This window comes from Podarcis erhardii (genome assembly GCF_964252035.2).
Source record: "Podarcis erhardii genome assembly, chromosome: 7".
Lineage (NCBI taxonomy): Eukaryota > Metazoa > Chordata > Lepidosauria > Squamata > Lacertidae > Podarcis > Podarcis erhardii.
Window position 1 is genome coordinate 85969166 of NC_138511.1, and position 132768 is coordinate 86101933.

General features: G+C 48.4%; 3 protein-coding genes and 2 long non-coding RNA genes across 7 annotated transcripts; 2 read left to right on the forward strand and 3 right to left on the reverse strand.

The window, feature by feature from the left end:
* Window positions 1-55232: 55232 nt before the first annotated feature.
* On the forward strand, window positions 55233-59277 carry LOC309346261. Of its 3 annotated transcripts, none has more exons than XR_014158538.1 (2): window positions 55233-55350; window positions 58079-59277. It is a non-coding gene; the product is annotated as an uncharacterized lncRNA (long non-coding RNA). The 3 variants fall into 3 exon arrangements; XR_014158539.1 differs by lacking the exon at window positions 55233-55350 and adding an exon at window positions 56552-56714; XR_014158540.1 differs by lacking the exon at window positions 55233-55350 and adding an exon at window positions 56726-57067.
* Window positions 59278-59432: 155 nt separating this feature from the next.
* FOXA3 (forkhead box A3) lies at window positions 59433-91922 on the reverse strand. The gene is made up of 2 exons (XM_081869286.1): window positions 90954-91922; window positions 59433-61252 (listed from the first exon to the last, which is right to left on the reverse strand). Exons 1-2 carry the CDS (start codon window positions 91023-91025, stop codon window positions 60065-60067), a joined length of 1260 nt encoding a protein of 419 aa, XP_081725412.1. The 5' UTR covers window positions 91026-91922; the 3' UTR covers window positions 59433-60064.
* LOC309346307 lies at window positions 89331-90871 on the forward strand. Its single transcript, XR_014158590.1, has 2 exons — window positions 89331-89716; window positions 90644-90871. It is a non-coding gene; the product is annotated as an uncharacterized lncRNA (long non-coding RNA).
* A 12658-nt stretch (window positions 91923-104580) lies between the features above and the next one.
* Window positions 104581-107446, reverse strand: IRF2BP1 (interferon regulatory factor 2 binding protein 1). Its single transcript, XM_081872234.1, has one exon. The coding sequence runs from the start codon at window positions 107382-107384 to the stop codon at window positions 105573-105575; it is 1812 nt and encodes a 603-aa protein (XP_081728360.1). The 5' UTR covers window positions 107385-107446; the 3' UTR covers window positions 104581-105572.
* A 6894-nt stretch (window positions 107447-114340) lies between these two features.
* MYPOP (Myb related transcription factor, partner of profilin) lies at window positions 114341-119986 on the reverse strand. Its single transcript, XM_081871864.1, has 2 exons — window positions 119076-119986; window positions 114341-115468 (listed from the first exon to the last, which is right to left on the reverse strand). Exons 1-2 carry the CDS (start codon window positions 119527-119529, stop codon window positions 114798-114800), a joined length of 1125 nt encoding a protein of 374 aa, XP_081727990.1. The 5' UTR covers window positions 119530-119986; the 3' UTR covers window positions 114341-114797.
* Window positions 119987-132768: the final 12782 nt, after the last annotated feature.

Below are 132768 nucleotides of genomic sequence, written 5' to 3' on the forward strand. Positions count from 1 at the left end.
AGGATGTTAATCTTCAAGTTAAATTTTATAAGAACTGTGATTTGGAAAACCGTTAAAAGGATATACACTGAAATTCAACCAAGGGGAAGTGAGGAAGTCACTTAACAATGTTAATAAGTGTAATTTTTAATAAGGTTATGATTTATGTTTGTTTGTTTATAATTATGTGAAAATCAATTTTAAAAAATCGATTTTTTTTTTTACAAAAAATATATATATAATATGTTAATTGCATTGTATTTACATATAGCAAAGGGAAGCCTAGAGCAATTAGATATATTTTAATTTAGGTAATCTATGTAAATAGGCTTATGTTAGAAAATGAATATGGATTTTGAATTTTATGTTTGTAATTTTTTTGGGGGGGGGGGGTTGAAATAAAAATTAGAAAATAAATAAAAATAAAATAAAGGTACAGGTATCCCAGGAAGGTGGCACAGCTGCTTCTGTGCCAATTCTCCCAGCGCTCCAGGTTCTGACCTGGGTTTTCTCCCTTCCCTGCAGAGATGAAGCAGATGGGCTGCGGCCCCCGGCCCCCCTACCGAAGCCCCCGGGTCCCCTTCTCTGCCTCTCAGCTGGGGATCCTAGAGAGCTGCTTCCAACAAACACATTATCTGAGTACCGAACAGATGAAGGAGGTGGCTCTGCTGCTGGGCCTCACGGAGAACCGGGTAAGAAAGGACCCCAGTCCTCCAACCCTGTGGGCACCTCTGCATGCTGTAGCTCTGCCACCTCCTGCACGGCAGCGGGTTGGGCTGGATGACCCTCGGGGATCCCTTCCAGCCCAACAGTGCTATGAACTCTATGATTCCTGGGCCACCAAGCTGCTCCTGGAGTGGCCCTTGCCCCTCAGCTTTGTGACAGTGCCTCCTGGTGGAGCAAAGCAAAGTTGCTCTTGGGACTGGGAATCGGCAGCCTTCTGGACGTCCTTGGACTCTGACTCCCATCATGCAGCGCAGCAACGGCAAGGCATCATGGGACTTGTAGTCCAACAAGCTCTGGAGGGCTGCCAGTTTCCTATACACGTTCCCTGGTGCCAGGCGGGGGCAGGGCACTTTTTGTCAGGCCGAGGGCCGCATTCCCCCAATGGGAACCACCTGGGGGCCACATGCCTTTGGGCCCAAGTGGGGATTCGAACCCTGGTCCCCAGGATCCTAGTAGTCTAGTCCACCACACTAGCTCGTGGGAGAAGCATAGCTGTCAAGCGTCCCTTATTTGGCGGGAAACTCCCTTATCCCAGCGCCGTGCCCCGCTGCTGTCCCTTATTGATGATGTCCCTTAAATTTCCCGGGTTTCATGCTCGCCCGGCTCGGGAGGGAAGCAGCGGCTCGGGGTCCTCCGCTGTGAGAGAGAGCGTGCGCACGAGCTGCCGCATCTCCGTCTCTCCCTTTCCCCCCTCAGGGGTGCATCGTGAGGAGACGGGTGGCGGCAGGCGGGCAGGCAGGCAGGCAGCCCCTCTCTTGCGAGACTTCCGCCGCGCTGCCACGGGAAGCCTGAGGGAGGAGGAAGAGGTGGGGATGGGGAGGGACGCAGAAGGGCAGCGCTTCAGCGGCCGCTGCGGTGCCGCAACTGCCTCATGCTGGGCTCACGGACAGCGTGGGCGAGAGTCTCTCTCCCTCCCTATCTCTCTCTCGGGTGGGGAAGGGCCGGCGGAACTCCTTGCACCATGATGATGGCAGCCCCAGCGTGCTGCTTAGCATCCCCCCCAACCAGTGCAGCATCTTAATGTAGCGATTTCCCCCTTTGCATCCCTTTTATAACTCTATTTTTATAAATCATTTGTCCATCCATAGTTCAAATTTTTACTACAAGTTTTCTGCCAATTCTACCAATGTATGTAACTCTTGACAATAGCTTTTGAACTAAATTATAAACTTTCCCCATTCTTTATTAAAGAGGTCCTCTTCCTGGTTTCTAATTCTGCTTGTAAGCTTTGCCATCTGGACGTCATTCACCAGTTTTGTCTGCCCCTCTTCTTTGGTGGGAGTTGTAGACCCTTAGGATCATCTAGTCCAACCCCCTGCAAAACACAGTCAGTGGCAGCCAAAGCAGCATGGCTCCATCAGTGGCGGATTTCTGTATAAGCTAAGCAAAATCCCTTATTTTGGCTACTGATCCCTTATTTTCAAGGCTGCTGGTCCCTTATTTTCAAATCTGCAAGTTGACAGCTATGGGGAGAAGGCACCGAACGATTTCCGATTTTCGGACCCATTTCTCTCTTCCGTATTTTCGTAGAAACTGACCAGGGGCTGAGCATCCCAAGTGGGTCAAATCTGCGCGACAGGCGACTGACCTCCTCTTCCTCTTTTTCTCTTTCTTCCTCCCCCTAAGGTGAAGATTTGGTTCCAGAACCGGAGAGCTCGAGAAAGGCGGGACTTCATGAAGCAGCATGGCTGTACCGCTGCCACCCCCAGCGCCAAGGAGACCCCTCTGCAAGGCCAGCCCCCCTTAGGTTGGCACTAACACCAGGGGGGAGTCAGGGTGGATGGGGCAGAGGGGAATTGGGGTCAGGCAGTTTCCAAACCCACCCCCAAAACCCTGCTGCCTGATCCACAAGGTTTGGACTACAACTCCCACCAGTCTTTGCCCGCACTGATGGGAACGGTAGTCAAAAACACCCGAGGGCACCAGATTGGGGCATATCTGTCAACCGTCCCTTATTTGGCGGGAAAGTCCCTTATCCCAGTGCTGTGTCCCGCTGCTTTCTCTTATTGATGATGTCCCTTAAATTTCCCGAGTTTCAAAGGAAGCAGCTCCTCTCCCTCCCTCCCTGCCGGCCAGGGAGGAGGGACGCTCCAAGTGTGTTGCTTGGCTGCATTGCTCAACCAATAAGGAGCCTGAGAATGACTGGGGGGTGGAGCTTGCATGCCTTGTGCCGATCAAATCGGCCACGTTGCCTGGGGACTCGCCTTTGCTCAGCGCTTCCCAGCGGAGAGGGAACGGTGGTTTTCCTTGCTGCATCCCCTTTGCCGGGTTGCTGCGCTGTGGGAACCACCGCTTGAGGCTTCGTTTGGCTGCTGGCTGGGCTTTCTGCCTTTGGCTCGGAGGGGCTCGGAAGTCGAACATCCCTATGTTCTGAAAATCCCTTATTTTGGCTGCTGGTCCTTTATTTTCAAATCTGTAAGTTGACAGCTATGTTCCAAACCCACCTCAAAACCCTTGCTGCCTGATCCAGAAGGTTTGGACTACAACTCCCATCAGTCCTTGTCCACACTGATGGGAACGGTAGTCAAAAACACCCGAGGGCACCAGATTGGGGAAGGCTGGTGCAAACTTTTCAGGGACTGCATCTTTGAATTCTGCGGCTTTCAGGGAGCCAGCAAAGCGGTCCATTTATTTTCGGTCAGGCTTTGCCTGTAACCCACCAGAATCCGCCCTGTGTGACCAGTGGTCCAGCGTCGTGCCGTTGATGCAATATTTCTGCCGCTGGAGGGTCCCTGCCTCCAGCGTCTCAGAGCCGCTCGATCAGCACAAAAGGGAGAGCTTTTTAGCCACCGCATGCTCCAAAACCGGGCCTTTGGGGACGCTGGAGGTTTTGAGGGAATCGTGCGCAAGTTCTGCAATGTAAAATGGAAGTCACAGCTTGGGTCACAGAACGCACCGTATTTTTCGCTCCATAAGACGCACCAGACCATAAGGCGCACCTAAGTTTTTGGAGGAGGAAAACAAGGGAAAAAAATATTCTGAATCCCAGAAGCCAGAACAGCAAGAGGGATCTGGCTTCTGGGATAGCATCTGGCTGTTCTGGCTTCTGGGATAGCTGCAAGCAGCCTCTCCCAGGCAGCGGGATGAAGGCTCCCCCTGCCCGAAGAGGCTGCGCAGAAGCCAGGAGAGGCATTTTGCTGAAGGGGCGCTGCACAGCTCTCCCTCTCTGCTCAGCACCATTCGCTCCATAAGACGCACTCACACTTCCCCTTACTTTTTAGGAGGAAAAAAGTGCGTCTTATGGAGCGAAAAATACGGTAGTAGATCTAGCTGAAATGCAACAAATATGCAACATTGATTGTGGCAACGCACCCCTGTTATTGTATAATTGCAAGATTGCATCGTTATAAGATTCAGAATTGTGCGAGGTGCTACTAACTGCCTATCACCTAGTGTCAAATTGCACCTTGCCAAAATCTGCTCCAACTCTGCCGGTCTTACTGTACCCTTGGCCCAATTCAGATATCTGCATTTTTTTGCAATTTAAAAATCTGCATTTTTTTTGCAATTTTAAAATTGGCACCTATGCTCCCCAAAGAGTTCGCTCTGTTTTTTCCTATCTGCTTTTTCTTTTATTTTTTTTAAGTACCGGAGGGCTCAAAATAGCGGCTGTGCCAATTGAGCTCCTTTTGAGACAAAAGCGGGGTATAAAGCAATGAATGAAATATTGGGTAAATAAAGAAAGGGCCACAGTTAATCACGGCCATTCATTTAAACGAGTCTGCTCTGCGGACAACTGATGTTGGGTACAGAAACCCCGATATATTTGTTTAAGCCATTCCTAGACCACCCTTCGTAATATCTACCGCAGAGCAGTTTATAACACACCGCTCCATAAATATAGTAATAAAAGGGGTAATGATAAGTAATAAAAAACCAAAACACAAATAGATTATTCCAAATACAGCCCCGTAGACTCTTCCCCCGTGACTGCCTCTCCGACCTTCTTCAGCTCCCCACGCGTTTTCTTAAGTGGAATATTTTTTTATTTTTATTATTAACGTATTAACGGAATTTATATAGCCGCCCTGTAACAGGAAGTTCTATTCATATCGACTTTTAATTGAATTTACAGGAAGGTCTGAGTCAGGGACTCCACTTCTGTCACTGTAGCTCCCCCTTGTGGCCAATGGCAATATAAAAGGTAAAGGGACCCCTGACCATTAAGTCCAGTCGCAAACGACTCTGGGGTTGCGCGCTCATCTCTCTCTGTAGGCCGAGGCGGCAGCTCTCAAGGCAGGGGACATTCCCAGCCTCACCTTATATCTTTCCCTTAAGCAGGGCATCTCTACAGCCGGGCAGGGGAATTGCTCGAAGAGTTGACCGCAGTCAGCCAATTAATGCTCCCATTTTACAGGTGTGGAACACTGACAGCTCAGCCAGACTTCCTTTTCTGCCACATTTCTAGGCACAGGTCCAGCCCGTAAAACTTCATGTCTGAGTAGTTTTGTTTTGTTTTTGTCCTGGCACTGGGAAAAACGTGTTGTTGTTGTTGTTGTTGTTATCCCATACACATAGCTATCAATGTTTCCTGTTTTTTAAGGGGAATTCCCTTATTCCAAATAGGATTCCTCGCAAGAAAATGGAAAAGTTGACAGCTACCGTATTTTTCGCTCTATAGGACACACCAGACCATAGGATGCACCGGACCATAGGAGGGAGAGAACAGGGGGGGAAAAATTCTCCCCCTCTCTGCTCAGCGCCCCTTCAGCAAAGCGGCAGGAGAAACGGAGCCCCTTCCATTTCTCCTCTCGCTTCGCTGAAGGGGCGCTGCGCATAGAGGGAAAACTGTGCAGTGCCTCTCCAGCGATGTGAAGCCTGGAGAGCAAGAGGGATCGGTGTGCACCGACCCCTCTCGCTCTCCAGGCTTCAGGCGGCTATCCGCAAGCCTTCGGAGCAAAGCGGGAACTCCTGCTGTGCTCCGAAGGCTTGCGGATAGCTGCCTGAAGCCCCCGGAGCAAAGCGGGAGTTCCCACTGCGCTCCGGGGGCTTCAGGGGGCTTCAGTGAAAGCAATGCGAAGCCTCCGGAGCGCGGGGGGAGCTCTCCCTCTGCGCTTCGGAGGCTTCGTGTTGCTATCGCTGAAGCCAAGGAGCCTGCATTCGCTTCATAAGACGCACACACATTTCCCCTTAATTTTTGAAGGGGAAAAAGTGCGTCTTATGGAGCGAAAAATACGGTGTGTCCATTCATTGAATCAAACTTGTAGCCTTGGCCTTATCAGCACTGCACTCTAACCAGCGGAGCTATCCAGGCATACTATAATTCAAGTTTTCCCAGGGAAAGCACCAGGACAAAACAAACAAACAAACAAACAAACAAACAAACCCCAATGCTTGGGCACAGAGCTTTTAAATGCCTGGAAACACAGGGCAAAAGTCTGGATGAGCCCTGAGGTTCAGAGAGAGAAGCAACTTGCACCAAGCTGACCACAACCCACAGCAGTGAATAATTTTCAGCAACCCTCTCCCGGATATCTACTCCCATCTGTAGATCCCTCAGTTACCCGCGTCCTCCCCCTGTGCTAAGGGTTAACCTGCTCCAAGTATTCAGTTACCTGGAGGTGTGCAGTGCAAACAGCTCCCACCCCCTGCTGCAGGGAGACCCCTTCTGTTCAGGGGGCTGCCTCTCCCCACTGAGTCTTTTACCCTGACCCCCAAGAGCCCCCCTTCAGCCTCCAGAGCTAGGGTAAACACTGAACAGGCCAAAAGCCCTACAGCTGTGGGTTCAAAGTCTACGCTCGCCTGATCAGCTTCCAGCTGGTTGTGCAGAATCGGCCTTTCTCGCTGCCTGAATATTTTCCCCCACTGCTAAATCTTCCCCCCCCCCCTTTCGGCGCTTTGTTCTGAATTCCGCATCCGTTTTGTCTGGAACAGCTTGCCCCGCCGCACTGATTAAAGAAGCAAAGAGGGAGTTTGTTCTCTCAGTTAAAAATATCCTTGAAAGAAGCGTAATTGCCTTGGAAAGAGACAATTGCAAGCTGCAAAGGGATGTCACTGGCTGCTGCAGAGGACGAAATGACAGGCTATGCATTGCAGGCAATCTTTATGCTGTTGCCAGTTAAACACATGTGCTCTGAACCTAAGATGGCGATCTCCCAGACCCCGCACTCGCCATCTGAGACCTTTCTTTGTGGGCCTCCTCCACGAGAGGTCCGTAGGGTGGCAACATGAGAGCGGGGCCTTTTTTGCAGTGGCTCCCCATTTGTGGAATGCTCTCCCCAGGGAAGCTCACCTGGCGCCTTCATTACATATCTTTGGGCACCAGGCAAAAACATTCTTCATCAACCCAGCCTTTGGCTTATTAACATTCAATGTCCTTTTAAGTGTGTTTGTGGGACAGGAGCTATGGGTGTGTTTGTTCTTGTCTTTGTTATGTGTTTTGTGTTTTTATTTTTGTATTTTTATGCTGTGAACCGCCCCTGGATCTTCAAGTGGAGGGCGGTATATGTATTTAATAAAATAAATAAACGACAGAGAGTCTTTGTGATACCTTAAAGGCTGAGGGTTGACGCCAGCGAAGGGTCAATTTCGCACCATTTATTTAAAGCGCTGTGATGTTGCTTTAAACAGGCATACACACTCCAATAATTCTGGGAGTTGTAGTTCGTTCAGGGTGCTGGGAGTTGTTAGGAGACCCCCCCCATTCCCCTCCCAGAACTAAAATTCCCAGTGAAGAGGGGCTGAGAGCTAAACCACTCTGAGAATTATAGCTCTGTGAGGAGACCAGGATTCCTCCTAACAGCTGTCAGCACTCATCACAAACTACAGCTCCCAGGATTCTCTGAGGGAAGCCATAATTGTTTAAAGTGGTAACACAGCTCTTTAAATGTATGGTGCAAATGTGGCCTACATCATACTGAACTTGCATTTCTGCTGACTGGGCACACCCGAGAGAGGACTGGGATGTCTTCAACTGATGCTAACTTCCTGCAAGCACCCCAAAACTCCTATCCAATGAAGCCATCGTCTCTGCAGGTATTGTCATCTGAGCATGTGCAATGGCTGTCTTAACTGTAGACACCTTGGGTAAACCAAGGCTTGTATACAGTGGTACCTCGGGTTAAGTACTTAATTCGTTCCAGAGGTCCGTACTTAACCTGAAACTGTTCTTAACCTGAAGCACCACTTTAGCTAATGGGGCCTCCTGCTGCCACCGCGCCACCGGAGCCCGATTTCTGTTCTCATCCTGAAGCAAAGTTCTTAACCTGAAGCACTATTTCTGGGTTAGCGGAGTCTGTAACCTGAAGCATATGTAACCTGAGGTACCACTGTACTGAAATCGGAGGGAAGCTGGTTTGAGGGGAATTGCGTCAAACAGAAGAATTTTTAACGACACCCCAAAAGAGAGATGGATAGTGGCCAACGTCTCTCAGCAATGGGAATGTGCTGGAGTTGGAATAAAACGTTCACAGCCAGGGTTGAACACATAATACAACCCTGACACATAATATTACATTATAAGCTTTCATAGACCACAGTCACTTTATTCCACAAATGCCCCGGTACATTTGTAAATCTTTAAGGTACAGTGGTACCTAGGAATTCGAATGTAACCCATTCCAGAAGACGGTTCGACTTCCGAAATGTTCGAGTTCCGAGGCGCAGCTTCCGATTGGCCGACAGCTAGGTTTTTGCACAGCGGAAGCCGCGTCGGACGTTCGGGTTCCAAGGAACATCTGAAAACCGGAGCGCTTCCTTCCGGGTTTTCGGCATTCGGGAGTCGAAACATTCGAGAACGGAGCCGTTTGAGTTCCAAGGTACAACTGTACCACAATGCTCATTGCTGCTTTTGCAATGGCAGGCTGTTCCTGAAAGGCTGTTTTGCTTTTTAAAAAAAGACGTTATGTCCTGCATGTACGTTCCAAAATCCACAGTTGGGTAATACCTTTAGTTGGACCAACCAAAATGTCACAAAACCATGGCCCGTTTTCAAGTTCCTCAGAACCTGTCCATCTGATAAGGAGTCGCACAAAGTTGTTTTCCTTCTCAGAAAGAATTGGCAATGCCCATCGCTCGATGCAAATGAACCGATGGACTGATTAACTGAGAAGGCACCCCTAGGAGGTACAGAGATACACACACACAAATACACAAGTTCGTGATTTTTGCCAGGGACAGAGAGCGGAAACCAGGATTGTTCCTGAAACAGAGGAACAGTTAGACCGTCCGTCGTTGGGTAATCGCCACTAAACTGGCAACCTCTGCAATTGTGAACAGAACGTCCAGGTCAGGAAATGTGACTTTTCTGAGCACCGTTCTTCCTCGCAGCGTAAGCTCTGAACTGCTGGGGTTCTAGCCAGTGTTCACAGAATCACAGAGCTGGGACCCCTGTGGTCATCTAGTCCAACCCCCTGAAATGCAGGAATCTCAGTGAAAGCATCCGTGATAGATGCCATTCAACCTCTGCTTAAAAACCTCCAAACAACAACAACAACAACAACAACAACAACAATTTTTTATTTATACCGCACCCTTCCCGGTTCAGAAAACCGGGCTCAGGGCGGATAACAACAAATTTAAAACAATTGATGCAACAAAAAACAGCGTAAAATGCAGTATAAAACGTTAATAACAATAAATTCAGAATTCAAAAATCAATTTAGGGAGGGGAAATCCATCCAATAAACATTAGAGGATCACCAGGGTTAGCTGGCTAAATTAGTCCTATTTGGGCCAGCGAGGAGACCAGGGGAGAATTAGCTGTGGGATCCCAGAGTGGGTAATCTTCATAAAAAGGGGAGGGGGAAGGAAAGAAGGGGAATAAAAGATCAGGCTAAGTTCAAAGATCAGGCTAAGTTTGTCTGCAGGCAGCGTATGGTATTTAGCATTTGGTAAATAAATCAGAAAAGGTTATTTTGTGGGGCTTCCCGGTGTTTGTATTTGTTTCTTTTAAATGGCAAAAGCCCACAGGAGAAAATGACCCACTGAGCCCACTAGAGGGCAATAGACTTCCACTGGGCTGGGTGATTATCCCAGGGATACCAAAAGAGGTTGAGGATGTTTCTATTTGGGTACCATCCCCGAAGGGTTGGTTGGTTGGTTGGCCTGCACGCAGACAAGACTTTAAAGGAGATTAAGGATCCAACCTCCCCTTTTAAAAACCTCCCTGAGCTCTGCCCCTTCTTCGGTCAGGTCAAGGTTTCCCAAAGCGGGAACTTAAATTCACAGGAGATAATCCTGCGAAAGTTTAACTGGGCCACGAGGCATGTGCAGAGTGCACGTCCCTTGCTAATGAGGAACAGCTGCATTTAACCATTCCACAAGGCCAACGCATTCTCAGGCCGTGCTGCCTTGCAGCTAAAACATCATATAGAGTGGTACCTCGGGTTACATACACTTCAGGTTACAGACTCTGTTAACCCAGAAATAGTACCTTGGGTTAAGAACTTTGCTTCAGGATGAGAACAGAAATCGTGCTCCGGCGGCGCGGCAGCAGCAGGAGGCCCCATTAGCTAAAGTGGTGCTTCAGTTTAAGAACAGTTTCAGGTTAAGAACGGACCTCCGGAACGGATTAAGTACTTAACCCGAGGTACCACTGTACTGGCACGGAGCTTTGCTTTTCGAAACAATTGTTTTTACAGCATCAGAAGAAGAACCATTCTAGCGTCTTTATTTCCCTCCCCAAAAAGGTGCCACACAACATAACTGCCTTTTGCAAAACCACAAGGGGCTTTTGGAGCGAGGCTTTGGAGCCGCAAACCCCCACCCCGACCTCTTTAATGCTCCAATTTAAGACGTCCACGACGCCAGAATTTGGGTCAGGGTTGACGGCAGCTTTATAGTGAACCGGTGAGTTTTAGGAGTCTGCTAAGGCTCCAGTTTTGAGAGTTCTTGAGTCTGGCTTCTAGCTCTTAGCGGATGCTTAGCCAGGATGCCAGCAAGGCTGGACGACCCAGGCTGCCTCTCGTTTCTCTTTTCCATTTCTTCGTTCTCTCGCCCTTCTTTAACTACCTGGTCCCTTCTGCCATGCTACAGCCACAAACAGGAAGTCCTGGTTAATCATCAACCGGACAGCATCACCGGTGACAGGTGGGGGCCAAGGCCGCAAGAGATAAGGGAACAGACGGTAGAGGTAGCGATGGAAGGGACCCACCCGACAGATAACACGTAGCCGCCGCGGCTTAACCATTTCCATCCCGCGGCACGCTCCACATGCACCGACACCAAAAACCAGCGTTCATAAGGAATCAGCAGGGTTATCTGTGGCACAGCCTGATAGCACAAAATTGGTTTCCCCAGACAATCAGTCCCAGTGAGTTTAATGGGGTTTTATTCCTGCGTTGGACGCAGGGCCGTACAATCTATGACATGCTGCTGTGTGAGTGTCTGGAGGCCGTTGGAGGATGGATGGCGGCTAACAGATTGAGGTTGAATCCTGACAACACAGAAGTACTGTTTTGGGGGGACAGGGGGCGGGCAGGTGTGGAGGATTCCCTGGTCCTGAATGGGGTAACTGTGCCCCTGAAGGACCAGGTGCGCAGCCTGGGAGTCATTTTGGACTCACAGCTGTCCATGGAGGCACAGGTTAAATCCGTGTCCAGGGCAGCTGTTTACCAGCTCCATCTGGTACGCAGGCTGAGACCCTATCTGCCTGCGGACTGCCTTGCCAGAGTGGTGCATGCTCTGGTTATCTCCCGCTTGGACTACTGCAATGCGTTCTATGTGTGGCTACCTTTGAAGGTGACCTGGAAACTACAACTAATCCAGAATGCGGCCGCTAGATTGGTGACTGGGAGCGGCTGCCAAGACCATATAACACTGGTCTTGAAAGACCTACATTGGCTCCCAGTTCGTTTCCGAGCACAATTCAAAGTGTTGGTGCTGACCTTTAAAGCCCTAAATGGCCTCGGCCCAGTATACCTGAAGGAGCGTCTCCACCCCCATCGTTCTGCCCGGACACTGAGGTCCAGCTCCGAGGGCCTTCTGGCGGTTCCCTCACTGTGAGAAGCCAAGTTACAGGGAACCAGGCAGAGGGCCTTCTCGGTGGTGGCGCCCGCCCTGTGGAATGCCCTCCCACCAGATGTCAAAGAGAAGAACAACTACCAGACTTTTAGAAGACATCTGAAGGCAGCCCTCTTTAGGGAAGCTTTTAATGTTTGATGTATTACAGTATTTTAATATTTTTTTTGGAAGCCACCCAGAGTGGCTGGGGAAGCCCAGCCAGATGGGCGGGGTATAAATAATAAATTGTTGTTGTTGTTGTTGTTGTTGTTGTTGTTGTTGTTGGGTATAAATAATAAATTGTTGTTGTTGTTGTTGTTGTTGTTGTTAGACTGCATTTGATGCATCGGAAGATGAAATATTGAGATATCTGTGTTCAGAAATAGATGGGAGAAACCTCCACTAGGAAGCTGAACTGGGGTTGGGGGCTTTTGAACAGAGCACTCTTTGACAAGCTAGGCCACCTTGCAGGATTGTTCTGAGATGAATGAGATAGACAGAGACAGGATTTATGTTAGAGTGGAGCAAGAGACCCACCTGTCATCATCCTCTGTCTGGCTCTGTCTAGCAGATCCGGAACGAAATGTTTCAACAACCGTTGTTTTAAATTACTTCTCTTTTGACCCCGAGTGCTCTGAAAAACCTGCCACAATCTTTCCACAATTTCTACTTTTAGTGAAGTATTTTAATTTATTGACGTGATTGGGGGCAGCAGCTGCCCCCCTGCCTATGCCCAGGGATAGACAGTGTGGCATAGTGGTTAGAGGGTCCGACGAGGACCTGGGAGAATGGGTTTCAAATTCCCCAATCAGATGTCATGTTCACCTTGAGCCAGACGCTGCTTCCTGCCTAACCTACCTCATAAGGTTGTCGTTGGAATTAAATGAGGAGGGGGAGAACCCTGTACACCACGTGGAGCTCCTGGGAGGGAAAAGTGAGCTATAAATGCAGTTAATTCAGTTCATCCAGCATGCTGGGATTCTGGGCCTCATCGTCCAAAACATCTGAAAGGTGCTAGGTTAGGGATGGCTGGGTTTGGCAGAGATTTGGCCGCAAGTTAATAATAATAATAATAATAATAATAATAATAATAATTTTTATTTATACCCCGCCCTCCCCAGCCAAGGCCTGGCTCAGAGCGGCTTACAAGCAATAATAAAAACAAGTTGAATGATTACAACTTAAAAACAAAATTAAAATACAACATTAAAATATTGAAACATTAAAATATTAAAATGTAGCCTCATCGCAGGAGGAGAAGGAAAAGAAAAAAGAAAGAGAGGGAGGGAATCAAATTGGCTCCAAGCCAAAGGCCAGATGGAACAACTCTGTCTTACAGGCCCTGCGGAAAGAAATCAGATCCTGCAGGGCCCTGGTCTCATGAGGCAGAGCGTTCCACCAGGCCGGGGCCAGTGTTGAGAAGGCCCTGGCTCTGGTTGAGGCTAATCTGACTTCCTTAGGGCCCAGGACCTCTAGGGTGTTGCTATTTATGGACCTTAAGGCTCTCCGTGGGGCATACTGGGAGAGGCAGTCCCATAGGCACGAGGGTCCTAGGCCGTGAAGGGCTTTAAAGGTCAAAAGCGGCACCTTAAATCTGACCCTGTACTCCACTGGGAGCCAGTGCAGATTGAAAAGCACTGGGTGAATATGCTCCCATTTCAGAGGCCCCGTGAGGAGCCTCGCTGCAGTATTCTGCACCCGCTAGAGTTTCTGGGACAGCTTCAAGGGCAGCCCCGCGTAGAGCGAATTACAGTAGTCAAGCCTGGAGATGACCGTCGCATGGATCACTATAAGTTGCCCAATGCTATAGCTGAGCAAGGGTTCAAACCTACATCTCCATGATCCAATAAAAGAGATCCACTACACTAGAGGGTAGCCAACATGGGGTATTCTGGATGTTGTCGGACTACAACTCCCATCAGCCCCAGCCAACATGATGGGAGTTGTAGTCCTGCAAAATCTGGAGGGCGCCATGTTCGTTCCTCCTCAACTCTACATCATTGTGGTTCTCTCTTGGGTTTAGCAATCACCAGCGTGGCTTCCTTATCAACCCTGTCCAACACCCCTGCCCTCCATAAAGGCGACTGAGAACAATGCTCAATCTTTTTTCTTCTCTGCTCCTGCCAGAGATTCGCCTTTGCCCCATTTGCTGCTTGTTTCAAAATGTGAGGAGTGGCTTTCTAAGCTGCCTCCAAGCAGAACTTTCCCATTCTATCCTGTATATTTGCAGATGGTTGAAACGAGCAGAAAAAAACAACAACACCCTGATGCGCAACACATTTTTTGTGTACACAAATAATCAGGTTTTTTTGGGGGGGGGGGGGGTTTGGTTTTGCTCCGTCACAAATGTGACTTGCTACCGGACGGGCTGAAAGCTTCTCTTCCCCCCTGTGACACAGGGAGTCCCTCCATCGCCCGCCCCCTCCCAAACCTGGGTTCTCCCAACACATCAGATTTTGGCCCTGCACCAGTTTTGCTGAGAGGCAGCTTAGTCATCAGTGTTGATTCACGGCAGTTTTTATCATGAAAGCCTTTTCCTTATCGTGAGGAGGGAGCTACACAGGCTAGAAACCGAGGCTAGAAGTTGCGGACACCAGGCTCTTAAGACCCGAAACTGATTGTGAAAAAAGACAAGGGTTTTATGGGCTGGACCATTAAAAATGAGAGCTTTTGCTGGCCGGCTACTGGTTTTTGCTGGGCGAGCCCTCCAGACTGGATTTTTTTGTAGCGGCATTCAGAAACTTTGCATGTTTACTTATTTATTTATTGCCCGCCCTTCACCCTAAGGAGCCTGAGAAACAAAATGGCGGCCGGCTGCGCCATGAGATTGCCGTGCAGCCGATTGCTTAAAAAAACGCAGACTGGCTCCCTCCCAGGGGTTGCCTGGGATACCAAAGTAGGGATTAAAAAAAAGTAGGCCTATAAAACTAAAGTGTGTGTGTTTTTAGACAGCATCTTAAAAAGCAGAGACATCACCTTGCCAACGAAGTCCGTATAGTTAAAGCTATGGTTTTCCCAGTATACGACAATGAGCATTCATACTGATCTATTTGAATGGTAGTGTTTCCCAAGCCGGAATTAAGACTGCCGGAAGTAATATCAACAACCTCAGATATGCAGATGATACAACCTTGATGGCAGAAAGTGAGGAGGAATTAAAGAACCTTTTAATGAGGGTGAAATAGGAGAGCGCAAAATATGGTCTGAAGCTCAACATCAAAAAACCGAAGATCATGGCCACTGGGCCCATCACCTCCTGGCAAATAGAAGGGAAAGAAATGGAGGCAATGAGAGATTTTACTTTCTTGGGCTCCATGATCACTGCAGATGGTGACAGCAGTGACGAAATTAAAAGACGCCTGCTTCTTGGGAGGAAAGTAATGACAAACATAGACAGCATCTTAAAAAGCAGAGACATCACCTTGCCAACAAAGGTCCGTATGGTTAAAACCATGGTTTTCCCAGTAGTGATGTATGGAAGTGAGAGCTGGACGATAAAGAAGGCTGATTGCCGAAGAATGGATGCTTTTGAATTATGGTGCTGGAGGAGACTCTTGAGAGTCCCATGGACTGCAAGAAGATCAAACCTCTCCATTCTGAAGGAAATCAGCCCTGAGTGCTCACTGGAAGGACAGATCCTGAAGCTGAGGCTCCAATACTTTGGAGAAGACTCCCTGGAAAAGACCCTGATGTTGGGGAAGTTGGAGGGCACAAGGAGAAGGGGACGACAGAGGGCGAGATGGTTGGACAGTGTTCTCGAAGCTACCAGCATGAGTTTGACCAAACTGTGGGAGGCAGTGGAAGACAGGAGTGCCTGGCGTGCTCTGGTCCATGGGGTCACGAAGAGTCGGACATGACTAAACGACTAAACAACAACAACAACAAAATCTTTGCTGGAAGACTGATACTCTAAGGATGGATGGATGAAGCCAGGGGTCATCAAGGTTTACTCCAGCGGAGATTCCCCCGTGGGCTGGATCGTGCACACGCTTGCGATTTCCGGTGTCTGCGTCTGCGCAGATGCGATCTCCAGCGCCGTGGAAGCATGTCCCTGCGCCGCACTGCGCCGGTTTAGCACGCAGGGACTCGCCGAGCGGGCAGCTCGGTTTGGGGGCGGCTCGTGGGCCGATTAAATGACCCCCATGGGCTGCTTGTGGCCCATGGGCCTTAGGTTGCCAACCCCTGGATGAAGCCCTCACTAACAACCGGACATCTCAGATCCTGAGGGGACACTTAATCACTTGAGGCGGGGTATAGATTTCACAGAATCATAGAGCTGGAAGGGACCCCAAAGGTGCTCTAGTCCAACCCCCGCGATGCAAGAATCTTTCGCCCAACGTGGGTCTCGAACCCACAACCTTCGGATTAAGAGTCTCCTGCTCTTAGTGATCTACTCACTAAACGTTACAAATAATGAAATCGTCAAAAAAAGAAATGGATGTACCATGCTATATTAGAATCAAAAAAACTTATTTTGATGAATTGGAAGAGCCACAAAAAGATTCCGTTGAGCACACGGATTGATCATATGGACAGATTAGCTACATATGAACGAATTGAATATCAACGCAAATTAAGAATGGATAAATATGAAGAAATCTGGAATGAATATTTAAGCGATAAGGCGGATAGTGGGGGGAAGTGGGGGGAGAGAAAGAGGTGGTGAAATATTGTTAAAAGGGTGCAGTCATAGGTATATCAGTGTGTTTAAATCTGAATGGTCAAATTGTGTTATTATTATTATGGTTTTGGTTGTAGTGTCTTTTGTGGTTGTTGTCTGCATCGGAAAAATAATTAAATAAATTAAAAAATTAAAAACCAAATAATGAAATCGTTATTATTATTATTATTATTATTAATTATTATTATAGCCTGAGGCGATGGTGGACTCCAGGCTCATCATTGGCAATGGTGCCCCTGGCATCTTCTCCGGAAGGTTCCGTGTCCACACTCATCCATTGAAGAGCTGGTGTGCGAAACCTGACCTGGCAGGGGACTAGCCCTGAGGTAATCCCTCATGGCAAACACAGAATGTGTGCTCAAGATACAGCCCTCATGATAGACTCTTAACCCTCCTGCCTGAAGCAGCAGGGCCTCTCCCACCGCGCCGCCACCCAAGGGCAGAGCTAATCCATCAAACTGGGACAGGCAACCCATTAAACATTAACCCGGGCGCTATTCTCGCCGCTGCCCTCCGGCCGGTGCCAGGGAGGTGGTGCCAGCTGGGTGGGGCCTGGAGGCTTGCTCCCGCCCGGACCTTCTCTTGCCGCCTTGAGGGTGCCCCTCGTGGGCATGGTTCCCCTTGCGGGTGCTGTCCAGGAAGTACTTGGGGGGCAGCCACCTGGGAACCCCACTGAGCAGAAGGACCCGCTTGCACCCCCAAAAAAGAGCAAAACCCCAAACACTCCACCCTACAGCAGGCCTGGCTTAGGCTTGCCACATTTTCGAAGAAGTGAAGTACAGTCATACCTCATGTTACGTTTGCTTCAGGCTGAGCGTTTTCAGGTTGCGTCCCGCGGTGACTCAGAAGTACTGGAAAGGGTTACTTCTGGGTTTCGACGCTCGCGCATGCGCAAAATGACGTCACACGCATGCGCAGAAGCAGCGAATCATGACCCGCGCACGCACAGGTGCGGGTTACATTCTGCTCATAATAATAATAATAATTTATTATTTATACCCCGCCCATCTGGCTGGGTTTCCCCAGCCACTCTGGGCGGCTTCCAACAAAACACTAATATACAATAACCTATTAAACATTAAAAGCTTCCCTAAACAGGGCTGCCTTCAGATGTCTTCTAAATAATAATAATCCCGTTCACAACCAGAGGTACCACTGTAATGGAAGGGGCCCTTGAGACCATTCAGTCCAGAGTCTAACTGAGCACATTGCCCAAGTCTATGTTAAAAGAAAAGTACTGCTCCTTTCCCCTTATGGGGTGTCCAAGAGCCCCTATAGAGTCCTTAAGTAGGTCCACTATCAGAAGGAGAAAATAACAGAGGCCAGCCCAGAGAATATTGAGAAGCAAGGCAGCTAGTAAGCCTGATCTATTAAACTGTTGTAACAGGGTTCTCACTCACCACACGCAGGAGGGAGGAGGAACCCAGAACATTGGTGTGCAAGCCCTTATATACAGGGAAAAGGGACCCCTGACCATTAGGTGCAGTTGTGGCCGACTCTGGGGTTGCGGCGCTCATCTCGCTTTATTGGCCGAGGGAGCCGGCGTACAGCTTCCGGGTCATGTGGCAGCATGACTAAGCCGCTTCTGGTGAACCAGAGCAGCGCACGGAAATGCCGTTTAGTTTCCCGCCACAGCGGTACCTATTTATCTACTTGCACTTTGACATGCTTTCGAACTGCTAGGTTGGCAGGAGCAGGGACCGAACAACAGGAGCTCACCCCGTCGTGGGGATTCGAACCGCCGACCTTCTGATCGGCAAGCCCTAGGCTCTGTGATGTGTGTGTGCACCTGCTGAACCTGTTTAATGCAGGATGCAGGGCAGAGAGTAGGAAAAACCAACAAACATGTCATCTTCTTCTTTGGCGATCACTCGTAGCCAAGTAAGATTGTCTCTCAGGCCAGTGTTTCCCAGTTGTCGGTGTTTATACTACATTTTAAAAGATTTTCCTTGGGAGAGTCTTTAAACCTCTTTTGTTGACCACCAGCATTACGCTTTTCATTTCTAAGTTCGGAATAGAGTACTTGCTTTGGAAGACGATAATCAAGCATCTGCACAACATGACCAGTCCAACGAAGCTGATGTTGAAGAATCATTGCTTCAACACTGGTGATCTTTGCTTCTTCCAGATATTGACAATATGAGAAATCCAGCTTCTCTCAAAACACTTTAGACTCTCCTGAAACCAGACTGCCAACCTGCTTCTGGGTTGCTGTAAACAGGTTGTTTAAATATTGTGAACAGGTTGTAGGCAACAGGTTTTTCCTTTTAATTTACCAGATCCCCCCTGGAAATGCTAAATCTGGATTAAGCGGGGGGGGGGGGGCATACAGACTGGCACTTTGATGCCAATTATGCCATGTACCCATCTCACGATAAAAGCCTTTCATGATGCCCCCTCAGCCACTAGTCTACCAGGTGCCGTATTTTTCGCTCTATAAGACGCACCAGACCATAAGGCGCACCTAGTTTTTGGAGGAGGAAAACAAGAAAAAATCTCAGAAGCCAGAACAACAAGAGGGATCGCTGCACAGCGAAAGCAGTGATCCCTCTTGCTGTTCTGGCTTCTGTGATAGCTGCGCAGCCTGCATTCGCTCCATTAGACGCACACACATTTCCCCTTACTTTTTAGGAGGGGAAAAGTGAGTCTTATAGAGCAAAAAATACGGTATTTGTTTTCAGTTGACCCACCTCTGATAGACTAGTCTGATCCATAATCACTATATATTCCTCCCCATTCCTGTGCACACAACCCTAGGAAACTGAATTTCATTTGTTTTTCAATATCACTAGTGTTGTGACGTGGGGTTTGTGATTTCAGCTCTCTTGGCATAATATGCTGGAGACAGTTCTCTAGTAACACTTCTTTATTAACGCAACAAGACTGAGACCTGAGGAGGGGAGAGCTACATTTATAGGGACAGGGAACTAGCTAGAAAGGATACATTTTGGAGGGAACAATATCAGGCAATCACAGTCCTGCCTTTTGGAGGAAACCAATAAGACAGAGGATCCAAATACAGCAGCTTAAATGAACCAATAGTAGCTGTACCCTCTGGAACCAAAAGGCAGTTACTTTACCCTAATGCAAATACAATCAATAATAATACAGATATAAAATCCTTTGACTCAATACACAACAACTAGTATTTCAGTTTCTTACTCGCCCTTCGCCGTAAGGTCCCAAGGAATAAAATGCAACATTAAAAGCAGTTTCCCAACAACTGCAGTCACTGGAACAAGGTGGATCCTAAAAAATATACAGCAAGCCCTTGATTTACATTCTGGGCATATAGTCAAAACGCAAGGGGTTCAATGGTGGGTGGGATTGCCAAAGTCTCTCCCCCCCCCCCGATACCCACCCCCTTTTATTTATTTATTTTCCTGGCAAAGTCCCGGATTTACAAAAGCCATCCCGGTTTCTGATTTGATCCCGGAATCTCCCGCTTTTCCTTAGGATGTCCCTATTTTCATCGGATAAATTTAGGAGGGTATGGAGTTATGCAACCCCCAAGACAAGGAGGTAAATAACTATACAGCCTTTAGAAGACATCTAGGGAAGTTATTTAATGTTCAAATTTTTATTATGTTTTTATATATCCTGTAAGCCATTGAGAGCGGCTGGGGCAACCCAGTTAGATGGATGGGGTATAAATAATAATAATAATAATAATAATAATATGACCCTGAAGTGAAAATATGTTGGCTATTATCTGACTGTGACCCACTTGTCACATGTGAAACAGCCTTATTTGCAAAGTATTCATGCTAGACACCTAAAAGACAACGTTGTAGATTGTGCAGGGGATTCATTAATTTTATTTATTATTTCTGGCATATATAAAAACATAATGAAACATTCAACATTTAAAACGCCTTTCCTTATACAGGATTGCCTTCAGACTGCTCAGGGGCCAGATAACTCCATACCCGCTGTCAGAGATTTAACAAACCTGGTTCCTTAAGGCTTAAAAAAGTCTCAGGATCCTTTAAATAAAATGATCTGGGCAAAACTGGTGAAACGGTAAAATGTTATTTAAAGAAAAACATCATTGTGCAAGGATGGGTGACCAATGCAGGAAAAACACAGTTAAACGATCCTGGGACTTAGAGTCTTAAGGAACCAGGTTTCTTGTTATGTTATGTTATGTTTTTTTAAATCTCTAACACCCTCCAACATTTCTCCAGTGAAAATTGGGACGTCCTAAGGAAAAGCGGGACATTCAGGGATCAAATCAGAAACTGGGACGGCTTCTCTAAATCTGGGACGTCCCTGGAAAATAGGGACACCTGGTGGGTCTGGTCCTGTCGGTGTAATTTAGTGGAAATGCTCTGTGGGGCCGGAGGAGGAAAAATGGGGGGTCGAGGAGGGTCAGTAGGCGGGGAGCTTGAAATGTCCCTATCTTCATCGGAGAAATGTTGGAGGGTATGTCCACAGTCAGGACCAGATTTAGGTTTGATGAGGCCCTAAGCTACTGAAGGCAATGGGGCCCTTTATATGTCCAGCTGTCCTTTGTCAACAAATTGTCGCTGTTTTTTGGGTTGAATATATGCTACATGGTAATTTATGGACCTAATAGGTATCTCAAGCCATTTGCGCATGTTGTCATGCAACCAGTCCATGCAGAATGCAGGCACCCTATATATAGAAAGGAGCAAACCCGTGATATTTTAGGGAGCAGGCTAGCAGGCGGGGCCCATGACTTACTGTATTTTTCGCTCTATAAGACTCACCAGACTGTAAGACACACCTAGTTTTTGGAGGAGGAAAACAAGGGAAAAAAATATTCTGAATCCCAGAAGCCAGAACAGCAAGAGGGATCGCTGCGCAGCGATCCCTCTTGCTGTTCTGGCTTCAGCGATAGCTGCGCAGCCTGCATTCGCTCCATAAGACGCACACACATTTCCCCTTACTTTGTTGGAGGGAAAAGGTGCGTCTTATAGAGTGAAAAATACGGTGCGTCATAGGAGCCGACACAAAACAAAACACTGTTGCTGTATGTAGGTTTTATTTTATTTGTTTTTTATCTTATATTTTGGAAATGTACATCCAGGGTTTTTTTTCCCCTTTAATTTTTTTGGGGGCCCCCAAGAGAGTGGGACCCTAAGCTATAGCTGTCAACTTTCAGATTGGAAAATAAGGGATCAGCAGCCTCACCTGTCCCGGGGACAGTCTATGGGATATCTAACAATCCGGGATAGCAGCGGGAAACGGGAATTTCCCGCAAAAAAAGAGAAGGGAAGGTTGACAGCTATGTCCCTAAGTTATAGCTTGTTCAGCTTATACGTAAATCCTGCGGTGCCCGGTCATCCTGGAGCAGACGGCAGGTTTTTCACCTGGTTCCGAGGGCATCGGAAAAACTCTCCCACAACCATCGCTCCAATAACTTGAGAGAGAGATGGCTGGTCCCTTCACGAGCGAAGGGGGAGAACGGACGTGAGTTTAACTTTCCCTCGTGCCTGTTTTTGAGAACGCACCTTCTTCCACATCAACTGCGACCTTCTTCTCTCAAGAAGCCCCCTCCTTCGCGGCCGCCCTCCACCCGATGTCCATTTCCACCCCGGCTCTGTCCGTCTGAGTTGTCCTCGTGTCTTGCACCTTGGAAGGAAACTGGCAACACAGACAGGAGCATCTTTATGCTCCTAGCCTGGAAGCCGAGGTCTTTGCACCCAGCCCACCCAGCCGGATACAAAGACCCGAGTGTTTGGTGTCTCCCCCCCTGTCCTGTTCTCCGAGGCCCAACGGCCTGGAAGAGACACAGGCCTCGGTGTTGATTTAATAATGTATGGATATATATAAAGCAACTCCAAGCAACCAGGGCCAGGAGGCGGATGTTTTCAGGGAAACCGAGCGAGGATGTGAGGAAGGCTGGGCAGCCAAGCGACCAGCAACGCCGACGGGGTACACCGTCTGCTTTGCAAAAAATAAAAATATTTCTCGCCATGTGGTTTTCTCCCCCACTCCAGACGCCCGAGACGGTCTGCCTCCTAGGTCGCGGCGTTCCCAGGAACGAATCACAGACGGAGCTGAATTCCAACACTCGAAGGGGGCACAGAAAAAAAATCACCCGCCATTCCCACCTGCCAAACTCCAATTGCCACCTTGGCAATCCCTTGCTCCCCGCCACCTGTCTGTAGTCCGTCTCGCCCGCTCTCCTCTTGCTCCCACAATCGCTGTCTCAGTGTCGGGTATTCAGTGTGAACATTATATTTAAACACAAGCCATTGCCGCAGTTGCGTATTCTTATATAAGCAGCTATGTGTGTCGCGTAAGCTGCTGGGTGCTGGGTTCAAATGTCGCCTCAGCCACAAGCTTAGGGCAACCTCTGCTGTTTTCCTGCTGCTGCTTACACACCATACATTTACAGCACATTGAAAGCACAGTGTTTTCACCACAGGAATGCCTCTTTCTATATAAACCTACCCGGACCCTGAGACCATCTTCTGAGGCCCTTCTTCGCGTGCCTCCTCCGTGAGAGGTCCAGAGGGTGGCAACACGAGACCAGGGCCTTCTCTGCAGTGACTCCCCATCTGTGCAATGCTCTCCCCAGGGATGTTTACCTGGCGCCTTCATTATACACCTTTAGGTGCCAGGCAGAAACGTTCCTTTTTAACCAGGCCTTTGGTTGATCTGATTTACATCATTTTAAAATGTGCTTTTTTTGTGGGAGGGGGGGCTATTGGGTGGTCGTTTATATTTTTATTAGGTATTTTATGGTTTTATATCTTGATTTTATTCCGTGAACTGCCCTGAGACCCCCAGGTATAGGAAGGTATAAAAGGTAAAGGGACTCCTGACCATTAGGTCCAGTCGAGACCGACTCTGGGGTTGCGGCGCTCATCTCGCTTTATTGGCCGAGGGAGCCGGCGTTTGTCCGCAGACAGCTTCCGGGTCATGTGGCCAGCATGACTAAGCCGCTTCTGGCGAACCAGAGCAGCGCACGGAAACGCCGTTTACCTTCCCACCGGAGTGGTACCTATTTATCTACTTGCACTTTGACGTGCTTTCGAACTGCTAGGTGGGCAGGAGCAGGGACCGAGCAACGGGAGCTCACCCCATCGCGGGGATTTGAACCGCCGACCTTCTGACTGGCAAGTCCTAGGCTCTGTGGTTTAACCCACAGTGCCACCCGTGTCCCATATAGGAAGGTATATAAATTCAATCAATCAATCAATCAATCAATCAGTAATAACGACAATACTTTGCCCCTCACAGAGCTACAACCCCCGGCATGCTGGACAAACTACAGTTTCCAGGTTTACGCAGCAGAAATTGTTGGCATCCATCTGTCTCCGGAAACAATAGAGGAGTGTGCCTTTGGGGGTCTGGGGTATCACATGGGTGGACAAACAAATATGTGCTCTCCCAAGCCCACATTCCCATAGGCAGGAGAAATAATGTGCTTTAAATGCATGATTTGTACACAACCCCTGGGTTCCTTCAGACCACCTGTTTATTTTAATATTTTAATGTTCCATTATTTTATTTTATTTTAAATAATATTTATTCAAAATTTTAAAGGTTACAAAAAGAGAAAAAAAGAGAAAAAATAAAAACAAAAAAAGATCTTTTTTTTTTTAATGATAATGTTCCATTATTTTAATGTTGTATTTTATTTTTGTTTTTAAGTTGTAATCATTCATCTTATTTTTATTATTGTTTGTAAGCTGCTCTGAGCCCGGCCTTGGCTGGGGAGGGCGGGGTATAAATAAGAAAATTATTATTATTATTATTATTATTATTATTATTATTATTATTATTATTATTATTCAGCATGTATCCTGATGTACTTACACAACACTAACATGGCTATTAGACCATGGGCTCCTCTGAATAATCTATTTACTGAGCATACATCCTTTTTTAAAAAAAGAAAAAAATAATAATGGTTTTTCCATGTATACATCCTCTAACAATATTTCTCTAACAATTTTCCATATTTCCCCCCCTCTCCCCTGGACTTCCCTCATATTCCCATTTTGTTTTATTTCCATAGTACTCACCCTGCGTGTTGTTTCCCAAAATTTCCCCCATACATATAATCTTACTTTTTGTTATATACAATTGTGTTTGTTTATTCAAACCCTGCCAGTGAATCCAATTCTTTATGTTGCTTCTTCATATACGCTGTAAATGGTTCCCATTCTCTTGTAAAGTCTTTGTTATCCTTTTCATGCAATTTATCTGTTGATTTTGCCAGTTCTGCATATTCCATACATTTCCTTTGCCATTGTTCTTTCATTTTGTATTTCCTCTGTCTTCCAAGCTTGTGCTAATATAATTCTTGCCGCTGTTGTTGCATACATAAATAATTTCCAATTTTCTTTTTTTTAATCTAAAATTCCTGATTTGCTTGCACATAATTTACGCCGTGGTTAGATTATACCCCACCCTTATTGAGCTTTCATTTATTGAGCTTTCATTTAGTTGTTGCTATATGCAGATATTATATGCAAGAAGGTTTTCCCTCAAGCTGCAAAATGTCCTGGCCCTGTTCCCAGGGAACTCTGAGGATTGTACCTCTATGAGGGTAAGAGGGCGGGGGTCTTCGAACCACTCTCTGTACCCTTAACAAACCACAGTTCTCTGCCATACTGTGACCTGTCTCCCTTCTCACAGAAACAGCACTTGTCTCTCTCTCCTGCCTCTTTTAGCTCTCTCCCCCCCCCTCCCCAAACCCTTTTAGGGATTCTCCCAAACGGATTTGACTCCAAATTTACCGGTGTCAGAATTTCGTCTGTATACATTAATTTTTTCACGTAAAAAGCAATATTTTCCGACTTAACCCGAAACAAAGAAGTAAAAAAAAGTTCCCGCCGTTGTTGACGCAGCTTTATTTGGCTGCGGGCCTCGGTTCCCCTGTTTGGAGTTGCCCCACGCTCTTTGGTTTTGCGCGGGCGCAATTTTTAACGGCACAGGTTTTTTTTGTTTTTTAATGTAGCCTGCCTTGAGTTTTTGCTGGGAGAAAGGCGGGGTGTGTAAAAGGAAGGGAAGGGCAGGAACCTGGCATGCCTCTGATTCCCTCAACCCGGTGGGCAAGTGGGCAAGGCCTATGCCAACTTTGGGGTGGGTGTGTGGAACTGCCTGAACAACAGACCCATCTGTGCTGGATGTGACGGGGGGAGCCCCAGGGCTGGTCTCTGGCTGGTGCGATGGCGGTGGCAGAAGCAGCAGCAGTGGCGGCAGCCCATGTGTGGGAGCATGAAAGGAGCCTTTGTAGTCTCTGGCTACAGGAGCCAGGGGAAAGGGCAGGGTGCCGCTGTGCCCTCGTTCCTTCCCTCCCTCCATCCCGCCTGCCAGTTATTTATAACTGCGAGCCAGCAGCAGGTATTCCATGTCCCCACCCAGGCCACGGCCAGACCCAAGGCAAACTCACCTGATCCTCCCAGAGCTTCTGAATCGCCAGGTGCCCAAAATGAGGTTGGCACATCACCTACGATTCAAAGTGTTGGTGTTGACCTTTAAATCCCTAAACGGCCTCGGTCCAGTATACCTGAAGGAGCGTCTCCACCCCCATCATTCTGCCCGGACGCTGAGGTCCAGCGCCGATGGCCTTCTGGTGGTTCCCTCACTGCAAGAAGCCAAGTTACAGGGAACCAGGCAGAGGGCCTTCTCGGTAGTGGCACCCGCGCTGTGGAATGCCCTCCCATCAGATGTCAAAGAGATAAAGAACTACCTGGCATTTAGAAGACATCTGAAGGCAGCCCTGATTAGGGAAGTTTTTAAGGTGTGACATTTTAGTGTATTCATAATCTTTGTTGAAAGGCGCCCAGAGTGCCTGGGGAAACCCTGCCAGATGGGCGGGGTACAAATGTTGTTATTATTATTATTACTACCATCTCCTTCTGGGGTCAGGTGTGCATGGAAGAAAGGTGGCCACACACCCAGAGCATGATCCTGGCTCACGCAGTGCCATTCTCGGTGTCACGTACTGCAGAAATCGCTAGGAATTGGGACACACACCCACACCCCACCGGGGAAGGGCTGTGTTGTAGGTGCATCTATGGCGGCTAACAGATTGTGGTTGAATCATGACAAGACAGAAGTACTGTTTTGGGGGGACAGGAGGTGGGCGGGCGTGGGGGACTCCCTGGTCCTGAATGGGGTAACTGTGCCCCTGAAGGACCAGGTGCACAGCCTGGGAGTCATTTTGGACTCGCAGCTGTCCATGGAGGCGCAGGTCAATTCTGTGTCCAGGGCAGCTGTTTACCAGCTCCATCTGGTACGCAGGCTGAGACCCTATCTGCCCGCAGACTGTCTCGCCAGAGTGGTGCATGCTCTAGTTATCTCATGCTTGGACTACTGCAATGCGCTCTATGTGGGGCTACCGTTGAAGGTGACCCGGAAACTGCAATTAATCCAGAATGCGGCAGCTAGACTGGTGACTGGGAGCAGCCGCTCAGACCATATAACACCAGTCCTGAAAGACCTACATTGGCTCCCAGTACATTTTCGAGCACAATTCGAAGTGTTGGTGCTGACATTTAAAGCCCTCAACGGCCTCGGTCCAGTATACCTGAAGAAGCATCTCCACCCCCATCGTTCAGCCTGGACACTGAGATCCAGGTCCGAGGGCCTTCTGGTGGTTCCCTTGTTGTGAAAAGCCAAGTTACAGGGCACCAGGCAGAGGGCCTTCTTGGTAGTGGCACCTGCACTTTGACATGCTTTCGAACTGCTAGGTTGGCAGGAGCAGGGACCGAGCAACAGGAGCTCACCCCATAGTGCAGATTTGAACCGCCGGCTTTCTAATCAGCAAGCCCTAGGCTCTGTGGTTTAGACCACAGCGCCACCCGTGTCCCTTCCGTGGAGGTTTTTAAGCAGAGGTTGGGTGGCCATCTGTCATGGATGTTTTAGCTGAGATTCCTGCATTGCAGGGGTTGGTCTGGATGACCCCAGGGGTCCCTTCCAGCTCTACGGTTCTGTTTTTCTTTGGACCATAGCTTAAGCCTTCCCAATCTTTTCATGTTTGGTGACACACTTTGTAGACATATATCATTTCGCGACACAGTAATTCAGTTTTACTAGCAAACCCGAAGGTTAAACTAACCCCTTTCTCACCCTGGGAGAAGTGCAGGGAGCATTTTTGGCGACACACCTACTTTTATTTCTTTCTTTGGTGATCACTCGTAGCCGAGTAAGATTGTCTTCCATAAACACGGTTTTAACAGTGAGTCTGTAAGTGACTGTGGAGGCCAATTCTGGATCCACACGTCCTTCCACAGTAGGGACATTGGTTCCCGGGCAGAAGTTGATCATGGTGAGGGTTTGCCAAGCCTGCCTTCCTCTTAGCACATTTCTCCCTTTTGTCCTGAGTTCAAGTGTCTTCAAAGCCCATGACACCTTTGGCAAAGGCTGTTCTGTGCAGCTGGCACACGAATGCGTCACGATGCACAGTTTGGAAAGCTCTGGCAGAAGGTTTTGCAAAAGGGACCCTTGGAATACAAAAAACCTTGTATTATAATAATAATAATAATAATAATAATAATAATAATACATAATGTTTTTCCTCCCAAGAAAACGGACTCCTGGCGTGAACCCCCATGTAAACGATGACTAGCTGCAAACAAGGATCAAGGAAGGTGCAGTCGTCATCGCTTTCTCTGGTGGAAGGTTTTGCAAAAGGGGCCCTTGGAATCCAAAAAACCTTGTATAATAATAATAATAATAATAATAATAATAATAATAATAATACAGTGGTACCTCGGGTTAAGTACTTAATTTGTTCCGGAGGTCCGTACTTAACCTGAAACTGTTCTTAACCTGAGGCAACACTTTAGCTAATGGGGCCTCCTGCTGCCGCTGTGCCGCCAGAGCACAATTTCTGTTCTCATCCTGAAGCAAAGTTCTTAACCTGAGGCAATATTTCTGGGTTAGCAGAGTCTGTAACCTGAAGCAGATGTAACCTGAAGCGTATGTAACCCGAGGTACCATTGGAAGAAGAAGAAGAAGAAGAAGAAGAAGAAGAAGAAGAAGAAGAAGAAGAAGACAACATAATGTTTTTCCTCCCAAGAAAACGGACTCCTGGCATGAACCCCCATGTAAACGATGACTAGCTCTAGACAAGGATCAAGGAAGGCTCATTCGTCATTGCTCCATTCATGAGCTGGGCGGTTCCCCACTTTTCCCACAGCTGTGGGACTTCATCGCCCAGGGCAAGAGGGCCATATCCGGCTAGCCAAGGTGTCGCACCTGCTGTGTTTGGGCTCTGTTTGCCCTTGTAACGCACGGATGAGAAGGAATCACCATCGTGGCAAAACAAACAGATTAAATTACACGGATGAGGGAGGCCACAGCCATGGGGGAGAGTGTGTCACTCATCGCCTCCGAGGCTCAACAAAAGGCCCAGGGGGCGTGGATCAGGATCTGGTGGATCCTGGTGGAAGTGGGTGGGTTCCTGGGATTTCCACCCAGTCACTTGAAACCTTTCCAGCCCCTAAGCCTCACAAATACTTTTGTAGGAGGCGTGTGTGAACTGCCTCTCTGGGTTATCGTGAGGGCAAAAGGAGAGGGAGAGAAGCTTTGTCGAAATTCAGCTCATGGGAACGCTTGTCGAATTGTGTGGTTGTGGCTCCTGACGTTATTCAAGGGGGGGGGGAATGGTGGGAAATTCTCACTCTGGTGGAATGCAATTTGTTCCTTCGTTCATTTATATGATGCTTTGCCACAAAAATGCACAAAACAGTAATAATAATAATAATAATAATAATAATAATAATAATAATAATAATAATGTTGTCTAAGTTGTAGACTATACTGACTTTAAATAAGTGTGACTTCCTGCTTCACAAACCCATGTTTTAAATTCTCGTGTGTGAGCAAAACTCACCTATTTTACATCTTCATTTTAAAAAGAGACAATACTGTAGGCACGAACATAGTTGTGTTTTTTGAACCCCATTTATAATTTCACAGTTGTGTTCATTCACTCCCAAGTTTTGGTTTTCCTTTTCACTTTGTTACCAAAAGCTCCCTTGTGCTGAATTTCTATTCTTTTGTTGTTAACGTTCATTTTTCTCTTTGTGTATATTGCATTTTTGTTTGGTAAAATTTAAGAAACTAAAACTCATCTACTTTCCTCTTCTTCTTCTTCTTCTTCTTCTTCTTCTTCTTCTTCTTCTTCTTCTTCTAAAAAAAAAAACACCTTATGCATAACCTAGATAAGAAACAAGTCATATTCCAAAAAAACATATACACATCTAAAATGGTATTGCCATGTATTTGAATGCATTATAACATCGAATTGCTAAAGCATTACAGTTTTACCTCGGGTTACATACGCTTCAGGTTACATACGCTTCAGGTTACAGACTCCACTAACCCAGAAATAGTGCTTCAGGTTAAGAACTTTGCTTCAGGATGAGAACAGAAATCGTGCTCTGGCGGCGCGGCAGCAGCAGGAGGCCCCATTAGCTAAAGTGATGCTTCAGGTTAAGAACAGTTTCAGGTTAAGTACAGACCTCCGGAACGAATTAAGTACTTAACCTGAGGTACCACTGTATATTCTTGTGTTTCTCTGACATTTAGCACCTTAGAGACCAACTAAGTTTGCTCTGGGTTTAAGCTTTCGTGTGCATGCACACTTCTTCAGATACACTGAAACAGAAGTTCTGTTTCAGTGTATCTGAAGAAGTGTGTATGGACATGAAATTTGCTACTGGACTATACTTAAATGTAGCGTCCCCCAACTCCCAGCCACTGTCACAATTTTGAATGAACATTTTATGAGCCCCTTAATTGTGTATAGCTGGCCGGGACTCGCGACTCACAGGTCGTACACAATTCTTCTTGTCCCAAGCTTCCTGGGAGAAGACCGCTGTTGACCACTGAATCATAACAAACCTCGAATTGGGTTTTCTAAGGACTAACGTTTGTTCTGATTTAGCGGTAAACAGCAGGTCTCCCTGGGGAAAGTGGCAGGAGTAAAATAAAAACCTCTCAAACCCATGCCTAGGAAGCACAGGACAAACAGAAATATGGCTGAGTCCTCACTCTCTTCCCAATTAAGGAAATTAATAAAGTCACTCCAAGTTGTTGAGAGTGAGTCTGTCACCTTTGGGCTTCTTAGTGACTTTAGGTTGTATGTTAGTTAATCCTTGGTTGCCAAGTCCCCCAAAACTGGGTGCACAAATTCTGGATATTCTGCCCCGAACCATTTCCCCATTGCTCCGCGATAATCAAATCCATAGATAACCCTAATCCCTAGAAGGTGCTTCCACATTACACCAGAACATATGGATAACAAGCCATTTAATATGGATAACAAGTCTTTAATCACGGAGGAGCAGATAACGAGACTTATCTCGCTAATAACATCAGCCCAAAACACGTCTGCCAGAGGATATGACCACCCCAGATGAAAATAGGAGTCTCCAAACCAGGTATGGGGAACCTCTGAGCCTCCAGGGGTTGATGAACTACAATTCCCATCAGCCCCAGCGACCATGGCCAGTGGCCAGGGATAATGGGAGTTGTAGCACCATGATGTATGGAGGGCGACAGGTTCCCAATTCCTGCTCTAAAGCCACATTTTCTCCAGCAGTCTGCTGACGCCTGCTCCCTGAAACTCACCCACTTTTTGATTTTATAATGTGCCAATGACCATTGCTGCATTAAAACACTGTTTGCTGTGCCATTAATTTGATTTGAACTGATTTTATAACGAATTGATTTTAGAATGCTGTATTATTTTACTGGTGTTAGCCGCTCTGAGCCCGGCTTTGGCTGGGGAGGGCGGGATATAAATAACATATTATTATTATTATTATTATTATTATTATTATTATTATTCTAGAATCATAGAACTGTAGAGTTGGAAGGGGCCACATGGGTCATCGAGTCCAGCCCCCTACAATGCTAGGCTCTTTTGCCCAGCGTGGGGCTTGAACCCACAGCCCAGAGATCAAGGGTCTTAGGCCCTACCAACTGGGCTATCCCCGGATTATGGGTATACAGGATCTAAAGCTCATCAACCAGTGAAGGCGGTGAAGGTCCTGTGTGAGTGCCTGGAGGCGGTTGGAGGATGGATGGCGGCTAATGGATTGAGGTTGAATCCTGACAAGACAGAAGTACTGTTTTGGGGGGACAGGGGGCGGGCTGGTGTGGAGGACTCCCTGGTCCTGAATGGGGTAACTGTGCCCCTGAAGGACCAGGTGCGCAGCCTGGGAGTCATTTTGGACTCACAGCTGTCCATGGAGGCGCAGGTCAATTCTGTATCCAGGGCAGCTGTCTACCAACTCCACCTGGTACGCAGGCTGAGACCCTACCTGCCCGCGGACCAGGTGGAGTGGTGCATGCTCTAGTTATCTCCCGCTTGGACTACTGCAATGCGCTCTACGTGGGGCTACCTTTGAAGGTGACTCGGAAACTACAACTAATCCAGAATGCGGCAGCTAGACTGGTGACTGGGGGCGGCCGCCGAGACCACATAACACCGGTCTTGAAAGACCTACATTGGCTCCCAGTACGTTTCCGGGCACAATTCAAAGTGTTGGTGCTGACCTTTAAAGCCCTAAACGGCCTCGGCCCAGTATACCTGAAGGAGCGTCTCCACCCCCCATCGTTCTGCCCAGACGCTGAGGTCCAGCGCCGAGGGCCTTCTGGCGGTTCCCTCATTGCGAGAAGCAAAGCTACAGGGAACCAGGCAGAGGGCCTTCTCGGTAGTGGCGCCTGCCCTGTGGAACGCCCTCCCATCAGATGTCAAAGCGATAAATAACTACCTGATATTCAGAAGACATCTTAAGGCAGCCCTGTTCAGGGAAGTTTTTAATCTGTGATATTTTAGTGTATTTTTGGTTGTTATGGAAGCCGCCCAAAGTGGCAGGGGAAACCCAGCCAGATGGGCGGGGTACAAATAATAAATTATTATTATTATTATTATTATTATTATTATTATTATTATTATTATGGCGGTTTTAGGGTGGCACGACTGGTGCGGTCACACTGGGTGCTGCCAAAACAATGCCATAGAATGAAACACAAGAGGCGCCCCTCCACATTTTAGTGCCGCACAGGGCACCGCTGAAATTTGAGAACCCCAAGTCTGCCACTGCCTCAACAAATAAAGCAGCTGTACACCAGTTTGGACACTAGGCCCGATGTGGGGGAACTTTGGCCCTCCTCAGCTTGATGAACTACAACTCCCAACACCCCTGGACATTGGCCGTGCTGTCTGGGTGAAATATACCGTATTTTTCGCTCTATAAGACGCACCAGACCACAAGACGCACCTAGTTTTTGGAGGAGGAAAACAAGAAAAAAAATATTCTGAATCTCAGAAGCCAGAACAGCAAGAGGGATCGCTGCGTAGTGAAAGCAGCAATCCCTTTTGCTGTTCTGGCTTCTGGAATAGCTGTGCAGCCTGCATTCGCTCCATAAGACGCACACACATTTCCCCTTACTTTTTAGGAGGGAAAAAGTGAGTCTTATAGAGCAAAAAAAAAACGGTACTCAGAGCCGAGTGTGGATTTCATGCTCTTTATTCAGCTCATAGTACTGAGGAGTGAAAGTTCCCCTGAAATATCTGCCTTATATATACATTATTTACACAATGGGCCCCACGTGATTGGCTAATTCCGGGATTCTCCTGTAGGCCAATCAGGATGCGGATTCACTTCCACCTGGAGCTGGATTGGGTGGCTCCTGCGGACCAATCATACTGCTGCATTGTTCTAGGACCAATCAGACTGCTGCATTCTGTTGTGTTTTTAATGAATAATATTTATTAAGAGTTTAAAGATTACAAAAAGAAAGAAAGAAAAGAAAGAAAATTAAAACATATCAATATAATACAATACAAAAACAAAAACAAAAACACTACGTAAAACATTGAATTAACAAAACAAAACAAAAACAATTAAAAACACTTCCACTGCTGCATTCTGAATCCTATTGTTCTAGGACCAATCAGACTGCTGCATTTTGGATCCTCTTCAACTCTGGGGCTGATGGGAATTGTAGTTCAGTAACATCTGGACGTCCAAAGGTATCCCACAACTGAGCATGCCAGAGAGGTGCATGCTCTGGTTATCTCCCGCTTGGACTACTGCAATGCGCTCTATGTGGGGCTGCCTTTGAAGGTGACCCGGAAACTACAACTAATCCAGAATGCGCCAGCTAGACTGGTGACTGGGAGCGGCTGCCGAGATCGCAGAACATCGGTCCTGAAAGACCTACACTGGCTCCCAGTACATTTCCAAGCACAATTCAAAGTGTTGGTGCTGACCTTTAAAGCCCTAAACGGCCTCAAAGGACCAGTATACCTGAAGGAGCGTCTCCACCCCCATCCTTCTGCCCGGACAATAAGATCCAGCTCTGAGTGCCTTCTGGCGGTTCCCTCACTGCGAGAAGCCAAGTTACAGGGAACCAGGTGGAGGGCCTTCTTGGTGGTGGCGCCTGCCCTGTGGAACGCCCTCCCACCAGATGTCAAATAGATAAACAACTACCTGACATTTAGAAAACATCTGAAGGCAGCCCTGTTTAGAGAAGCTTTCAATGTGTGACATTTTAATGCAATTTTAATCTTTTTTGGAAGCCACCCAGAGTGGCTGGGGAAACCTAGCCAGATAGGCAGGGTAATAATAATAATAATAATAATAATAATAATAATAATAATAATAATAATAATAATAATAATTGTTGTTGTTGTTGTTGTTATCAAGGCCTTGCACGGTCTACTCTGAGGAGCCCCAGCTCTCCAAAAAAGCCCAGGCAGAGATATTTTCTAATGTCTTCCGCTGCCCAAATTCTTTTAAAACCGGAGACCTCAAGCTCTTCTTTTGAACTACGGTCCCTAAGAAAGTGTATGGGTTGGGTTTTGTTGTTGCTCCTTCCCTTCAGGTTTAATGCTCTTATCTATGCACAAATGTGTGTCTTTCTAACTGGCTGATTGGTTCCTGGATTAAAACTGACTCAACTCCTCAGCTACAATTGGTTTAAGTGACGTTATCTATGCTGGCCCAGCAGTCTGTCTGCTGTCTGTCTCTCTACCTTCCTGTCTGTCTTGAAGCGAAGGGGTCCCGGCCTTCGAGGGTGCTGTGTTCCCAAAAAATTGGCCGATTTAGTTATTTATGGCAATGCTAACTCGGTGGGGTGAATCTGCGGGTCAAACAGAAAGGCAGGTACTTTTGATAACACACCGTAGTGTTGCAGAATGCAGATAAAAGGGGGTGCGCCCCCCGCTTTAAAGGTCCAATGCTACCATCCCACAGCAAATCTCTCCAGTTTGTGTTTCTGCCTCAGACCTGAATGACAGGCGTGTTGGTGATGAATGTACATACTAAAAACACGTCTGCTCAGAAACTAGGGCAGCCTTATTTGGTATAACTAATTCAGCCAGGAGGAAGCGTCTTGCCAAAATTAATAACTTTTTAAAAAGTCTTGTTGATTTCAGTCATCGTAGGGAATACGTCTAACCCTTTCCCGCAGACTTGAACCTTCTGCTCTTCCTTGGGCTGGATCATGCCCTTTATATGTTGCTAGCAAGATGCCAATTCTTTTGAATCCATCTGTGTGCGTGAAAGGGATGGAGGGAGCTTGTAGAAATGGCTTTAGGTTCAAGTTCATGGAGGGGGGTCAATCTATTCGTGATTAGAAGCCATTATGGACTATATCAGGGTGGGGTTATGTCCAAGGGATGAATGCGGCCCTCTTGACCTCTCTATGTGGCCCTTGGAACTCTCCCTAGGCACCACCCCTTATCCCCAAGACACGCCCCTCAGTGGTCCTTTGCACTGTGTTTCTGCATGGCAGGAATGTGTCTATGAACTCTTGCAGAAACTAGCCTACTGTACAAAGGCTAAAATTTAAATGTGTGCTTCTGCAACAATGAACGTGCAGGGTTTTTAAAAATTGCTTTCAGGGCCCTTCATGTGTTGTACGTTTCCAAGCACAATTCAAAGTGTTGGTGCTGACCTTTAAAGCCCTAAACGGCCTCAGTCCAGTATACCTGAAGGAGCGTCTCCACCTCCATCGTTCTGCCCGCACGCTGAGGTCCAGTGCCGAGGGCCTTCTGGCGGTTCCCTCACTGTGAAAAGCAAAGCTACAGGGAACCAGGCAGAGGGCCTTCTCAGTGGTGGCACCCGCCCTGTGGAACGCCCTCCCATCAGATGTCAAGGAAATAAACAACTACCTGACATTTAAAGACATCTGAAGGCAGCCCTGTTCAGGGAAGATTTTAATGTGTGAAATTTTGATGTATTTTTAATCTTTGTTGGAAGCCGCCCAGAGTGGCTGGAGAAACCCAGTCAGATGGGCGGGGTACAAAAAATAAATTATTATTATTATTATTATTATTATTATTATTATTATTATTTCTTGATTTGGGCTCTTGATGCTATGGGGGTGTTGTCACATGTGTATCCGCTTTCAAAACTGTGCCTGCAAATGTTTCGGGGCAGTCACGCTATTAAGTGCTGGATTTATGTGTAGGCTAAGTAGGCTGAAACCTAGGGCCTCTAAATCTAGGGGGTCTTCCTAGCCCCCCGCCCCCCCCCGCAGGCAGTCTCCCCTCTCCCAAAATTGCAAACCCAAGACATCATGCAAGGGCAGGGCAACTCGGGTCCAGCAACTATGAAACTTGAGGCCAGCCAGTGGGCACCACAGTTCAAGGAGGACACTGACAAACTGGAACGTGTCCAGACCAGAGGAGGGCAACCAAAGTGGTCAAAGGCCTGGAAACGATGCCTTATGAGGAACGGCTAAGGGAGCTGGGCATGTTTAGCCTGGAGAAGAGGAGGTTAAGGGGTGATATGATAGCCATGTTCAAATATATAAAAGGATGTCACATAGAGGAGGGAGAAAGGTTGTTTTCTGCTGCTCCAGAGAAGCGGACACGGAGCAATGGTTCCAAACTACAAGAAAGAAGATTCCACCTAAACATTAGGAAGAACTTCCTGACAGTAAGAGTTGTTTGACAGTGGAATTTGCTGCCAAGGAGTGTGGTGGAGTCTCCTTCTATGGAGGTCTTTAAGCAGAGGCTTGACAACCATATGTCAGGAGTGCTCTGATGGTGTTTCCTGCTTGGCAGGGGGTTGGACTCGATGGCCCTTGTGGTCTCTTCCAACTCTATGATTCTATGATTCTATGACCCAACTTGAAATTTTTTTGTGGGGCCCTAGTTCACAAGCAAAGTCTGAAGAATCTTAAGAGATATAATTCCGTGTGCTAGGTCATTTTCACAAGGTCAGCAAAGCTCTTCAGAAATCAGACCTGTTATTGAGTTCTTGTGCAAGTTTGTATGGTTCACTTCTGGATTTTTAAAGGAAAATGAGAGAAGATTTTGATGAGCTTGAGAAACAAGCAAAAGCCAGCTTGCCAAATGTTAACTACAAAACAAGGAGACAAGGAGTGAGGGAACGGCAAAGAAATGACAGAAGTACACCTGATGCCTTAGATGCACTTTCTTCAAGAGATAAATTTAGGATAAAATCATTTATTCCTATATTAGATGCACTTGAAGCCAATTTAAAAAGAAGTACTGTGTTAATTTAAAAAGTACTGTGTTAATTTAAAAAGAAGTACTGTGGGACGCGGGTGGCGCTGTGGGTTAAACCACAGAGCCTAGGGCTTGCTGATCAGAAGGTCGGCAGTTCGAATCCCCGCGATGGGAGCTGTGACGGGGTGAGCTCCCGTTGCTCGGTCCCTGCTCCTGCCAACCTAGCAGTTCGAAAGCACGCCAAAAAGTGCAAGTAGATAAATAGATACCGCTCTGGCGGGAAGGTAAACGGCGTTTCCGTGCGCTGCTCTGGTTCGGACCCAGAAGCTGTACGCTGGCTCCCTCAGCCTATAGAGCGAGATGAGCGCCGCAACCCCAGAGTCGGCCACGACTGGACCTAATGGTCAGGGGTCCCCTTTACCCCTTACTGTGTACAGTGATGTTGCGCAATTGTTTTTCCATTCTTGCTAATCTGACAGCATCTAAGCAAGAAATTCAGCAAGGTGTTGAACTGTTGATGGATGCATACCCAGAAGATACTGACCTTAAACTTATTGATGAACTTTTGCACTTTCACCTGTATGTGAGACAAAGCCATGGACTTAAAGCAGAGCATTCTCTGTCTCATACAGAGCTTTATCAAATTATATACAAGGAAAAAATTCAGATGGCCTTTCCTTATGTGGAAGCAATCTTGCGGCTATTTCTTAGCTCGGGAGAGAGGAGTTTTTCAAGACTCAAAAGAATTAAAAATGAATTAAGGGCCACGATGTCTCAAGAGAGGTTGTCTGCACTGAGCATTCTGTACACTGAAAGTGACAAACTTAGACAAATTTTGATGAAGTTTTCTGGTGTCCTTTAGAGAGGAGAAATTGTGAATTGCAGAATTTTAAATACTCATCATCATCCTTGGGGCTTCACTCAATATATAATTTAGAATTAAATTCAAATCCCCTAAATAACAATTTCTTTTTATTACTCTTGCTATATATATCCTCACCTCGCACCAAAAAGATGTTATCATCGGGCAGTTAATCATCATATGTGCTAAGTTTGCATTTTTACTTCCACATCTCCAGCAGTTGTCTGCATTTGTTGTTTTCTTCTGGCAAATAATATTCTGGACTCTGAATATTATTTTCTGCTGAATAAGTCTTAGTCTTAAATCCATAGAAGCTATTTCTGTTGATTTTATACATGACTTTATACATGATTTTTATACATAACAAATGACAATATCATTTGTTATCTGTACCCCTATCTCTTCACTCCGTTTTTGTCTATCATATTCTAAATCATATTTCTTTCTGTTGAGTAGGTTTTATATAGTGCAAGTTCTTTGTTTTTGTTGCAGAAATGAAATCTTGTAGCAGCAAGGGTGTTTCCGATGCTGCTATAGCGTCAGGGCCAAACTGCCTTTGCAACATATGTTTCAATTGGATGTATTGCCATTGTGTTTCACTGGTTAATCCATACCTTACTTGCAAAGTCTTATGTTCCACAAATTTGTAATTTTCATAACTTAATTGATTCAATGTCAAAACACCTTTTTTTATCCAATTTTGCCAAATTATTACTTGATTTCCAATTTTTAATTTTACAAATAAACGAAGCCCACCATTGCAAGCATCCCTATTTTCCCCTGATTTAGAGAAGCCGTCCCGGTTTCTGATTTGATCCCGGAATGTCCCGCTTTTCCTTAGGATGTCCCTATTTTCATAGAATCATAGAATCATAGAGTTGGAAGAGACCACAAGGACCATCAAGTCCAACCCCCTGCCAAGCAGGAAACACCATCAGAGCACTCCTGACATATGGTTGTCAAGCCTCTGCTTAAAGACCTCCAAAGAAGGAGACTCCACCACACTCCTGGGCAGCAAATTCCACTGTCGAACAGCTCTTACTGTCAGGAAGTTCTTCCTAATGTTTAGGTGGAATCTTCTTTCTTGTAGTTTGGAACCATTGCTCCGTGTCCGCTTCTCTGGAGCAGCAGAAAACAACCTTTCTCCCTCCTCTATGTGACATCCTTTTATATATTTGAACATGGCTATCATATCACCCCTTAACCTCCTCTTCTCCAGGCTTAACATGCCCAGCTCCCTTAGCCGTTCCTCATAAGGCATCGTTTCCAGGCCTTTGACCATTTTGGTTGCCCTCCTCTGGACACGTTCCAGTTTCTCAGTGTCCTTCTTGAACTGTGGTGCCCAGAACTGGACACAGTACTCCAGGTGAGGTCTGACCAGAGCAGAATACAGTGGCACTATTACTTCCCTTGATCTAGATGCTATACTCCTATTGATGCAGCCCAGAATTGCATTGGCTTTTTTAGCTGCCGCGTCACACTGTTGGCTCATGTCATTTCATGACATGACATTTCATTGGGGAAATGTTGGAGGGTATGGAGTTATCCAACCCCCAAGCCGTCTGAAGGCAATCCTGTACAGTGGTACCTCTGGATGCGAATGGGATGCATTCCGGAGCTCTGTTCGCATCCTGAATCAAACAGAACCCGCATCTGCACGTCTGCGTATGTGCGGGTCGCAATTTGCCGTTTCCGCGCATGCACGTGACATCATTTTGAGCGTCTGCACATGCGCGAGCAGTGAAACCCGGAAGTAACAATTACTTCCGGGTTGCTGCAGAACGCAACCCAAAAATGCTTAACCCGAAGCTACTTCAACCCAAGGTATGACTGGAGGGAAGCTTTTTTCAAATGTTTAATGCATTATTATTATTTTTATATATGTTGAAAGCCGCCCAGAATGGCTGGGGCAACCCCATGAGATGTGTGGGGTATAAGTAGTCAAATTATCATTATGGAATGGGACATCCCTATTTTCATCAGAGAAATATTGGAGGGTATGGATGACCCTGACGTCCCTTCTGACTCTACAATTCTATGATTATTCTTCTTCAATATTAATACATTCCTATGTAGCTATGGATGGGACGCAGGTGGCGCTGTGGGTTAAACCACAGAGCCTAGGGCTTGCTGATCAGAAGGTCGGCGGTTCGAATCCCCGCGACGGGGTGAGCTCCCGTTGCTCGGTCCCTGCTCCTGCCAACCTTGCAGTTCAAAGGCACATCAAAGTGCAAGTAGATAAATAGGTACCACTCTGGTGGGAAGGTAAACGGCGTTTCCGTGTGCTGCTCTGGTTCGCCAGAAGCGGCTTAGTCATGCTGGCCACATGACCCGGAAGTTGTACGCCGGCTCCCTCAGCCAATAAAGCGAGATGAGTGCCGCAACCCCAGAGTCGGCCACGACTGGACCTAATGGTCAGGGGTCCCCTTTGCCCTTTATGTAGTGATGGGTCAGAATTTACATCAGAATGGAATCAGATGAAAAGCCATCAGCAAGAAACATAAAATACGAAAACAATCAGCTGGTTGGGGATGAGGACAATCTGAAACATGTCTAGGCCAGGCAGGAGGAGAATCCGTCAAGTGGGAGAATCCATAGTGAGGCTCGAGCCCTTGGAAGTTTGCAAGACGCACTATTGTCAGTGATAAAAGTCCCTCAGCCAAAGCTTGGACGACTCTGCGATGGTAAGAGTCAGATGTTCCGACAATGCGACTTCCCATAATAATTTGGGGGGAAATATGTGCCTTAAAATGTCTGGTGCGAGCAGAACACATAACTGATGCCCTAGAGTATTTTTTTTAACATAATTTTTATTGAGTTTTCCATATTTCATTACCTTTTCATTATACAAATGCATAACTTAAAGCATTGCTCCAACAGAGCATCGACCTCCTTCCCTTCCTCTTTCTGACTTCCAAGCATCTTTTACAAATTCTTTTTTACCTTATATCTTCTTTTGACATTCACCTCCTTATATGTAAATCAGCTGAATTTCTGAGTGCTGTCCATGTAGAAAGACTGGGCCATTATAAAGAGATTTAGTGGTTCTTAATTGATCAGTGATGTGGTAGTGTTATATTGTATTATTTATGCAAATTGATTTTCTCTGGAGTTAAAGATCTACTGGGACAAACCTTGTTACGCTGAATTTGTATTTTGCACAATTTGTATACGGTGTTTGTTTGATAATGTGTGGTTTGCTATGCCTAATGAAGGATTGACTTTTGATGTAAATCAGCTCCTTATTTTCACCTTACCAAACATTCAACTCAAACCTACAAACGATTTCCAATGTTTACAGTTTTCTTTCATATAAAATACAAATTTGCTCCTGATCATAGCTGTCAACTTACAGATTTGAAAATAAGGGACCAGCAGCCAAAATAAGGGATTTTGGCTTAGCTTATACAGAAATCCACCACTGATGGAGCCATGCTGCTTTGGCTGCCACTGACTGTGTTTTGCAGGGGGTTAGACTAGATGATCCTAAGGGTCTACACCTCCCACCAAAGAAGATGGACGACATTGAGATGGCAAAGCTTACAGGCAGAATTAGAAACCAGAAAGAGGACCTCTTTAATAAAGAATGGGGAAAGTTTATAATTTAGTTGAAAAGCTGTTGTAAAGAGTTACATACATTGGTAGGATTGACAGAAAACTTGTAGTAAAAATTTGAACTATGGATGGACAAATGATTTATAAAAATAGAGTTATGAAAGGGATGCAGAGAGGGGAAATCACTACATTAAGATGCTGCACTGGTTGGAAGGGATGCTAAGCAGCACGTCGGGGCTGCCGTCGTCCTGGTGCGAGGAGTTCCACCGGCCCTTCCCCGCCCGACAGGGGGGGGGGAGGGAGAGAGACTCTTGCCCACGCCGCCCATGAGCCCGGCATGAGGCGGTTGCGGCACCGCGGCGGCCACTGAAGCGCCGCCCTTCTGCATCCCTCCCCATCCCCTCCTCTTCCTCCCCCCTCAGGCCACCTCCTCAGCTGCCGCTGCCACCTCCGGCTTCCCCTGGCAGCGCGGCGGAAGTCTCGCAAGAGAGGGGCTTCCCGCCCGTCCGCCGCCACCCGTCTCCTCGCAATGCGCCCCTGAGGGGGGAAAGGGAGAGACGGAGACGCGGCAGCTCGTGCGCGTGCTCTCTCACGTGGCGGAGGACCCCGAGCCGCTGCTTCCCTCCCGAGCTGGGCGAGCATGAAACCCGGGAAATTTAAGGGACATCATCAATAAGGGACAGCAGTGGGACACGGCGCTGGGATAAGGGAGTTTCCCGCCAAATAAGGGACGGTTGACAGTTATGCTCCTGATGCCCAAGAGTATTGTGGAATAGAGAAGATATTGCAGAACGCACTCGCGATATAAGACCACTCTGGAGGGGCTCCCAGCATTTCTGAAGCGTTCATCCAGCCTCTCCTTTCCAAACCCTGAATATTTCTCTTCCTGCTCTTCCTCCCCTTTTGTCTTGCCACCTGAAATCCTCTGCCTACCTGATTCTGTTCTCTGTACTTTTCCATCTGCGCTCCTACGCTGTTTTTCCCCTCTCCAGCCTCCTTCTCTCTCCCATTCCTCTCTCCACACAGTGCCCACTTATGCCTGAGAATCGGTGCCAGGCTGTGCCCTGTGGCTCACTTCGAGATTTTATTTGCAGGTTCCACACGGGCGCTGTGGTCAACCCCGGCGGGTACGGTGGGCCTCAGAATAAACGGTGCTTTGCTCAGAAGGGGCACATTGGAGAGAAAAAAAGCAGACAGGAGTGTTTCTCGGTTTTGGATGGCGATGGAGGGTGAAGCCAGGTCGTGGGCTCTGGCAGATAAATTTAGAACCTATTGGAATCCACGTGGCTGGGGTTTTTTTTCCGGCCCAGCAAAAAATCCCCTTGAAAAAGGGCATTGAAAAAGCTTTTCACCTGGGCCTTGTGCCTTCTGCTGCCCTTGCCTTCAGATGAAAGCGCTTGCAAACCCGGACAGGATGTTTATTAAACCTGTGGATAACTCCAAGGCTGCTGGGTGCAAGCTTTTGAGTGCCACAGGTCTCTTCTCCAAGCAGAGAGGTTGGGAGCAAAAAGAGTGATGTTTTTGTTAATGTTGGGATGCTTCCGGATGGAAACCTCCCAGCGCTATCTGGTTATTGTTTATTCACTTCCTAACCCCATGCAGGGGACGCGGGTGGCACTTTGGGTTAAACCACAGAGCCTACGGCTTGCCGATCAGAAGGTCGGTGGTTCGAATCCCCACGACGGGGTGAGCTCCCGTTGCTTGGTCCCTGCTCCTGCCAACCTAGCAGTTCAAAAGCACGTCAAAGTGCAAATAGATAAATAGGTATCGCTCTGGCGGGAAGGTAAACGGCGTTTCCGTGTGCTGCTCTGGTTCGCCAGAAGCAGCTTAGTCATGCTGGCCACATGACCCGGAAGCTGTATGCCGGCTCCCTTAGCCAGTAAAGCAAGATGAGTGCCGCAACCCCAGAGTCGGCCACAACTGGACCTAATGGTCAGGGGTCCCTTTACCTTTAAGCCCATGCAGAATTTCAGTGGCAAGTATAGCAGCTTCGTGGATTTACAACCTGCTCTGTCCCATCCACACTGATCTCAAGAACTCTTTACAGCCTTGTGTTCATACACTGAAAATCAACAAAACTTCTTATTACAAAAAAGAGAGAGAACTCTTTATGGCCTGATCAACACATGCAGTGGAATGGTGTGGTAAGGTCCTGAGATGGAAGAAAGGAATGTCAGAATGTTCCCTTGCATTTTTTCTTTAAAAGACCTTGCAAGCAGAAAGCTAGCAGAGCAAGGAATGGGCTGAACTGCATTATATCTTCCTGATCTGTTAGTGAAAGCTTTCAGGGAGGTGGGTTTCTGTTGTTTGTAAACGCAGGTGAGCCTTGCAAAATGGCTTTCACACGACCACATCATTGTCCTGCATGTCTCAAACAGGCCCCAGGCATAAAGGTTTCAGCACGGAATCCGGTGGCCCTATTCACACAAAACATTTGTCCCATTGAGAAAACACTTCATGTTACTGAACTCCTCTAGGAAGTACAGTGGCACCTCGGGTTAAGTACTTAATTCGTTCCGGAGCTCCGTTCTTAACCTGAAACTGTTCTTAACCTGAAGCACCACTTTAGCTAATGGGGCCTCCTGCTGCCGCCGCACCGCCGGAGCACGATTTCTGTTCTCACCCTGAAGCAAAGTTCTTAACCTGAAGCACTATTTCTGGGTTAGCGGAGTCTGTAACCTGAAGCGTATGTAACCTGAAGTGTATGTAACCTGAAGCGTATGTAACCTGAAGTGTATGTAACCCGAGGTACCACTGTAAAAATAAAAGAGAGAGTGCTAAAGGGAAGAGGCTGCAGGTGAGTATTTATCGGCTTTCAAAGTGCCTCTCCCGCTGCCTCCATTTCTTCCAGTGTTTCCTCCCCAGTGTTGACATTTAGACTGGAGGCTCCTTGGGGCAGGAAACTAACTTTTTTGGGGCTTACATTAAATTGTCCCCTGTGTTGATGATGCAGCGCAAATTAATAACAAGTAGCAGAAGTGAGCATTCCCAGAGTAGGGTCGCCTTTTTCGGTGTCAGAGCTCCTGTCATTTTAACAGCTGCCCAGGCAGCAGAAATTCAACAGGGGAAGCTTTCCTCATGACAGCATCCCCAAAAAGCATGGCCCTTGCTGTGTCACGGAGATGCATCTCTCCATTTTAAATTCCTAACCGCAAGGAGACGCACTTTTGCATGAGCTCTGCTTAGCCACAATTCCTTTATAAAACAAAACAACTTTATCCCGTTTGGAGATGTGGGCGCTCTCTATACACCTAGAGACAGCCAGTCTACTGCTAGATTTTATCATTTAGAAAAACACACAAGACAGAGAGGCTGTGTCACGCTTTGCTCCAAGCGTTTGTGTGCTTGCATCCTTGCAGGGCCATCTTTAGCAGATGTGCCACCGGGGTGCAAATATCCGCTCAGCGCCCCCAAATTACCACGGATAGTGGGGGGTGAAGCTGTGCACTGCCAGCCATGGGGTGTGTGTGTGTGTGTGTGCAACTCTCCCCCATGCCGCTGCTGGAGAGCAATCCCCACAGAGGCTTGGAAGGGAAGCTGCGCGCCTGCCAGCCTAATAATAATAATAATAATAATAATAATAATAATAAAATTTATACCCCGCCCTCCCCGGCCAGAGCTGGGCTCAGGGCGGCTAACACCAATAAAATCACAGTAAAAACATAATAGGGGAAAGAGAGAAAGAAAGAAAAAAACCCAATTTAAAATACAGGTTAAAATGCAATTTAAAATGCAGCCTCATTTTAAAATAGCCAATAAATCGAGACCATAAGGGGAGGGAAACATAAGGGTCAGACTGAGTCCAAACCAAAGGCCAGGCGGAACAGCTCCGTCTTGCAGGCCCTGCGGAAAGATGTCAAGTCCTGTCAAGCCCTGGTCTCTTGTGACAGAGCATTCCACCAAGTCGGGGCCAGTACTGAAAAGGCCCTGCCCCTAGTTGAGACCAATGTAACCACCTTGCGACCTGGGACCTCCAAAATGTTGTGGACCTTAAGGTCCTCCGCGGGGCATACCAGGAGAGGTGGTCCCATAGGAACGTGGGTCCTAGGCTGTTGATGGGGTGCAGCTGGCGGGCGTGCAGGGAAAGGGGAGGCCGCTTGCAAAGCCACGCAGCTCCCCCACTCGCTGGGGCGTCCCTGAGAGGACAGCGCCCTGGCGCGATGCACCACTAAGCCCTATGGGTTAGCACTAGTGAGAGGCTTGTGTCATGCGTCACCTGTTTGGGGTATCCAGGTGGGCCTGCCCCACACGAGAGCCAGTGTGGTGTAGTGGTTAAGAGCGGTGGACTTGTAATCTGGTGAACCGGGTTCGCGTCTCCGCTCCTCCACATGCAGCTGCTGGGTGACCTTTCTCTGAAGTCTCTCAGCCCCACTCACCTCACAGAGTGTTTGTTGTGGGGGAGGAAGGGAAAGGAGTATGTTAGCCACTTTGAGACTCCTTAGGGTAGTGATAAAGCGGGATATCAAATCCAAACTCTTCTCTTCTTCTTCTTCTTCAGAAAGGATGCCCTCCAGCCTCCTTAGGGCTGAGGTTGAGTCGGCCTGCTGGCATTTTTCCACGCTTCTGTATAAGACAAGCATCACCTTTTGGTTTTTACTGCTGAGAACTGTAAATCCCTAACCAGGAAACTGTATCCTGTTGAGCAGGGCTTTTCGCGGCCACACCTGCTTTATCACCACCGGAGGGGAAGAAGGAACCAGGAAGTCGTGATGCACACATGCATTCGCCTCTCTGTGGTGTCATTGCTGGGGCAATACAGAGCCCAGTCAGCTCCCACAAGTCAGTTCAGTGGCAAGACCCTGGATCGACGTATCTAGGACATAGGCCCAATCTGTGCACGATGCAGAAAGATCCAAAAGCAATTTTCCCACTGGAAAAAAAGAAATTTGTGCCAACAGAAATGGAATGGCAGGATAAATTACTAAATTATATCGAATCGGCTAGATTCACAGAGGCAATCAGGGGACTTTCCCGGACACAAATTTCAAAAAGAATGGGGGAAATGTAAAGAATACTTTACGAAACCGTGCCCTAAAATGCACATCTGGATTTGTTTCGATTAATGTCTGCAGGAGACTTTGTGGTTTTTGTTTTAGTCATAATTTGAAAAAAATCATAATAAGAATTCATAAAGGAAACAGTTTATAAGAAGTGAATAAGGAGGCCATGTACAGGATAAAGGAAGTCTTTATTTTGTCGTTTGTTTTATTTTATGTTATGTTTATTTTATGTTCAGGTGGTGGATTCGTTTATTTGAGTTGTGGTGGATTTATGTTGTAAATAAAATTAATGTATTTTTTTTTTTAAAGCAATTTCCCAATGTTTGTGGTTTACTCATTTTACTGCAATGTAGCTTCACGGCACTATGTAAGAACTTGAGATAAGACCTGTAGGTTCAGGCTGTAGGGTCCCCAGGTTCTTACAGAGATGCCCCTAAGAATCCTGCAAACACAGGGCACCTTCCCTGCTTGCAGTTCAGGGAAACTGATATTCAGGGAGGCACGCTTTCCAACAGAGGAGGTAGAAGGCAGTCACTGGGACTGTCAGTTTGGTGGCACCAGTGGCACTGCTGGCAAAGGGAAGAAACAATACGGACCCTTTGCCAAGCAACTCTCTTACCTAAGCCACCAGCATGATTGTGAAAGCACCTTTTGTTGTTGTTGTTTAGTCGTTTAGTTGTGTCCGACTCTTCCTGACCCCGTGGACCAGAGCACGCCAGGCACTCCTGTCTTCCACTGCCTCCCGCAGTTTGGTCAAACTCATGTTGGTAGCTTCAAGAACACTGCCCAACCATCTCGTCCTCTGTCGTCCCCTTCTCCTTGTGCCCTCCATCTTTCCCAACATCAATGTCTTTTCCAGGGAGTCTTCTCTTCTCATGAGGCGGCCAAAGTATTGGAGCCTCAGCTTCAGGATCTGTCCTTCCAGGGGGCACTCAGGGCTGATTTCCTTCAGAATGGAGAGGTTTGATCTTCTTGCAGTCCATGGGACTCTCAAGAGTCTCCTCCAGCATCATAATTCAAAAGCATCCATTGTTCGGCGATCAGCCTTCTTTATGGTCCAGCTCTCACTTCCATACATCCCTACGGGAAAAACCATAGCTTTAACTATACGGATCTTTGTTGGCAAGGTGATGTCTCTGCTTTTTAAGATGCTGTCTAGGTTTGTCATTGCTTTTCTCCCAAGAAGCAGGCGTCTTTGAATTTCGTGACTGCTTAGGAGATCACAATGGGGCAGGAGGGAAGAGGCTTCGGCTGATAAGGGATTTGGGATATAGGTCAAAATCTGCACCTTGAATTGTGCAGGCAGAGCCGAGGGGCAAGGTGCCTGGCCTTTGACTCCGACAGAGGCTAGTCTGCATCCTCAACAGGGAAGCGAATCAGCTGGAGCTCCCGGTCAGCCATCAAGGGCAGGCCAAGGCAGATTGCGACAGTAGTCAAGCCTCAAGGCATAAATATGCTTTATCCTCAGGTTGAGAGGTCGTCTCGTAGCCTGGGGGTTGCATCTGTCTTTGGAGACCTTCAGCTGCAGAGCAAACACAGATCTGCGGATCTGTAAGGAGCAAATATAAAACACTTACGCTGGGAGACCACAGAGGTCGTGAAAAAAGGAGAAACTTCGGCTACCTCTCGCTTTGCAGCTGCTGCCGACACCTGTTCCCTGCAAGTTGGAAGTATTAAAGGGAGAGGGAAGCTAAATATTGATGGGACCAATGAGGCAAATCAAACAGAACATGCCTTCAGTCCTCTGCCTTCTTGCTGGGCTGCAAAATTCACCCATTTGGAAAAGCGAGGCTGTACAGTATTGACTAGCAGTGCAGCCCTCGCTTTCCAGTTCAATAGGTAGACCTGGAAACTCTACTCACGCCCTCCCTACCCCCCCTTATCTCTTTTTCCATGGGGAAGGCAGCCTTGAGAGGCTGCGGATCCCTGACCTTCTCCCAGCAGCCTGCGGTGTTTTCATTAAGAAGGTGTTGGTGGAATGACGTTTTGACTGCCCGGCTCCATTGAATAAAGAGCCCTTTCTGGTCAAGGTTCGGCACTGGCCTGCCTTGGAAACTGTTAAAAACAGCTCGAGGAAGGAAGGGGGAGAAAGATGGGTCTGTTGGGGAGGGATGAGGCAGAAGGCAAAGGAGGATTCAGCCCATCTCCGAGCTGACGGAATCCTCTTTTTATTGGCTAGCAGTGGTTGCTGATCGTGACTCTGTTTTTCTCAGCTCCCTGCGTACAGGTGGCCCCACTGGTCTGGGTCTGCCTTCATTTGACTGTTTGCCTCCTGCCCGTCCTCTTTGCGACAACTTCACTCTATGTGGGTTGGTTTGTTTTTAATTCACAACAACCTGGTTAGGCTGAAAGACAGAACCTATTCCACGGCCGCATGGGGATTGGAGCAACCCAAGGCTTTCTCTACTGATTCCCAACTTAGATTTCTAATTTTTATTTTTATGGACAGAGGTGTTTTGTGTGTGTGTGTTTTGAGCTAGTTTATCATAGTAGCCAGCAGGTGCTTGCCTGAGCTATGGACCAGGAAGGTTTGGACACACTAGGTAATTTTGGAAAGGCAGCCATTCTCTTGCCATTCCGTCTCCAGGGTTGTGGGCATTAACTTTATAACACCGGACTAGAGCCTAGGACTTGCCGATCAGAAGGTCGGTGGTTCGAATCCCTGCCACAGGGTGAGCTTCTGTTGCTCGGTCCCAACTCTTGCCAGCCTAGCAGTTTGAAAGCACGCCAGTGCAAGTAGATAAATAGGTACCACTCCGGCAGGAAGGTAAACGGCGTTTCCGTGCGCTGCTCTGGTTTGCCAGAAGCGGCTTAGTCATGCTGGCCACATGACCCGGAGGCTGTACGTAAGCTCCCTCGGCCAATACAGTGAGAGTCCCCAGAGTCGGCCACCACTGGACCTAACGGTCAGGGGTCCCTTTACCTTTACCTTGCAGGGCTGGTGTTAGGTAATGATTGTGAAGCGCTCTGGACACTTGGAAGTCCCTCTGTCAACGCTGCTTGCCGTGATTATCATTGCCTTTTTATTGCTGTGCACATAGGGGCAGGGGGAGGCAGCTGCCCACCCTCCCATCAAATAAATAAATAAAAATACTTAACTAAAAGTAAAAAAGATTTTGACAGGTTTTTCTGAGCCCTTGGGGTAAAAAGATAGTAATTTTAAACAACTGTTCTCGAGACATTTCATTCCGAATCAGCCAGACAGAGAATGATGACAGGTTGGGTGTCCTGCCCCTGCCCCCAAACATATACAGTGATACCTCGGGTTACATATGCTTCAGGTTACAGATGCTTCAGGTTACAGGCTCTGCTAACCCAGAAATAGTGCCTCAGGTTAAGAACTTTGCTTCAGGATGAGAAGAGAAATTGTGCTCCGGCAGTGCGGCAGCAGTGGGAGGCCCATTAGCTAAAGTGGTGCTTCAGGTTAAGAACAGTTTCTTTTTCTTTTTTTTTATAAATTTTTTATTAAAATTTTTTCCATGAGAAAACTCCAATCATATCAATTTACACATCACATATTTTAGCTTATTGGACCTCCCTCAACTTCTCTGACAATCATTCGTAGTTCAAATCCTATCTTCACATTCCTTAATTTTAATATTGCCATTAAATACTATATTTCTGTCCTTATTTGCTTTCTAACAATATTCCTTGTATTTTCACAAAGCTTCTTTAAAGCACACTAGTGTTGTACAGTCCTCACATACAGTTTTCAAATACTCCGTAAATTTTCCCCAGTCCTCAAAAAACCTGTGATCCTTTTGAAATCTGATTTTCCCAGTTAATTTATCCAGTTCTGCATAGTCTGTTAATTTTGTCCTCCATTCTTCCAAAGTCGGTACTTCTTCTTGTTTCCATTTTTGGGCCAACAATGTTCTTGCTGCAGTGATTGCATACTGAAAAAGTTTACAGTCTCTCCTATTTATGTCCATTCTTGTTATTCCCAGCAGAAAGGTTTCTGGTTTCTTAACAAAGCTATATTTTAGCATTTTCTTTAGTTCATTATATATCATCTCCCAGAACCCCCTTACTTTCTTACAATCCCACCACATATGCATAAATGTACTTTCTTTCTCCTTACATCTCCAACATTTGTTACAAGTTTTGTACATTTTTGCTAATTTTACTGGTGTCATATACCACCTATATACCATCTTCATAACATTTTCTTTCAATGTGATACATGCTGTAAACTTCAGGTTTTCATTCCATATTTTTTGCCAATCATCCATTTCTATGTTATATCCTAAGTCTTTGGCCCATTGTATCATGACAGGTTAAGAACAGTTTCAGGTTAAGACCGGACCTCCCAAACGAATTAAGTTCTTAACCCAAGGCACCACTGTATCCTGGCTATGCCCATAGCTGTGCAACAGGCAGAAATCCAGATAATCTGACATGGAGATGACAGTGATAGGAAAAGCTTCAGGGGATGAATGCCAACCCTCCCACCCCAAACAAAGCATTGTCAGTCTCCCCACCAAATCCTGGTCTCTGGTAGGGGAACACCATAGCGCTGAGTTAAATGGACCAAAGCGCTTGACTCACAGCTTCCAAGGTTCCCATGATCTGAACAAGAGGAAGCGTAGCTAGAACTCACCAGGCAGGGTTTCCCAAACTCCCCAGCTGCTGTTGGACTACAACTCCCATCATCCCTGACCGCTGGTCCTGTTAGGGATGATGGGAGTTGTATTCCAACAACAGCTGGAGACCTACGTTTTGGAAACCCTGCACCTTCTTCTTCTTCTTCGGCGATCACTCCTAGCCTAGTAAGATTGTCTTCTATAAACACGGTTTTAACAATGAGTCCGTAAGTGATTGTGGAGGCCAATTCTGGATCCACACGTCCTTCCACAGTGGGGACATGGGTTTCTGGCCGGGAGCTGATCACGGTGAGGGTTTGCCAAGCGTGCCTTCCTCTTAGCACGTTTCTCCCTTGCGTCCTGAGTTCGAGTGTCTTCAAAGCCCAGGACACCTTTGGCAAAGGCTGTTCTCCAAGTGGAGCGCTCGCAGGCCAGTGTTTCCCAATTGTCGGTGTTTATACTACATTTTTTTTTTTACATTTGCCTTGAGACAGTCTTGAAACCTCTTTTGCTGACCACCAGCATTACGCTTTCCATTTTAAAATTCGGAATAGGGTACCGCTGGCACGTGTTCCCCGCTCCCTCCCCCCTGCTAGCCAGCTAGCCCCCCCCCCCCGGGTCTTGCGCCCCTCTAAGAGGTACCCGGCAGGCAGGCAGAAATCCGTCCGGTGCTGCCGATTCTCCCGGCCGCTCCGGTTGCCAAGCTCTGCCCGTCGCAGCCCTGCAGAACCTCCCACGCCGGTGCCAACCCGAACAGAGGGAGAAGGGCGCGCGTGGTTGCGCGTTTCCATCCTTCTCCTCCTCCTGCCAGCCGGGGGTGATTTCTAGGGGATCCTTTTTCCAGCTCGGCTGGAAGGAGGCGGGTGGCCTGGGACGACGCCCCGCACCTCCCTGCCTCCTCTAGCCGGGCAGGGCCGGATCAGCCGGCACAGAAGGTCCCTTTCTCCCCTCCTGCAGCCCCGGCGGTGTTGTTTTTTCCAGGAATGTGCGGAATCGCGCTGCGTCCGGCCCAGCCGGCGGACGCACGCACCCGCGCGCACACTGGCTCCATTCAGGCCGCCAGCCGGGAAAGGGAGCTGCCCCACCGCGGGCCTGGCTGGCACCCCTGGGCCAGCCCATCCCCGCCCCTGGAAGTGGCACTGGAAGGCAGAAGGAGAGAGGAAGGGATTTGGGATGGGTGGCTAAGCGCGCGCGCGCTTGGCACTTGCGGGGTTTTGCGCTTTAGGGAGCGTTCACACGCGCACCTACGATTCTTACAACAGCCCTGCAAGGTAGGCAGGCGTTGTTAACTCCTGTTAGGGGAAGAAAACCCCTGCAAGTAGAAAGCTAGCATTAAAAAGAGAGCAGGCAGGGGTCGGACCCTCTCTTGCTGGCATACTAGTCCCCCCCAGGCGGTTTGGGGCCTGGGGGATCATTAAAAACGGTGTCCCCTACCCACAGGGCGCAGTTTGCTCTGTCGCCACCTGGACGTTCAACCGCCTGTATAGATCAGGGCTGAGGCCTGGGATGGTTGCAGAAGTAAGAGTGTTTCTGAGCATGGGAAAAAAATAATTTCCCCTCCCGTCTCCACTGAGCAGCAGCACAGGCCGGGCTGTGTATCTGAGGTTATGGGGAGATTAAAGGGTCTGGCCGCTGGGGAAATATTGAACCCCGACGCTTCTCTCTTTAGAAACTCTGTGTGCATTGATGTGCTAAAATAGGGCCAGCTAAGCCATTCTTTTCCTCAATTCGGATTGAAACCGGTTTGGAGAAACACAGTATTTTCTAAGAAATGACAGGATGGATACAGGATACATATGGAGTACTGATAATGTTTCACAGACAACGTTTCCCAAACTGGCGGAGGGAAACAGGAATGTGTGTACACAAGCCAAAAACTTGGATAAGTAATAGATTTGAATGCGCTGGAGGCTGTTTTCCAGTGTCAAAACCTATTCCTTGGGTGTGTGGTGTGGATAGGACACGGACACCGGCCTTTGCCAACCTGATAGCAGTTGTTTTGGACTACAACTCCCATCAGTCCTGCACTGAAGTTATAGAATCATAGAACTGTAGAGTTCATAAGGTCATGCAGTCCATTCCTGCAATACAGGAATCTTTATTTGCCCAGCATGGGCCTTGAACCCACAACCCTGAGATTAAGAGGCTCGCACTGTACCGACTGAGCGATCCAAAACATCTGGAGGGCACCAGGTTGGCGAAGTCTGATGTGCAGAGTGATGCCTTTCCTTTACCTCATCCAATCCTCGCATTTGGGGAAAAGTTCTTTTGGCCCATGCGGGGGAAATTCTCATTTTGGGATTTAAGGAGACTGGATGAAGAGAGCGAATTAGAAAGTGGGGAACAGAAGAGAAAGCATCGCACCAATGTCTTACTGGATTTACGTTAGGCAGAAAGTATTTGCGAAACGAGGGCAGGGAGAAAGAAAATAAGAGGCCTAAGAGAATTATGTGGTGCTGCCCAGGTAGAACTCTAGGGCAGAAGTCAAGGGCCCCTATCTGCAGTCCAGAATGTGCAGGAGTAGCCCCAAATGCTGCAAAGTTTTGAAGTGGGTGAGGTAATCCACTTTATCATCTAAAGAGTAGGGAAGTCATAAGACCATTGGGTCCAAAGGGTGAAGTTACCTAACTGCTGCTGCTGACCCTCTCGCTAACCAACCCAATGGTGTTACAAACTTTGTTGCTTCGAGACAATCCTTTCCACATTGACTTATCTGCCGGGGAACCTTGAGTTAGGGAAAGGAATATAGCTGGGTGTGGGGGTGTAGGCCATCTGCTTTGAATGCAGAAGGCGCCAGGTTCGCTGCTCTGCATTTCCAGGCAGGGCTCAGGCAGAACCCTGGCAGAAATCCCAGATGGCTGAGTTGCTGCCAGTCCGTGTAGATGATGATGATGATGATAATAATAATAATAATAATAATAATAATAATAATAAATGTATACCCCTGTCCATCTGGCAGGGTTTCCCCAGCCACTATGGGTGGCTCCAAACAGAAAATTAAAAGCACAATAAAATGTCAAACTTCCCTAAACAGGGCTGCCTTCAGATGTTTTCTAAAAGTCAGATAGTTGCTTATCTCCTTGACATCTGATGGGAGGGCATTCCACGGGGCGGGTGCCACCACCAAGAAGGCCCTCTGCCTGGTTCCTTGCAGCCTCACTTCTCACAGTGAGGAAACCACCAGAAGGCCCTCAGAGCTGGACCTCAGTGTCCGGGCTGAACGATGGGGTGGAGACGCTCCTTCAGGTATACTGGGCCTTTGAGGCCTTTGAGGGCTTTCAAGGTCAGCACCAACACTTTGAATTGTGCTTGGAAACGTACTGGGAGCCAATGTAGGTCTTTCAGGACCGGTGTTCTATGGTCTCGGCGGCCGCCCTCAGTCACCAGTCCAGCTGCCTCATTCTGGATTAGTTGCAGTTTCCGGGTCACTTTCAAAGGTAGCCCCACTGTGCTAGATAGACCAGTGCTACTTGTTCGGTGCCTAGAAAGCAGGGGGTCGAGTCGTTTTCTGTTTTCTCCTGCTGCTTTCCCTGGGAAAAACCTGCTCTTTAGCGCTGAATGGGACAAACATCAATCCATGGGAAAGCGGTAAAGATCCGATTTCTCCAGGTTAAAGCAGTGGAACAAGCAGAAGTCCGTACGAGCCCTGTGGCTTCTTATATTCTTATATTCCTGAGAGTGCCAAGGTGAGGAACACCTGCATTTGGGATCGATGTCTTCTGGGACGCAGCCTCAACAAATGAACGCTTAACTCTGGCCCCACAAGAATGTGCAGTTTGCTGCTTCTCTGCCTCCCCAGATTACAGGGGAAGCTGTTTCTCAAGAACTCTGCTTTGGTGAGAGATCCCCCCCCCCCAAGCTTCTGAGGACCTCTGGTGTCCTTTAGGCTAGATTTATAAACCGCTGACGGATGGCGAGGGATTTGATAGTATGCATTGCTGTGCAGAATGCCCCGAACAGATGTTGTGGATGGCAAGTGCATTCCAAAAGGCGTGGAGAATTTGAGTGGGACCCTGAATTTCTGGACTGCAGCGTTCCAGAGAAAAGGGTTAGTTTCCCATCTCCCCCCCCCCTTCGGTGGGACTTTCCTAGCTGGCCAGATTGATGAGAGGGGATGAGACGACCATGTAGCCTTCCTGCAAAAAAAACACCTTTTAGCAGTGATCTTTGTCATGTCCCAGGTGAATTTGGAATTTTAGTGACCTGGGTCCCGCTGGGAGAGAAGCTGACTGGGGTTTGCAAGACGTAGATGCTTAGGACACGTCCCCTTGTGGTGTGTGCTTGGCCACGTGGCTCTTGTGTGACCCTGGTGCCTGGGTTTGGGGCTTTGGCCGGTTAATGATTAATCTGCACTGCAAGGGCAGCAGGAGGTGGGATTTGAAGGCCTGGATTCTTCCCCCCCCCCACCACCACGCCAGAGGATAAGTGTGGGCACTGTATTTGAGGAGTAAACAAACCCAGGGGTCATGGACCACCGTGGGTGGGTGGCAGCGGTGGAGGATAAAGGTTGGGGCAGTGGCCTGCAGGGAGCTGTATTCACTTCCCCTCCCGAAATCCTGCTCCTCTTCATCAGAATTTGTGAGGAATCTCAGGTATTTCTAAACGGGTCACACTTCTAGTTTTTAAGACTGAATCACCATTCCACTCTTGAATTCTAAAGTTAGGCCTCTTTCGCTCAGCTCGCCTGCAGATTTCGGGACGTTAGATCTGAGCTATCCACAGATTCATGACCGGCAAAGTTTAATCTCCCCTTTCACAAGAACTGGAGTTGCAAAGGAGCTCTGATCCCACCTGGCAAAACCAAGGGCTTATGTAAATGTGTGCAGAGGAGCAGACCTGTGTTGCAATGAGCTTTCCTTTTGTCTAGCAAATTCGGATCTCCTTGATTGCAGATGGCATTGCTTAAAGGATAAAAGTAAAGGAACCCCTGACGATTAGGTCCAGTCGTGACCAACTCTGGGGTTGCGGCGCTCATCCCGCTTTAATGGCCGAGGGAGCCGGCGTACAGCTTCCAGGTCATATGGCCAGCATGACTAAGCTGCTTCTGGCGAACCAGAGCAGCGCACAGAAACGCCGTTTACCTTCCCACCAGAGCGGTACCTATTTATCTACTTGCACTTTGCCATGCTTTTGAACTGCTAGGTTTGCAGGAGCAGGGACCGAGCAACGGGAGCTCACCCCGTCGTGGGGATTCGAACCACCAACCTTCTGATCAGCAAGCCCTAGGCTCAGTGGTTTAACTCACAGCGCCACCCGCGTCCCAATGGCATTGCTTAGCGCACATCAAAGAAAGGGACACTTTCCAGAAATGGAGGGAAGCCTGGGGACAGGGGTGTTGTTTCAGATCCAAGGACTGGCAGTGGAGGCAGCAAAGTTTAATGGCCTACTCTCTTGCAAAAGGCTTGCATTTTTATGATCAGTTTTGTATTCCTCAAAATATCTGTAGTAATATCAACATTTCACTCTTATTTTAAGCAAAGGGGTTTGTCCCTTCAGCATCCCTACGCAGTACATAGGCCCACTGGAATTATTTATAAAAAGGCACTATCTAGCAACCTTCCTCAGTCTAATGCCCTCCAGATTTTTGGACTACAACTCCCATCAGCTCCAGTGGAAAAATAAAATGGAAGGAACAAGGCACCATTGTGACTCCATCTTAGGTCCCTTAGTTCTTTCCAGTTTCTCTGGAAAGTCAAATAAGAAGCCTGAGGGGAGCCGTGAGAGATAGGATGTTCGACCAAAGAAGGACCTTCATGTTCCATTTTCCTTTCCCCATCTTGGCTTGAAGGCTCCTTAATTTGGGGCCTTAACGTGCTTGTTTCTGGGACTGCCTTTTTGCCCTTGTGGAGAGAGGCAAGGCCTCTGCGGTTGCTAACAACCGCTACAGGCGATCTCCCCGCCATTTTGAATCTTGTGGAGCACTTCGTGAAAGAAGGGCCGAATCCAGCCCCCTGTGGTGGCAAAACAGTAATGGCAGGGAGATTAAAAAAAACACACACACCAAAAGTGTACCATAATATTTTATTGACCCAGTGTGTTTCAGATTAAAATTCTACAGAGGCGCTTAAAAGAGCACTCGGCTTTCTAAGCGCCCCTGAAGAAAAATGTATTTCAGCACATGTTGGACCAAAAAACCCCCCACACTTTTGGGATTTCATCTCCTGCCATTTGTTCCTCTCAAACTGCCCAAATAGGCTTGTGTATGAACAGCCAGGGTGGCAGTGGGGCCTGGCAAGTTGTGTTGTTGGCCGGCCACTTCAAAATGGCTTCCCTTTTGCTATGGGCAGAGGCTGCTAGGCCGAAGCAAAGGTCCGGCTTCCTTTGAGTTGATGACATGGTTGGCTTGTGCCGGCTGAGGCAAATATTCCCCAGACAGATGTCAATCTTGCCCATTGGTTGGTTCTTTTAAGGAAAGCGACCCATCTCTATGGCACTCCCTCCCATTAGAAACCAGATGGGCACCATCTCTGCCAAGTTTCAGGTGCCAGGCTAAAAATATCTGGATTTCAGGAGCCCTTTGTAACCGTAAATGAGTGTTTCAGTCCATTTTAAGTTTTGTATCTTGCATATTTATTTTTTTTGTAAGCTGCTTTGAGACCCAGATGTGCTGAAAAGTGGGGTAGAACTTTTGATAAATACCGTATTTTTCGCTCCATAAGACACACTTTTTTCCTCCTAAAAAGTAGCCAGAGGCTATCCCAGAAGCCAGATCCCTCTTGCTGTTCTGGCTTCTGGGATTCAGAATATTTATTTTCTCGCTTTCCTCCTCCAAAAACGAGGTGTGCCTTATGGTCTGGTGCGTCTTATAGAGCGAAAAATACGGTAAATATCTAAGGTCCTGTTGATGGGCCAGATTTAGGGTTGGCCATACTGTATGTCCTCTTTTTCCTCCAGGACATGCGTACCGTTTTATGGTTGGGTTTCAGTAGTTGCCCTGTGAATCTAGGAAGCTGAACGAGCTTAGAGAGGAGAAATATAAAAACGATGGTGCAGATTTCGCCTTGCATTAAACTCAGGAGGCGGAACCTGTTGTGCCATTCAGCTGACCTATTTAATCGGACTCTATACTGTTACATCTAAGTAAGAGCCGTTCGACCCCGGAATGGTCTCCCTTGGGAGGTTGTGGACTGTCCTTCCTCAGAGGTTTTTAAGCAGAGGCTGGAAGGCCATCTGTCGTGGATGCTTTAGCTGAGATTCCTGCATTGCAGGGGGGTTGGACTAGATGACCCCCGGGTGTCCCTTGCAATTCTATGATCTAGCCCTGTTCGCACAACCGTGTGGTTTCCTTGGCACTTCGAAGTAAGCTGTGCCTCTTTGCAGGCGTTTGAAGGATGAGAAAGGACTACAAAGGGAGATAACGATACGGAGATACAAGCCAAGGTTTATTGGTAGTGATACCGATTCAATCCAAAATAAAATAAAATAGGTAAGTTCCATTTTCAGCAATGTAACTTCACTGTGCCTATTCCCCCCACCCCCATTTTCTTCTGGGTTACGCTCTTATTTTGGTTTTTGTTAATTGTACACTGTGATTGGGCTGCCTTTTCCGATTCGTCTTTCGAAGGGTGGCAGAGATCTGATTGACATAGCTGTCAAGCGTCCCTTATTTGGCGGGACAGTCCCTTATCCCAGCGCCGTGTCCCGCTGCTGTCCCTTATTGATGATGTCCCTTAAATAAGCTACTGAAGGTAATGGGGCCCTTTCTATGTCCAGCTGTCCTTTGTCAACAACAAATTGTTGCTGGTTTTTTTGTGTTGAATATATGCTATATGGTAATTTATGGACCTAATAGGTATCTAAAGCCATTTGCACGCAACAAAATATGTATTTTATCAAAGTAATTGTTGATCCCTTATTTTGGCTGCTGGTTCCTTATTTTCAAATTTGTAAGTTGACAGCTATGCTGATTGAGTATCTGGGCACGATAGTGGCAGGTTTAATTTTTTAAGTTTACACCTGCTATTTCTGCTCTGCAGAGGTTGTTGTTCTGCAGAAGGGTTTGTAGCTCAATGGTACAGCATTGGCATTGCATGCAAAAAAGGGCCAGATTCAACCCCTGGGATGTCAAGGTGGGGCTGTAGGAGAAGCCTGTCCCAAATCTTGAAGAAGTGCTGTCTCTCTGTGTTAGGCGAACAGTGAGCTGGGCCTGACGAAAGCAGCTTCACTCATTCCCACCCTCAGCCCTGGAAGATCGGGGGAAGTATGTGTTAAAAATAAATAAATATTTTCGAGGTCTTAAGTACCGGGAGCCAGGAGCCTTTTGTTGCTTGTGCCACCAGATCAGAGTTATAAATTCCTTGCTAGCGGTGGGATGGCGTTGCGAGGGGGGGGAGGGGGAACCCTGAATACCGTTTTGTTTTAATTATCATTAATACCGAAAAGAAAAGGAGAGACAAACACACTTGGAAACAAACACCCCCTCGAATTGTCTCTAAAGTATGATATATTAAATCAAGCTCTTACCCTTTTTCCCAACAGAAAGCACAAATATTTAAATATATAAAGCCACTTTTTCTTTTCTTTTAAAAAAAGAAGAAGATAGATGTGAACTATATTTTCCCTGCTCGTCTTCAGGCTGAGGCCTAAATTGTCTTTGGGGTAACCAAACCCGTGTGTGTGTGTGTGTGTGTGTGTGTGTGTGTAACAATGGAGTCCTGCGACGTATCATTCTGACCTAAACGGGTGGGTTTGAGAATCTCAAGACAAGAGTTCAAACGTTGACTGTAACATCTGCGTTGAGACAGGAAAGTCCCAATGTTCTGGGCCAAGGGATGGCTCCCCAGTTTGCAAATTTCCATTTCTCTGCCCCTTTTTATGTATTCCTGGACACCCATCCAAGCTCCACTCCTGGAGATATAGCAAGCATCTTTAATCACCGTAAAATTCAGAGTGGGGTCCACCATTTTGAGGTGGTGGGGATCTGCCATGGGTGCGAACCCATGCTGAAGTATAGATGACTCCATCCATGGCCTTTATCACCCAACTGGCCATTGGTTGGTGGCCCAAAGGTGCGTGAGCTTGTTCTTCCTTGCTTTTCCCTGGGCAAGTGAGTCCATTGACACGGAAGGCCGCCAAAGGAGCTCTGGACCGCTATGAGGCAATTTCGGTTTTGAGGTCTGGAAAGCGTAATGATTCGTCAGAGAGTCTAGTAGGCCAAGTCTCTGGTTGCTTTCTCTGTCCCACGGGCCACGATGAGATTGGATGGCGGTGGGAGAGAACGTCTCGTGGATGGTCTTGCTGGTGATGGCGGCACGAGGCAGAGCTTCTCTTGTTCCTTTGGCCCCCTCCTATCTCGCAACGACAACCTTACGAGGCGTTGAGCAAGGAGCGGCTGTACAGGTTCTGGTAATAGGAGCCGGTCTCGCTGAGCGAAGTGGATGCCTCATAGGGGTGTTTGCTTTCCACCGCGTGTGGGGAGCTGTAGCCGCTGTAGGCCATGGCTTGCTCGTAGGACTTCAGGTCAATCTTGTGGTTCTGCTCCGTGGACATCAAGTTGGTGATGGAAAAGGGATGGTTGAAGTTGAATTGAGGGTCCATTTTGAGGTCGCCTGGGAGATCCAGGTTGGTAATTGAGGTGGCAAAGTAGTGGCTGTTCATGGACTGGGAGATGGGGGCTGGCGAGGCCTCGGAAACTGGGGATGAGCCCTGACCCCCAGAACAATCGAGTTGCACCAAACCCCTTTGCTCCTCGGAGCCATGGGAGGTGTCTGAGTGGCCCGACTCTGCTCCTTCCGAGCCCGTGTTGGGGCTCTGGCCTTCCTGAAGACCCTCAGGAATCTTGGACGCCTGCTCTTGGGTGTTGGAGCCTTTGGAGTTCGGCTTCTTGGCCTTGTCCTCGATTTTGAAACGCTTCTGCCTCCTCAGGTAACAGCCGTTCTCAAACATGTTGCCTGAATTCGGGTGGAGGGCCCAGTAGGAGCCTTTGCCGGGCTTGTCCGGGGAACGGGCCACCTTGACGAAGCAATCGTTGAAGGAGAGGGAGTGGCGGATGGAGTTCTGCCAGCGCTGCTGGTTTTCGCGGTAGTAAGGGAAGAGGTCCATGATCCACTGGTAGATCTCGTTGAGGGTCAGCATCTTGCTCGGGGCCTGCTGAATCGCCATGGTGATGAGGGAGATGTAGGAATAGGGAGGCTTAGCGTGGGTCAGCGTGCGCCGGTACGACTTGTTGATCTCCTTGGGCCTGTTCATGCCTGACGGCGAGTAGCTTAGCGGGGCCATGGACTGGCCGACATTTTGGTAAGGCGACAGAGAGTTGAGAGTGGGGGCCTGAGCTCCCAGCTGAGTCAATACTGGGCTGACGGGAGACGCCACCGACGGGAGGCCCATCGAACTGGTGGCGTTGGTCAGTCCAGTGAGAGAAGGGCTACTCAATCCACTGTTTGGATAAGGCATGTTCATGGAGCTGGGGGAAGTGAGGGGGTTCAGCGTCACGTAGGAATTAATCGAGTTCATAGGCCCCAAGCTGGACGTCATCGTGCTCACCGAAGGAAACACCTGTGGGAGACAAAAGGAGACGGTTACAGGAGAGTCGGAGCATTCCCCAGGGAGACAAATGGCAAAGAAATGGTCCAACGTTTGACGCTTTTGATAGTTACACAGCAGGCAGAAATCAAGAGGTGGAGCTTTTCCTGCCACTGAAGCACAGTAAAAGCAGACAGCTGCACCTGTTGAATTTGTCCTGTGCCACAGATGAAAAGGTGTTGATGACGGAACAATCGCTTGCCCCAGGAATGCAGAGGAAAAACCATTTTATGCTAGGAAATATAAAAGGAAGAGGGTTCACTTGCACCATTGACACAAGTTATAAGAGAAAGGGGGACATTTCCTCACAGCGAAGCACACAAAGGGAGGGACTGCAACCTCTACTAGGGAAAAAATATACAGGTGGGTCACAAATAGAAGGAAGATCTGACACTAGGCTTGCCACTAAAATTTTGCGGAAAGGAAAATATGAGGCGCACTTGAGAGTTCCCAGGTGAAACATCCCTGGTTAGTACCATCTCACAGGGAACAGAGAGTAGAAATTCCCTCTCAGAAAGTTTGGGCTGCCATTGCTGAAGCTTTCCTCCATTTCAGACGAGGTGGGCTGGTGGTCCATGAGCCCAGTCATTTCCCCTTGGGGCGCCATCTTTGTTTACCAGTCCTTTATTTGCTCAAAGCCACTGAACCAGATGCTTCAAGGCAGCGAAGCAGCCCTGCTATTTACATAAGATAGGGACTTAATTGGCAAAACTATTGATCCTCGAGGATAAGTGAGGATCTGCTGCCAAGGGATGGGCGATACCAAGCAATACAGTTTGGTGCCACAGTCCTCACTGGCCATATGCCTGTTGTCTGTTGCTGTGGGTGACGGGGGCCATAAATTTTGTTCACGGAGCCTGTTCTGAAGGCCTTGAAAGGCAGCAGGAAGACATCGGTGGACCTGAACGGGTTTTTGTTTAAGAAAGGAGGCCTGCCTGAAAAAGCTAGAGTATTGGGTTTGGCTGGTAGGAAACCCAGATTTAAATCTCAGTTGAACCAAGAATTCCACTGAGATGAGAAGGAGAGGACCACTGCTCATTTGTTATCTAAGAATCCAAAGGGGACTCTTGGTCTATCAGTGCCAGCCTTTGAGAAGCAGCGGAGAAGAGAATCCTTCTTAAAAACAAAAACAAAAATCCAGTCTCCTTTATAGCGATGGCGACAGGGTGCTTAGCATTTAAAAAGTGCTTTTTGGATGCTCAGAGAACATCACATACATGACCACAACGATACTTACATCAGACCTGTGAGGCAGTTCTTTATTACTACAGATGGCCAAGGGAGGGGTGGGGTTGAGAGACAATGGGTCCCGTCCCCCCACACCTTTGAGCATTATTTAGCCCATGGGTAGGCAAACTAAGGCCCGGGGGCTGGATCCAGCCCAATCGCCTTCTAAATCCGGCCTGCAGACGTTCCAGAAATCAGCGTGTTTTTACATCAGTAGAATGTGCCCTTTTATTTAAAATGCATCTCTGGGTTATTTGTGGGGCCTAGGAATTTGTTCATTCCCCCCCGGGAGCTGGGGGGGAATGAAGCTGGGAACGCTTCAGCGTTATGAGAGAGGGAGAAAAAGTTTCTCTACAAAAAGTGGTTCCGATTTAGCTAATTACTGAGGACCCCCCCTATTTTTCAAAAGCCCAAATATAGTCTGGCCCCCCACAAAGTCTGAGGGACAGTGGACTGGCGCCCTGCTGAAAAAGTTTGCTGACCCCTGATTTAGCCATTTGTCTCCTTCCCCACCCCATTCAAATTAGATTGGAATAGCCTCCACCCACATGTATCTGAATTTATATATGAGAAACAACTTTGGTCTTTCTCATGAATACCACCAAGCATTCCCTTTTGTTTTTGCGCCTGCTTTCTCATTGGTTGACTCAGTTATGCCAATTAAGAACTGACGGGCCACGCATGCAGATAGCTGCGGCGCATGCAAAAGCGCCCCGGTTGCGCAGTTATAAATTTGCTTGTGTTGCTTTCTGGTTTTGTGCAAACCTGAGGGATAAACAAACAAACAACCTCCCCCCTCCCCGGTTCGGGACTGGGAGCACACCATAAATAGTTATGAGTACGACTGGAAAAGAAATGAACACATTGAGGAAGTAGCAGGCATGGAAAAGAGAGTGGCAGAAAGCGAGGGTTGCTCTTATGTCACCCCAAAACACGGACCCAAATAGGCTGCAACCCTGAACGGAGCAGTTTGCAGCCCGGCTTTGCTCAGCTTATCGGATCACCCACCCTCATCGGGGAGCCTGAATTTATGGAAGGAAAGCGTTGAGGTGGGTGCTGCTTGGGGTGTGTGTGTGTGTTAACGTCATGTGGACTATGCAAATTCAATGAGAAACAGACATTAAACTCCGTTATGGGCAAGCCTGGTATGGCTTGCCTAAGGTCCACCTAGTTAGCCGAGGTGAGATTTCAACTGGGGATTTTCCTGGCGTGACACTGTTTGGCGCTACACTATTCGGACTTGTTCCGCCTTCCATTTCTTGGAATAAAGCAATCCACCCAAATGTTTGTCTAACAGCCTTCTGCAACCTGTTTTATTGCTCCACCCTCCCAGTTATGGGTGGTGGAGCAGGCGGGCTGTTCTATTGGTTCACCGCCCTTAGAAAATTCCTGGTTATGCAGGGTGTGTGTTCCAGAATGTGGGGCAGGGCCACCACCACTTGAGGGGCCTTCTAGGAGAGGCAGGTGGAAGAGCCTTTAGTGGGGCTGGTGGTTTCTCCACACTGCCCCATCATTCCCAGTCTGATTTGGGGGAAGAGGAAGTATAGGAAGAGCCGCTGTTTTGTTCTCATGAAAGCTCCTTGTGTGTGACTTGAGGACCAGGGAGGGTCAGAAATGTCCTCTTCTGCTACTCTTCTGTTGCCAACATTATGCTCCCAGTCTACAGATTCTCACATGCAACTGCATGCAACCTTACATTGAAATCTGCACATTATCTACACATACGCCCTCCTTTTCTGTTTTGAAGCTAACTGTGGATCAACGCTTCCACCAGCGTTTCCGCTAACCATTGTTTCCACTGAGCAGTTGTTCAAAGTGGGTCTGGAAACTGTGGTTTGGGCTAACAGAAATGGCAGTATAGACGTAGCAATAATCGTAATTAGTTCTGAAACTTAGTGGGAGGCGTGATTGATTGTGCAAGAGGGGAGGAGGATCCTAGGAGCCCATTTCTCGATCTCCTGAGCATGGTTTGAAGATAGGACAGAAAAAATGCAAGGAAATTTCCCCCCTAAAAGCAATGCTACTTAACTTTCATAAGCAACAGCTAACCGTTTCGCAGAAAATGTAGTCTTGAAATGTTCCTAAGATGTACAACACCATGCTTAGAGATGGTCAAGAAATACAACACACTGCCAATCAAACGCGAATACCTTGGGTCAAGGTATATGTAAAGTAAGAGACCTTGGAAGAACTTCTGGCCAGAGGAGCAAAAACCGTGACTGGTTTCAGAACGGGGCAATTGATTCCTGAATTTCGGAGTAACTGTTTTCACAACAGAGCTGGATGTATGCACAAATATATGCATTTAATGGTAGGATACATTTTAATTTGGAATTTGGGGCTGTGCGGCATTGTGCCTATAATTTATCTTCCTTCTGAAACATCAGAAATGCTATTATTATTATTATTATTATTATTATTATTATTATTATTAGTGTCTTGGGTTCTTGTGAACTTGCACAGGAAGTCTAAGGGCTCTTCAGTGTGGCAGTTTGAAAATGTAATCCTGTATTCTCACCATGCCAACCAGATCGATGCCAATGAGGGAAACCCCCGGGCAGGATCAGTTCACAATAGCAACTCTCTCCTCCTTTGCCTTCCAGCAACTGGGATTCAGAATCATACCGCCCCATTGAACAAGGCTGATAGCCACTGATAGCCTTTTATCCTCAACGAATTTGACAATCCTCTTTAAAATCCATCTGAACTTGTCTGCAAGTTCCATTGTTTAACTGCATGAAAAAGCACTTTTATCTGCCCTGAACCTTCCGACATTTGGCTTCAGCGTTATGAGAGAGGGAGAAAAAGTTTCTCTACAAAAAGTGGTTCCGATTTAGCTAATTACTGAGGACCCCCCCTATTTTTCAAAAGCCCAGCCACAGGACCCCCTAACTTTGAAAAAATTGATAATTCTACGGTACTAGATTCAGGTAGGTACTGTGTTGGTATGACACAAACACAGTCTCTCTATGTATATATATATATAAGGTAAAGGGACCTTAAAGGTAAAGGGACCCCTGACCATTAGGTCCAGTCGTGGCCAACTCTGGGGTTGCAGCGCTCATCTCGCTTTACTGGCCAAGGGAGCCGGCGAACAGCTTCCGGGTCATGTGGCCAGCATGACTAAGCCGCTTCTGGCAAACCAGAGCAGTGCACGGAAACGCCGTTTACCTTCCCGCCGGAGCGGTACCTATTTATCTACTTGCACTTTGACGTGCTTTCAAACTGCTAGGTTGGCAGGAGCAGGGACTGAGCAATGGGAGCACACCCCGTCGCGGGGATTCGAACCGCCGACCTTCTGATCGGCTCTGTGGTTTAACCCACAGCACCACCCGTGTCCCAGTAGCACCTTAAAGACCAACTAAGTTAGTTCTAGGTATGAGCTTTCGTGTGCATGCACACTTCTTCTTCAGATGGTATTTCAGATGGTATCTGAAGAAGTGTGCATGCACACGAAAGCTCATACCTAGAACTAACTTAGTTGGTCTTTAAGGTGCTACTGGAAGGAATTTTTTTTATTTGTTTTGACTATGGCAGACCAACACGGCTACCTATCTGTAATTTGTTCTTGGTATAAGCTTTCGTGTGCATTACCTCTGCATATATATTTTTTTGAACAAAATATGGGGTAACCCCTAATAAGCAAAGGTATACTAAAAGAAAAAGGGGAAAAAAGACTAGGGCTAAGAGATATCTGTTTTTCAAAATCATGGTCTATCAGCAGCTAAACATCTTGATGTTCTGAAATTGGAGATCAGGCGTGGGGATGAAGGAAGGTGCAGAAGGTTGGGTGGGTGGGAAGAGGAGAAGAAACCGAGTCACTTCCACAGCATGGTTTGAGTGGGAGGGGAGGGGGATGGGGGGGTAGACCTGGGCGATATATCAATACAGTGGTACCTCGGGTTAAGTACTTAATTCATTCCGGAGGTCCGTTCTTAACCTGGAACTGTTCTTAACCTGAAGCACCACTTTAGCTAATGGGGCCTCCCGCTGCTGCACGATTTCTGTTCTCATCCAGAAGCAAAGTTCTTAACCCAGGATACTACTTCTCGGTTAGCGGAGTCTGTAACCTGAAGCGTATGTAACCAGAGGTACCACTGTACCTTGGTTGTCAAACGGTTTGGCTCCCGAACAAATTGGCTCCCGAACGCCACAAACCCAGAAGTAAGTGTTCCAGTTTGTGAACGTTTTTTGGAAGCCGACCGTCAGACGCGGCTTCCGGTTGAGTGCAGGAAGCTCCTGCAGCCAATTGGAAGCTGCCCCTTGGTTTATGAACGGTTCCGGGAGTTGAACGGATTAAGTTTGACAACCAAGGTACCATTGTATATTGCCCAGGGCCGGTATGAGGGGCAGACAGCGGTGGCGGCTTCACTCGGTGGTGTATTGCTGGTGAAAATGGGGGGAAAACAAGCTGCAGTGAGAACAGTGGTGGTTTGACACCGGCTCCTTTCTGACATTGTGATATACCGCCACACCGCAGTGTTGAGCTGGCGGTCTGCTCTGCCAAAGAGAGGGAAAGGCAAAGCCTCACATTCGGCTCCCTCGGCGTGAGGGGAGGCAGATCAGATCAGCAGCGTTATCGGCGGAGATCACCGTGCGATATCCGAGGCACCTCGAAATCGGCTGCTCTGCCCTCCTTTGCGCAAGGAGCGATACAGGGTTAAAATTGTTATCATGGTGTGATTTCGAAACTGATTTGGGGCCAGCATACAGTGGTACCTCGGGTTAAGTACTTAATTTGTTCCGGAGGTCCGTACTTAACCTGAAACTGTTCTTAACCTCAAGCACCATTTTAGCTAATGGGGCCTCCCGCTGCTACCACGCCGCCGGAGCCTGATTTCTGTTCTTATCCTGAAGCAAAGTTCTTAACCTGAAGCACTATTTCTGGGTTAGCGGAGTCTGTAACCTGAAGCGTATGTAACTTGAAGCGTATGTAACCTGAGGTACCACTGTATTGAAAAATCGCACAACGCTAAAGCAGACCGTAAAATTCGCGATATTACTATGCAAAAATGTCAAAATTAGAGTTGGGGGCTGCAGACAAGAGATGGGGCCACGGACCCCCAGGCGTCCATGGACCCCTAATTTGGATCCACTGCTCATGCTTACAGATTTTTCTCAGTGTCCACATTGTGTTGTCCTCTTCAAATTGCTGCCCTGTATATATTTTTTAGCCATTTAATCCAGATTCGCCTACTGTTTCCACCTTTCAATTACGAGGGTATCCAAAGAAATGGGAAATCAGGATTAAATGGGGAAGTAGGACAGTGTTTTGATGATGATGTTGCCATGCAGACGCTGTGCAGAACTTGTGTGCGTGAGCAGTCCCAGGCATATATCCATAGGGGTGTGTCTGCAGGCGCCAGTGTGTTTGCCAGTACTTCCTATCACGCCCACAAAATATCTCAATAAATATCCCCTCAAATATCCACAGTGCGCAAGAGACGTGTCTGCCCTTCCTACTCAGTTGAAATTTGCCTTGGCTCATCCTCTCCTACCTTGAACAGGCTCTCTTAAACATGCCCACATTTCATACTGGGGGCCAGGTGGGCGGCCCCCAGTGGCTTGGGTGCCCAGGTGGCACAAGCAGCAAAACTTTAGTGTGTGGAGAATTTCCAGACCGTATTCTCCCTGAACATGTAGCCACCGACTCTCTTAATTTGACCCCATTTGAAAGAAAATCAGTGCATACATTTGGGGGGGGATTGGGGCATCTTATGGAGCAAATAAGATGTGGGTGGCGCTGTGGGTTAAACCACAGAGCCTAGGGCTTGCCGATCAGAAGGTCGGCAGTTTGAATCCCCACAATGGGGTGAGCTCCCGTTGCTCGGTCCCTGCTCCTACCAACCTAGCAGTTCGAAAGCACGTCAAAGTGCAAGTAGATAAATAGGTACCACTCCGGCGGGAAGGTAAACGGCGTTCCTGTGTGCTGCTCTGGTTCGCCAGAAGCGGCTTAGTCATGCTGGCCACATGACCCGGAAGCTGTATGCCAGCTCTCTCGGCCAATAAAGCGAGATGAGCGCCGCAACCCCAGAGTCGGACATGACTGGACCTAACGGTCAGGGGTCCCTTTACCTTTATGGAGCAAATATTCATTTGCTGCTGTTCTTTTAATGTTATTTTCTGACATCTTGTGCTCCTTTATTGTTCCAGTCGTACCTTAGGTTACAAACACTTTGGGTTACAGACTCCGCTAACCCGGAAGTAGTACCTCGGGTTAAGAACTTTACCTCAGGATGAGAACAGAAATTGTGTGGTGGCGGCAGTGGGAGGCCCATTAGCTAAAGTGGTACCTCAGGTGAAGAACAGTTTCAGGTTAAGAACGGACCTCCGGAACGAATTAAGTTCGTAACCAGAGGTACCACTGTGTTTGAATTTTTTTGCCATTGCGTTTTGCTGTTGCGTCCCTCACTGAGGCTCAATCCCCTGAAAGGCACAGGATAGAAATCTGTGAGGAGGCCAATGGCAACTCCACTTTAAGTCATGGGGTAGAGAGAGAGTTTCCTTCTGTCCTTTAGCGTGCAGTAAAACGGCACTTCACGAGCTTCGCGATTGGCATGCAAACGTTTGCAATGTCCACACAAACGTCATTGTCCCATATTCCCTCCACCATTAAATCCGGATCAACCCTTTCTGGGCAGAAATCCAATAATAAAAGAAAGAAGGAAATCTGGTGTCAGCAGCTGATCCGCACTATGTGACCAACCCATTTACAATATGAAGTCCCCACCTGGAAGCACCGTTTGCCCTGCTGAGCTAGTTCTGAGCTAGACACCAAAGGTATGATTCAGTAGAAGCCAAACCACGCATGAGTTTGTTTTTCCATCGCTGGAACTCCTAGCACAATTTTGTTCTTCAAAAAGCAACCACGGCGGGGAGGGGTGACTTGACTCCAAAGCTTTTTCCGATCACAGAAGACCAGTATATCATGTTGTTTGACTCTAAGGCACTTGCAATAACAGTCGACACAAGTTTGGCTCAGCCTTCACCACCCTGGGGCAATCCAGATGTTTTAGACTACAACTCCCAGCTGTGCTGGCTGGGGCTGGTGGGAGTTGTAGTCCTAAACATCTGCAGGTTGCCAGGCTGGCTAAGGCTGCTTTTAGATGGTTTCCTACCTGATATTTCCTCCTGTGTTTTCTTTAGACCTGCCTTGGGTGTGTCTGCCTGTAACTTATTTTCCCCCCTGAGCCAAACATTGTAAACCCTTTTCAGAAAGAGCGAAGGAGATTAGCCTGCTCCCAACCAAGGTTGCCTTCCTATTGTTTCTGAGAAGGCGAATGGCTTTTGAACCTTCTTTCATTATCTTGGATTAGAGGGAGCTATTTCAGGGCCGCCCAGCAACTCGCCTCTTCACGTGGCTGGGATTTTATTAGCCAGATGTTCCTGCGGTCCAGTAGGAAATTTCCTTCTCCTCCCTTGCCCTGACTCCCCAGAATGGGTGCAATCCATCACTGGGCAGGATTCATTGGAAAGCATAGAATATATGCCATAATAATATTGCACACAAGTGGTGTTTTGACACAGCGTGTTCACACGGCGCTTGCGGATGCAAAGCACGCCGGACAAATGAGCGTTTGTAAATAAGCGGGAAGGACACATGGTTTCACGGTATGTTTACAAATACACGACACTTTCATTGTGTTTACCATTATAGATACCATTATGTATGCAGCAAACACAACATGCCCCATAAATTGTGAGTTGGCTGGGACCCATCAGTTTGCATAGGCTGCACCAGCTGGCTCCCTTCCCCCTAACACGCCAGTTGCACTTTGAGAAAAATGATTTTGGAACTTACTATATGGATGTCATGGTTTAGGTTTGAGCCCTGCGCAACATCACACGCATGCTCTGTAACTGAATGCATTTCCCTGCGCTGCGAATAAGTTTGACGACTCTTGCTATTAAATAGTGGGTGAGAACTTCAATACATAACACTTGCTTTTCATTTCAGTAAGGTTTCGAGCTCGTGGGATTATAAAGAAATGTTTAGATGGTGACTTCGGGGCCTTCACGTTCTTTTCTTCTGCAACCGGGATTGAACAGAAGTTTAAATCCCCCCCCCCCCCGGAAAAGCTGTCCAATTGTGGGCATGCAATTTTCTTTAGAACTCTCTTCGCTTTTTCCATCCTTTGCAAATTTTCCCGCTGCAGGTTTTGCCGGTTTTTGCTGCTCAGGAGGAAAGCGTGGGGTTTAGATTTTCCATGGCCTCTCTCATCTCCCTGATAGCCCCAAATCCTTTTTAAACAGCACAGCAGACACTGGCGTTGTGCAAGCTGGACCAGGGCCATCACCCCCTCCTCACCCCCACCCCCGGACAGGCAGCCTTGGACATTAGAATCTGTTGTTTGCATGCGGGGGCGGCGGGGGGGGGGCAGGTCTGGCAACCAGCCCTGGCTTGGTCTCCCCTTTCCCCAAAGGTATCTCTCATCCCTCTACACTGTGTACAAGAAGACCTTTGAAACATGGCGACAGCCACATCAAAGCCCACCCCTTTGTTGGGAAACCAGGAGTCAAATCTGCTCCGTCCCTGCAACTGAGGAGATAGGGCCGGTTTGCTCGTTGAAGCATTAAACTGGGGTAACCAACATGCCCCCTGGTTTAGCAGCCGCACGGTGCAATCCTGACTCAGGGTTTGTCCACCCTTCCTGTTGCTGTCCCCCAGTGACAACCCACTCTCTAGCGCTTAATCGGAGCAAACAGCAATTCCGGTTTCCCCTGGATTGACGTTTGTTCCGATCTGTCGCTAAAGAGCGTGTTTTCCCTTTGAAAAGGGGGAAACTGCTCAAAGCTGTGCTTTCTAGAGATGGCACAAGCAGAAGTTTGGATGTCCCACTGTGTTCAGGAAGGCTCCCGTCCTAGTATATGTGGATGGGACTGCAGCCCTAGGCACTGGGTACCCTCAAAGTGCGCCAGCGACATGGTCATGCCTCCCACTTTGTAAAAGTGTGCCATCGCTTTTCCAAAACCTCAAGCCTATGAGTAGGGACTCTTCACAGGCACCCGGCCTCCTTGTAGGCCAACGGGTGGCCCTCCAGATGTTGCCAGACTGCTATCATCATCGCTGGCTATTAGCTGATGGGAGTCCAACAATATCTGGAGGGCCAAAGATACTTGACTTAGGGCTGCAACACTGAGTTGATTAACTGGTTAGGTGAAACAATTAAAAGCAACGATGATCAACTAAAAGGCGGGTCCCAATTAATGGGACTATAGGTTTATAACTTTTGCATTCAAGGAATTCAGCTTTTTAGTACAAGTTGCTTTTGTGTCAAATGTCATGTTAGGTGTCTTCAATACCCCAAAGCAATATCTGTCTGCAATATCCCCAAAGGAAGTACATGTTTGTTTGTTCTTTTGCTTTAGACCTATGCAATTTTTACATGTGCAGATTTATTCCAGCGTAGTGGATCCACATAACTGGTTAATCCCCCCAAACTGTGATCCAAAATACACTTACTTGGGTGAGAAAGCACCACTGAAAATAGTTATTTCTAAATAAACATGGCCTGGGTAGAGATGCATGAGATTGTATTGCTTTCATTAGTCAAGTGAAAGCCCTAACATTACATCAGCAGTAATATATCATTTATCTTGGTGGCATTGGAAACATGGAGCTTTGCAGAATAACAAAATTCTAAATCAACCTTCCCTAAACTGGTGCCCTCCAGATGTTTTGGACTACAACAACTCCCATCGAACATATTTGTTTCTCAAACTTTTTGAACTTGAGCATCTTTTCTGGACTTTATTTTATGAAACACACATGCTCCCCAGGAGGAGGAAAGAAGAATTCACTTGCTAAGATCCTTTCCTTCCGTGGAATTTTGCCCCCACATTTTTGAGGACCAGTGTGTTAGCTGCAGATGCATTCAGCAGGGCCTCCAAAGCCAACTTTAAAAAAAAGAAAAGTCGGATCATAGAATGGTAGAGTTAGAAGAGACTCTGTGGGTCATCCCACAGACTGCGGAGAGAATAATTGGGTGCACTCTTCCCACCTTGGATCAAATCTATGCTTCCAGGTGCTATAAAAAGCTGCAGAGATAGCGCAGGATAGTGCACACCCCGGAAATGATCTCTTTCAGCTTCTGCCTTCTGGAAGAAGGTACAGGGTTATAAAGACTAGGACTAGCCGCCTGAGAAACAGTTTCTACCCAAATGCGATTTTGGTTTTAAACTCAGTGTAAGGAGTGTCTATGGGAGTATACTGTATTTAAAAATGGGGTATCAGAGTTTTTAGGGGGCTAACTAGGTTGGGATAGCTGGGATAGCAGGTTTGTTGGGTTTTGAATGTTTTATGTAGATTTTCCAATTTCGTTGTTCTGTATGGGACAATGACAGTAAAGATTACCGTCTCGTACCGTATCCAGTCCAACTTTCTGGAATGCAGGAATCCTGCCCACAGACAGGGCCATCTTACCCATAAGTGCTAGGGGTGTGGGGCACCCAGGTGCCAGGCTCTCAGGGGCGCCAGGCCAAGAGTCCGGGGCCTGAGAGTTGAGTCCGGGGAAGAGCCCATCTGTCAGCCAGAGCGCTGTGGCAGGCTCTTTTGCTGCTGGTGGCTCTGCGCCGTGAGTTTGGGAGCGACCGAGCCAGCGAGACACTGAGGAGGCCAGCCGGCTCCACTGAGCAACCTGGGGGGGGGGGAGCACCGGGCGGATCTTTGCACCCCGGCGCCACATATGCTTAAGACAGCCCTGCCCACAGCCATCCCTGGACAGTCTCGAACCACCAATGTTCTGGGTTAACTGGTCAGCCCCTTAAACAACGGGTTGGGAAGGCAACAGAGGGAAGTGAGGGGCAGGAATAGGAAGTGACGAGTGAGATCCAAAGGCATGTGTTCACATATTTGTTTTAACTGGAGATTCTATTTGGAGATTCAGAAGGATGCCACTGTTGTTGACTGGCCCTGCTCCTGTGCTTGGGGGTGTGGTGGTGGGGAAAACGTCGCCTGCTAAATGACTGCATGTAAGACTTCTGTTTAGAGCGTAGGAGCAGGGGCTGTAGAAATGCTGGCAACTCTTTTAGACCAGTTGCAGGTAGGAAAACAGTGGGTTTTCCCACCTGCCCATACATTATACAGTGGTACCTTGGGTTAGATATGCTTCAGGTTACAGATGCTTCAGGTTACAGACTCTGCTAACTCAGAAATAGTACCTCGGGTTAAGAACTTTGCTTCAGGATGAGAATAGAAATCGCGCAGTGGCATCGTGGCGGCAGAAGGAGGCCCCATTAGCTAAAGTGGTTTTCAGGTTAAGAACAGTTTCAGGTTAAGAACGGACGTCCGGAACGAGTTAAGTACTTAATCCGAGGTAACACTGTACACTGGAGCGGGGATTCTAATTCACATCAGCATCATATACAGCATAACTCCATGTAGAATCACCCTTGCTCCTATCTATAAAACTACTTCTAAGTGGTGGAAACCCAGACTTTAATGCTCCCCTGACTGTGAACATGCCTGGGCGGTTTCAGTGTGCTAAGGACCAAGAAGTCAGGTCTGCATAATGCCTCTAATATTTGGGAGTCACATGTCGGGAATAACAAACCCTCCCTCTTTCTAGGTCAGCTCTCCTGTGCTGGCTGGGACCGATGAGAGTTGTAGTCCAAAACATCTGGAGGGTGGGCTAGAAATGGAAAGGGTTCACCCCCCTCAAGTGCTGCAGCCCTCCTCCTGCTTTTGTTTTTTAAAATCATTTTTTATTGATTTTCCAATAAAAACAGCCAATCAACATATCCACATCACGATCCAATCAAAAACAATAAACTAAAATTAAAAAAACCAAATTGCAGTCCAAATTGTTAATTATTAATTTTTGGGGGCTCCCCATAGTCTAGACCTCTGAAGAATATCCCTAATATCTTCGTTCCTGTTTTCATATTTTCCACATTCTGATCTTAATGCTTTTAATCCACCAAAAAAATGTCATAGAATCCCATCACAGAGCTCCTGTGTCACATCCAGGTTTGTCATGCTAAGGGCCTTAGCCCAGTGGTAGAAAGTCTGCTTTGCATGCAGACAGTCCCAAATTCAATCCCAGGCAACTCCTGCTAGGATTTGCCCGTGAGCAAAATGTGAATGTGCGTTGACCTGCCTCTCTGTTTCTGGGTGTGTGTGTGTGTGTGTGTGTGCCCACATGACATTGTCTCCATTTTACGGTTGTCCCAGACCTTTCCCCCTCTAACTGTGGGGTTTTCCAGTCCTTGGAAAGTGCAGAACAGCCCGGATTGAAAAACCTTCCATTTAAAGGGGGCGGACGGGGAGAGAGGGACACGGGTGGCGCTGTGGGTTAAACCACAGAGCCTAGGACTTGCCGATCAGAAGGTCGGCGGTTTGAATCCCCGCGACGGGGTGTGCTCCCATTGCTCAGTCCCTGCTCCTGCCAACCTAGCAGTTCGAAAGCACATCAAAGTGCAAGTAGATAAATAGGTACAGCTCCGGCGGGAAGGTGAACGGCGTTTCCGTGCGCTGCTCTGGTTCGCCAGAAGCGGCTTAGTCATGCTGGCCACATGACCCGGAAGCTGTATGCCAGCTCTCTCGGCCAATAAAGCGAGATGAGCGCCGCAACCCCAGAGTCGGACATGACTGGACCTAATGGTCAGGGGTCCCTTTACCTTTACCTTACGGGGAGAGAAGATGTGAAACAACCCTGGGGTTGTTTGGACATCGTCTTCTGGTGTGGGCAGGCCCAGACTCTAGAGAGCCTCTGCCAGTCAGGGTAGATCATTGGTTCTAAAAGGCAGCTTCTTGGGTCTGTTGCGTAGGACTAGGAAAGACCCTTCGTGTCCCAGTCTCCTCTGGCAAAGCTGCCAGTCCCTGATCCCCAATACAGAAAAGCTCCCCATGTTTCCCAATGGACTCAAGGAAAGGCATGTGTAGCTTGCCAGTCCTTCTTCACCCCCCTCTCTCTGCACCTCCTCCCTTTGTTCTCTGCACTGTTGAAATTTAGACTGCAAGCTCCTTGGGGGCAAGGACCTTCTTATTTAGCTTAGGCCATAAAGCTCTGTGTATATCAAAGGCTCTTTATCAGCAGCAGGACCTTGGCAGTTCTCCTGAGACCGAATTTTGCTGCTTGAAAAGAGGTTCTGGAGCTCACCGTCTTGGAAACCTGGCTCAAATTAAACTCTGCTGCTGAATAGAGAACCCTGCCATGCTCCGACAGAACGGGCCGAGCCAAAAATCACCCCCTTTCAACCATATCCTGTTGCCACCTTCCCTCTGAACAACACCCATTGGTTCTCGGGCAAACTCTGCATCCTGCTCAGCAGGTTTCTGTTTGCTCCATTCCACGAAGACCACAGAAGGTGCTAAAATTAAGTCGGTTTTTCCTGCATGGGAAAGTTTGGACCAATTCTGAACATCTGGGGGCTGGGAGGACGGTGGACTGGACCACTGGAGATGGGGAGGGAGAGAGAGAGGAAAAAAGAGCCGTTGTCTTAAAAATGGCTGGAAGTGCCAACTCCGTCTCGGCTTGCAGAACGTTTTGCTTTTCAACCAGACCCCAGAAGGACTTGCAATTGCCAAAGTTGTCACTGGCCTTACTCCTGTGCAGTTAACAGCAGCCTGATGCAGAGATTTTTTTTTTTTGCAAATGAAGCTTTCCCCCATCATGTTAGTTCCATGCCAGGAAAATATTCACCTGCTAAATTTGTGCCAATCAACTCACTGCTTAAGGCACAGTGGCAGGGCTAGTTTTTAAAAGTTGGTGACCCATTTCTCAGTTTAGACTTCTACCAAACATTTCAGATTATTATTATTATTATTATTATTATTATTTTGGGGGGGGGAGATTATAGAATACCTTTGGATTATATAATACCTTTAGACCAAGGGCATAGCTGGCAAGCGTCCCTTATTTGGCGGAACAGTCCCTTATCCCAGGGCCATGTCCCGCAACTGTCCCTTATTGATGATGTCCCTTAAATAAGCTACTGAAGGTAATGGGGCCCTTTCTATGTCCAGCTGTGCTTTGTCAACAACAAATTGTTGCTGTTTTTTTGTGTTGAATATAAGCTATATGGTAATTTATAGGACCTAATAGGTATCTAAAGCCATTTACACGCAACAAAATATGTATTTTATCAAAGTAATTGTTGATCCCTTATTTTGGATGCCGATCCCTTATTTTTGAGGCTGCTGGTCCCTTATTTTCAAATCCATAAGTTGACAGCTACGACCAAGGGGAGTCAACTTAGTGCCCTAGTCTAGTTGTCAACTACAGATCCCACCATGTCTGACCATGGGCCATTCTGGCTTGAATGGATGGGAGTCGGAGTTCAGCAATATCTGAAGAGTACCATTAGAGCTGCTCCTGTTTTAGGTGACTTGGATATCCATCAATAATGGTAGCAATCAGTTTTAGGTATAAGGTAAAGGTAAAGGGACCCCTGACCATTAGGTCCAGTCGTGGCTGACTCTGGGGTTGCGACGCTCATCTCGCTTTATTGGCCGAGGGAGCCAGTGTACAGCTTCCGGGTCATGTGGCCAGCATGACTAAGCCGCTTCTGGCAAACCAGAGCAGCGCACGGAAACGCCGTTTACCTTCCCGCTGGAGCGGTACCTATTTATCTACTTACACTTTGACGTGCTTTTGAACTGCTAGGTGGGCAGGAGCAAGGACTGAGCAACGGGAGCTCACCCCATCGCAGGGATTCGAACCGCCGACCTTCTGATCGGCAAGTCCTAGGCTCTGTGGTTTAACCCACAGCGCCACCCGCGTCCCATAGTTTTAGGTATAATCAAGGCTAAAAAGAATCCCGCTAATAATTGTCAAAGAGATTCTGATTTAAACCATCATGAATGGGATAGGGAGGCCCTGTTTCGACTCCCTGCTCCTATTTTGTGTCTTCGGAAGAACAGAGACTGCAGTCCTAAACACACGTGTAGCAGCCCACTCTGAAACACATTGACTCAGAAGTAGGTTCCACGGGACTCCCCACGTCTTACTCCAAAGTAAATATGTACGGGACGGCAGCCCGTTATTGTACCTTTCACCCTACAGAGGTTTAAAACACCTGGGGGTATTTCTGTAAGAGATGCCTAGAGAACACACGCCACAGCTCTGATCCAGGTCCCTGTCCTTCTGCTGTAGTTACACAAACAAAATAACTTTCAGAGACCCTCTCACACATCTGCTGATGACTAGAAAAGAAGTTTTCTTAACCCGTTTGTTTATTTCCCGCCGTCACAGATTTGACTGCAAAGCAAAAGTTTGCTGGGATTAAAAAATGGCAGAAAGGGAAACTAAAATCCAACCTAAGGATGTTGAGAGGGGTAGCAAACAAACAACCCAGACTCCTGCGGCACGTTAAAGACTAACAGTTTTATCACGGTGTAAGCTTTTGTGGAGTCCATGAAAGGTTACACCATGATAAATCTGTGAGTCTTTAACATGACACAGGAGTCTTGGCTGTTTTTAACCCAGCCTGCCTATCTGAAGGCAGCCCTGTATCGGGAAGATTTTAATATCTGATGTTTTGTTGTGTTCTTTTATATTCTTTGGAAGCTGCCCTGGGTGGCTGGGGCAATCCAGTTCGATGGGAAGGGTACAAGTAATAAACTTTCATCATCATCATCATCATCATCAAATCAGTCCGGATGAGTTATAGCACTCAATGCTAGTTTCTTTCTTACAAAGGCTGTGTACACACTCCCGTTGACTCGGCATTCGGTGTGCGTCAACCACTGATTTGGGAGACACACATATGACCTTAGTCACAGTCTGCATCTATCCCATTGTTTCTTAAGAAATACAGCATTTTGATGTGCTTGCTGCCCCCGGAGCAGCTTCAATATAAATTGTGAAAAAAGAATGAGCTAGCTGTGTTTCAACACAGTACAGTGGTACCTCGGGTTAAGTACTTAATTCGTTCCGGAGGTCCGTTCTTAACCTGAAACTGTTCTTAACCTGAAGCACCACTTTAGCTAATGGGGCCTCCCACTGCCGCCGCACCGCCGGAGAACAATTTCTGTTCTCATCCTGAAGCAAAGTTCTTAACCTGAAGCACTATTTCTGGGTTAGCGGAGTCTGTAACCTGAAGCGTATGTAACCTGAGGTACCACTGTAATGTGTACACGACCAAAGAGCCAAACTACCCAGGGCTTGTGAGATTTGTGAGAGGGTCTCCAAGAGGCGTATTTAGTGATCAATATTGTTTGATTACATGTATAGCAAATGTCAGCTTGAGTACTTCTCAATATGCATGTTAATATTGGTCATATTAGTGAGGGGACGAGTCAGTCGGTGAATTCCAAAAACCGTTATCTTCAAAATAAGTGAATACATAAACAACATTTACAAATAAGAGATGCTTCGCTCTGAAACCTAAATCTGACCCGTTTTAAAGCTTGCTTCCGGCATTCTGACCGCGTCTCCTTCCACGTTTCTCAAAGAACTTCTGCAGAATAATGAACCCTCTCCCTGGTTCTATGCTTTTGTTCCTTGCGCCACCACTGCTGTGCATAACCCTGCTCTCATCTTTGATAGATTGTGATGTGAGGGGTGTGTTGTTGTTTTTAAAAGCTTCCACAGCTGTGAGTAGTGCGAAATGAGACCCTTTGTCGTTTCCCAGGTCCACCCTTTAAATAGTTTCATATCTAAGGTTCTGAGCAGTTCATGTAGACAGAGATTCGTCATATTAGGTGTGGACAGAGCAACTTTCGTTAACACTGGTGTTTCACGTCAGCGCTGCCAAGCCTTCCCAGAAATCTGGAACCTGAAGGAGGTGATAATCATGTGTTGTTCCCCTGCAGGGGCACTGAGAGCTAAAACAATCTCCCTTTTGAAAAATATATATGGTTCTCATATAGGTCCTGCTCCCAGTATCTGGGAAGCTGAAGAATTTTGTATTTTGTATTTTTTTTCTTTTTAGTGGGGGGCTCAGGTGAGGCAACATCTGGAACCACCTAGGGGGTGTGCACACAGGAAATTCCCTTTTTGGGGTTGCACTCCTTAGGTACTTTGTGCAAAGTGAAAATGTTTGTGCGGTTGGTAGTACCTAAAAACGGATTCAGATTAATAAAACTGGAACAGCTTTGTCTAGGGCAGACCACCTGTACCTATGAAAATAACGATTGCAACGTGGTATCTTGTTGATTAGATTGGTTTGTGTCGTTGCAATTTGCAGGCGCTGAGAACCAAAAAAACAGCTAAGGCAGTCTGATAAATTGAAAGTTGTTCAGCTGATATCTTATTTTAACAGATTAATCGATTACTGTGTGCTAACTTTTGTCTTATGCAAAAGTCCTGGCCAGCCTGAATGAAAGCGTGTTTTTTTCTCATTCTGAGGTGCACTAACAGCAAAGTTACTTATTAATCCAAGTCTTTTACGTGACTCAGTAGAAAGTGGCCCAATTGTAACGTTTTCAGCAATAAGATAAACCTACATTAACCTGCAAGAGGGGTGACTCTAAACTGTTGCCGTGACCCACAGCCTAATTCATACCCTTGTTTGTAGAACGGCAAATTTAAAACCATTTTAATCAATAAATGGGTAAGTCTTGCCTGAAATCCTTCTCCCATAGTGGCAAGCTTCCCATCAGTCTTAATGGAGCAGAATCTACCTTTTTTTTTTTACCTTGTCTGATTTTGCTGGTGGTGACTTTTATTTGTGGTGTGTCACAGAGAATGAAGAAATAATGGTGGTTTTAAGGTTGCCCATTTGCTCTGATTCTCTCATGCTTCTTTTAGCAATTTCAAAATGTGCCTGTATTTTGGTTCTAGTTTTAGGTCCACCTATTTAAAATTGAGTTTTTGATCAACCCACTAAACGTTTAGAATGGAGTTAAGCCTAAAGATCAGCAAGCAGCCCCAATTATTCCCAGTGGTGAGATCTTTATGGTTTTCATAATACAATAAAATAGCAAACAAAATAAGTAGAATACAGAGTCCTATCTTAAAAGTAATTCTTAGTCCTCAACACCCACAGAAGATAGTAGCTCCCCCCAGCTTCTTATCCAGGAGACCAACATTTCCTTGTCCCTCATCCAGGGTCCTCCACGAACCATCTCCCAACCCCCCATGAGAATATAGTCTCTGGACCTTAATAAAGGTCAGCAAGCAGCCCAGCTATTTTATTGCATTTTTAAAAATGAATGCAAATGGTTTATTGTATCCTTGGACACAGCTATACAGCTGCAAATCAAACGTGTGTTGTAAAGTGCATTACACAAATGTGACACTAGGTGGTGACGGTGAGCTATGGCAAAGTCAATATATTTTTCAAAACTTTTTTTTAAAAGCGTTTTTTTTAAAATATGTGTCTAGATTCCACCCTAATAAAATTTTCTCTGTCCTGATGGTTCTGAATTTCTTTAACCAAACCAAGGATGATTGTGTAATGAGTCGGCTGCCTGGTGTGTTGAAATCTGGATTATTTTATCTCTGCTGCAGAATGAGAAGAAATCGTGAAGCAACCGCTCACGCGTAGGTTCCCCCTTCCCCCTTCTTTCTGCTATTGAATTGGTTCATTTGGGTATAAAACCTCTTCACACCCTTTGATAATCTGAACTAAATTTACTATATAAGACAAAGGCACATTCGGCAGATGAGAACTTCCTTTGGGGGGGGGGGTGGTTTCTAGATTTTGGAAGTCCTGAAAGCATTCCCATTTGTCTTTGCTAAAATTCCTGGTTTACCCTCATCGACCAGCTGCTGGCTTTTCAGTTTTGGTCCACTTTTATCTTGTGTGTACTAATGTTTCCGCTGACTACCCCCCCCCCCCAATTGCCTGTTTCGATCTCGTTATATAGTTGGGTTATATAACTGGATTTCTTTCTTTTTTTCCTTTAAAAAATATTGAAAATGTTGGCATATATAAATCTTTAAAAATATAAATAACAAGGGGGATCTGCAACAAAATGTTGTGGCATGGAATGGCCCTGTTTAGGGTGTTAGCCAGGCCTGTGTGCCCATCTCCAGGATATTCCGTTCCGTTCCCCGTTTCCACTAGCATTCAATGTTTCAGACAGCTTTGTGTACCAACTGAGTATTCTCAACTCTAATTGGGCTGATTGATTATCTATCTATCTATCTATCTATCTATCTATCTATCTATCGCTCACCCTTCACTGTAAGCTCCCAGGGCAGGTTACAGCATTAAAAACAAAATTTAAAACAATTGTGGGTGTCCATCACCCTTAGTTCCCCTCTCCCTAGTTCTGCAGACATTGGGGTCCCCCAAATCTGTTGCCACCTCTCTTTGGTATATGGATGATGTCATTTTGGGTACATAAAAGATTCCATTGTTTACACACTCTTCAAACGTGACAAAGAAAAAATAAAAGTGTAAGAAACTGACTATGTTGGGGCAGATCGAAAGTCACCAACCACAGCTCCGCTGTATGTGTTCCTGGGAAGCTGACCGTGGCAGAGATATAACCATTCCCTGCAGTTCGTCCCCAGAAACTAGTCATCAGACAGACAGCCTCTGACAATGGAGGCTTCCTTTCTAGCTAGGTAAAGGTAAAGGGACCCCTGACCATTAGGTCCAGTCGCGGCCGACTCTGGGGTTGCGGCGCTCATCTCGCTTTATTTGCCGAGGGAGCCGGCGTACAGCTTCCGGGTCATGTGGCCAGCATGACTAAGCCGCTTCTGGCAAACCAGAGCAGCGCACAGAAACACCGTTTACCTTCCCGCTGGAGTGGTACCTATTTATCTACTTGCACTTTGACGTGCTTTCGAACTGCTAGGTTGGCAGGAGCAGGGACCGAGCAACGGGAGCTCACCCCGTCGCGGGGATTCAAACCGCCGACCTGCTGATCGGCAAGTCCTAGGCTCTGTGGTTTAGACCACAGTGCCACCCGTGTCCCTCCTTTCTAGCTACAACTGTTGATAAGCCTTAATCCTTCATGAAATCAGGATGCCTAAAGTTAACCGATCAGTGTCCTTTCCTCTGACAGGCATTTAAAGCGCATAAATAAATAAAGCTGGAAATTTTAAAATACTGTACAGTAGGAAGTGTTCTTAATGTTCCGGCGCTGATTTCACCCAGTGAAACCAAATCTTCCTAGAAAGGGAAAAGATTCTGACCCTGTTTGGAGGCGTGTTGTATTTGTTCTTTTGCACATTCGTCTTATACAGAGGAGCTTTATCAGGGAGAACGAACAAATGTGTTAGAGGGGGACTAGGAGAGAGGATTGGAATCATGTGGCCTTACTCTGCCCCACCGTTCTCCATTCACAGGGCTTTAAGTTCCGCCTCTTGCTTTACAAAACAGCCACCAGCCTGGACGGCTTTGGAAAGGGCTACAGACCCAGCAGATGTTTTGGGGACAGGGTTGCCTGGCATATTTTGCAATGACGTGCCACCTCCATTTGCATGGGAAAGTCCTTTTTGAAGCTCATAGGTGGCTTCCAGATCAGTTTGCAACAGAGGAGTGCCTCTTCCAGCTCTCCTGGGGCTCGATCTTAGAGGTGCAATTCTGACACCTAGCCAGGGCTGGATTTAGGTTGGTGGCGCAGTGGGTTAAACCACTGAGCCTAGGATTGCCGATCAGAAGGTCGGCGGTTCGAATCCCCGCGACGGAGTGAGCTCCCATTGTTCGGTCCCTGCTCCTGCCAACCTAGCAGTTCGAAAGCATGTCAAAGTGCAAGTAGATAAATAGGTACCGCTCTAGCGGGAAGGTAAACAGTGTTTCCGTGCGCTGCTCTGGTTTGCCAGAAGCGGCTTAGTCATGCTGGCCACATGACCTGGAAGCTGTCTGTGGACAAAAGCCGGCTCCCTTGCCCTATAGAGCAAGATGAGCGTGCAACCCCAGAGTCGGTCACGACTGGACCTAATGGTCAGGGGTCCCTTTACCTTTACCTAAGCTACTGAAGGTAATGGGGCCCTTTAAATGTCCAGCGGTCTTTCGTCAACAACAAATTGTCGCTGTTTTTTGTGTTGAATATATGCTATAGTGTAATTTATGGACCTAATATGTATCTAAAGCCATTTGCACATGTTGCGATGCAACCAGTCCATGCAGAATGTAGGCACCCTATACAGTAGAACCTTGGGTAACGTAAACTTCGGGTTGCAAAAGCAGCAAACCCGGAAGTATTTTCCCAGGTTTCGCTGCTCGTGCATGCGCAGAAGCGCTCTACGCACCGCACGCATGTGCAGAAGCACTCTATTGCACCGTGTGCATGCGCAGAACTGGCACCTCCAGTTGCAGAACCCTCGGGATCCGGACCGGAGCTCCAGAACGGATCCCGTCCACAACTGGAGGTACTACTGTATATAGAAATGAGCAAACCTATGATATTTTAGGGAGCAGGCAGGGCCCATTACTTATATCATAGGAGCCTACGCAACACAAAACACTCTTGCTGTATGTAGGTTTTATTTTACAGTGGTGCCTCGCAAGACGAAAAGAATCCGTTCCGTGAGTCTCTTCGTCTAGCGGTTTTTTCGTCTTGCGAAGCAAGCCCATTGACGGCTTAGCGGATTAGCGCTATTAGCGGTTTAGCGGCTTTTAGCGGCTTTTAGCGGCTTAGCGGATAAGCGGCTTAGCGGCTTAGAAAAAGGGGGGGGAGGAAAACCCCCCCGCAGGAACTCGCAAGACATTTTCGTCTTGCGAAGCAAGCCCATAGGAAATTCGTTTTGCGAAGCACCTCCAAAACGGAAAACTCTTTCGTCTAGCGAGTTTTCCATCTTGCAAGGCATTCGTCTTGCGGGGCACCACTGTATTTGTTTTTTATCTTATATTTTGGAAATGTACATCCAGGTTTTTTTCCTTTAATTTTTTTGGGGGGGCCCCAAGAGAGTGGGGCCCTAAGCTAGAGCTTGTTTAGCTTATACGTAAATCCGGCACTGCTCCTAGCTAGTAACTTCCGCCAAGTGTAAGGCTCCAGCTGAAGTATAAGGCCTGGCAGTACAGCGCCAGCTGCCCAGTATATGTTGCCTTTTGGTGCCTTGCAGATTCCAGTTCCTGGGTGCTTGGACCCAGTACAAGAAGTGGTGCTAATAGCAAAGTGACCCAGACTTGGTCACTCCAAATCCCACACCATAAGTGTGGTCTCTCTTGGCAGGGACTCAAATGATCCCAACACCGTCAAGTCTCGCTTGGCCCCCCCAAGACTAACTTGGGCTGTTCTTAGTTTTCGCTGGATATTTCTCAGTGAGTTCCATCATCACTCCAAACAGAACTTTTGAGGCGTCGACTTTTCATGCATTCAGTTTTCTTAAAAAAGGATTTCTGTTTTATTTGTTTATTACGATTATATACAGCAGGCTTCCTCAACCTCAGCCCTCCAGATGTTTTCGGCCTACAACTCCCATGATCCCTAGCTAGCAGGACCAGTGGTTAGGGATGATGGGAATTGTAGTCTCAAAACATCTGGAGGGCTGAAGTTGAGGAAGCCTTTCTGCCAAGACACCCAAGGTGGTTTACAAATTATAAAATACCAAAACAAATAAATCACATGAAATATTGTATATATGTAGATCTGTATCAATTAGCTGCTACTTTAAGCATTCTTAAATCCATCCTTTGCTAATATCCTGCCTTTCTTTAACTGTAAAACTATGGGCAAACATCATTATTACTGTGCAATGCGTGGTCCTTAAGGCACAGTCTGGGGAAAGGACCACGGTTCAGGGGCAGAACATGTCCTTTGCATGCAGAAGGTCCCAAATTCAATTCCTGGCATCTCAGGAATGTTATACAGTGGTGCCCCGCAAGACGAACGCCTCGCAAGACGGAAAACCCGCTAGACAAAAGGGTTTTCCATTTTGGAGGCGCTTCGCAAAACAGATTTCCCTATGGGCTTGCTTCGCAAGACGAAATGTCTTGCGAGTTCCTGCGGGGTTTCCCCCCTTCCCCCCCTTTTCCTAAGCCGCTAAGCCACTTATCAGCTGATCCGCTAAAAGCCACTAAACTGCTAATAGCGCTAATCCGCTAAACTGTCAATGGGCTTGCTTTGCAAGACGAAAAAACCGCTATACGAAGAGCCTCACAGAACGGATTAATTTCGTCTTGCGAGGCACCACTGTAGTGCTTCTTCTTAAGTTCTTCTGTTCCAGGTCATCTGGCTACTTTTAATTACTGCTTTATTTATGATGTGTCTTATTCTATATTTTGTAGATTGCTTAGTGATCTAGGATTGGGGACCACTTATAACTATTGCAAATTATATCTGGAAATGGCCACAAGCTCACTGGTAGAGCATCGGCTTTACAAGAAGTGCTCAGCCACACCTGCAGGTAGACATCCCTGCCTGAAACCCACAGAGAGCTGCTACCAGTCAGTGTAGGCAATACTGAACTAGATGGGCCTATCCTCTGCCTCGGGATCAAGCAGGTTTGTTTTTCCTTTTTTATTCTGACTGGCCCTGTGCTGGAATAAGTGGACCTCGGATCTGATCTTTGGGAAGCCTGCAAATAGGACCTGAGCACTACAAGTTCTTCTCTGTCATAAAAAAACATAAGATTTATATATTATTATTAGTAGTATTAGTATTATTAAATTTATATACTATCCTTTGTGTGTGTGTGTGTCTATAGGACGTGTGGAACCCGAATTGGCCTCCACAGTCACTTACGGACTCACTGTTAAGACCGTGTTCACGGAAGACAATCTTACTTGTCTACGATTGATCGCCAAAGACAGACATAGGCAAACTTGACTCCCATCATCCCTAGCTAACAAAACCAGTGGTCAGGGATGATGGGAGTTGTAGTCCCAAAACATCTGGAGGGCTGAGTTTGACTATGCCTGGCCAAAGAAAATCTCTCTCTCTCTCGCGCGCGCTCTCTCTCTCCATCTCTCTCTCTCTCCCCCCCCCCACATACAGTTTGAGCTATCGTTATGCTACCGACGTTGCGATGGAAATCTTATCAAATAAATAAAGAGTCGTCATCAAGCGACAAGGGCGTGAGCAACCACCCGTTGCCGCCCAGGTTTGCCAAGGGCACACAGTAAGCCTGCACTGATTTGCAGTGTTGGGTAGAAAGACTTTCTATCATCAGACGTCAAAGAAATAAACAACTATCGGACTTTTAGAAGACATCCGAAGGCAGCCCTGTTTAGGGAAGCTTTTAATATTTGAAGAATCATTGTATTTTAATATTCTGCTGGAAGCCGCCCAGAGTGGCTGGGGAAACCCAGCCAGATGGGTAGGGTAGAAATAATAAATTATTATTATTATTATTATTATTATTATTATTATTATTATTAATATTATTATTACTACTACTACTACTACTATTATTATTACTTAATTCGTTCCAGAGGTCCGTTCTTAACCTGGAACTGTTCTTAACCTGAAGCACCACTTTAGCTAATGGGGCCTCCTGCTGCCACCATGCCGCTGGAGCACAATTTCTGTTCTCATCCTGAAGCAAAGTTCATAACCCGAGGTATTATTTCTGGGTTAGTGGAGTCTGTAACCTGAAGCATCTGTAACCTGAAGCGTATGTAACCTGAGGTATCATTGTATTCAGAAGCTTGGCTGCCTCCAGCCGTTCCGGCCGAGCATAGCCGTCACTGTAGTCCAGAACATCTTGGGGGCACCAGGTTAGGGAAGGCTGCTATAGAGGCCCACCTGCTGCCTGCCTTAATGCATTTTAAAGAATCTATTTATTTTTCCACAGGCTTTTAAAAGACAATGATTTCCCAGCCTGTGTTATGCTTAACGCCGGGGCTGTTTTATTCTCTGACATTTTTCCAGAGTCGCATGAACTGCTGCTTGCAAAACATTATAATTATTATTACAGTGGTACCTCGGGTTAAGTACTTAATTCGTTCTGGAGGTCCGTACTTAACCTGAAACTGTTCTTAACCTGAAGCACCACTTTCGCTAATGGGGCCTCCTGCTGCCGCTGCGCCACCAGAGCCTGATTTCTGTTCTCATCCTGAAGCAAAGTTCTTAACCTGAAGCACTATTTCTGGGTTAGCGGAGTCTGTAACCTGAAGCGTATGTAACCTGAGGTACCACTGTATTATTATTATTAAGCTTTTGTTGGTTATACCTTGATTGTTTCAGTGACGGTTTATAACACGGTGCTGTTGCTGATGTTAAAATATCGGGTAACGTCGCACAGAGAATTGCACTTGTTGGGAGACTTGTAGATAGGGGGAATAAAATAAATAATGACCCTTAGCAACCCGTGCGTAAGAGGCAGAGCTTAGCACCCGGCGGAAGCGACGTGGCAATATTAATATATTTTCCATTGCTTAGGTTACTGTGTGCGCTGATTGTATTGCCGGCTTGGATTCAAGCCAAAGGTCCGTGTAGCCTGCCATTTTGGAGACTCGGTGCCTCTGAGTGACCCAGCAGACGTCATAGCAGAGACACTCACCTACCCTTGTCGCTAGTCCCCAAGGATTGGCTTTTAGCGGTACGACAGGGCTTCCATTTTAGATCTCATCATGGTGACCACAGTTTATCTGCCCCTGAGGAAATTTATCTAATCTTTCTGCAGAACTATTGATAGGAGCAGCTATGACTGCATCCTCTTTTGGGTAGTTCCAAGTTAAGTACAAGTCACGTGAAGTGTTTCATTTTGTTAGCCAATCTTCGTGCTGCCCTCAGTTCTAGAGAGACACACAGATTTATTTTTTATCTCTCAAGTTGATTTCCATTGTGTTCCGTAAGAGTTACTCCCAAGCAAGTGTCCACTGAATTATGATCTTAGGCTTTTAAAAAAGAGACTTCTGTTTGAGTACATTATGCGCAGAATGGCATAATAATAATAATAATAATAATAATAATAATAATAATAATAATATATTATTTATACCCCCGTCCATCTGGCTGGGTTTCCCCAGCCACTCTAGACGGCTCCCAACTATCCTATCTAAAAGTCAAATAGTTGTTTATTTCCTTGACATCTGAAGGGAGGGTGTTCTACAAGGCGGGTGCCACTACCAAGAAGGCCCTCTGCCTAGTTCCCTGTAACCTCATTTCTCGCAGGGAGGGAACCACCAAAAGGCCCTCGGACCTCAGTGTCCAGGCTGAACGATGGGGGTGGAGATGCTCCTTCAGATGTACTGGGCCTTTGAGGCCGTTTAGGGCTTTAAAGCTCAGCACCAACACTTTGAATTGTGCTCGGAAACGTACTGGGAGCTGATGTAGGTCTTTCAGGACCGGTGTTATATGGTCTCGGCGGCCGCTCCCAGTCCCCACCCAGTCTAGCTGCCAGAATGAATGCTTTTGGGAGCAATCCTGGCCACCCGTGCATTGTTGAGAGAGCGCAAGGAACTACAGTGATACCTTGGGTTACATACGCTTCAGGTTACATGCGCTTCAGGTTACAGACTCCGCTCACCCAGAAATAGTACCTTGGGTTAAGAACTTTGCTTCAGGATGAGAACAGAAATCGTGCTCCGGTGGCAGCAGGAGGCCCCATTAGCTAAAGTGGTGCTTCAGGTTAAGAACAGTTTCAGGTTAAGTACGGAACGAATTAAGTTCTTAACCCGAGGTACCACTGTAAGTGGGCCACGTAGCAGCAGTGGACAGGAGAGAAAGCAAAAAAGGCACGTTCGGCCAACAGAGGGCTATGCACTGCACTGCTTTTACTCCCAAACACAGGGTGTTATATATATATTTTAGGGGTGGGGGACGGACACAAGTATTGTCCCTGCCTAGAATTACAACAGGAACCAGCTATCACCCAAAGTGCATGGGCAACAGAGCTCAGGATCTGAAGTGCTGGCAAGCTTCTGCTAACCCAAACCGTAGGACCTATGTTGGCATTGAAGAAACCCAGCCTGTCCCCTCCATAAGGGCCACCTTGTGCCCCCTTTGGAGGCAGAGAGGGAATTAAAGCTCAGCAGTATAGATTGCATGCTTTGCAGGGCTCCATCACCAGCATCTGGGAAGAACTCCTTCCCAAAACCCTGGGAAGCTGATGTCAGTCACCGCAGAGTAGACAACATGCAGCCATTTTAGAAACTGGCGCCGCGACCTAGCCGACACCTGGTCGGAGGCAGGAGGCTGAGGAGCAACGTGTTGGGATTATAAGCTTCTTTGCTCAGTAATTAAATTTAATTAAAAACGAAAGAAATACGACACTGGGTTTTCCTTTTCTCCCACCTCCAAAACCCTGCAATCGCAGTTTTAATTTATATTGCTGCAACGTCAGGGAGGTGAGGGAGGAAGCACGGAATATGGAATTGACGGCAAAGTTTTCCAACCGCAAAAAAGGTGGCTTTGAGATAGGCATTTGCAGGAACGGCAGGAGAAAATGGCTCTTTTTGGGATACGGGACCAAGACGATATTGGTACACGCTGCGTCGGCTTAAGAGAAAGCTGGTTTTTTGAAAGACCCAGTTCCCGTTTTTGGAATGTAAAGTACTAAGGCGGCCTGGGCCCTTAGGTGCTGCGATAGACCTGGTTGGAGGCTTCCTTTAGAAAACTTTACAGACTATAACCATAAAACGACGGCCATAAAAACGGCGAGGTAAACACCCATGGGGGGTTGGAGACGTCATTTGGCCCATAATCAGAGGTTGTAAATAAACGGTTGGATGCCAGGTGGTAAGAACAGAGCTGGGTGACCCATGGCTTCCGTGCCCTTCCAGTGGCACCCGGGGTAGAGCCATGGTGATGCCGTGGCCGACCACATGCCTTGCATGTAGAAGGTTCAATCCCCAATCTCTGGGAAGGATTCTGTGTCCGAAACCTTGGAGAGGCACAGCCAGTCCTCTGAGCTGGACAGGCCCATGCATTGACCAGATAGAACGCAGCAAGCTTTTGTTTCATTTTGACTGGCCATAGCTAGGCCAGAACTCTGGAATAATGGGGTCCGATCTAGGAAGGCAACTCTTAACATCCCTAGGAACACGAGAAGAACCTCCTGGGTCAAGCTGGTGGTGGCCCAGCAGACTGTTCTCACAGTGACCCAGCCATATCCCACAAGCAGGCCCTGGGTGTGAAAACTACTCTCCCCCCTTGGGATTCCCAGAAACTGGTATTATTCGGAAGTTTTATTGCCCCCAACAGTGGAAGAAAAACGTAGCCACTAGTAGCTCCATGGATAGTCTTACGCTCCATGGATTTGCCTAACCCTGTTTTAGAGGCACCCAATGTGGGGTCTACCACTGCCCCTTCTAAGAGTGAATTCTACATGTTACTGAATTCCACAAGGCTGAACTGCTGAACTAAATTATACCGCCTGCTATTTTTCCTTCCTTTTAAGTTGTCGACAGGTAGAATACGCCGTCTCTGTCTGCCTAGTAGAGATGCCTGGGACAGTTCCTTATAACAACAGGAGTTTTGAGCGGCATATTCTGGTAAAGGAAGTATATCGCCCAACACCCTGGAAGCACACAAGAGAGTTCTCAAGATTGCAGTAGAGCCGGGTCTCACAATTAACGTTATATCTCATGCATGTCCTAAATAGAGCAGCCACAGTTGCTTCTTTTAAACCCTACTCCATTCCCAAGTTATTCCCAAAGGCATCCATTCCCAAGTTATTCCCAAGTTGTTGGGGTTTCCCCCCCGCTATTTGGCACCTACCTCCGTGGGTTCGTTGTAGTATGAAGTCCATTCGGAAATGTCGTGCGATTCCATCTTGACAGAGCCCAGCATTCCAAAATCCCAGTAAGAAAAGGGGGGGGAAGGGAATCTTGCGAGCGCACACTATTTTTTTATATATTTAAAAAAAATCCTGGAATTGTTTTCTTTGCGGGGTTTAGTTATTGCTATTCTTTGTCTTCTCAAAAAAAATATAGGTTCTTTCTGAAATCCACCCACCAAAGAGAGCGGTGACTGAGTCTGGTGCCGAATTAACTGTCCGCCTCCTCCTTTCGCCTCCCCTGAAAATGCACAGGGGCACTTTGGGAGCAGAGGTAAAGGAATCAACAGGCTTCCATGGCGTAGGGCAAAGTGAGACGATCCCTCCAATATTGGGGCATCGAGCCCCTTGCTTCCTCCTGCGGGATGTTTCCGTGACACGTTTGCTGACCGTTGCCGTGTAGACCTGAACTGCTGCGTGTCCTCAGCTTGTCTCCAAGTAGATGAAGGGCTGTTCCTCTGGACAGAACCAAGTCTTTATAAAGCCAGGCTTTTGCTCCCAATACTCCACCCGCTGGATGGCAATCAGAGTGTTCTTACCTGAGGTTTATCCCAGCCGGCCGGGCCAGGTTACCTCTGCCACCTTGTGGAAGAGAGGAGTTAGGAAAGAAAGCTGGCCGCCAAGTGGGTATCACACAGCAGAGGCTCTTGTGGGTTAAATGACACTCAGGCTGCATGGGCAGGGATGGCTGAGGTTGGCGACTGAGGCCTGGGCAGTAAGACAGGCAAAGGGCACAGTTCGCACCCACAGCCGTCAGAAGCAGAGGGAGAACATTTGCAGTTTGTACGCTCTGCTGTTGGCAGGTTAAGAGGACTCACTCTTGTTAGATGCTTTCCCCAGTCCTGGAGCTGGTATGTTCAAGGGAAACTTTGCGTTTTCGTTTTGAGTGGTGAGGGGATTCAGGTTGCCAACTTTAAACTAGGCCTTGCAGCTGTTCCTTAAGCAGTAGTTCTGTGTACAGGGAAAATATTTGCCTCTGTAGCGTGAAGAGCTTCTAAATACCTGCAACAAGTGGCCGGTGTTAAAAACACAAGGTTTCCCGGGATCGGTCGGCAATCCAATAATAATAATAATAATAATAATAATAATATATTTATATCCCGCCCATCTGGCTGGGCCTCCCCAGCAACTATGGGCGGTTTCCAACAAAATATTAAAATACAGTAACGCATCAAACATTAAAAGCTTCCCTAAACTGGGCTGCCTTCAGATGTCTTCTAAATTTCTGGTAGTTGTTCTTCTCTTTGACATCTGGTGGGAGGGCGTTCCACAGGGTGGGTGCCACCACCGAGAAGGCCCTCTGCCTGGTTCCCTGTAACTTGGCTTCTCACAGTGAGGGAACCGCCAGAAGGCCCTTGGCGCTGGACCTCAGTGTATGGATAGAACGATGGGGGTGGAGATGCTCCTTCAGATATCCTGGACCAAGGCTGTTTAGGGCTTTAAAGGGCAGCACCAACACTTTGAATTGTGCTCGGAAACGTACTGGGAGCCAATGTAGGACTTTCAAGACCGGTGTTATATGGTCTCAGTGGCCACTCGCAGTCACCAGTCTAGCTGCCGCGTTCTGGATTAATTGCAGTTTCCAGGTCACCTTCAAAGGTAGCCCCACGTAGAGCGCATTGCAGTAGTCTAAGCGGGAGATAACCGGAGCGTGCACCACTCTGGTGAGGCAGTCCGCAGGCAAATAGGGTCTCAGCCTGTGTACCAGATGGAGCTGGTAAACAGCTACCCTGGACACAGATTTGACCTGTGCCTCCATGGACAGCTGTGAGTCCATGGACAGCTGCGCCATAAAAGAGTTTCTCCCTCCTTGATTTTTTTGGGGAACCACATGTGATTATTTCTCAAGGGCAGCTACATTTCTGGCCCATTCCAACAAGAAAGAAAAATGGGAGGCATTTTAAAAAAGCCAGGATGGCTGCATAAGGAGTTTACAGGTGAGCTGGTACAGTGGTGCCCCGCAAGACGAACGCCTCGCAAGACGGAAAACCCACTAGACGAAAGGGTTTTCCGTTTTGGAGGCGCTTCGCAAAACGAATTTCCCTATGGGCTTGCTTCGCAAGACGAAAATGTCTTGCGCGTTCCTGCGGGGTCCCCCCCCTTTTTTCTAAGCAGCTAAGCCGCTTATCAGCTGATCCGCTAAGCTGATAAGCCGCTAAAAGCCGCTAGACCGCTAATAGCGCTAATCCGCTAAGCTGTCAATGGGCTTGCTTCGCAAGACGAAAAAACCACTATACGAAGAGCCTCACGGAACGGATTAATTTTGTCTTGTGAGGCACCACTGTACTTAAGAAGGGCACGTATAAGAAATGGAAGAAAGGGGAAATCACAAAGGAAGAGTATACATGAGTAGGCTACAGCTGCAGGGATAAAGTCAGACATACCAAAGCTCAGAATGAGCTCAGGCTTAGAGAGGTTGGAAATAAGGTTTATTTGGCTCTGTTCGAAGCAAGAGGGAGAACATGCAAGTAGGTCCTCTGCGGAGAAGAAGGAGAATTGCTGTTAGGTGATAAAGAGAAGGCAGATGTTATGTACTGAAGTTCTCACCCTGGGCCAGCAGGGAGATACTGTAGATAGTTTTCACTCAGGTCCACATATGCAAATAAGGGAATGAAAGTGACGTTCAATGATTGGATAGTTACAGAAAGTTGCTACAGTTGCGTTGTACTGGAGCTCTATATAAGCAGGCTGGATGAATCCTTCAGTTCAGTTCTGGCCTGTGAATAAACAAGAGCTGTTTGAAGAATCGCTGTGTTGTCTGATATGTTCACCCACAACTTAACACTGGAGCTGCTCAACACCTACTTTGTCTCTCCCTCCACTCAACAGGAAAGCATTGCCCCGCCTGGTGATGACAGAATAAATGATGGAAGGAGGGAGCTGCAGGCCAAGACTGGTTGGGACTGAACCTGGGAGCTTCCACATATAGAGCCATTGCTCTGCCACTGAGCTACAGTCCTGCCCCACTCCCAGCTCCCCTTTACCATGAGGGGACACATTTTGCAGGGTATATAAGTAGGATAGCTGCACAGAGTTCAGGAGACAAGCAGGCTGTGTGTCTGGTCGAGGTGCTCCTGGGCCGGGGCCGGGCTGACTTATCAGGCAATGGATGTGTTTGTGAGTGTGTTTGTGTGAAGGGAAGAGTCGTTCATGTAATGACTCCCGTATCCAGCAGCAGTCTGGACACAGAGGCTGCAGCAACACCTGATTGATTGAGGTTTTTTTTGTTTTTGTTTTTTTTTAGAGCACAATTTTTATTAATTTAAAAAGACTACCGGCTTTTGGTACAGTTCCATGCAGTAGCTTCAATACAGGTGCACAGCAACACACAATGTCATAAAGAACAAAGTTTAGTCAGTTAAAGGGAAAGATTGCAGGGGAGGGTTGTGGGTTTTTTTTTTTTTTTGTTTCTTGCAAGAGTAAGAAGAAAGCAAGATGAACTAGGGAATGTATCAAGTTGTTTAAATCAGTGTTTCCCAACCTTGGGCCTCCAGCTGCTTTTGAACTACAATTCCCATCATCCCTGACCACTGGTCTTGCTAGCTAGGGATGATGGGAGTTGTAGTCCAAAAACAGCTGGAGGCCCAAGGTTGGGAAACACTGGTTTAAATCACAGTTCTCCAGAGCTTTTGCTTTAGTTTAAACAAAATTTAGGCAACCATACATTGTGACATTGTTACGGAAAATAAGGGAAAACACTATGGAAAACACTTGTTGAAAATTCTGACTGGAACCGATTGATTGAGTTGATGGACCTGTTGCATTTATCACTCAGCTTTGTTCCATGGAGCGTAAGAAGTCGTCGAGAGCCAGTGTGGTGTAGTGGTTAAGAGCGGTGGACTCATAATCTGGTGAACCGGGTTCGTGTCTCCGCTCCTCCACATGCAGCTGCTGGGTAACCTTGGGCCAGTCACACTTCTCTGAAGTCTCTCAGCCCCACTCACCTCACAGAGTGTTTGTTGTGGGGAAGGAAGGGAAAGGAGATTGTTAGCCGCTTTGAGACTCCTGAAGGGGAGTGAAAGGCGGGATATCATAGAATCATAGAATAGAATCATAGAATCCTAGAGTTGGAAGAGACCACAAGGGCCATCGAGTCCAACCCCCTGCCAAGCAGGAAACACCATCAGAGCACTCCTGACATATGGTTGTCAAGCCTCTGCTTAAAGACCTCCAAAGAAGGAGACTCCACCACACTCCTTGGCAGCAAATTCCACTGTCAAACAGCTCTTACTGTCAGGAAGTTCCACCTAATGTTTAGGTGGAATCTTCTTTCTTGTAGTTTGGATCCATTGCTCCGTGTCCGCTTCTCTGGAGCAGCAGAAAACAACCTTTCTCCCTCCTCTATATTTGAACATGGCTATCATATCACCCCTTAACCTCCTCTTCTCCAGGCTAAACATGCTCAGCTCCCTTAGCCGTTCCTCATAAGGCATCGTTTCCAGGCCTTTGACCATTTTGGTTGCCCTCCTCTGGACACGTTCCAGTTTGTCAGTGTCCTTCTTGAACTGCGGTGCCCAGAACTGGATATCAAATCCAAACTCCTCTTCTTCTTCTTCTTCTTCTTCTTCTTCTTCTTCTTCTTCTTCTTCTTCTTCTTCTTCTTCTTCTTCTTCATAGTTCTTGTCTTCCCCCATGTTATCCTCGCAACAATCCTGTGAGGGAGGTTTGGCTAAGAGTGAGCGTGGTGTCGTGGTTAGAGCAGAGGTTCCCAAATGGTGTGTCGTGACACATTAGTGTGTTGTGGGTGTGTTGTGTGAACGCTCTCCATACTCCTCCCAGGGCTGGAAAGGGGTTAGTTTAACCTCCGATTTGCTGGTAAAACTGAGTTACTGTGTCGTGAAATGATGGGTGTCTAAAAAGCGTGCCTGCAAAGGTTGGAAAGCTCTGGGTTAGAGTGTCAGACTAGGACCTGGGAGGTGATTTCCAAAAGATCAAGGGGCATATGCAGCTACAAGTCCACATGTGTGGAGGAGCCCAGTTTCCCCACTAAAAACACCCCAAAACTATCGATAGCCTTATGTCCATCGACAACAAAAACGGATCTTGAAAATGCAACACCAAGCATTTGGGGAAATTTTGGCTCATCAAATTCCGGCCTGCATTGACACCCCAGGCTGCTTCTCCCCCTTAAAACCCAGCTCAAAACCCATATCTCAGCCTTCACCCGAACTAGACATCTATTCAATGACCATACAAAGTCATCACATACAGAGGTGAGCCATTGGTCCAAATAGGCTGGTACTGTATTTTCTACTCTGTGACTGCTGGTAGCTCCAAGAGATCACAACTGGAGTTTTTTTTCCTGATCTGGTAACTGAAATCCTTTAACTGGGGTGGTGTTTGGGTTCTTTTGGATGTGAAAACTTTGGCTCCCTCTCAAGATTCCATAGAGCCTGAATTGTGTGCAAATCTGCGTTTGCTTGTATTAATCTCTTTGTTCCATTTTCCTTTTCTACTGACCCCCTCTTCTCTTTCTCCCACCCCTGTCTAAATTTAGATTGTAAGTTCCTTGTGGCAGGGACTAGACTTTTGCCTTTGGTACCCTGTAAAGCTCCATAGAAGGGACGCGGGTGGCGCTGTGGGTTAAACCACAGAGCCTAGGACTTGCCGATCAGAAGGTCGGCAGTTTGAATCCCTGCGACGGGGTGAGCTCCCGTTGCTTGGTCCCTGCTCCTGCCCACCTAGCAGTTCGAAAGCATGTCAAAGTGCAAGTAGATAAATAGGTACCACTCTGGCGGGAAGGTAAACGGCGTTTCCGTGCACTGCTCTGTTTCGCCAGAAGCGGCTTAGTCATGCTGGCCACATGACCCGGAAGCTGTACGCCGGCTCCCTCAGCCAATAAAGCGAGATGAGCGCCGCAACCCCAGAGTCGGCCACAACTGGACCTAACGGTCAGGGGTCCCTTTACCTTTACCTTTACCTTTACCTTTAAGGCTCCATATACACAGATGAAACTGGCTGGTTAGTTCACAGTATGTAAAATTCTGCTTTCAGTAGATGGAATTCTGCTTCACCCCCTTTATTCATTCAACCTTTTATTTATTTATTATTGTTTTTTATTAAATATTTTATTGGGTTACAAAAGCACATACATCACCTCGATTTTCAGATCATGAAATCCTTCCTGCAGATCAGCTGTAATTGATGTGAGACTTTAACGTCTCGCATTACAGCCATTTACAGATAGGTAGCCGTGTTGGTCTGCCATAGTCAAAACAAAACAAATTCCTTCCAGTAGCACCTTAAAGACCAACTAAGTCAGTTCTTGGTATGAGCTTTCGTGTGCATGCACACTTCTTCAGAAGAAGTATCTGAAGAAGTGTGCATGCACACGAAAGCTCATACCAAGAACTGACTTAGTTGGTCTTTAAGGTGCTACTGGAAGGAATTTGTTTTGTTTTGATTACAGCCATTGTTATCTGCGATTGTTGCTGTCATATTATCATGGAGGAGCCGAATGATGTTCAAAGAACAGTCACAGCGTAAGGTTGGGGGGAGAAGAGAGGATTCACCTTCCTTTTCCGTCTTAAAGTGGATGAGCACTTTAATCTACTTTAAATATTCAAATCACTTCGGGTATGCATGTGTTAATTGGCTTATCCATCCCAGAATGTCTGTGTTATAATCTACTGCTTTTTTGTGTGAATGGCAGTGCTCAGGGACGGGATTATCACCACCCCGCTTTTCTGCATTTTGCTTCCTCCCGATTTCCTCATAAAGAATTGTTTTGCTGGATCAGGCCTGTGACCAATCTAATCCAGCATCCTGTTTTCACAGTGGCCAGCCATATGCCTGTAGGAAACCAGTAAGCAGAATTTGAACACAGGACCAACTCTCCCCTCCTGTGATTTCTAACACCTGGGATTCAAAAGCATTGCTGCCGCCATTTGCAGAGACTGAGCGTCATCATTGGGGTTCAAAGCCACCCATAGCTCTCTCCTCCATGAATTTCTCCAGTCCTGTTTTAAAACCAAGGATACTCAGGTCTGGTTTTCCTGTGTGCCTGATTGAGATGCAGTTCATTTTTAGCCTTTTCGTCTTTCTTTTCATAGATGGCCTCAGGTTGCCTCAGTAGCCTAGAGTGCCTTCCATCAGCTTCGGTTGGTGGCCCAGCTACGCCCCTATCTGGACAGGGATAGCCTCAATACTCTGGTAACCGCAAGGTTAGATTACTGCAACTCTTTATACGTAGGGCTGCCTCTGAAGACGGTTCAGAAACTTCAGCCGGTGCAGAATTCAGTGACCAGGTCGCTCACCGGAGCAAGACGGTTTGAACATACGACGCCAATCCTGGTCCGACTGCACTGGCCGCCAATTAGTTTCCGGTCCCAATTCAAAGTGCTGGTTTTGACCAGTAAAGCCTTAAATGGCTCAGGACCGCAATACCTCAAGGACCGCCTCTTTCCATATCATAGAATCATAGAATCATAGAGTTGGAAGAGACCACAAGGGCCATCGAGTCCAACCCCCTGCCAAGCAGGAAACACCATCAGAGCACTCCTGACATATGGTTGTCAAGCCTCTGCTTAAAGACCTCCAAAGAAGGAGACTCCACCACACTCCTTGGCAGCAAATTCCACTGTCGAACAGCTCTTACTGTCAGGAAGTTCTTCCTAATGTTTAGGTGGAATGTTTTTTCTTGTAGTTTGGAACCATTGCTCCGTGTCCGCTTCTCTGGAGCAGCAGAAAACAACCTTTCTCCCTCCTCTATGTGACATCCTTTTATATATTTGAACATGGCTATCATATCACCCCTTAACCTCCTCTTCTCCAGGCTAAACATGCCCAGCTCCCTTAGCCGTTCCTCATAAGGCATCGTTTCCAGGCCTTTGACCATTTTGGTTGCCCTCCTCTGGACATGTTCCAGTTTGTCAGTGTCCTTCTTGAACTGTGGTGCCCAGAACTGGACACAGTACTCCAAGTGAGGTCTGACCAGAGCAGAATACAGTGGCACTATTACTTCCCTTGATCTAGATGCTATACTCCTATTGATGCAGCCCAGAATTGCATTGGCTTTTTTAGCTGCCGCGTCACACTGTTGGCTCATGTCAAGTTTGTGGTCAACCAAGACTCCTAGATCCTTTTCACATGTACTGCTCTCAAGCCAGGTGTCACTCATCTTGTATTTGGGTGACATGAACCTCCCTGAACCCTGAACTCATCTTCTGAGGCCCTCCTTCGCGTGCCTCCTCCGTGAGAGGTCCAGAGAGTGGCCACACGAGAAGGGGCCTTCTCTGCAGTGGCTCCCCATCTGTGGAATGCTCTTCCCAGAGAAGTTCGCCTGGCGCCTTCATTATACACCTTTAGGTGCCAGGCAAAAACGTTCCTTTTTAAGCAGGCCTTTGGTTGATCTGATTTACAGCCTTTTAAAATGTGGTTTTTGCGGTGGTGGGGCTAATGGGTTGTTGTTTTTATTTTTATTATGTATTTTGTGGTTTTATATCTTCATTTTATTCTGTGAACCGCCCTGAGACCCCCGGGTATAGGGCGGTATATAAGCTCCATAAATAATAAACAAACAACAACAACAGATGCTCCTATCCACAGCAGCTGGCAGCCCTTGGTGGACTGTTTCCTTGTTGTGCTGTCCATCTCCTTCCCATAATCCCTTGGGCATGTGCACAGGTATTTCTGTACCTGTGCCCCCCCCGAAGTGTCCAAGACCAAATGCCACCAGATTGTCGTCGTTTAGTTTCTGTTAAGCCAATGGAGGTGTTGCACCAGGGGTGTCGCTGAAGGGTAAGCCAACCAATAGCTGCTAGGCAAAGGGCCTCTGTTCTTCCTTCACTTTTCTAGTTGCTGAAAATCACAGGGGAGATTTGCACTCACAGAATTTCCTTTTGGGGTGGGGGTTGGGGGCAGCTGGTTGGCCACTGTGAGAACAAGATGCTAGACTAGGGTGGTCCGATCGAGCTCCAGGGCTCTTCTTCAGATGGGACACGTAGCCGTGCTAAAATTCTGATAAAAGTCACCTTGCAGAAGACCGCGCTATTGATATTTGAAGTCCTAATGTACGTACATGGGACACAGGTGGCGCTGTGGTCTAAACCACAGAGCCTAGGACTTGCTTATCAGAAGGTCGGCGGTTCGAATCCCCGTGAAGGGGTGAACTCCCGTTGCTCGGTCCCTGCTCCTGCCAACCTAGCAGTTGGAAAGCACGTCAAAGTGCAAGTAGATAAATAGGTACCGCTCCGGCGGGAAGGTAAACGGCGTTTCCGTGTGCTGCTCTGGTTCGCCAGAAGCGGCTTAGTCATGCTGGCCACATGACCCGGAAGCTGTCTGTGGACAAACGCTGGCTCCCTCGGCCTATAGAGCGAGATGAGCGCCGCAACCCCAGTCATCCATGACTGGACCTAACAGTCAGGGGTACCTTTAGGTAAAGGTAAAGGGACCCCTGTGTTGAATGGTCACTTTAAAATGTGAAGGTTCATTACTGTTTCACAAGTTGTGTATGTCTATAAGAGCCAGGGCCAAGGCAGAAAACGAGACTCAGTTTTACAGCTGTGAAACATAGCAGGTGCTGCTGAGTTGTATTGATTAAGCTGTGTCAGCAATTGGGTGTAGTATATAAGGAGCAGCACCTAGCTCTCCCATTACCCTGGGGGATGGGTTGGTGGTTTGGTCTGGTTTGTTGTTGATGTATTTAGTGTATAAGGAGTTTTTGTTTTTAAAACCTTGTTTAAGTTATTTTTGAGTCCCTTTTTAATGCATGGTCTCCCCAGCAGGCTCTCTGCAGCGCTGCTGAACTGTAAATAGCCAACACCCTGACCATTAGGTCCAGTCGTGGCCGACTCTGGGGTTGCGGCGCTCATCTCGCTTTATTGGCTGAGGGAGCCGGCGTACAGCTTCCGGGTCATGTGGCCAGCATGACTAAGCCGCTTCTGGTGAACCAGAGCGGCGCACGGAAACGCCGTTTACCTTCCTGCCGGAGTGGTACCTATTTATCTACTTGCACTTTGACGTGCTTTTGAACTGCTAGGTTGGCAGGAGCAGGGACCGAGCAACGGGAGCTCACCCCGTCGCGGGGATTCGAACCGCTGACCTTCTGATCGGCAAGTCCTAGGCTCTGTGGTTTAGCCCATGTACAGCCTCCGAAGTAAAACCCACCCACCCCAATGCTTACAGATCTTGAGAGACTAGCTCCTCCAAACTGGGCTGCTAAAATCCCAGGTTGCCTTGATGTGAAAGCTGGTGGAAACAGACATGTTTCCCTTGGTGTGGAGGCCAGCAGAGACGAAATGGCAAGCTTTGCGCTCAGGTGAGGAGCAAACCGGAGGAGGCGTGTAGAGGTCACCAACCCAGCCACCACCACACATGGCAAACTGCTTATTCCCCCGCCCCCCACAAAAAGGAGCTACTGTGCTTCCACACCAGTTATGATTGTGTGTAACAGGTTGTTTTTAAAGTGTGTTTTCATTATGTCATGTGGACAGCGTGCAAAAACTTGGCACATGTGAGCAGCACAGTATTCCACTATAAATCTGAACCTGGAAGCGCCAGCAATGCATCTGATGAAGTTCACAAAAGCTTGAGCCGTAAGAAGTGTGTTGTTCATCTTCTAGGTAGGAGAAGTGATCAGCATTTTCCAACGTTACACCATCGAGATGGATTTGCGGTGCTGCAGAGGGGTTATTTTGTAGTTATCTTTCCACAAGAGCCGACGTTGATGCCAAAATCCAGCAGCGCCTAAGCCCTGCGAACGCGGCTATGAAGTGCAGGGAAACCAAAATGCTGGTTTACAAAGCTATTGTACAGTGGTACCTCGGGTTACAAACACTTTGGGTTACAGACTCTGCTAACCCGGAAGTAGTACCTAAAAAAAAGTACAGTGGTACCTCGCAAGACGAATGCCTCGTAAGACGAAAAACTCACAAAACGAAAGAGTTTTTCGTTTTTTGAGTTGCTTCGCAAGACGGATTTCCCTATGGGCTTGCTTCGCAAGATGAAAACATCTTGCAAGTTTGTTTCCTTTGTCTTAAAACCGTGCATTCACTTCGAGGAGCAACTCATAGCACGCGGTGTGGTAGCCTTTTTTGAGGTTTTTGAAGACTTTGGTGATTTTTGAAGCTTTTCCAAAGTCCGTGCTTCGCAAGACGAAAAAATCGCAAGATGAAAAAACTCGCGGAACGAATTAACTTCGTCTTGCGAGGCACCACTGTAGTATAAACACTGACAACTGGGAAACACTGGCCTGCGAGCGCTCCAGTTGGAGAACAGCCTTTACCAAAGGTATCATGGGCTTTGAAGATGCTCGAACTCAGGACGTAAGGGAGAAACGTGCTAAGAGGAAGGCACGCTTGGCAAACCCTCACCATGATCAACTCCCACCTGGGAACCAATGTCCCCACTGTGGAAGAATGTGTGGATCCAGAATTGGCCTCCACAGTCACTTACAGTAAGGTAAAGGTACCCCTGCCCGTACAGGCCAGTCGTGTCCGACTGTAGGGTTGTGCGCCCATCTCACTTAAGAGGCCAGGGGCCCGCGCTGTCCGGAGACACTTCCAGGTCACGTGGCCAGCGTGACGAAGCTGCTCTGGCGAGCCAGCACCAGCGCAGCACACGGAAACGCCATTTACCTTCCCGCTATAAAGCGGTCCCTATTTATCTACTTGCACTTAGGGGTGCTTTCGAACTGCTAGGTGGGCAGGAGCTGGGACCGAAAGACGGGAGCTCACCCCGCCACGGGGATTCGAACCGCCGACCATGCGATCGGCAAGTCCTAGGCACTGAGGTTTTACCCACAGCGCCACCCGCGTCCCTAGTCACTTACGGACTCACTGTTAAAACCATGTTTATGGAAGACAATCTTACTCGGCTACAAGTGCTCGCCAAAGAAATAAATAAAAGTAGGTGTGTCACACAAATGCTCCATTTGTCCTGGATGCTTGAGTTGCGATTCCTGCCTTTTGGGTCCGCCAGCTGTTTTTGGACTACAGTTCCCATCATCCCTGACCACTGGTCTTGCTAGCTAGGAATGATGGGAATTGTAGTCCCAAACATCTGGAGGGCCGGAGTTTGCCTATGCCTGATTTATACAGTCACCCTTAACCAGCTACAGCTCCCAGAATCCTTTGGAAGAAGCCACGACCGCTTAAAGTGATATGATACTGCTCTAAAGTCTATAGTGCAGACGGGACCTTTGGATTATTATTTTTTAGCAGAATACGCTACCAACACACAAACTGCGTGCAATAACCAAGAACGGTGGTAGTGGTAAATGGGGGAAAAAAAGATAATCAAGTTTATTGACAGAGACGAGTAAAAGAAATACAAATAAAAAACAAATTTTAACATTCTCTCTTTCCCCTCCCCCCCCGGGTCTTAAATGTGGGAATCCAAACTGCCCCTGTCCTCTCTGCTTCTCTCCCCCCCCCCCAAAAAAAAAAATCATGATTGCAACACAAATACAAGGTTGGCAGAACCATCTGCCCATGAGTGAAACCGATATAAAACTAGTTAGCTTCGCTGCACCTTAGGTCATATACCGGTGGGTGTTGGCCAACCCTCCCATGAAAACTCACCTATGTAGGACTGCCTTTCTATGGAACACAACCCCCCCCTCCACCCCCCAAATCCCTCCATTCAGAGCTGGTCATAATCTGCTCAGGAGAATACTGCCCAGTCTCTGCAATGTTTTAATCTTAGTTGGGGCTAGGAATTAAAATCCAAACAGGGGTGTGTCTCACTCTGTCATTTTGCCATTTGCCAATTCAGGGATCTCTCCTGAGTGGCCTTTAAAAAAAAAAATGCTCTTTTTTATTTTTGGTGTGCATGCTTAAAATCTTTTGGTATGAAAAAATACCCTCCGCCCTCTCCAGCAACAACCACAAAAATCGACACAAGAGGCACTTCTTCCATTTCCATCTCTCCCGATCACCCCCTAGTTTTCTAGACCACCTCCCCACACCCTGACACCCCCCCCCAATATATGATTCCCACACGCTTTCCTGCCTCCCGCCTGCCCAGAATGAGACAAGTGCCCAAACTGGCTAGTTACAGAAATCTGGGACTCTATGTAAAACTGCACAGATTTAGAAACTGTCCTATATACACAATGTCCGGGGAGGAGGGGCACTGGAAGAAACAGATGAGCTGGTGGAGATACCTGTGGGTGGGAATGGGGCACAGCACCCAGGATTAAAGGAGGCCCACAAAGATTTCAGGGTCGCAAGGCTGTTTGGTCCGGGAGCGAGAGGAAGAGCAGGCTATCCACTAGAGGGGAACGTGTTTCAGTGGAGATCTGTTGTGTGTGTGTGTGTTGGCTGGGACACTCAGTGGCGTAGCGTGGGGGGTGCAGGGGGGGCCGGCCGCACCATCTGGGGGGGCGCGCTCGCCGCCTCCGGAGTCGCCGAAGATCCTCGGGCGCAGGCTGTAGCAGAGCCCCATGGCAGCAGCCCAGGCAGCAGCAAGAAGAAGCTGGCAGCGGCGGCAGGTTAGGGGTTAGGGGCGCAAATTACTTGCCTTGCCCCGGGTTAGGGGGCGCAAATTACTTGCCTTGCCCCGGGTTAGGGGGTGCAAATTACTTGCCTTGCCCCGGGTGCTGACAACCCACGCTACGCCGCTGGGGACACTTGGACTTCTACAAACCCATCTTCACACCTATCCAGGCATGGGCTAAAGACCCTGGCTTGGGGCTTGATTCCAGAGGGCTCAATGCTGCCTACACGGACTGGCAGTGCTTCTCTGCTGTCAGGGATTGAAGCGTCAACATTCTGCATGCAAAGCTGGTGAGCTATGGCCCTTCCCGAAGGATTGCCCTTCCATGCAATCGAAATGCCCCCTCCGTGTTTTACAAACAGCCTCTCTCTGAAGACCAAGTCCGGGGCCTAAGGCTCTCGCCTTCATGCCCTGCTTGTGAATTTCCCAGAAGCCTCTGGTGGACAGCAACAAGGTGCTAGGCTAAGTGGACCATTGGCCTGAGAGTCTGGTGGCAATTCCTAGGTGCTCCAGCAATAACCGGGTAGCAGAGATTCGCTCGTAAGGCGGGAGATGGCACATGCGCCCACTAGGCGCATGCCTAGCTCCCATGCCACCTCCTTAGCTGACAACCACACAGCCACATGCCTGAAAATCGGGTTCAGCCCTTTGCAGTGTGGCTGCTCAGAGTCCTGCCTCCCTCCCTGCCCCCCCCCCAACTGTCCTGAACTCGCACTCGCCTCCTAGCGGCTGGGGAAGTCCCTGAAACACATTAACAACGAGATGCCAACTGCTGTGCGATTTGCCCCACCCCTTTCGAAGACACCCCGATTCCGACGCTGCCATATTCTTTCCCCCTGCCCTCCCGTTTAAAGAGACCCCCCTCCCCGCAAATCAACACCCACCCCGCCCTCCCCAGACCCTCGTAGTAGGTTACATAGATGTGGCTTCATATATAAGCTTGCTATGGAAATATTATTTAAAAAATAGATTTATGTACAATGATCGCCCCAGTCCACGGCTGGCTGAAGAGGATGTCAGGCGGGGAATAAGTTACTAATTCCAGTCACTGCCACGGCGGGTGGGAGAGGGTTTCGAAGGGGTGCGCAGGCATCCCATGACCCAGCGGCTGCCCCCCTCCCTATTCAGGGATCACGCTCCTTTTTTACTTTAACGTCTCCGGCTAAGATGGTGGCGATCTCCCCCTGCATGAAGGCCCAGGGGACGTTGGAGCCCACCAGGGGGCATTTCTCACTGCTGGGGCAATACACCTCTCCCGCGGCTCCCTGGGCTTTAATGAAATCCCGGGAGCACGGGAAACAGAACTTGTGCCCGGGCACCGAGGGGCACTGGACAAAGTGGGTATCCTCCAGGCGCTCGTGGCAGATGGTGCAACACAGAGGGGCGCTGCTGGCAGCCCCGGAGGAATCGGGGGCGCTCTGCGTACCGCTGGGCTCAACTCCCCCGGAAGAGTGGGCCCCGGAGGAGGAAGAGGAGGAGGTGGTGGTCGTCGCTGGTCCCGGCTCGCCGTTTCGCGGGACCAGGCGGTGTTGCCCTGAGGCGGCGGGCGACGCTGGGCTGGCGCTGTTTTGCCGGGCGGTGGTGGAGTGGACCGGGTTGGCTTCCTTGGTCCCCAGGGTGTCGGCCACATTCTTGAGGGCCGTGATGGGCGAGGGGTCGTTCCGCAAGGAGCCTTCGGGCAAGGGCCCTTGGCCAGCCGAGGCGGGCAGGTGGGCCATGCTTGACGGATACAGGCCGCCCGACCCCTGGGGCAGCCAGTGCTGCCTCTGCTGTTGCTCCTCGCCGGTCAGCTTGCCGGCTAGCTCCCCCTCCGGCTCGGGAGAGGCCTTGCGCCGCCTCATGACGGCCCGCGATGGGGGCACGGCCCTCAGCAACAGGCTGGGCGGCATGGCGCAGTTGCCGTCCAGGAACTGCTGGGGCAGGGCGTCGTGTGCCGGGGCCTCTCGGAAAAAGCGCACGCCTTCAGTGAAGAGCTCTCCGAGGAGGCGCCAGTCTCCGGTGCTGTGGCGCTTCTCGTACTCCAGGTACTTGTATCCGGACGAGATGACCTTTCCCGGGTCCTTGAGGCAGTCCTGGAACATCTGCTTGGCCACTCCGAGGACCCCGGCATAGACGCTGCCCGAGCCGCACGGGTACTCTGTGAACAGCTTCATCTCGTACTCATAGCCAGGCCGGGGCGCGGCGTCGAAGGCGAAGATCCTCCCCACGAGCGCGTGGTCCTTCTTGAAGCGCACGTTGAAGGGCGCGCAGCCGTACAGCGCCAGCAGCTGCTCGCGCACCGCCTTGGGCTTGCCGTGCCACTCCTCGGCCCGCCCGCGCATGGCTTCGTTCAGCTCTGCCAGGCACTCGGCGTTGCGCTGCTTCTCCTTCTCGTAGTCGGCGTAGGCCGCCCTCGCCGGCTTGGCCAGCTCTCCCAGAATGGGCGACGCCATGGCCAGAGAGGCCGGCCGGCCCCCCAGGCCCGACACGGCGGCCAGCAGGCCCTGGGGGGCTCCCATCAGCCCCTGAGGCACCAGGCTGGGCGGCACGGGGCCGATCAGCGCCCTCCTGGCCGTGGGGCTCTGCCGGCTGCCCTCGCCCTCGTCGGAGGCACGTGCCAGGCCGTTGGGCAGGCGGGGGCTGAGGGTGTAGTCGCCGCCTCCTCCTCCACCGCCGCCTGAAAGGCGTCCCCGCTCATATCTCTCCAGGGCCCCTGCGGCGGCGCCTTCCTTGGCGTGTTTGGAGCCCTGTGGCCCCGGCGATCGCCCTTCTTGCAGGACGTGGTTCCTCTTGAGCTGCCTGGCCGTCTCGATGAGGAACTCGATGCGGTCGGCGCCTTCGAAATTGACGCATCCGCGGCACACGGCCTCGCTGAAGTCCCAGATCATGGCCCACGGCATCTTGGGCAGGTCGCACAAGTAGCACCATTGTCTGCGGGACGTCTGCACCGAAGACATCTTGGCGCCCCTCTGTCTGGCCGACGCGCAGCAGACCCGGGATGGCGGCCTTGCCTGCAAGGGGGGGGGGGTTGGTGGAAGTGGGGGGGGGGATCGAGGCTGGATCTGTTGGGGGGGGATCGGGGCCTGGTTTGCACCTGTGCGCGCGAAGTGCAAAGGGGGAGGGCGAGGAGATCCAGTCCGGGAGGAAGAGGAGGAGGAGGAGGAGGGGAAGACGGAGAGAGGGGTGGAAATAATAATAAAAAAAAAGCGGTGGTGGGGAGGGGGGAAATTCCCCTCTCTCGCCTGCCCTCTTACATGGAGAAACTTACATAACTCCGCTGCAAGGCCTGCTGGGAGATGTAGTCTTGCAGCCCAGCGGGAAATTTGGGGGCGGAGTGGTGGGGGGGCGCACGGGCGCGCGCGCAAGGAAGGGATCTGCGGCTGAGCCGGTGCATCAGCGGGGAAAGAGATCTTCGCAAGCGGTGCGCATCGTGGGGACTGTTTAGGGCTGGATCCCTTCCCCGCTGGCCCCCAGGCATTTTAAAACCTAACCATTTTAAACCATTTTAAAACCTAACCCGTTTTTCCTGGCGTGCGCTTCCGCGCGGTGGAATCCGATTGCAAGCGCAACAGCTGCGTTTCGTGCAACAAACTTGCCGCAGAAAAACCATTGCTGTTATTTGAAGCCAAGACTGAAACAACCTAATATATTCATCTGGTTTATATTGTAATAAAAGATCTGTCACTTTGATAGGTCTTATTTGCAGCAAAACAAAAACCTTGTGCCACAGTCCCCTGGACTTGCCCCTTATAGCACTCTTCTGGGTTTTTATATCGTCCCCATGGTATCCCAGGATCTGAAAGGATTCCAGTTATGCCATTGACGGGGTCGTTTAAGGTTAGGTTGGCAAGCTTTCAGATCGCACAGAATTCTTCTCCAGGGTGAATTCCAGGGACATACTTGCAATCCCCTCCAACTATAAAGCTGCACAAATACAACCAGCTAAGTACACCCGATTCGTTCCTGGTAATATATTTAATTGGGTTGCTCTATGGACAAGCTACGGTCAGCACCAAGAACAGACACACAATCGATTGAGAAAGCAGCTTTGATTATTCTGCGTGTACAACTGGTCTGAAGTAGGAAGACTCAGGTTGCATGGGATGAGTCTTCAGGTGGAAAGGCCATAATGATGGAGAGATACTCACCTGCCACTACTCCACAGAGCCCCGGGGAGCTGGCATACTCACCCAGATGCCCATTGGGCAGATGCGGGGTTGGACTAGAATACTAGATGACCCTGTGGAACGCCCTCCCACCAGATGTCAAAGAGAAAAATAACTACCAAACTTTTAGAGGACATCTAAAGGCAGCCCTGTTTAGGGAAGCTTTTAATGTTGAATAGGTTATTGTATTTTAGTGTTTTGTTGGAAGCCGCCCAGGGTGGCTGGGGAAACCCAGCCAGATGGGCGGGGTATAAATAATAAATTATTATTATTATTATTATAACCCAGGCGCCTGACTTTTACCTTCACCAGAGTTTGGAAAAAGCCCAATTAATTGCACCTACCCTCGATTTGGATAATAAAATCCAGCCACATCCATGACCCCCCCCCCATTCTCTTCCTACACTGTTTCTCCCCCACCCCTCTTTCTTCCCAGGAAAGAGAGTAACGAGGCCCTAAAGGGTTAATTCAGCTTCGTGTGCCCAGGAGGTGGAAACTACGTTTCCCGAGATGCAGTGCGCCTCAGAAGCCCGGATGCTGTTGCGCATTTCCTGGTGGCCCCCCTCCCCGCTTTCCTGTTTCTGCTCTGCCAGTCGCCCTCCCTCCTTGTGCAGAGGATCATAGGTCCGCTGGAGGGGGGGTGCCGAGGGGGGGTTCCCGACGGACGGAGCAGAAAATAAAAAAAGACCGTAGAAAGCGCAAAGCTCGCAGCCCAGGGGCGTACGTGTGATGGGCACCTTGCAAAGCAACAGATGCGCGAGGGTGTGAAATTGGAAATAGGTGGAATCATTGCATTGCAGGGGGTTGGGCTAGATGACCCCTGGGGTCCCTTTCCAGTTCCAGCTCTACGATTCTGTATGATTGCTCCCCGCTAAAAACGAAGATCATGGCCACTGGCATGGTCACCTCCTGGCAAATAGTAGGGGAAGAAATGGAGGCAGTGGGAGATTTTACTTTCTTGGGCTCCATGATCACTGCAGATGGTGACAGCAGCCACGAAATTAAAAGACGCCTGCTTCTTGGGAGAAAAGCAATGACAAACCTAGACAGCATCTTAAAAAGCAGAGGCATCACCTTGTCAACAAAGGTCCATATAGTTAAAGCCATGGTTTTCCCAGTAGTGATGTATGGAAGTGAGAGCTGGACCATAAAGAAGGCTGATCGCCGAAGAATGGATGCTTTTGAATTATGGTCCTGGGGGAGACTCTTGAGAGTCCCATGGACTGCAAGAAGATCAAACCTATCTATTCTTAAGGAAATCAGCCCTGAGTGCTCACTGGAAGGACAGATCCTGAAGCTGAGGCTCCAAGACTTTGGCCACCTCATGAGAAGAGAAGACTCCCTGGAAAAGACCCTGATGTTGGGAAAGATGGAGGGCACAAGGAGAAGGGGACGAGAGAGGACGAGATGGTGGGACAGTGTTCTCGAAGCTACCAGCATGAGTTTGACCAAACTGCCGGAGGCAGTGGAAGACAGAAGTGCCTGGCGTGCTCTGATCCAGGGGGTCACAAAGAGGCGGACACGACTAAACGACTAAGCAACAACAACAATCCTAGAGAAAGGAGCTGACAACATGGCCTTGCTATGTGACATTCTGTGTTACCCTGTAAGCTTCAGATATTTTTTTTGGGTGAGAGGGAGTGGGACAGGAAGCAAAATGGACTCAGATTGCCTGTTACTGCGCTTTAGTATCAATATCCAGAGGAAAGGTGTTCACACAAACACACAGAATCATAGAATCATAGAATCCTAGAGTTGGAAGAGACCACAAGGGCCATCGAGTCCAACCCCCTGCCAAGCAGGAAACACCATCAGAGCACTCCTGACATATGGTTGTCAAGCCTCTGCTTAAAGACCTCCAAAGAAGGAGACTTCACCACACTCCTTGGCAGCAAATTCCACTGTCGAACAGCTCTTACTGTCAGGAAGTTCTTCCTAATGTTTAGGTCGAATCTTCTTTCTTGTAGTTTGGAACCATTGCTCCGTGTCCGCTTCTCTGGAGCAGCAGAAAACAACCTTACTCCCTCCTCTATGTGACATCCTTTTATATATTTGAACATGGCTATCATATCACCCCTTAACCTCCTCTTCTCCAGGCTAAACATGCCCAGCTCCCTTAGCCGTTCCTCATAAGGCATGGTTTCCAGGCCTTTGACCATTTTGGTTGCCCTCCTCTGGACACGTTCCAGTTTGTCAGTGTCCTTCTTGAACTGTGGTGCCCAGAACTGGACACATGCAAGTTGTCTACGCGCCTGCCGTGGGGAGAGGGTTTCCAGTGAACGGCAGTGACTGTCTTTGTAAATGGACAGCCAGCCTAACAGATGTGGAGGCTAAGGAACGAGAATCATGTTTTTGACCACCAGGCAGCTCTCTGCCGGTCGAGTGAAGAGTTCTGTGTAACTCAGAAGTCTGCAGATTTCCACACCAGCCCCAAATGAGTGTGCATTATACTTAAAACCTGGCCAATAAAAGGAAGAAAAAAAGTCACACAGGTCAGTGGATGGAAAGCTGAACGTGCATTTGACAGACCAGAACTGTGCCATGTACGCGTCGTCCGTTTAAAGCACCTGGTTTCACCCAAAGAATTCTGGGAGCTGTAGTTCCACCCCACCCAGCCACAGCTCCTGGCCCCCTTAATAAACTACAGTTCCCAGGATTCTCTGGAGGAGCAACCAGGGTGACTCTGTGACTTCGTCCGGTAAACCTCATCTCCCATACCTGCCAAGTGTCCCGGAAGAAACGGGACACCCCGTTTTTCCCCGTGTGAAATCACAGCGGTCATTTTGGGTGCCTTGATCTTGCACCCTCTTGTGCTGTGCTCTCACCCCGAAAAATGTGATTTCAGGGTGAGCGCAATGCATGTGACTCGCCTGGGAGCCCGTCCCGGAAGATGCGTGTCTGGGTTTTTTATGTGAAAAAGTTGGGAGGGTCTGCATCTCGGCCAGTCTAAAACCAGAGGTTTCTACTCTCCCAGGTCTGTCCCAACATCTGTTCAGTGACACCAAGAGCTCAAGGACAGTTTCCAATAGAGGCCAAAACACACCTGAAGTTCTTAGGGGCAGGCCTGGTTTGACATGTTGTGAACTGCCCTGAGATATAGGAAGGGCAGATTATAGATTTTGATGATGGTGGTGGTAATAATAATAATAATAATAATAATAATAATAATAATAATAATAATATCAATTGGTAGAGCACACACTCTTAGGGTCCATGAACAACCATAGTCTAGAGGTCCCGGGTCCTAAGGAAGTCAGACTATCCTCCACCAGGGCCAGGGCCTTCTCAGTGATGGCTCCAACCTGGTGGAATGCTCTGTCCCATGAGACTAGGGCCCTTCAGGATTTAACCTCCTTCCGTCGGGCCTGTAAAACAGAGCTATTCCGCTTGGCCTTTAATTTGAATTCCGCCTGATCTTTTATTTCCCTTCTCTTTCCTCCCCCTCCCCTTTTATGAAGATCACTTGCTCTTGAGACCCCACAGCTAATTCTCCCCTGGCCTCCTCGCTGGCCCAAGTAGGACCAATTCAGCCAGCTAGCCCTGGGGATTATCTAATGCTTATTTCCCCTAAACTGATTTTTGAATTTTATTGTCATTCATGTTTTTATACTGTATTTTATGCTGCTTGTATAAATGTTTTTAAATTTGTTGTTTGCCGCCCTGAGCCCGGTTTTTGAACCGGGAAGGGCGGGGTATAAATAAAAAAATATTATTATTATTATTAATCTCAGTCATGGGTTCAAGCCCCACGTTGGGCAAAGGATTCCTGCCTTGCAGGGGGGTGGACTAGATGAATCTTAGGGTCTCTTTCCAAATCTATGTGGCTGGGGTGGTGGTGGTCGGGTGCTCAGCCCGGGGAGAACCCCAGGGTTTGCATTTGGGTTGTGATGTAGTCGTTCTCCCACCCCTGGGATGATTATGACCGAAGCACCCGACATCCAGAGTGAAGAGAACAGCATCACATCCTTTGCAGTTGTATGTATGCGCGCAAGCGCTTTCTAAAATATTAAGGTCGCTATTTTGTCCCCTAAATATCTACAGTGGTGCCTCGCAAGACGAAAAGAATCCCTTCCGCGATTCTCTTCGTCTAGCGGTTTTTTCGTCTTGCGAAGCAAGCCCATTGACGGCTTAGCGGCTTAGCGCTATTAGCGGCTTAGCGGCTTTTAGCGGCTTATCAGCTTAGCGGATAAGCGGCTTAGAAAAAGGGGGGGGAAAGGGGGGGGAGTCGGAAAAACTCGCAAGACATTTTCGTCTTGCGAAGCAAGCCCATAGGGAAATTCGTTTTGCGAAGCGCCTCCAAAACGGAAAACCCTTTCGTCTAGCGGGTTTTTTGTCTTGCGAGGCGTTCGTCTTGCGGGGCACCACTGTACATGGTGCCTCGGGAACAACTTGCACCTTAATATCAGCAAGACAAAGGAGATGGTGTTGGACTTTCGGAGGAAGAGGAGAACTAGCCCCCGCTGTACATCGGGGAGGGCTGTGTGGAGACAGTCTCTTCCTTTAAATTCCTAGGAGTTTATCTCCGTGAAGACCTTACAGTGGTACCTCAGGTTAAGTACTTAATTCGTTCCGGAGGTCCGTTCTGAACCTGAAACTGTTCTTAACCTGAAGCACCACTTTAGCTAATGGGGCCTCTTGCTGCTGCCGCGCCACCGGAGCCCAATTTCTGTTCTCATCCTGAAGCAAAGTTCTTAATCTGAAGCACTATTTCTGGGTTAGCGGAGTGTGTAACCTGAAGCGTATGTAACCTGAAGCGTATGTAATCCGAGGTGCCACTGTACTTGCAAAATAAATACAACCCAGGTGGTTAAGAAAGCCCAACAGAGACTCCATCTTCTTAGAGTATTGCGGAAGAACGAGGTCAATCAACATTTGATGATCTCCTTCTACCGGTCAACAATAGAAAGTGTCCTTTCCAACTGCATCATGGTGTGGTACGCTGCTTTGACATCATCTGATAGGAAGTGCCTACACAGTGTGCTGTATTTACCACAATATATTATGGGCTGTCCCGTGAATCCGCTGGATGAAATAGCGGAAGAACGTTGCCTCAGGAGAGTGAGGAAAATTCACACCCTGGCCGGCACTTTCTTGATCTCCTGCCCTCGGGCAGAAGATACAGAAACATGATTAGTCGCACCAACAGGGTAAAGAACAGCTTCTATCTGTGGGCTGTTAGGCTGCTGGATGAAAAGATAACAACAGGGCAACTGACTTTTGGGTTTGGTGGGTGGGTGTCAGTAAATGAGGGGAATTAAGACTAAGAGAGCTGAGCGGGGGGGTGCTCGTGTAATCTCACTGTATACAAGTTGTACAAGTGACAATAAAGTATTTCAATTTCAATTAAATTGGTGAGACTGAAGTCCCCTTTTCCTTGCATAAAGCTCTGCCCCATAACTCATCTCCGCCCCCCCGTCACCATTTCACGAACACAAGGGAGCTGTAGTACGAAAATAGTTTATTGAGCTTCCATAGGGGACGGGGCAGAGCAAAGGGAATGGCCGGAATGGCTTCAACTTATGCCGGAATGGCCGAGAGCTGCTTTTGGGCAACCTTGCCCCTGCCCCTCCACATTGGGGCTTTTCGGTTGAAGATGCTTTTGGCTTTTCAGGCGCTGGGAAGGGCTTCGGAGAGACGTGGGGAGAGAGGGAAGTTGGTCTTTGTGGGACAGGGAGGCGGCAAAAACCCTCCCCACCCTGTATTCCCCATCAAAGAGTGTCTTAATGCATAAAGCAATTGGGACTGGCAAAGCTGGGGAGCTGGCAGAGGGGTGGGTTGTGTTTTTTTTTGGGGGGTGGTCTGTCTGATTTCCCCTTTCCTGGTTGGCTTTCCATCCTGGGTTTCAGGTGCCTGCAAAAAAAATGCACGACCCAGCAGCTGTGCGTCGCTGCTTGCAAGGACTTTGGTAAACACTCCTGGTCCCACTGCCTCACGTGGTGCTGCGAAAACCGGGTGGCGAGGGGTGTTTCTCGAGCATTGACAGGCTACCCGGCGTGGCCTGGGGGTGGGGGTGGTGGAGACCCCTTGCAACCAAAATCATAGAGTCCGGGGGTGAGTCTGGACTGTGTTTGGCAAAGGAACAAACAACCTTTGGAGAGCCATTTGGGGCAGAGCGTCGAGAGAAGTCGTTTTCCTCGCTGAGCATCTCCCCCATGTGTCCCCCCCCCATAGGGGGCAGCGTCAGCACCAGGTCCTTGGCAGCACTCACAAGTTCTTCCAGCGCCCTCTGCGTTTCCGAGTGGGGATGCCTTTCCTCCGCTTCTGGGGCGCAGGGGACGGCCCGCTTTTGGCCGCAGGCTGGCCTTCCTCGGGCACAGGGACACCCTCATCCTCCCTCCTCTCCGGGGACGGCTCCTCCTTGGCGGCGAAGGTGCCCCTGGGTGGCGGGGTCTCCGAGGAAGGGGCCGGCGGTACCGGGCTCGGGCTCTCCCCCTGCGGGGGCAGCAGGCCATTCGCCTGGGCCGGAAGGAGGGGCAGCAAAGCCGCCACCACGTCGGTGAGCCGCTCCAGGCCTTGCCGCAGGGTGTAGGTCAGCTCGCGGACGGCCTCGGCCGTCTCCCGCTGGGCCTGCAAGAAGTCCAGAGGGGGCTCGGCGGGCAGGTCGAGGCGGGTGCGCCGGCGCCGCAGGGGTGGCGAGGCAGAGGGGCATGGGGTGCTGCCCAGCGGCTCCGCAGGGGAGTGCTCTGGGTGCGGCCTGCATCCTAAGCTGGCTGGAGAAGGCGCTGTTTGGATGATCTGCAGTGAGGCGGTTTGGGCCGAAGGGGGCGCTGGCGAGTCGCGTTCCTTGGGCCTCAGTAGGCCCCCGTTCAGAGTGCAGCAGGAAGTCCGCGCAGAAGTCTCTGGGCTGCAGGAGAGGTTGCCCCTGGCTGGAATATCTGCAGAGGGGGAGGGAAGCAGGAGATTGACAAAGCTGACACCCGGAATAATAATAAATAATTATAATGATAATGATAATAATTTATACCCCGCCCATCTGGCTGGGTTTCCCCAGCCACTCTGGGCGGCTTCCAACAAAACACTAAAATACAATAACCTATTAAACATTAAAAGCTTCCCTAAAGAGGGCTGCCTTCAGATGTCTTCTAAAAGTTTGGTAGTTATTTTTCTCTTTGACATCTGGTGGGAGGGCATTCTACAGGGCGGGCGCCACTACCGAGAAGGCCCTCTGCCTGGTTCCCTGTAACTTGGCTTCTCGCAGAGAGGAAACCGCCAGAAGGCCCTCGGCGCTGGACCTCGGTGTCCGGGCAGAACGATGGAGGTGGAGACGCTCCTTCAGGTATACTGGACCAAGGCCATTTAGGGCTTTAAAGGTCATCACCCACATTTTGAATTGTGCTTGGAAACGTACTGGGAGCCAGTGTAGGTCTTTCAAGACCGGTGTTATATGGTCTTGGCGGCTGCTCCCAGTCTAGCTGCCGCACTCTGGATTAGTTGTAGTTTCCGCACTCTGGATTAGTTGTAGTCACCCTCAAAGGGAGCCCCACGTAGACCGCATTGCAGTAGTCCAAGCGAGAGATAACCAGAGGAAACTCCTTTTCCTAGGCAGTGCTAGAAACTCAGCTATATAATCAAGGCACCGCGTGTTCCCTGAACTCTAGGTTGCGGTCGCCACAACTTCAGTTTACCAGTGGGTCAGACTGGATGACCCTTGGGCCCCTTAAAGGTAAAGGTAAAGGGACCCCTGACCATTAGGTCCAGTCGTAGCCGACATTGGAGTTGCGGCGCTCATCTCGCTTTATCGGCCGAGGGAGCCGGCGTACCGTCGGAGCGGTACCTATTTATCTACTTGCACTCTGACGTGCTTTCGAACTGCTAGATTGGCAGGAGATTCTAAGGATACATATACACATATTCTCTCTCTCTCTCTCCCCGCCACCAAATTTCTGGCTGTAACACAACAACAAGAAAGGAAACACAAAACCAGAATTTGTGGTAGGCAGCCCTGAGCATCCGGCTTTTCCTTCCTCCTCTTTTATTTATTGAAACATATCTTCTACAGTGGTTCTGAGTTGTTCCATTGGTAAAGGGACCCCTGACCATTAAGTCCAGTCGTGACTGACTCTGGGGTTGCAGCGCTCATCTCGCTCTATAGGCCGAGGGAGCCAGCGTACAGCTCATGTGGCCAGCATGACTAAGCCACTTCTGGCGAACCAGAGCAGTGCACGGAAACGCCGTTTACCTTCCTGCCGGAGTGGTACCTATTTATCTACTTGCACTTTGACGTGCTTTCAAACTGCTAGGTGGGCAAGAGCAGGGACCGAGCAACGGGAGCTCACCCTGTTGCGGGCATTTGAACCACCGACCTTCTGATCAGCCAACCCTAGGCTCTTTGGTTTAGACCACAGCGCCACCCGCATCTCTTACAGTTCTACAATTCCACGATCTCAACTACCTTGCTTGACTGCGGCTTGCTCTCATGACAATTCCCACGTCTCAGTATGCGAGGAGAAAGACAGGAAGGGGAAGGTATTCGCTAGGGAGCAAGGCAGAGCTTTTTAAACGGTGGCCGCCAATCTAGCGACCAGAAACCGCCATGTGGTTGTCATTAGACCCACGGCAGTAGCAAAATGTGCCTGGGGAATTTAAAACACAGTTCTTGGGGCCTGCTATTCCACCATCACCAAGCTGCTGTTTCGCTCCAGCCAGCCCTTTCTGGGCCAGCTGTGCGTGGGCAGAGAGAGTATGTTGCCAGCAGCCCTTTGCAGTCCTTACCTCTTTGGGCACAGACCTGAATTCTAACTCCGCGTTCTGAAAGATCTCTCTGCTTGCAGAATCTAGCTCCTCAGGGGACAGACAAGGCTAAAGCCCCTTTTCCCCACAGGCTAGCTTTCTGGGTGCAAGCTCCCTTCCACATGGTGGAGCATTCAGGTACCCAGGGAGCTGCCTAGCTCCTGCAGGGCTGTGCTGGGTGCTAGTTTTGCCGCTGTGTTGCAAATGACTCTTTTTCTCCTGCCTCCACACCTTCCTCAGCAGCCTCAAGGTTACAACCGGGGAACGAGTTGTGTAGGCATGGAGTTGGCACCCGTAACTGGCCTCTAGCCCACCTGAGAGTGGGCACGGGCGTTTTCTCTCGGCACTTGTGCCCTGCATCGAAAGGAGCCGTGGCAGCCGGGAGCCAAGCGTGGACTTGGATCGCAGCAATAACCCAGCTCTGTCCTGCCGTTTGCCTCTCCTGACCTGAAAGCACTTTGCGAGCCCAAGACGGTGACTTGGGGCTGAGGAAAATGCACTCTGCACATGCACAGAGACACCTGTTTCCTGGACATTGGCTCACATATGCCCAAACTGATTCCCAGCGTTGGAAGAAGGTTGCAGAGATAAACCTCTGGCACGCCGGATGAAGCCAGGAAGCATCGGGGAATTCCTCCATCATGGATGTGGAGCTAAAATTGTGGGGAAACCCCTCTTTCTCTCTCTCCCCCCCCCCCCCGCTTTCCTAAGTCCTTCAAACCTGGAGCAGGAATTTCCCAAAGGAAAGAGAAAAGAATGTCTCTTAGGGTCATGGGTTCGAGAAAAAGATTCCTGCATTGCAGGGGGTTGGACTAGATGACCCTTGTGTTTCCCCTGTTCTGTGCGCTTATCATGCCAATATAACTCCCTGCCATTTATTTGAGCTTCGGCTCTGGAATCCAAGGCATGGGTAGCGATGCGGAGATTAAAATAGCATCCCTTCGAGGCCCAAATCCCTGCTGGATGCCTGTTGCTCCATTTTCAGAGCAATTAGGTTTCTGAGCATGTGCAGAGTGCCTTTCCCTCGCCATTTGGAGTCGCATTCGGAATTTACCAGGTTAGATGGGAAACAGGCACAGCATGCATTTAAAACCCATAGCTTCCCCCCCCTGTACACCAAGAAACCTGGGAACTGTAGTTTGTTATAAAGGCGCTGGGAATTTTAGGGCTGTGAGATTCTTCTCTCTTTCTTGCCCTTCCCTGCCCAACCCCAATGGCAATTCATTGGCCTGCCGCGTGTCTCTTTCTTAAAAACCAGAAATGCTGCAAATTGAAGCGAACTGACACCCTTTCCCACACCCGATCTGAAATCGCCCCCCCATCACTTCACACACCCCTAGACCCATGGGGGCATCTGTGAAATGGAGGTGAAATCCTTAGTCCAGACTCAAGCTCAGGCAAACACAGACCACTGAATACATAACAATCTGCTTGCCGCTATCCGAGGGCAAGGCACTCTGCACATGCTCAGAGGCGCGCGCACACACAACTTCACATTGTGCCTCAAATCAAGCCCTTCTCGGTCCTCCAGCGCCTCCTCGGTATAGAAACCAGCTCCTGGTGGCGGCATGTGGAGTTTTCAATTTTTTACCCCATGCTGTCAGCGTGCCAACCCACATGTGGCAAGCCTCGGGCCCTTACATTATGCCAATCTGTCCTTCCCAACGCCTTGGCAGACCTGGGCCCCGGAGGGCACCTGCTTTGGCCGCCGGCACCTGCCTGCCGGAGGGATGGGATGTCACGAGGACTCACCTGCGCCATGCTCAGCCGCCAGCCGGTAACTGGGGGTGGCGAACCCCGGCGTGTTCTGCAAGGCGCCGGGTTCCACCCCGCCCGCCCCCATCACCACGCCGGGCCCCAGGATGGCGAAGATGGTCTCTTCCTCGGCCGAGAAGGTCTCATCGCAGGCGCTGCCGGCCCCCTGCGTGGAGTGGGGCACCCTGGCCAGCTTCTCCTTGGTGCGCCGCTTGAAGTCATTCCAGCGTTTCTGCACCTCTTGCCCGGTCCGCTTCCAGCTGGTGATGCTGTTGATCTTGGCGGCGATGCCCTCCCACACCCTCCGCCGCTCGGCCACCGTCACCCGCCGGCTCTGGGTGCCGTACAGCTTGGCGTAGTTGGCACGGACCTCCTGGATCAGGATCTGGTTCTCCTCGTAGGAGAAGCGGGGCTTGCGGAGGCGGGTGATCTCCTCGCTCTCGCCAGACATCCCGGTGCCCTTCTGCTGCTGCTGCTGCTGCTGCCAACCGTTCCGATGCCCCTTCCAAATGCCAGGCTCCTTCAAGCTCTGGGAAGCGGTTCTCTGGGGCTGCGGGTGCCCAGTTGGCACCGCTGCATGGGCACCCTAGCCAGGGCGGGTGCTGGTGGTCCTGTCAGAGAAGGAGAGAGAGAGAGAGAGAGATGATTGGCATCGCCCAGCAAATGCATTGGGCTGGCACCTTGCAAGTTTTGGGTGGGTGGGTGCCCCAGCGCCACGCTGGCTGCCCAGCAGCTCTGCTTTTGGCAGGGGGGTCCCTCTGCCCCAGGGCCCCCCCCAAGCCTCCCCAGCTGGGAAGGGGGTGTCTGGGGAGGGCTCCTCCAGAAGGGGGTCTCCGCTCCCGCTCAGCTGCTGCCTTGCTGCATTGAAATGCCTCCCCCGCTCCCCCCTCCCAGTTCCTCCTCCTCCTCCTCCTCCTGCTGCTACTGGGCATGCGCCTGGCTTCGCCGCACTCCCAGCAGGCCAAGGGGCGGCCTGGATGGTTGCCCCGGGCAACCGAAGCCTTGCTCGCTCTTCTCGCAGGGCCTGGCGGAGCCCGGAGCAGGAGCGCCCCAAAGGCTTCTGGGAATTCAGAAGCAATTGCCCCCCCCTCCCCATATTTCTGGGGGTACGCAGGGGTACGCATAGCCCCTAAACATTTTGGGAATCATTGTAGTTTTGTCCATATATACTGTATTTATTTTCCCCGATTTGAACTATAAAATGGTGATTTTTTGGAGTCAAAATAGGAGAACCCCTAAACATATTTTTTTTAGAAAAAAGCACTGTAAATATATATACATATATATATATATATATATATACGTGTGTGTGTGTGTGTGTGTGTTCCTTTCTTGCGAGGAATTTCCCTTAAAAAAAGGGAAAAGTTGACAGCTATGAATATACATATACAGCAATTGCAACCCCCCCATATATATATATAAACACACACATATATATATCCTTTCTCTCTTTTTTTTGCAGCATTTGCTTTTTTCAAAAAAATAATATTTATTCAAATTTTAAAGATTACAAAAAGAAAAAAAAAGAAAAAAATGCAAACAATTATATATAAAAAAACACACAGATCAAACCTTGACATCACTTGCTTTCATTCGCTTACTTCCTTGACCTCCTCGCACCTCCCATTTTTGTATTCTAATTCAGTTAGATATTTCAGCAAATCCTTTCCAGCTTTGTTTTTATCTTAATAATTTATCTTAATATATTGTGATTTTGCATTCTCTTCTTTCGCCGATTCATTTTTGCTTAATCCTTTATATCTTTTCTGCTAAAGCCACATAATCCTATTCCAACATCTTTCTAACATTCCTCATATATATCCTTTCTCATGTATCCCACTATTCGTTTCATTCATTTTTGTTTACAGGTATCATTCCAGTTCTGCTAAGATAGTATTATTTGTACAATATAATCTTACATATTCCTTAAATATTTTCCCTTCTCCATATATTTTCTGATTTAAAGCTCCTCTGACTTTTCCCGTCAATTTTGCTAGTTGGAAAGATTCTATCATTAATGGGGTTTCTTAGACGTGCCTTTTGAAATACTGAAAACAACTGAGCTTTCCCACATTCATTTTCTCCTTTGTTGTTTCCCCCCCAAATGTGTGCATTTCCTGAAGGCATGCTCTGAATTAGCTGCGATGGTTAAAACACAGAGTGGGGGGTGACAAAATGCACAAACCATGGGTGCAGTTTGACTCTCTTCCGAGCAACACACACACAAACATTCGTGCTGTTTAGGAAAGCTTTTAATGTTTGATGCATTACTGTATTTTAATATTTTGTTGGAAGCCGCCCAGAGTGGCTGGGGAAGCCCGGCCAGATGGACAGGTTATAAATATATTATTATTATTATTATTATTATTATTATTATTATTATTATTATTATTAATGCATTGTCAGCCACAAACGGGAATCGGTTGTATATGCCTGATTAAATCCCCCAGAACCCTGGTACCATACCTAATGCAGACAAGATCTAAAATTCAGCCATAAATCATCCCTTTTGAGATGCAAGAATATCCTGCCCTGACAGAAGCAAATGCCCTTCTCTTTTGCATTTCTTGAGACATTTACAGTGGTGCCTCGCAAGACGAAAAGAATCCGTTCCGCGAATCTCTTCGTCTTGCGGTTTTTTCGTCTTGCGAAGCAAGCCCATTGACGGCTTAGCGGATTAGCGCTATTAATGGCTTAGCGGATCAGCTGATAAGCGGCTTAGCGGATCAGCTGATAAGCGGCTTAGCAGCTTAGCGGATCAGCTGATAAGCGGCTTAGCGGCTTAGCGCATCAGCTGATAAGCGGCTTAGCGGCTTAGAAAAAGGGGAGGGAAAGGGGGGGAAACCCGCAGGAACTCACAAGACATTTTCGTCTTGCGAAGCAAGCCCATAGGAAATTCGTTTTGCGAAGCACCTCCAAAACAGAAAACTCTTTCGTCTAGCGGGTTTTCCGTCTTTCGAGGCATTCGTCTTGCGGGGCACCACTGTAATCCTGTTCCTTTCAGCAAGGACGGGGTTGCCAAATTACAGCAAGAAGTGATTTGCTAAGACACCCCAGTGACTTTGCCTTACTTTCCCCTGGGGTGGATCATGGCCAGGGCCGGATTTAGGTTTGATGAGGCCCATGGCTACTGAAGGTCATGGGCCCTTTATATGTCCAGCTCATAGAATCATAGAATCATAGAGTTGGAAGAGACCACAAGGGCCATCCAGTCCAACCCCCTGCCAAGCAGGAAACGTCCTTTGTTAACAAAAAATTGTCGCAGTTTTTGTTGTTGTTGAGTACTGTATATGCCATATGGTAATTTATGGATCTCATAGTTGTTTAGTTGTTTAGTCATGTCCGACTCTTCGTGATCCCCTGGACCAGAACACGCCAGGCATTCCTGTCTTCCACTCCCTCCTGCAGTTTGGTCAAACTCATGCTGGTGGCTTCGAGAACACTGTCCCACCATCTCGTCCTCTTTCGTCCCCTTCTCCTTGTGCCCTCCATCTTTCCCATCATCAGGGTCTTTTCCAGGGAGTCTTCTCTTCTCATGAGGTGGCCAAAGTCTTGGAGCCTCAGCTTCAGGATCTGTCCTTCTAGTGAGCACTCAGGGCTGATTTCCTTCAGAATGGAGAGGTTTGATCTTCTTGCAGTCCATGGGACTCTCAAGAGTCTCCTCCAGCACCAGAATTCAAAAGCATCAATTCTTCGGCGACCAGCCTTCTTTATGGTCCAGCTCTCACTTCCATACATCACTACTGGGAAAACCATAGCTTGAACTATATGAACCTTTGTTGGCAAGGTGATGTCTCTGCTTTTTAGGATGCTGTCCAGGTTTGTCATTGCTTTTCTCCCAAGAACCTAATAGTTATCTCCAGCCATTTGCACATGTTGCCATGCATCCGTCCATGCAGAATGTAGACACCCTATATACAGAAATGAGCAAACTGGTGATATTTTAGGGAGCAGGCTGGCAGGCGGGGTCCCATGACTTACATCATAGGAGCCTACACAACACTTGCTGTATGTAGGTTTTATTTTATTGGGTTTTTTTATCCTATATTTTGGAAATGTACATCCAGATTTTTTTTCCTTTAATTTTTCGGGGGCCTCCAAGAGAGTGGGGCCCTAAGCTATAGCTTGTTTACCTTATACATACCGTATTTTTTGCTCTATAAGACTCACTTTTTCCCTCCTAAAAAGTAAGGGGAAATGTGTGTGCGTCTTATAGAGCGAATGCAGGCTGCACAGCTATCCCAGAAGCCAGAACAGCAAGAGGGATTGCTGCTTTCACTACGCAGCGATCCCTCTTGCTGTTCTGGCTTCTGAGATTCAGAATATTTTTTCCCCTTGTTTTCCTCCTCCAAAAACTAGGTGCGTCTTGTGGTCTGGTGCGTCTTATAGAGCGAAAAATACAGTAATTCTGGCACTGGGTCATGGAGGTGACCCGTGACATATAAGTGAAAAACTCCCTTGCAAATTCAGGTCAGTGTCCTTCACCAGGAAGACGATTCTTATAACAGGATACTCCTGGAATCCCAAAGTTGCCCAGTTTTTTGACACTCCGCCAGAAGGCTTCTCAGACTTCCCATCTGATTGCTGCAGGAGTCTGACTTCTTCTTTAACCATCCAGCCAATATCATTTATTCTTTACCTTTCGTTCCTTTGCCTCTGCCTCTGGACTGTGTTGTTATTTTTCTCTTTGGGATCCGTCAGGACTGCCTTCTAGAATCACCGGCCAGTGTCCTTCTGCAAGAGAACTCCCCTTCTGTCTCTCCCCGACCCCCTTTTAAACCCTAATTGGGTTCAAAGGCTTAAAATAACAACAACAACAACAACAACAACAAAACAGACATTTGAATCCTGCATCAAAGTGGGTCAGACCCCTTCCAAGCCTGCAATTCTACGATTCGAGCACTGACCCACTTCGATGCAGGATTCAAATGTCTGTTTAAAATAAACGGGCTTAATAATAATAATAATAATAATAATAATAATAATAAATGGGCTTAAAATAACAACATCAACAAAACATGAGCATAACAACAACAACAACAATAATAAATGGGCTTAATAATCATAAATGGGCTTAAAATAACAACATCAACAATGTGGGAATAATAATAATATTAATAATTGGCATAATAATAATGGGATAATAATAACAAATGGGCTTAATAATAACAATAATAAATGGGAATAATAATAATGCGTGGGCTAATAATAATAATAAATGGGCTAATGATAATAATAAATGGGAATAATAATAATAATAATAATAATAATAATAATAATAATAATGAAGACAGGGTGAATAAAAGGCCTTCACTGATAGTGGGGACCATAGGAGCCATCTCCTAGTGGCTGAGGTCCCTTAGGGGCCCCCAATAAAATATTTGTGGCGTTGAGCCTCCAGAAAGTTGATGGGCATTGCCATTCTAATCCATCATGTGGAATGGGGCTCCCCCCCCGGGTTTTATTCAAGTTGGCACCCCCAGCAACGACTTCAGGGTCCATGGGCAGAGCCTACATTTCACACCTATGGCACAGCTCACACCAGTGAGCTGTGAAGACCCCAGTTCAAAGCTCACCATATCCACAATTGGGGGGAAAAGCAACAGCAGAGATTCTTGAACTGCAGAGGGTTGGATTAGACGACCCTCAGGGGTCCCTTCCATGAAAAACTCACCCAGCAGCCTTGGGCCAGCCGCTATTCCCTTGGGCTCAGTTTGCCCGTCAGTGGTATGGGGGTAATTGCATAGGGAGTCTGCAGGACTGTATGAGAAAGTGCTTAGTAATAGTAATTTATTATTTGCACCCTGCCCATCTGGCTTGGTTTCCCCAGCCACTCTGGGCGGTTTCCAACGAAGATTAAAAATACATTAAAATGTCACACATTAAAAACCTCTCCAAACAGGGTTGCCTTCAGATGTCTTCTAAATGTCAGGTAGTTGTTTATCTCTTTGACAGCTGAGGGGAGGGCATTCCACAGGGCAGGAGCCACCACCAAGAAGGCCCTCTGCCTGGTTCCCTGTAGCTTTGCTTCTCGCAGTGAGGGAACCGCCAGAAGGCCCTCGGCGCTGGACCTCAGTGTCCAGGCAGAACGATGGGGGTGGAGACGCACCTTCAGGTATACTGGACCTTTGAGGCTGTTTAAGGCTTGAAAGGTCAGCACCAACACTTTGAATTGTGCTCGGAAACATACTGGGAGCCAATGCAGATCTCTCAGGACTGGTGTTATGTGGTCCCGGCGGCCACTCCCAGTCACCAGTCTAGCTGCCACATTCTGGATTAATTGCAGTTTCTGGGTCACCTTCAAAGGTAGCCCCACGTAGAGCGCATTGCAGTAGTCCAAGCGGGAGATAACCAGAGCATACACCACTCTGGCGAGACAGTCTGCGGTCAGGTAGGGTCTCAGCCTGCGCACCAGATGGAGCTGATAAACAGCTGCCCTGGACACAGAAGGCAGTCTTTGAATTCTCCTTCTCTCTATAATTAAAAATATTGGATGCGGGTGGCGCTGTGGGTTAAACCACAGAGACTAGGGCTTGCCGATCAGGAGGTCGGCGGTTTGAATCCCTGCGACGGGGTGAGCTCCCATTGCTCGGTCCCTGCTCCTGCCAACCTAGCAGTTCGAAAGCACATCAAAGTGCAAGTAGATAAATAGGTACCACTCTGGCGGGAAGGTAAATGGCGTTTCCGCGCGCTGCTCTAGTTTGCCAGAAGCGGCTTAGTCATGCTGGCCACATGACCTGGAAGCTGTACATCGGCTCCCTCGGCCAATAAAGCGAGATGAGCTCCACAACCCCAGAGTCGGCCACAACTGGACCTAACGGTCAGGGGTCCCTTTACGTGGACGTGATAGGGAGCTGGCTATTTCTCAATGTCGCAGTGCTACCGTTTGCCCACTAGAGGGAGTATGACACCTTCCTGTTATGCTCTCCTGCTTCCCGACTTTTAATGGTTGTACAGTATGTATATGAATGGTGCTATGTACGGAATGGGCCAGCAGGGGGCGCTTTTCCACCTGCCTAGTGATTCATTTCCCTGCTCTGTGTGTTTTTGTGGTTTTGTGTCTGTGTGTGTGTGTGTTAGAGGTCGCAGGAGGCTTGGCAATCGAAGGCAGGGTGTCATCCTGCAGGCGATGGGACCCCCTGCAAAGGAGGTCAATGGGGGGGAGGTAGGGGTGGGGCTGGCTAACCTCCCTGTGCCTTGGCTCTGGCAGGCAGCGCAGCACCCCCTGTGTTCTGGCAAAGGGGTTGGAGGCCCTGGACTCGCAGGGGTCAGCAAACTTTTCCAGCAAGGGGGCCGGTCCACTGTCCCCCAGACCTCGTGGGGGGCCGGACTATATTTTGAAAATAATCGAAACATTAATCGATCAATGCCTGCAGGAGACTTTGTGGATATTTAAGTTATAATTAGAAAAAATCTTAATAATTATTCATAAAGGAAACAGCTTATAAGAAGTAAATAAGGATGCCAGAAACAGGATAAAGGAAGCCTTTTATTTGGTTGTTGGTATTGTTGTAGACAGTGGTACCTCGGGTTACATACGCTTCAGGTTACAGACTCCTCTAACCCAGAAATAGTGCTTCAGGTTAAGAACTTTTCTTCAGGATGAGAACAGAAATCGTGCCCTGGCGGTGTGGCGGCAGCAGGAGGCCCCATTAACTAAAGTGCTGCTTCAGGTTAAGAACAGTTTCAGGTTAAGAACGGACCTCCGGAACGAATTAAGTGCTTAACCCAAGGTAGCACTGTATTATGCTTGTTGTTTGTTATGTTTGTGTCTGATGGGTTTGTGTTATGTTGTAAATAAAATTTCCAATAAAAAGCTAACATTTTCAGCAGGGGCCGGTCCACTGTTCCTCAGGCATTGTGGGGGGGCCGGACTATATTTTGGAAAATAAAAATGAGCGAATTCCTATGCCCCACAAATAACCCAGAGATGCATTTTAAATAAAAGGACACATTCTACTCATGTAAAAACACACTGATTCCCGGACCGTCTGCAGGCTGGATTTAGAAGGCAATTGAGCCGGATCCGGCCCCCAGGGCCTTAGTTTGCCTCCCCCTGCCCTGGAGAGGGAGGAGGAGGGTGTGTGTGTGTGGAAGAGCTGCGCAGAGTCCAGATGTGTCAGCCTTGGACAATAGGCGCGCGGGAAAAGGACAGACAGATGGGCCAGCTGATACAATGGACCAGGCGTTTAGCATTCAGGAGCCGTTCTCGGCTGACTTGCCGCCTCCCCTCCCCCTCCGCCCTGCTCCGCTATTGAGCCAGCCAAAGGCCAGGATGAAAAGGCCTCGCCAGAGCCCATCTGCTCCCTTCTCCTTGTCTCTCTCTCTCTCTCTCTCTCTCTCTCCTCACATTCATCCAAGGAGCAGAGAGAGAGAGAGTGAGGCATTTCTCCCCATTTTCTCCTTCCTCAGAACTGCTGGCTGGTGGGAAGGAAAGAAGGCGATCGGTGCGTTTAATTGCGCCCTGATTAAAAGCGCAGCTTGATTTTTCCTTCCATCCTTCCATCTGTCCGGCCTCCTTCTTGTACCCATTTCACAGGTTGGAGGAACTGAGGCTGAGAAACGGACCCCCAGCCAGCCCAAACTACCGAGCGTCAAGTTCATGGGCCAGCAGGGAGTGCGGAGGTTCAATGACTTAAGAAAGAAAGAAAGAAGGCTTGATTTGCAAACAATAGGTCTCTCCCCGTTCTCAGATGTGCATAAACTGGCTCTGGTTGCTGTGTTGATGAGTTATAGCAGAAAACAAGAGAAGAGGGAGTTTTGATGTTTGCTGCTTCTCGTTTGAAGCCTAGCAGGTGACAAGAGAAATCAGATTTTCCCTTGTGCTGCCCTTGTGCCTTAGATAGCTGCCCAAGAGGGAAAAGCCTTGGTTTTCATAGAGTTGCAGTGATGGGGAAACCTGCCCCTGTTGAATTTCTGCCTGGGACGCAGCCATCAAAGGCACAGGGGGGCCAGCCAGGGAAGAAAGTTAGCAACTCTCCTTCAGGGCAGTGGGAGAACCAGCAGAGAATTTCTCAACCAGGTCCTGAGTGCGAAGGAGGAACCTATTCTTTAACGTGGTTCCTCAAGGTTGCAATATTTCAAAAGGGGACCTCGAGGGTCGACAATCTGTAGAGAGGGCCTGGGGCCACTGGCTTGCTTGCTTGCTTGCTGTCCCGAAAGTCTGTTTCCGTTAGCAGGATCGGGGCCAAATCCACTGCCAGCCAGGATTTTTCCAAACAGCTCAGCGTTCCCTCCTCAGGCTCCGTTTAACAAGATGCTGAGCTCCTCAGGAAAAGGTTCATTTATTTTTGTGCTTATGTGGGAGCCAGAATCCACAGAGCGAGAAGAAGAGAGCAATGCGGGGGGGGGGGGGGAGAGGGAAAATTCAGCTGCTGGGTAGCACACTGTGGCCACAAGCTCATCACCATGACAGGGAATTTGGGAGGGATTGCAAATATGTATCATGAGAGCCTTGGAAAAGGCTGCAAGATCTCTTGGGGGGGGGTGTTTGTGCGGGGGGTCTCCGTTTCTGCAACGCCCTGTCCTTTGGTCACAGAAGAGTGTGGATTTGATATCCCGCTTTATCACTACCCGAAGGAGTCTCAAAGTGGCTAACATTCTCCTTTCCCTTCTTCCCCCACAACAAACCCTCTGTGAGGTGAGTGGGGCTGAGAGACTTCAGAGAAGTGTGACTGGCCCAAGGTTACCCAGCAGCTGCATGTGGAGGAGCGGGGAATCGAACTCAGTTCACCAGATTACGAGTCTACCGCTCTTAACCACTACACCACACTAGCTCTCACATGAAGAAGTGATTGGGGTAGAATCTAGGAGCTGAGAGAGAGTGCTGGTTTTTTTGGAAAATACTTAAATTATTATTATTATTATTATTATTATTATTATTATTAAGGAAATCAGCCCTGAATGCTCACTGGAAGGACAGATTGTGAAGCTGAGGCTCCAGTACAGTGGTACCTCGGGTTACATACGCTTCAGGTGACATACACTTCAGGTTACACACTCCTCTAACCCAGAAATAGTGCTTCAGGTTAAGAACTTTGCTTCAGGATGAGAACAGAAATTGTGCTCCGGCGGCACAGCTGCAGCAGGAGGCCCCATTAGCTAAAGTGGTGCTTCAGGTTAAGAACAGTTTCAGGTTAAGAACGGACCTCCGGAACGAATTAAGTACTTAACCCGAGGTACCACTGTACTTTGGCCACCTCATGAGAAGAGAAGAGTCCCTGGAAAAGATCCTGATGTTGGGAAAGATTGAGGGCACAAGGAGAAGGGGACGACAGAGGACGAGATGGTTGGACAGTGTTCTCGAAGCTACAAACATGAGTTTGACCAAGCTGCGGGAGGCAGTGGAAGACAGGAGTGCCTGGCGTGCTCTGGTCCATGGGGTCACGAAGAGTGGGACACGACTAAACGACTAAACAACAACAACAACAACTATTATTATTATTATTATTATTATTATTGGAATAAGGGTCTCTGTTTGCACTGTGTGGCACTTAACAGGAAGCATAAAAAGTTGCCCCCCCCCCAAAAAAAACCACCCATGCATTGTCACAGGAAGAGATGTGTCATTTTCTGTTCCTGGACAAGTGTTGGGGCATAGAGACCGAAATTCTGCTCCAAGGATAGCAGAATTCCATGGCCTGGGCAAATTATGCAAATGGAGGAAAAGCGTATGATTTTATACCAATAATTTGGTTTGCTTTTTCGAAAGCATTCTCATTTCTTCTGTACTATTGTGTAGTGTTGCCACCGTTAAGGGACACTCTGGTCAAAGGGCCCCGGGGCCCCCGGCTGTGGATCTCTTAAGACGGCAGAGAAATGGTGCCAAAGCCGTTGGCCGTTCCCTAGGTAGACTCTGTGCTGCTTTTGCCCCCTGAAGGGATCAACTGCCATGTGGCCTGATTGCAGAAGTCAAATCTGTAGGATAAATGAGGAGGGAGTTGTTTCAAAAAGGAGTTGCCATCTAAGCATCTATGCAGCCCTTGAACTGCAGGCTCTTCCAACAGGAGCTCTCCAAGGTCTTATGAGAGAGGCTCATTCCAGCTCCCTCACCTGTGATATTTTAAGGGGAGGTGCGCTGAGGCTTGGACCCAGGAGTTTTTGCAAAAGCATAACTGCTGTGAGGCCAGGGCACCTGGCAATATAAAACCCACCTTGCATGTTGCGGAGGATGAAATAATCAAGAGCATGGGTAGGCAAACTAAGGCCCAGGGGCCGGATCCGGCCCAATCGACTTCTCAATCCGGCCTGCGGACGGTCCGGGAATCAGTGTGTTTTGACATGAGTAGAAAGTGTGTTTTTATTTAAAATGCATCTCTGGGTTATTTGTGGGGCCTGCCTGGTGTTTTGACATGAGTAGAATGTGTGCTTTTATTTAAAATGCATCTCTGGGTTATTTGTGGGGCATAGGAACTCGTTCATGTTTCCCCCCCCCCAAAAAAAATACAGTCTGGCCCCGAACAAGGTCTGAGGGACAGTGGACTGGCCCCCTGCTGAAAAAGTTTGCCGACCCCTGATCAAGAGAAAGGGGTGTGTGGAAAACATTGCAAACAACAGCATCATCATCAACAACAACAAGCTGAACCTCAGGTAGTTTGGGGATGGATGAACATGAAAATAACAGGCCACGAGATAAGATATGGTGTGTGTGTGACACCCATTCGATGCCCCTTTTGGCAGGCCCTGCCAGCCATGTGGCGCATTGCAAACGCATTCATGATGGCATCAGCTTTGCGGATTACACATCTCCTTTCGTCAGGACGTGAGATGCCAGATTGCCAGACCAGGCCCTTGCGGGAATAATAATAATAATAATAATAATTATTATTATTATTATTATTTATACCCCGCCCATCTGGCTGGGTTTCCCCAGCTACACTGGGCAGCTTCCAACAGAATATTAAAATACAATAACCTATTAAACATTAAAAGCTTCCCTAAACAGGGCTGCCTTCAGATGTATTCTAAAAGTCTGGTAGTTGTTTTTCTCTTTGACATCTGGTGGGAGGGCGTTCCACAGGGCAGGTGCCACCACCGAGAAGGCCCTCTGCCTGGTTCCCTGTAACTTGGCTTCTTGCAGGGAGGGAACCGCCAGAAGGCCCTCAGCGCTGGACCTCAGTGTCCGGGCAGAACGATGGGGGTGGAGATGCTCCTTCAGGTATACTTCCTGAATGTGCGCAAGCTGAGTCACGGGCCTGGAGGAATGAATGGCAGTACCATTGCATGGGCTCTGAAAGGCGGGTGAGCTTCCCGATTGGGGCTTGTGTCATTGCCCCATGGAGGGGGGGCCCTGTTCCTCAGTAGGTAGAGAGGCCTGTTTTGCACGTCCGGGGGGGGGTCCAGGCTTTTGGCAGCGGAAAGTGCCTTGAGTGGCAGCAGGAATTGGGGGGGGGTGTCCCTGGAGAGCTAGACATTTCTTAAATAAAAAAACCCCCACCATTTTATATCATCCCAAGGGACGTGGGTGGCACTGTGGGTTCAACCACAGAGCCTAGGGCTTGCCAATCAGAAGGTCGCCGGTTCGAATCCCCGCGACGGGGTGAGCTCCCGTTGCTCTGTCCCTGCTCCTGCCAACCTAGCAGTTCGAAAGCACGTCAAAGTGCAAGTAGATAAATAGGTACCACTCGGGCGGGAAGGTAAACGGTGTTTCCGTGCACTGCTCTGGTTCACCAGAAGCGGCTTAGTCATGCTGCCCACATGAAACGGAAGCTGTACGCCGGCTCCCTCAGCCAATAAGGTGAGATGAGCGCCGCAACCCCAGAGTCGGCCGCAACTGGACCCTTTACATTTAAGGAGCTTGTGGCAGCATTCCAGAAAGATTGCTCCCCTCTCTCCCCTTCCTCATAAGGGCGGCCGATGGGGAGACAGAACTTGAAGGCTGAGAGTGGCGCCTGGGGCCTTTCCAGTCCTGGCTCTTAAGACCTGCTGTTAGGGCTGATTCTGGCTCCAGGCAGCTTCTTGTGGCCCCCTGTGGAGGGGTGGTGGTGGTGCGCCCAAGGCAGAAATCAGGGTGCAGAGATAACTCAGGGAAGGGATGAGTGGATGTGATGGAAGAGGGGCAGAACCCGCCTCCCTCCGTTTCCCCTTCTCCCCTTCCTTGCTCCCCTGCCCTACAGCGCGCAGCTGCCTCCTTTCCCCTCCCTTCCACCTGCTCCCCCCTCCCAGCTCTGTCAAAGCCCCCAAGGCAAAGAATAGCTCTTCTCTCTCTCCTCTGTCCCAACCCGCCCCCCCCCCTTCTGCAAGCTTGGCCCAGCTCCTCGCAGCCAATCTGCTGGGGGGAAGGAGGGAGGTGGGTCTCTCTCCTCCAACGTCAGGGACTGGGTTCCTAGCTCTGCCACCGCCACCGCCTGCCGCCCAGGACAAGCGGAAAAAGAGGGATGCTGTGAAGAAGAAGCGGGCCTGGGGGGCTGCTTGCGCTTTTTCTCTCTCTCCCCCTCCCCTCAACACAAGGCGCCCCCCTCCTCTTCCTCTCTCTCCTCTTTCTCTTTCTCTGCGTCCGCGCCCCCCTCCAGCCTCTGCTTCTCCCCCCCCCGCCCTGCTTGACCCTTTCCCCTGATTCCCACCCACCCAAAGGGCACCTTTGGGATCTGTTTTCCAATTGGGAGCGAAGGACAGAGGGGAACCTTCCTATTTTCCCACCCCCCCGCGCGCGCCGCTTTCTCCCTGTCTCCAATTCTCCCCTGCTTTTTTC

Coding starts and splice junctions, on each gene's coding strand:
- FOXA3 (XM_081869286.1), bottom strand. CDS start 91,025: ATGCTGGGCTCTGTCAAGATGGAATCGCACGACATTTCCGAATGGACT. Junction 61,253..90,953: donor ACTACAACGAACCCACGGAG/GTAGGTGCCAAA, acceptor TGTCTCCCACAG/GTGTTTCCTTCGGTGAGCAC.
- MYPOP (XM_081871864.1), bottom strand. CDS start 119,529: ATGTCTGGCGAGAGCGAGGAGATCACCCGCCTCCGCAAGCCCCGCTTC. Junction 115,469..119,075: donor GGCGGCTGAGCATGGCGCAG/GTGAGTCCTCGT, acceptor CCCCCTCTGCAG/ATATTCCAGCCAGGGGCAAC.
- IRF2BP1 (XM_081872234.1), bottom strand. CDS start 107,384: ATGTCTTCGGTGCAGACGTCCCGCAGACAATGGTGCTACTTGTGCGAC.